This window comes from Podarcis tiliguerta, assembly GCF_965153285.1.
Source record: "Podarcis tiliguerta genome assembly, chromosome: Z".
Lineage (NCBI taxonomy): Eukaryota > Metazoa > Chordata > Lepidosauria > Squamata > Lacertidae > Podarcis > Podarcis tiliguerta.
The window spans coordinates 39881615-40009236 of NC_139553.1; the positions used below are offsets into that span (position 1 = coordinate 39881615).

Consider the following 127622-nt stretch of genomic DNA (forward strand, 5'->3'; position numbering starts at 1 on the left):
GATAGAGCTGGGTGTCATCTGCATACTGATGAACACCCAGTCCAAACACCCTGATGATCTCTCCCAGCGGCTTCATATAGATATTAAAAAGCATGGGGGAGAGGACAGAACCCTGAGGCACCCCACAAGTGAGAGCCCAGGGGTCTGAACACTCATCCCCCCCCCACTTTCTGGACACAGCCCAGGAGAAAGGAACTAGGAAACAGCTCTCACCTTTGTCCCTAGCTTGCCGGAGATCATCAACCAGCGCGACCAAGGCAGTTTCAGTCCCATGGTGAGGCCTGAATCCCGATTGGAAGGGATCCAAACGGTCTGCATCCTCCAGGCGTGCTTGGAGTTGTTCGGCAACCACCCGCTCAATCACCTTGCCCAGGAATGGTAGATTTGAGACTGGGCAATAGTTGGCGAAATTGGCTGGGTCTAAAGATGTTTTTTTAAGAAGCAGTTTAATGACCGCCTCTTTCAGCGGGTCTGGGAAGGCTCCCTCACAGAGGGAAGCATTCACCACCCCGCAGAGCCCATCGCACAGCCCTTCCTGGCTCGCTTTTATCAGCCAGGATGGGCAAGGATCAAGGAGACAGGTGGTTGGTTTCACTTGTCCAAGCAGCCTGTCCACATCCTCAGAGGTAACAAATTGGAATTGATCCCATGTAACAGGACCAGACAGGGACACGGGTGGCGCTGTGGGTTAAAGCCTCAGCGCCTAGGGCTTGCCGATCAAGAGGTCGGCGGTTCGAATCCCCGCGGCAGGGTGCGCTCCCGTCGTTCGGTCCCAGCGCCTGCCAACCTAGCAGTTCGAAAGCACCCCCGGGTGCAAGTAGATAAATAGGGACCGCTTACTAGCGGGAAGGTAAACAGCGTTTCCGTGTGCGGCTCTGGCTTGCCAGAGCAGCGATGTCACGCTGGCCACGTGACCCGGAAGTGTCTTCGGACAGCGCTGGCCCTCGGCCTCTTTGAGTGAGATGGGCGCACAACCCTAGAGTCTGTCAAGACTGGCCCGAACGGGCAGGGGCACCTTTACCTTTTAACAGGACCAGACAGAACTCTAGCACTCTCCCGCCCTGGCCCTGCTCCCAAGGTGGAGCCTACCTCTTTCTGAATCTGAGCGACTTTATGTGTAAAAAAACTTTGCAAAAGCATTGCAGGAGATCTTGGGGTCCCTACCAGGCCCCGGTGGTATAGGTGGTTCCGATAGACTGCGAACCACCTGAAAAAGTCTCCTGCTGCTGTTTTCTGCAGATGCAATGGAGGCTGTGAAGAAGGCCCTCCTTGCCGTCGCCATTGCCACTTGGTAGGCTCAACGTTGAGCTCTAGCCCGTGTCCGGTCTGATTCAGAATGAGTTTTCTGCCACCGGCGCTCTAGCCGTCTCAACGATTGTTTCATCGCCCTCAGCTCTGGGGAAAACCATGGGGCTGTCCGGGCTCCATGCAATCAGAGAGGGCGCTTCGGAGCCAGACAGTCAATAGCCCTGGTTAACTCTGCATTCCAGCGTGCCACCAGGGAATCAGCTGAAAGGCCATCAACTTGGGATAAAACATCCCCTACCACTCTCTGGAAGCCAATTGGATCCATTAAGTGGCAGGGGCGGACCATCCGAATCGGTCCCACATCCCTGCAGAGGGGAAGGGTCACGGAGAAGTCCAGTTGCACCAGGAAGTGATCTGACCATGGCACTTCTTTTGTTTTGCTTTTAGTTAGTGTCAGATCACCAACATCCGTAGAGGTAAACACCAAGTCTAAGGCATGCCACGGCTATGAGTTGGGCCAAACGTATTCAGGGGCAGCCCCATGGAGGCCATGCTTTCCACGAAGTCCCAAGCAGCCCCTTGTAAGGTCGTGTCGGCATGGATGTTAAAATCCCCCAGGACAACCAAGCTAAGTGTCTCCAGGAGCATATCCACCACAACCTGAAGCAGCTCGGGCAGGGAATCCTTGGTGCAGCAGGGAGGTCGGTACACCAATAAGAATCCTGTATTGCCCCTATTGCCCAACTTCCAGAACATGAACTCAGAAAACTGGGTCTTCCCAATAGAATGCCTGGTGCAGACTAATGACTTCCTAAAAATCACTGCAACCCCCCCTCCCCGCCCACATGACCTGGGTTGCTGTGCGTAAGAGAAACCTGGTGGGCAAGCAGCAGCAAGGACAGGCCCATCTGTTTCATCCAACCAGGTCTCTGTCACACATGCCAGGTCAAATCCTCCATCCACGATCAGGTTGTGGATGGCAGTGGTTTTATTCATCATTGACCTGGCATTGCACAACAACACTTTCAGGTCATGTGGGTTTCCCTTGTTGATTCCAGTATCCATCAGGTCAAGACCAGACCCGGAGGCAGGGATAGTCCTCAAACAACGACTAAACCTGCCTCCCCGGTAATGACATGGTCTGGTCTTAGCGTAACTCCTTCTCCTGCCCATGATTGGCTGAGGCCCACTCCCAGGCAGCCCTGACCCTTCCCCTTAAAAGGCAAAATACAAACTATATAATAACTTAACAGAATAATAAAAATAAAAAACAAAGCAAGAAACAATAGTGCTCAAATTAAACTACTCCCGGAGGCCTTGATGGAGGCCCTCAAGCTGTGGCGGCGAGTGCAGGCCCCCAAAACTATTAAGAATTAAAAAGACCAGTTAAAACAGCTATATGGGGTGGTGCTTCAGTGATACAGATCTAACAATATGGGCCTTCATTTTAGGACTGATTTGTAGCATAGACCATCCTTCGACGAGTATCTATCATGACAGCGCAGAATCTGGCGCCTGAATATATGACTTCTGGGCTTTCGTCCTGTAGTAATAGCGAAATTTTGTGTTGTTCTGAATGCCCTGGGATGGGATATATAGGATGGGGTGGATAAACCTGCCTCGAATGTCTATATAATACAGTGGTGCCTCGCGAGACGAAAAGAATTCGTTCCGCGAGTCTCTTCGTCTTGCGGTTTTTTTCGTCTTGCGAAGCAAGCCCATTAGCGGCTTAGCGGATTAGTGCTATTAGCGGCTTAGCGGGCTTAGCGGATCAGCTGATAAGCGGCTTAGCGGATCAGCTGTTAAGCGGCTTAGCGGCTTGGGAAAAAGGGGGGGGAGGGAAAAAACCCCGCAGGAACTCGGAAGACATTTTCGTCTTGCGAAGCAAGCCCATAGCAAATTTGTTTTGCGAAGCACCTCCAAAACGGAAAACCCTTTCATCTAGCGGGTTTTCCGTCTTGTGAGGCATTCGTCTTGCGGGGCACCACTGTACTGGCAATAAGGGCATGCTCCATTGTTTCCTGCTGCTCAGAGCCCATGGGCATTTCCTCCCCTCCTAAGGTGTCTTCCTATAACAGCCTTCCTGGACTGCTGAAGGGAGGGCCTGACAATGGGCCAAGGTGAAAGCCCTTCGCTGTTTTGGTATTTCAAGGTTAGCTATGTATGGCATTTGGGAAGTCAAGTATCTTCTAGTTTCACTAGTTAGAAATTTTGGGGACCTGGTTAGGTCTACCTGTCGATTGCTGAACGTCAAATCTCCATGGAAGTACGCCACAATTGAAGTTGCGTTTTATAAGAGCCTCCCAAGAGAATGCTGTGTGCTTCTGTGCTCCATACAGCTTTTGCTAATGCTCCGATTCGAACAAAGACATAGCTCTTTCATCTTAAAATGAAATGCCAATACAGTGGTACCTCAGGTTACATGCGCTTCAGGTTACATACGTTTCAGGTTACAGACTCTAACCCAGAAATAGTGCTTCAGGTTAAGAACTTTGCTTCAGGATGAGAACAGAAATCGTGCTCCGGCAGCACAGCAGCAGCAGGAGGCCCCATTAGCTAAAGTGGTGCTTCAGGTTAAAAACACTTTCAGGTTAAGAACAGACCTCCAGAACGAATTAAGTACAGTGGTGCCCCGCAAGACGAATGCCTCGCAAGACGGAAAACCCGCTAGACAAAAGGGTTTTCCGTTTTTCAATGCGCTTTGCAGGACGAATTTCCCTACGGGCTTGCTTCGCAAGACGAAAATGTCTTGAGATTTTTTTCCGCTCCCCACCCCCTTTTTCTAAGCCGCTAAGCCGCTAATAGCCTTTTAGCAGCTAAGCCGCTAATCCTTTAAGCCTTTAATAGCCGCTAATAGCCGCTAATAGCGCTAATCGGCTAATAGGGTTGCTTCGCAAGACGAAAAAACCGCTAGACGAAGAGACTCACAGAACAAATTAATTTCATCTTGCAAGGCACCACTGTACTTAATCCAAAGTACCACTATATGGCTTTTTCATGGCCCTTAACACCAAATGAAGCCATGGGGCATCTGAGATGTCACCCATGGATTGAATTTAGGAGCTGGGCTTGGGTTTGTTTCTTTTCCTTCTCATAGAAAGAAAAGATTGAATGGTTCAGGGGAGTATTCCATGTTTCGGTGAATGCAGACGCTCCTTGGTTCGGTCATTCACTTCTGTGGGGAGCACAAGTAAAATCACCCCACTGATAAAGGTAAAGGTAAAGGGATCCCTGACCATTAGGTCCAGTCATGGACAACTTGGGGGTTGCGGTGCTCATCTCGCTTTATTGGCCGAGGGAGCCAGCGTACAGCTTCCAGGTCATGTGGCCAGCATGACTAAGCCACTTCTGGCGAACCAGAGCAGCGCACGGAAACACCATTTACCTTCTTGCCGGAGCGGTACCTTGCACTTTGAGGTGCTTTCGAACTGCTAGGTGGCAAGGAGCAGGGACTGAGCAATGGGATCTCACCCTTTCGTAGGGATTCGAACCGCCGACCTTCTGATCAGCAAGTCCTAGGCTCTGTGGTTTAACCCACAGCGCCACCCGCAGCCTCACCCCACTGATAATCCCAGCCAATTTCCCTCCAGGAATGCTCTCCAAACCTCCAGAGATAAAAAGCAATTACTTCTTCATATAGCACTGCAGAAGATAACTTTAGCTAGCAGCTCCCTTATTTAATCACTCGGGAGTGTCAGTTTCTACACAAAACTGTGCTGAACTATTTCCCTGCTTTTTATGTGCTGCCAGAATTTATTTATATATATATATAGAAAAAACAATGGTTAGGTTGCCAAAAGATAAGACATGTGCAAAGTAACCTTGCAGATGTTTTCTAGGATGCTTTGTTAAATGTCTTTTTAAAGCAAGTGTGAATACGTGTTCTGATTCAAGCTTGTACTGCTTGGGGGAAATCTGTCTTACGAAAAATAAAAATATTTATGTAAATTTGTTTAAATGCTAGTTCCTGATGATTATTGGCAAGCAACAACCAACATAGTGTATTGTTTTGAAATTAAGGTGGTTCTAATGGCCAGGCAGTTGAGAAACGGCAAGAAAAGTGAGAAACCTTTACAAGGAGGGAGAAAGAATATTAAGTTTACTGTCATCTACTGCAGAGTTTTGCTCCTCCTGCTTGCACTCATATCATCTGGAGGTGCTAAACCAGCCACATAAAATTCGATTGCTACGTTCTAGCTTTGCGTTCATCCCAGGAACTGAGAACTGATTCATAGGCCAGACTTTTCAGTAGCAGAAGGGCTTATAGAAAGGAGGGAAGATGGCTGTTCCACGACAGGCAAAACTAGTGCTAGAATAATTTAATGCTTGGCCTTTGCCCCATCAAGAATGGGCCTTGGGCTCAGCTGCCTGATTTGCTCACAAAAACAGGCTGGGCCTGAGGCAATAGGAAGGTTTGGTTCTCTGTTGCAATTACCATGTTTCAAAACCGTCAGTGTTGAATTTCCAAAAAGAAGTGTCTGGGTCAAAATGTTCCTGTGACCTCTGTGCCTTTTCAGTACGTAATTGAAAGTCTTAGTTTTTATTTCTTTATTAAATTTGTATACCACCCTTCACCCACTGATCTCGGGGCAGTTCACGGCATGTTAACAGGGTTTTTTCATGCTAATCATTTGTTGATGTAAGAAGCTAGTGTAAAAGGTAAAGGGACCCCTGACCATTAGGTCCAGTCGTGGCTGACTCTGGGGTTACAGCACTCATCTTGTTTTATTGGCCGAGGGAGTCGGCGTACAGCTTCCGGGTCATGTGGCCAGCATGACTAAGCCACTTCTGGTGAACCAGAGCAGCACACAGAAACGCCGTTTACCTTCCCGCTGGAGCGGTACCTATTTATCTACTTGCACTTTGACGTGCTTTCGAACTGCTAGGTTGGCAGGAGCAGGGACCGAGCAACAGGAGCTCACCCTGTCGCACTCTGATGCATGTCTACTCAGAAGCAAGTTGTGCTGTTTTCCATGGGGCTTACTCTTACTTAAGTGCACTTAAGAATGCAGCCTAGCAGCAAATATATATATACAGAATATCTGCACAGAAGTCCCATTGAATTAAATGGGCCTTACACTTCCACATTAAGTGCACAGAGGAGATTGCAGTCTTAGTATTACTGCTGCCTTACTTAATGGATTTTGGACATAAGATCCAGGCTTTTGAATTTCAGACTTGCACCAATACAAAGACAAGGAGAGGAGATATGCCAGGGGTGAGTGTGTTCCATTCTGCACAGCAGTTTACCTGATCCTATTTGCCTAAACCATGGGTGGCAAACCCGCAGCTCTCCAAAGGTTAAAAAGGTAAAGGTAAAGGCTAAAAAGGTAAAGGTAAAGGGACCTCTGACCGTTAAGTCCAGTCGCGGACGACTCTGGGGTTGCAGCGCTCATCTCGCTTTACTGGCTGAGGGAGCCAACGTTTGTCTGCAGACAGCTTCCGGGTCATGTGGCCAGCATGACTAAGCTGCTTCTGGCGAGCCAGAGCAGTGCACGGAAAGCCACTCCCGACATCCGGGGGGGGGGGGGTGTTGCAGCTCATGCCACATTCACACCCCCGCAGGGCTGGCTGCAGCCCCTCTAGACCAAGGAAATCCCGGGATCATTATTATTCATTATTCACCGCGCCAGCCTATCGGCTGGTGGCGGGGGCGGGGCTTCTAAAGGGCATTTAAGGTTGGGGCAGCCCTTACTCGCCCCTTTTCTTTTCCTTTCAGCAGCTGCGGTTTCCCTCCCTCCCGCCCTTTAGGTTCTCATTGGACTTTGCTATGGGCTTCGGCTGGTCGCTGCAAGGGGCCTGGTAGGAGTTTTTCCATTTGGCTAATTGGCTATATTTCGGAAGCCACTTGGTTTTTTTCGCCTACTTCGTAGCAAAATGTCACAACACCTGGGTTTGGCGGTTAGGCATTGGCAGGGGTATTATTATGCAAATGAGATGGGGGGGAGGAACGCCATCACCTCCCCCAAATGCTGACAGGTAGTTTGTTAAAGGACTCCGGGGGCGTCCCCTCGTCCGAAACCTACGAGGCTAGGGCCTAAAGCGCGCTCCCGAGCGGTAACCCCTTGGAGAGCGGCCCAGGGATGTGCATCTCGGGGGCTCCCCCTGTTGGTGCTTAAGCCTTCCCAGTTATACCGGTTAGTCTGATAGGGCCAATGCCTAAAGCCAATACCGCTCTTACCTGTAATCAATAAAGTTGTGGCCATTTTACGCCCATTAACTTAAATTCGGTGTCCTGTGTCTTTATTTGTTCTATTCCGTGGGAGGGGGCGGGACTAGCCACGCAAACACCGTTTACCTTCCCACCGCAGTGATACCTATTTATCTACTTGCACTTAACGTGCTTTCAAACTGCTAGGTGGGCAGGAGCTGGGACCAAAGAACGGGAGCTCACCCCGGGACTAGCTAAACTAAACTAAACTTGGAATCTGGAAAAGGTGCCAGGAATCCCAAATCAGTTCGATGCAAGTGCCCTTTGGCCACACGAGTGACCAGGCAAAGTTTGGGAAGAGCCTGAATTGCAGTGGTGGACAGGTTTTAATTCCATCCCTCCTCTACCTTATCCACTCTGGAAGTGGCCTATGCCATAACACTGTGTCTTCTTGCTGAACCCGTGTGTAGGCTTGCTGTGGCTGTCATGTGGCAATTGGAAAGCCCACTGTACATACTCAGAAACATTCTTTGTCACCTGTTCTAGAAGCAGAGAGAAGGGGTGTAGCTAAGGGGCAGAATGCTTGCTCTGCATTCAGAAAGCGGCAGGTTCAACCCTGGGCATCTGCAAGTAGGGCTGAGAAATTCCCCACCTGAAACCTTGGAGACCTGGTGCAGTGGATGTTACTGTGCGAGGCAAACCAATGTGCTGACTTGATAGGAGGAACGTTCTGAACTAAGCCTTGGCTTTGTGATTGAAGAACCTAATTAAATTGTGAACATTGCACACAACATGGTTTGACACAACTTTGCTTGGAAAATGTATTGCAAGTGTCTTTTTTTATTATTATTATTCTCCAGCAGCAACATTCTAGCTACTAGCTGGTACCGTGGGGATTTTGAGCTCTTCAGTTTGCCACTGCTTACATAAATATGATAGAATCCCTGTCCCAGTGGCATAGAGATTGGTTATGTAAAACCTAGTTTCGGACAGTTAAAAAAAGGTGGATTGAAGTCCATAGAGATTTATAGAACTTCCTTAGTTGGAAGGTGTGAAGTTACTGGGAGATGCAAGGATAACAGAGCAGTTATTATTATTTGTATATCGCCCTATACCCACAGGTCTCAGGGTGGTTACAACATAAAACCACAATATAAATAAAAATACATAAGAATAAAAACTCAATAAAACCCCCTCCCAAGCACATTTAAAAAGGGCATTGGAAGTCAATCAGCCAAAGGCCTGATTAAAGAGGAATGTATTTGCCTGGCGCCTGAAGTTACCACCCTCCAGACTTCTCAAGGAGGAGGCACATGAAGAAGGGCCTCAGATGATGATCTCAGGGTCTGGGTAGGTTCATATGGAAAGAGGCAGTTCTTGAGGGGCATTGTGGTCCTGAGCCATTTAAGGCTTTATAGGCCAAATGCAGCACTTTTTATTGGGCCTAGAAATTAATTGGTAGCCATTGCAGCCAGACCAGGATCAGCGTAATATGCTCAAACCTGCTCCGGTGAGCAACCTGGAAGGCACTCCAAGCCACTGAGGCCACCTGAGCCTCAAGTGACAGTAAAGGATCCAGGATAACCCCCAAGTTACATAGGTAAAGGACCCCTGGATGGGCTAATCTCTGCTTTCAGGCCGAGGGAGCCGGCATTTGTCCACTGACAGCTTTTCCAGGTCATGCTGCTAGCACAGGGGTAGGCAACCTAAGGGCCGTGGGCCGGATGTGGCCCAATTGTCTTCTCAATCCTGCTTGTGGACGGTCCGGGAATCAGAGTGTTTTCACATGAGTAGAGTGTGTCCTTTTATGCATCTCTGGGTTATTTGTGGGGCATAGGAATTTGTTCATATTTCCCCGCCAAAATATAGTTCGGCTCACCACATGGTCTGAGGGACAGTGGACTGGCCCATGGCTGAAAAAGGTTGCTGACTCCTGTGCTAGCATAACTGCTTCTGGTGCACGGAACACTGTGACGAATGCCAGAGCACACAAAAACGCTGTTTACCTTCCCGCCACAGTGGAACCTATTTATCTACTTGCGCTGGTATGTCTTCAAACTGCTAGGTTGGCAGGAGCTGGGACAAAACAATGGGAGCTCATCCTATTGTGTGGCTTTGAATTGCCAACCTCATGATCAGCAAGCCCAAGAGGCTTGGTGGTTTAGACCACAGCACCACCAGCATCCCTGCCCCAAGCTACATACCTGCTCCTTAAGACGGAGTGTAAACCCTTCGAGAGCAAGCCACCTCCCACCCATCTGGCCTAGGAAACAGTGCCTTAGTCTTATCTGGATTGAGCTTCAGTTTGTTGGATCTCATCCAGTCCATTACAGAAGCAAGACACCATGCAATTCCATGCAACATTATTACAGAAACTACTTTCAACTTGCAGAAATTGAGAGCACTATATATAGCATGTGCAAATTTCTTTGTGTTGTCTGATTTCCTATCTCTGAACTTTTTAGTAGTTCAAAAGGAGTCTAAAGGTACAAAGCCAAAAAACGTGTGGTCAATTTATTACCCTAAAATAGTTATAAATCTAGTCCTAACCTTTGGAATTCTAACTGAAAGCCTACTTCCCTACTTGAATGTGCTATGTTGGAGAAAAAGTTCAAGTGCAGTTCAAACTTGATATGAATACATATTTTTTAATTGGGTGAAAACTTCTTAATTTTCAGGGGAGATTTAAAATCATTTCTGCTTTCCTAAGTGTTTTGGGGGGAAATACTGTTGGCTGAAAAATAGAGTTCTTAAAATAGAGTACAGTGGTTTCCCCAGCCATTCTCTTTTTGTTGGAATGCTATCCTTTTTCCAATAGCTAGCAATCAAAACTCTTGCCGCTGTTGTCACGTACAGTGGTACCTCAGGTTACAGACGATTCAGGTTACAAACTCCGCTAACCCAGGTTAAGAACTTTGCTTCAGAATGAGAACAGAAATGGCGCAGCAGCAGGAGGCCCCATTAGCTAAAGTGGTGCTTCAGGTTAAGAAGAGTTTCAGGGTAAGAACGGACCTCTTGAATGAATTAAGTTCTTAACCCGAGGTACCACTGTACTTAAAAGTATTAGCCATGAGTGTATGCAATTACTTTTGTTATTAACCATTTTATCACTGATCTGGTTGCTGCCCTGGGCCAGCCTAAATCTGTGTTGATAGCAGGGGTGAGGCCTCAAAAATATTTCCTTAAATGATCCTTTGCCACTCAATGGTGCCCAAAATCTTCTGCTTAGTGGCTTCAGTTGACTCTTGTCAATAGAATAAGAACACCTTAGTTGTGTGAACAAACCAGTACATTGGAGAGAGGGCTTGTGTTGTATGTGTTATAGAAAGCTATGTATCTTGCCCTTCCACAGGGCTGTTCTTACCCAATTTCTTAAATTGTGTTGAAAAGCTGTGAAGTAGCTTCAGCCTTGCTCTACTGAATGTGTGAAGACTGAAATAAACATCTGATTAGAAACCCACTGCTTATTTCATGAGGAGCATTGGAAGGCACACAAGTGAGAGATTCCATTATAAACACTTCCATTTCCTGTGACACAGGAGTGCTAATTACTGCTGGTTAGTTTTCAATTAGACAATGAGGCTCCAACTTTTAAGGAAGATTTTATTTTGCCATTTAGAAAACAAATGCATGCGTCTTGAGTTGGAAACACCCCCCCCCAAGAGACACAGCAGTACAATTAAACATCATTTAGTGTACTATCAGTTAACCTTCCAGGGGTAGGTCATGATATAGTTCACCCAACAAGTGACAAAAAAATATAACAAAATCTTGCATTAGAAACTGAGAATATCCAGCAGCAGCTGAACTTTTGTTCTTTATCATACTGGAAATTCAAAGAGACACCACTTATTGCTTTGTATAAAGAATGCAGGAAAGAAACTAAGTCATGTAAAAAATAAAACACATTGGTACAATAACCTTAATCCAATTATTCCCACTGTTGGGGTTATCTAAATGGGTCTGTGTGCTTGTTGTTTCAAGCTATTTACCCATAGTAAAGCCAACCCTAATTTCATTTTTGTCTTCTGCCCTTTGCAAGGGTTCTGTGGTACAGAGCACCCTGAAGCTGTACAGTAATGGTGAGCCACCCATCTTTGAAGTAATGGTTGTCTAATCCTTAAACACTGCAATCAGTGTATGCTGGTGAGCTTCCAAAGAACCTCTCAGCTAAGGATGCAGTTCAGGCTTCACAAAATCAAATTTTAAGCCGTACATGAACTATGGCTATCTAATCTAGGCTCCACAACACACACTAACATCAAGGAAGATATTCCTCAGACCTAAACAAGTCTTTCTGCAGGTTTTGAAGCTGTTGTTTTACCATTTGTTCGAGGCTGCATTGGTGGATTTTTTCCAGGTCCAGTGTTCATGGATCCTGCTTGCTCCCAGACCGTTCTAATGAAATCTGATGCAGGGGCTTTTGCCATTGGGTTGACCCAGCAAAGGCAGATGTTTATATATACACCCCATATTTGGAGCAATGCATCACTAAGGAACCATATAATAGCCCCTACTCCCAAATATTAACAGTAATCAAGATTCTGAGTAAACCATACAGAAGCAACTTGCAGTAGACATAAATTGAGAATATGTGCCCGAATATGGGTTATGGTGGAGCTGTAGTTAATAAACAGAGGTCAGATTTTTTTAAAAAAATAATAACAACAACATTGCTGCTGTAAAGGAATGGAAAGCTTTTTGATCCCCTTCGATTCACCGTAAATACAGGAAAGGGAGAAAAACTCTACCTTAACAAATACCTGCTATCTACCAAGCTGGAGGCCTTTTGGAAAGCACCATTAAATGTATGGAAACTGCACAGCATCAAGACTTGGGTGGCTTTATTTATTTACCAAAGAACTGGGTTCTGTTGTAACCCCATTGCCAGATTTGTATCACATTATCTTTAAGAAGTTTAGTGCTGACTTGGTAAGGTTATGTAGGAATGTAGATTTAAATGTATTTAATTAAAGATAATTCACATACTATTTCTAAAACCAAAACTGGTGTTTAGACTGAGAGAAAATCGGAATGCAAGATTTTAAAAAAAAACCTAACAATTTCAAGATCGTTCTCCACTAATCATCCTTGCGAGCCTGAGGATCCTTGGGCTTCTCTTCCTCTTGGGCTTTTCCTTCCTCTTGGGCTTTCCCTTCTTCTTGGGCTTTTCCTCCTTCTTGGGCTTTTCCTTCTTCGTCATCTGAATATACAGTGTGCTCTTCCCCATCCTTCAGCAGTTTGCCCACGTAGTGGTATTTAACTGAATGAAGACCAAAGAATAATACTTTAGTAAACATCCACAAACTTTGGGTACCAACACTTTTTGGGGAGGCAGTTGTGGTGTCGCTTTAAATGTAAGGTTAGAACATCCTTGATACCCACAGTGAAGTCAACAGAAACCCGTTCTGTTTAGATTCTGCAACAGGAAAATTTGGATTGTGTGTGCCAAGAAGATGACAAGTTTTTATGCAAATACCTGCAGAAAATTCCCATGGGTTTGCATTAAAATAGCTCCTCTGGCTTGCGGCAGCAATCCTAACTGCACTTCCCAAAGAACCAATTCCATTCAACTTCAACCTGTGGCATTCTGGATGATGTAGGACTCACAAACTCCAGTTAGCCTCAGCCAGCAGAACCAAGGGTCGGGAATGAGCGCTGTAGTCCCAACTTCATCCAGAAGGCCAAAGGTTCCTCAAACCTGTCTTTTAAGCAAAGATGCTTGGAATCGTACTATGTATGGAATCGTACTAATAGCACTGTTTTTAGTTAATGCTAATGTAAAACAAATTCATCTGGAAGACAATGGCCAACTCGTTTAGGAAAAAAGTGAGATGGGTTCAATCCTCAATCCATAATCAGTTATTGACCAATATGATCTCGTGGGAGGGTGTAAAAGATTAAAAGTTTTGGGGCAACAGCATTTGAAATACTTACATTCGAACTGTTGTTCCCAGTCGCTCAGGGTCTCTCTCTGGGTGGCATCAAGATCAGAAAGGTCATCATGTCCCTCCTTCAGAATCTCTCTATCCAGGCAGAAGGTGGCAAGGCCTCTGGATGCATCCCTTCCACCAAAAATCCCATAAGGACCATCTTCAGAGAAAAAGAGTGAGATATTAGAATGCTGATACCTGCCTGACCATAAGGACTTGATAACAAGGTCAAGTACACATGACATGCCAAATGCCTGCACACACATCCCCTCCCATTTGGCCTCTAAACTTCTGACATGAGTACTTAAAACAGGTGTTCGAAGTTACCCAGATACCTGGCTTTTGACCACTTGTGACTAAGTGAAGCTGCCTGGGTGCCCGGATGGCACCAGACATCTCCACCTGGGGATCATTGGATCTGGACTGTTTCTACACATTAGCAACACACCCTGTAGAATTCTATCAGCTGTATTTTATCTGCACAGTCAGAATGCATTTCTGGAACCAAAATGCTTTTTCTGAGCAGGTGCACTCACCATTAAGAAAAAGAGGTCAGGATAGTCCAATACAGTGGTGCCCCGCAAGACGAAATTAATTCGTTCTGCGAGTTTTTTCGTCTTGCGAAGCACCAATGTGTATTGACGGTTTCCCATAGGAATGCATTGGCGGCTTAAAAAAAAAGGCGCAAGACGTTTCGTCTTGCGAAGCAAGCCCATAGGGAAATCCATCTTGCGAAGCACCTCAGAAAACGGAAAACTCTTTCGTCTTGCGAGTTTTTCGTCTTCCAAGGCATTTGTCTTGCGGGGCACCACTGTGTATATATACGTGTGTGTTGCTAATATGTAGAAACAGTACTCCTTCCAGCCAGAATGGCTGCTGGTCAGGGACCTGTGGGAGGCCAGTGGTTCCATATTCCTGGTCTGCACCAAAACTTAGAATTAAATGCAGCTCCCCATCTCTCTTCCTAGGGGAAGTCTTGAGTTAGCAGCACAGGCATTATGGCAAGGTCACCCCCACCCACTGTATATGCAATTCTGGCAGGCTTCTCTATGGACTTTAGACAATAAAAGTGTAAATCAGTAACTTTCCTAGTTCATCACTCCCTGATTTCTCTGAACTGTTGCTGGAACACCATAATTTTATTTTAAAATTTCTGTACAATCAAAATCTGTGGGTTTAAAAAAAATAATTGGGAGGAGGGGGGAATCCCCCTCAATTTCCCCAACATAGATTCACTTTCATCATGAGGTCTAGAAACATACATTAAGATTGGATTATAAATTCCAGCTGACTGGTAGGAATTACTGAGACACTTTCAAGAAGAGTATGATCTATGCTTGGGGAGGGAATGGGGGTGAGGGGGGTGAGAAAGAGAAGTAAACAACAACAACAGACAACAGGCAGCACATTGTGAATAAGGAACAAGGAGTAGCAGAAAGAAACTATGCAAAAAGTAGGCCATATGAAACTGTTGCCAAACAATATTTGCCAAACAACATTTAGGGACATAGAAAGTTTTGGCAGGCGAAAGATTAAAGTGCTTGCTGACCAGGAGCAAAAAGGTATGAGTGAGATTACTTTGAAGCCATTCCAAGTTTCAGTGGCATGTTGCATCTGAGTTCACTGGAGACTTCAGATCTCCTATCAGTTATGGTTGACATTCTGGCAATTGCTCTCGGTCTAACCTACCTTGCAGGCTTGTTGAGAGGATTAAATAGGAGGAACTCCAAAGTATGCAGCTCTGAGAAAACACCCATGGCTACCTTGCTGTAAATCAGCAATAGAAGGGGGACAATTTGTGGTGAAGTGATGGGGGGAGAGGTATGGATGAGGTTAAGAGGGTGCTTCAGCTCCCCACCGCCACCTCTGCTGCTTGTATTGGAACTTTTATTTTGGAAATAAAATCCTTTCTTACTTCCATGCAACAACAACAAAACAAGTTTGTTGCCATTTTGTTAACATTCATTTGCCTGCAAAAGTCTAGTGAGGCCCCAGGCTCTTGCAGAAAGAGTGGGCCACAATTAATCATAATCATCCATCTATCTTCCACAGTTGAATAAAAAGCAAAAGTTGTGGAAGAGGCATGGTATATGTTTAGCTAGCTATACAAAGGGCTCTGTATAGATCCTGCGACTGCACACTCTGGCCTTTCGGCTTGCCCAACATCTGGGCTGGGAGAGAATGGAGAAAGTTTGGGGAGGTGCCTATGGGTCTTGTGCAACCACAGGGATTGCATGCCAAGCAAAGCTCACCTTGAGAGGGGCTAGAAAGAGACAATAGGCCAGAGTGGTCACCTCCCTCCCTCTTTCAGTGCCAGTCCCTCCACAAAACAAGACTGGCTGGTTAGGCAGGGAAACAAGGGGGAAGGGAACTGGGCAGAGTCTCTCCTTACATCCGAAAGGCTGCTTCAGTGTACCTCCTCCCAGTGTTCCCAGTACCTGAGCATTTTAATCTAAAGATGAGGAAGACTTTAGTCTTGTTGGATTTACCACTGAAGAGCCAGGCACACAACACACATAGCATTAATGAAAAAAGCAAGGTGGTGCCTTGAACCGGGTGCCTCCCTAGTGCATTCCAAGCCTAGGAATTTGTTTCCAGCACCGGAACTGAATTGAGCGCACAATACTTTCACAATAAACGCCTGCTCCTTATCAATAAGGGTCCCCCCCCCATTTCTGCAGCTTAGTTGCAGTCTCAACAACAGGTGGGCAGAAGGTAGATCAAGCTATATTAACATCTCTGGATGGAATTGCAGATATTCCATACCAATCTGCAAATCACCCAGAGATATTAATACAGCCTGATTTATCTTCTGCCCACCTCTTGTACCCGAGACCAATCCAGATGCTAACCTTTCATATGTGTACTCAACATGATTTCCGTCAAATTTCTACCTGCCTCTCATGTTCTGTGCTTCTCTTTCCACTGCCCTGGAAACCCGTTTTGCAGAGTCACACAAAACTTTTGTGAAACAGTGCACCAGTTCTAAGCTTCAGGCACAACTTTAATGTGGGGACCATGGCAAACAAATCTCTGGAGTCCTAAAGGGCTTTGGCTGCTAATTTAAAATGAAACAAAGAAGCAACTGAACACCACCCACTTCACAATCATCTCTCAGCTTCTATTTCCCATCACAACTGGCGCAGAGCTTCACAACTGCTCCCTACCGCAAGTCTGGTGTGCACACCTTCCCTCTCCCAGGCTGCCCCCCCCCATGCTTTTTGCACAGAAAGCCCGCTGCAGGTCAAGAATGGACTGTACTGGCCTAGGTGGACAGACAGCATCACAGTTGAATAATGCTCTTCAACCAACAAAAGCACTCAAATGAGGGGATGGAACAAAGAATAGTTTACAGAAAGGCATTTGGCCTCCACGTTCCTTGCCCCTATTGTAAAGCAATGTTTCCCAAACTGGGGTCTCCAACTGTTTAGGGTCTATAGCTCTCACCATCCCTGGCTACCAAGACCAGTGGTCAGGAATGATGGGAACTGTAGTCCAAAAACAGCTGGAGACCCAGGTTTGGGGAACTGCTCTAAAGTGCCATGTAAATTGATGACAATGTAATAACAGTACATAAATATTTCCTCCATTCCTGTCACAACAGTTTAAGTCCCTCTCTCACACAGTTTCAATCAGGATGACAGATCAATTGGAAAATGCTCAACTATTTAATTCATATTTACACACAGTGAGAAAGTAGATGGCGCAACACATTATAGAGCCCCAACGAAACAGCCGTCCCACAAATCATTAGAGGTGCCATCAAAGCATGAGATTACCCAACTTTAATCACTATTTGCAGGTGCAGCAGTTTTTTAGTTAGCAAATGGGTCAGGATTTTAGGCACTGACCACAACACCAAACTCAGAATTAAGATGGTGAAAAGAGAAAATAAATTCTTCAAATGCAAACTTGTAGCAGAAGCCTGGATTTAAATTATACATTCTTGGGAGGAAATGAACAAATGCTGCCATTGTACTGGTTATTCCAGATTGATATAAAGTGCTGATCAGCACGGAGGCAAATACCCCGATCCAACGAAAGCTTACTCGAGAGCAAATATTAACTGCTCAGTAAGTCTAGACATGGCCTATGGCAGCTTGGCTATTACCCAATTCCCTCTTCAGTAAGCGACACCGAAATATGTGGAACTTTCTTCCGAGCAAACACAAGCAGGCTCAAGCCTCGCAAACCCCAACCTAGACCCAACAGCATTCTGCTTCGAAAATAACATCTCAGCTACATATATATTTTTTTAAAAACCGAATTCGACCGCAAAGCGAGACACCCTCCCCCCGAGCAAAAGCCCCGCCAGGCAACTCCACGGGGCTAACCTCTAGAGTAGACCTCTCAGCAGCATACAGGCAACATTTGCCAGTTTAAGGGGCTTTTCCGGCAAGGGACTAATTGCTCTCTTATAATATAAGAAATACTGGCTTGTTTGGAAAGACTCTACTGAATCAATTTCCAACGCTAGCCCAAAGTGGCCTTGCCTGGAGGTAAAGCAAACTGACTCAACAGGCAGACTGACCCGGAGCGTGCCATGCAAGATTGCACAATTCGCAACCACCACGCCACCACCCTCCTCCCCCGCAACGAACTTCTGCCTGCCTGCCCCGCTCCCCCACCCCCCTACCCCCGCTGTAACTAGGGACGGAAAAGGCGCAAAAAAAAAAAAATCTCATACCCGGCCCGTAAAACTTCCTGGCGCGGGACACGTCGAAGACCTTCCCGTTAATGGCCATGAGGATACGCTCGTTCTGGACGCCGTCGAAGGGGCGAAGCTCTTCCAGAGTGAAGTCGCGGCGCTTGAGCTTGGGCAGCGGCGGCCCGTCTTCGTCGTCTCTCTTCTGGATGGGCTGGGACCGATCCCCCCGGATTATCTTGTAGAGCAGGTAGCAGCAAAGGCCCAGCAGCATCAGGTTGAGCGGGGAGCTCAGGATCGCCATAAGCAGACCCGGGTCATCGGCCTCTACGTTCTCGCTGCCCGCCGCTGCCGCCGCCGCCGCCTCGTCTTGAGACATCCTGGCTGGTACTTCTGCGCTCGCCGTGTGTGTCCGGGATCTGTAGACGGTGGTCTGTCGGTGGTCTCTCGGTTTGCTCCTAGGGTAGCTCCTGGCTTAGAAAGATCCAAGGCAAGAATCCAAAGGAACAGGACTCGGAACAGGCCGGACGAGCTAATATAAAGAGGAAGAGGAGGTGGAGCCGGGGCGGGCGCAGGATGAGCTGGGATCCAATGTACGGAGAGGTGGGAGGCGCGCAGCCGGAGACGGGGTGGAGACTGAAGCGCCGCCGCGCTTCGGAAAAGTGTTCGCAGGTGGGCGGGAGAGGAGGGACGGACCCGATCCCTATGCAACTCAAGGTTGTAGAACAAATTGCTTCGATCAAACAATGACAAAAAAAAACTTCTCTGGCTTATCCAACAATTACATCAGGCCAGGAGTGCCGACTTGAATTGAATATTTGCACACACATACAACCCCCCCCCCCTCGCGCAATTGATCACATGACGCAGTGCACTCACTCCATTGAATGGCAGGGCCCTTTAACTTTGTGGGAACCTGGGGTCCTCAGATATTTTATTGGGAGGCCAAATACACCTGTGCTCCTAGAAGCTGGCTCCTATGCATAAGGCATAGGATTACAATTACAATATGCCCTTTCACAGGCAATTCCTATTAAAAGCAGATTAAAGCAAGGATATATATTGGCACCATTCTTACTTAATTTTTATATCAACAATTGCATTCCTGATATGGCATCCCATGTTTTGCAAAGTGTGAAGTGCTCATTCCATTATACACTATACTGATAACCAGTGCTTTTTTCTGGCGGGACATTGCGGGTGTATGCATACGCCTAAACATTTTGTAAATCGAAGTTTGGCCTCATTGAGGGGCAGTATTTCAACATGAGTAGGAAAATGTTGTTGTTGTTTAGTCGTTTGGTGGTGCCCGACTCTTCGTGACCCCATGGACCAGAGCACGCCAGGCACTCCTGTCTTCCACTGCCTCCCGCAGTTTGGTCAAACTCATGCTGGTAGCTTCAAGAACACTGTCCAACCATCTCATCCTCTGTCGTCCCCTTCTCCTTGTGCCCTCCATCTTTCCCAACATCAGGGTCTTTTCCAGGGAGTTTTGTCTTCTCATGAGGTGGCCAAAGTATTGGAGCCTCAGCTTCACGATCTGTCCTTTCAGTGAGCACAGGGGCGAACGAAGGCATCGTGACACTACGTAGGCCGCATGTGCAGCCTTGCTACGTACGACGCATGCACTGCATGTAGCGATGCTGCACATGCACTGTACATAGCGGTTTGCCCCCAGCGCCACTCCAGCGCCATACGGACAGTGCCGGGATCCTCTGCTCATGGCTGCAGCCGCGAACGGAGGATCCTCTACATGTGGCTGTAGTGGCGATGGAGGGATCCCACTGCCGTCCATACGGACCCAAGCAGCGCCGGCAGCAAAGCGCTATGCCCTCTGCACGCAGCTGCAGCTGCAAATGGGATATCTTCCACATGCACCTGCAGCGGCGCAATGGTTGCTCGTGATGCCACGGCGGGGCGAGCCCCCATGGGGTGCCCTCTTGTCACCCCCCCCCCCGACATGGCACCCAGGGCACAACCGCCCCCACCCCCCACCCCATTGCGATGCCACTGGGTGAGCACTCAGGGCTGATTTCCTTCAGAATGGAGAGGTTTGATCTTCTTGCAGTCCAAGGGACTCTCAAAAGTCTCCTCCAGCACCATAATTCAAAAGCATCAATTTTTCGGTGATCAGCCTTCTTTATGGTTCAGATCTCACGTCCATACATCACTTTTTAAATACTTTTTTAAAAAAAATACTTTTTTAATACTTTGGTTTGTTACTGTGTAGATATCCCTTTTAAATAGGAAGAAAGCTTTTAAGTCCTTAAGTGGTGAGGGGAGAGACTTCATCAGGCAAGGCCTTCTTCCACCTGCCTTGCCCCACCCTCCAGTCTCTGCTTCTCAGTTTGTATTGTATTATTTTATGCACTGTGGCTTGCTGTTGTTTTATTGACTGTAGTTTAGAAATTATTTATTGTAATTGTTAATAGTATATTTCTGTTTAATTTTTATGTGCTGATATTTAATATTATTCTATACTAGTCTAATGGTTGTTGAATGTTACTTTATTTGCTGTAGGTTGCTTGTTTTAAAGTTATGTCTTATTATCACATTTTTGTATTGCATTAGATTGTTATAAGGTGTACATCCTTTGTCTCTTCAGCTTGTAAACCACCTTGGGTATTGTAAGATAGAAAGACAGCATACAAATTAAAAGTGATGATGATGATGACTACTGGGGAAACCATAGCTTTAACTATACGGACCTTTGCTGGCAAGGTGATGTCTCTGCTTCTTAAGATGCTGTCTAGGTTTGTCATTGCTTTTCTCCCAAGAAGCAGGCATCTTTTAATATCGTGACTGCTGTCGCCTAAACATTTTTTTTAAGGAAAAAAGCACTGCTGATAACCTAGTTTTGCTTTCTTTGAATAAAATTGGACTTAGAAGGATGCTAGTTAAATCCAGGCACATGGGTGTAGCTAGGATTTATCTTGGGGGGGGGGGGAGAGGCAGAGCCTCAAACCACAGAGCCTAGGGTTTGCTGATCAGAAGGTCAGTGGTTTGAATCCCTGCAATGGGGTGAGCTCCTGTTGTTTGGTCCCAGCTCCTGTCCCCCTAGCAGTTTGAAAGCATGTCAAAGTGCAAGTAGGTAAATAGGTATCGCTCCAGTGGGAAGGTAAAAGGCATTTCTGTGCGCTGCTCTGGTTCTCCAGGAGCAGCTTAGTCATGCTGGCCACATGACCCAGAAGCTGTCTGCAGACAAATGCTGGCTCCCTCAGCCAATAAAGAGAGATGAGTGCCGCAACCCCAGAGTCACCTGCGACTGGACCTAACACTCAGGGGTACCTTTACCTTACACCCATGTTTGGGCAACTGTGTAAAAAGGAACGGCTAAAAGTAAATTATTATAAAACCAAGCTTGTCATATTTGGTAAGAGGGTTCCTAAGTCCAGGTGGCCAGTAGATGGTCATATACACGAACAAGTAAAAGGTAAAGGTAAAGGGGACCATGACCATTAGATCCAGTCGTGGCCGACTCTGGGGTTGCGGTGCTCATCTTGCTTTACTGGCTGAGGGAGCCGGCGTACAGCTTCCAAGTCATGTGGTCAGCATGACTAGGCCGCTTCTGGCAAACCAGACCAGCGCACGGAAACTCTGTTTACCTTCTCGCCGGAGCGGTACCTATTTATCTACTTGCAGACTGAGGTGCTTCGAACTGCTAGATTGGCAGGAGCTGGGACCGAACAACGGGAGCTCACCCCATCACGGGGATTCGAACCACCGACCTTCTGATTGGCAAGTCCTAGGCTCTGTGGGTTAACCCACAGCGCCACCCACGTCCCTCACGGACAAGTACATATGTTTAAAACTTAGGATTACTTATCATTGAAATCCCATCTGTTTGATGGTTTGGTTGGCATCCCTCTGTCTTGGGAGATAATGGAGGAGTGGGCCTTTGGGGGTGAAGTCAAACTACTGGAGAGCTACAGCGACTGCTGCAGTGCATAGCTATGGGGCTGGGGGCAGGGCAGGGGGTTGGCTCTCTAGGTTTCTTGCCCTGGGTGAAGCCTCCATTGAGGCTCCCAGCCTGTGTGTGTGTAGGCAAATGTGCATGGGGTATGTGCCAAACTGGGTCTTTGACCCGGATGAAAGAAAGCCTAGTTTTGCCCCTACCTGCTGTGGCTGTACAGACCAATACAGGAGAGCAGGGGTGAAACTAGGTTTTATGTCCCTTGGGTCAAAGGCCCATGAACATGCATTTGCACACACACACACACACACACACACACAGGCTGGGAACCTCAGTGGTGCCACTCTGGAGGTTTCACCCAGGGCAAAGACCCCTGGCTAGGAGCCCCCATCCCCACCCATAGCAATGGCACTGCATGAGAGACATGTTTTGTTGCAGTTGGAGCAGATGAAGGCATCCAGTTGTGCTACTGCAGATGCACCATTGCATTTCTTCTCTCTGCGTTCCTCCCAGCAGTCATTTCTCCTCTGGTCACTGCTGTGGATGCAAGACCCGACTGTCTGTCTCCAGGCACTGCGGTTGTCTTGCAAGGAATCATGTCACGTTTGCAGACATCTTTGTAGCACAGCATTGAACTGCCAACAGGTCTAGTGCTTGAAGCCAGCTTCCCTGGGGTTCCTGCCATCTTCCCTTCTGCGGATACCCAAGGACATAACACAATTCCTGGCAGGCAACCATGGCGCCAGCCAAGACAGAGCACCCCTTATCACTGCTCATTGCTCTGCTCGAATCAAGGACAACCACTCATGGCCCCATTATCTGGAGATGCTTCCTTTTCCACAGTTATGCAGGGCTTTTGTTGAACTTAGGTTTCAGCCTTCAGCATGCTTGGAGGGGGAGGGGGAGAAACTTTGGAAATAGGACCAGAAATGCACCTATGGATGTAACTAGGTTGAGGACATCATGCACTATTTGTTGATTTGCCCATTATACACGATGACCAGAGTTGTTCTTTTCAGATTAATCCCCTCTCAGATTAATCCCCCAAGGAAGTGATCGTTGAACTCTTAGACGATAAATACATACAAATTACACATCTGGTAGCCAAATTTGCTCTGGCAGCTAAGAAGCTTTGCTTCAGTTGTGTTAATGCGTTGTGCTTTCAAAATTTTATGCTGTGGAATTTTACATTTGTGTTGCCTGATTCTAGATGAATGTCTTCCTTTTTGCCCTGTGGTGTTATGAAGACCTATGGCGGTATACAATGAGTTTGACTGACTGATTTTTCCAAAGCACTGGATGCAGGCTCACCCACCAACACCAATATAACTCCCATTTATTTTAATGTAAAATATTGTGTGTGTGTGTGTGTGATACTTTGAATATGTATGTAAAGGCCCTTCACAGCCTAGGACCCTTGTACCTACGGGACCGCCTCTCCCGGTATGCCCCACAGAGAGCCTCAAGGTCCATAAATGGCAACACCCTAGTGGTCCCGGGGCCCTAAGGAAGTTAGATTAGCCTCAACCAGAGCCAGGGCCTTTTCAACACTGGCTCCGGCCTGGTGGAACGCTCTGCCTCATGAGACCAGGGCCCTGCAGGATCTGATTTCTTTCCGCAGGGCCTGTAAGACAGAGTTGTTCCGCCTGGCCTTTGGCTTGGAGCCAATTTGATTCCCGCCCCCCTCTGTCTTTTTTCTTTTTCCTTTCTCCTCCTGTGATGAGGCGGCGTTTTAATATTTAATGTTTCAATATTTTAATGTTGTATTTTAATCTTGTTTTTAAGTTGTATTCATTCAACTTGTTTTTATTATTGCTTGTTAGCCGCCCTGAGCCTAGCCTTGGCTGGGGAGGGCAGGGTATAAATAAAAATTATTATTATTATTATTATTAAGAAGTGATTTTGTTAAAGACATTGAATTTATTGTAGATTGTTAGTTCGACTGAGTGTAGAGCAGGCTTCCTCAACCTCAGCCCTCCAGAAGATAGGGTAGATAGGGTCTCGGCCTGTGTACCAGATGGAGCTGGTAGACAGCTGCCCTGGACACAGAACTGACCTGCGCCTCCATGGACAGCTGTGAGTCCAAAATGACTCCCAGACTGTGTGTATGGTCCTTCAGGGGCACAGTTACCCCATTCAGGACTAGGGAGTCCTCCACACCCGCCCGCCTCCTGTCCCCCCAGTACTTCTGTCTTGTCAGGATTCAACCTCAATCTGTTAGCCGCCATCTAAGAGACAATGGAGTGTGCTGCTCGGGTGAAGTCAAACCACTGTGCTTGTAACACGGATGTGACCTTCCTGGGGCTCAAGCCTAGGCAGTGTGCATGGAAGTCCCAGGTTGCCAAGGTGACAGGACCCCACTTTGGGCCTTGCTGATGTTGTCCAAAGGAAAGCAGAGCACCAGATTGGCTGTGGGGGTTTCCGGAAAGAGGCATACAAGATGTCATTTAAATATCTTAGGGCAGAAGTTTTCAACCTTTTTGTGTCTACAGCTCCCTTGACCAAGTACATTCTTTCTGCGGCCCCCCTGTAGTGCTCAGGAGCCCAGTTATGTCACCCCTTGCCTGCAGAACTGGCAGCCTCTCACCCTCCCTTGTGGAGGGTTCCCTCAGCCTCCTCTCTCCCTCCTCTCCCCTCTCCTTGGGAGTCCTCTGGGCAGCAGCTGCTGCTGCCCCTGGTCTCTGAGCTGCCCCCCCTGCCCTAAAGAGAGGTGCCTCCTTGCACTGACCCACAGGAGTCTGGGACTTTTCTGTCCATTCCCAACAGCAAGGGCTGGCATGCTGGCGGGCTGGGCTCCCTTGCCCGCTAGCTTGCTTCCATACTCCGAGGCTACCTCAGCTCCTGGCAACCAGCACCCCCTGAACAGCCCCAAAGGCACCATTCATATGTGAGCTTGTAGCCAGGGCTTCAACAGCTGTGCTAGAGGCAGAGACCTGAGAGGGCATCAGAGGAAGGGAGGGAAGGAAAGAGGGACAGAGGCCAGTGTTGTCTGCAACACCCATGACCATCATTCAAGGCACCCCAGGCTGCCATGGCACACTGGCTGAAAACCACTGTCTTGGGGACACCACTCCAGATTTGTGTAGGGTTTACTCTTTTTCCTTTTCTTCTCTCAAAGATATCCCACAAGGCAGCAAGGTTTAGGATCAGAGTTTTCCTTCTCCTAGATGGACTACCTTCCCAAGGCTGACAAGCCCCATCTGCCCCTCACTTCCCTCTACAGCACAAGCAGAAACCACCTTCTTGGCTATTGGATCTACTATTGGTCCTAGCCCCTCAGCATGCAGGGAAGTCCCTAACTCGCTGAGGGCTTGAGACCCATTGACTACCCTCAACTGGTTTAGCTGGCCAGTCGAAGCTGTTTGTGATGGCCTGGGATTCAGACTCAGAGGCTGAACCTGAGGAATCCCAGCCTGCACAGGATTCTCCGCCTCCAGAACCAGCTGAGCCGGGGCTGGGGCCTGAGCCTGAAGGGTCCTCACCTGTGCTGGATCCTCAGGCGCAGGCACCAGCTGAGTCTGCTCTGGCCCCAGCCCCGGCTCAGCTGGTTCTGGAGGTGGGGACTCCATTACCTGAGGTGATGGAGGACCCATTGCCTGCAGGTGCTCCACTCTCAGCCCCGTCAGGAGAAGAGGAGGTTGCCTCTGGGTCCGGCAACCCTCCAGCCTCTCCTGAGCTGCAGAGGCTCAGGGCAGAGAGGCGGAGGGAACTAAGTTCCCACAGGAGGAGTGCTCGCCTCCAGGCCAGGAGAGGCGAGTCACCAGAGGATCGGGGCCACTGTTGTGGCTGCTGTCACATGCTGATAGCTTCTAAGAGCCACAGGTGAGAACTAAGCGCAGGGTGGGGAGTGAGATATTTTCTCTCCAGTAATGAAATGCTTCTTCTCTTCAGCAGCCCACAACCAGTCAGTGGTGGCTGAGGGGGGGGGGGGGAGAGAAGTGCTGTGGGGTAGATAGGTTTGTTTTCAGCCTTTAAACCCTACACCATTTTGCCAATAGGGGCTTATAAAAACCAATTCCATTATTATTTTATTACTTAATACACTTGAATCCCCTTCCAGGCTTTCTTCCTGGTTGGGATCCAGCTAAGGCAGCCCTTGACCTCTGCCTACAAAGAGATGACGCAAGGAGAACAGGAGGTTGCAGGAACAGAGATGCAAGCTGAAGCCAGTTGTTATTGTTATGACTACTTTAAGTCATCAGTATCAACTGTGGTTCTAGCGGCTTTGCCCAAGGTAAAGAATGGCTACAGCCCTGAAAGCCTCTTTGCGCACATATTCAAAACCCCCAAAGCAGACCCAAAAGCAAAGCTGGTGACCATGATAAGGCTTGGCTTCGAGGAAAAACACAGATCTCTCTCTCTCCCCCCCCCCCCAATATATTTTATTAGTTTTACAAATAAAAAATACAAGTAAGCACACATCAATAAAGTCATACTACATGTGGAGATGCTCTGAATCTCGCAACTTCCCCCCATCCCGTCCATGGAATCTTGTTTTAAACATCTGCAATTGCATATTAGTCCATACTCCAGTTTTTATATCAAACCATTTTATCCATAATTTTTTTTTACACTACAAGTGAGTCAAAATCCTGCTCTTGTTTCCATCTGCTTGCAGTGGTCTCCTAGATAACTTATACATTTTCCCCATTCTTTTATAAAGTTTTTATCCTCTTGGTTTCTGAGTTTTCCAGTCAGCTTTGTCATCTCAGCATAGTCCATCAACTTTGGCATTATTCTCTGGTAGGGACTATCATCTTTCCAACTCTGGGCCAATAACATCCACACAGCTGTTGTTCCATACACGGGGGCGGAGGAAGGGGTATGTGGTAGGAGTGGGCCGCCCTGGGTGTCACAACTGAGAGGAGGTGACAAAATGCCGGGCGGCACTCACCACAGGGCCTGCAGCACACCTGAGCCATGCATATCTCCTGGGAGAGATGTGGTGGCTTGGGCGCACACAGGCTCCCCGCTGCCCAAGCGGTCTGCCTGCTGCCTCCCTCCCAGCTGTAGGGCGGCTGAGTGGGAGGAGGCAGGTAGACTCCTCGGAGGCCCCGTGGAGTGTCCTGCCCCAGCTCGCCCCACCCCTGGGCACGGGTGCCACCCAAGGCGCCCAATTGGCTTGCTCTGTCACTGTCCATACATGAAAAGTCTTTTCTGCTCCTTCAGAATGTCAGTACAGTCATACCTCGGGTCAAATATGCTTCAGGTTGAGCACTTTCAGGTTGCACTTCGCGGCGACCCAGAAGTAATGGAACGCATTACTTCCAGGTTTCGCCACTCGCGCAGGCACAGGCGCTCAAAATGACATCACGCACATGCACGGAAGCGGTAAATCGCTGCACGCGCAGATGCGGGTTGTGTTCGCTTCAGGATGCGAACGGGGATCCGGAACGTACCAGAGGTACCACTGTACTTGTTGTTGTTGTTTAGTCATTTAGTCATGTCCGACTCTTCGTGACCCCATGGACCAGAGCATGCCAGGCACTTCTGTCTTCCGCTGCCCCCCACAGTTTGGTAAGACTCATGCTGGTGGCTTCAAGAACACTGTCCAACCATCTCTCCCTCTGCCGTCCCCTTCTCCTTGTGCCCTCCATCTTTCCCAACATCAGGGTCTTTTCCAGGGAGTCTTTTCTTCTCATGAAGTGGCCAAAGTATTGCAGCCTCAGCTTCAGGATCCGTCCTTCGAGTGAGCACTCAGGGCTGATTTCCTTAAGAACGGAGAGGTTTGATCTTCTTGCAGTCCATGGGACTCTCAAGAGTCTCCTCCAGCACCATAATTCAAAAGCATCAATTCTTCGGCGATCACCTGTAATTCCTAATAAAAATGCTTCTGGTTTGAAAAGCACAGATCTTAGCCCCAGCTGAGATGGTGTGCCTGTGGCTTAACCCCACCTGGTTCCAGAGACACTGGACAGCGTGCCTTTTGGTAGCCTGTCTTGTTGATGCCCCCTCCCAGGCTTAACTATAAGTATCAATAGCTTTCCAAGGGTGGCCATGCTGCTCTGGAGCAGAAGCATACCTAGGTTCCTTTGCACCCTTGGCAAGGAGCTGTACTAGTGCCTTCAACCCAGGAGAGCCACAAAACAGAAACTCTGCTTTTTGTTGCCTTTCGTGCTCCTCCAGTGACTTCTTTCTCGGCCACTAGGTTCGGGTCTGCTCTGCTTTGCCTCCCATCCTCCTCCTCCTCTGCCTCCATTGGTCTGTCTGTCTGCCTGCCTGCCTGCCTGCCTGCCTGCCTTCATCCCTCCCAGCCAACCACAGCTGGAGTGGAGAGGCCCAGTTTTTGCACCCCCTAAGCCAGCAAGGGCCAACCTGGACAGCTCCTAGGTTGCTCTGGAGCACCCATGCCTCTGGAAGAAACTAGACTTTAGGGATATTAAACTGGAGGCTCACAGACCCAGCTGCCTAGGGTGGAGGGTCTCAGGCAGGGGTCAGTGCTGGTGGGAACTGGTGGGATATTGCACCCGTGGCAGTGGGCCTGGGAGCAGTGGCATAGCGTGGGGGGTGCAGGGGGCCCCGGCTGCACCGGGCGCAACATCAGGGGGGAGGGGGCGCTCGCACTCGCAGCTCTCTGCCCCTACCTGGCTCACTCACTCTCTCTCACTGCAGTGCTGGCTGTGCGAATCCAATCCAAGCCGCCGGGTCGCCGCCCACTGTGGAGGGGAGGGTGCCAGGCGTGCGGTGCGGTGCGGAGAGAGAGCGAGGGACTATCTGGGGGAGGGACAGTGCAGCGGGGGGGGCGCAAATTACTTGCCTTGCCCCGGGTGCTGACAACCCACGCTACGCCACAGCCTGGGAGGCCAGGTGCTTATGCCAGGCAAGAGAGCGCGCTGGTGACAGCCACTCGGTGGATTGATCTAGTGCATGCGGCAGCCATATTTTGCACCAATGCCAGCAGTTGAGAATGCAAGATCAAAGCCTTGTGTTTCCCAATGCATTAGAAATACCAATGTTGTAATCACATTGCTGCTGCTTTTTCGTTTGCCTAACCAAGAACAGGTATGACAAGGTGCCTCTTAAAATTAGGATGAAGCAAGTAAACAAGGTGATTTACAAGCACCTTCTTCTTATCAATAAATTTGGATATGGATCTCTTTCCTCTTTTTCCACAACACCGGTTGTTCTAGTTTAGTTAAATGGGTTTCTCTAGTACCAAGAAACTCACCTTTCTTTTTCTCAAATTTTTTTTATTGATGTTCCAAATTTATAACAAATATAACACACACAAAAAACATTACAATATTAAAAAGAAAAACAAACAAACGTATAAACACCTATCCTTTGTAAAAAGCCAATTTAATTTTCATTGTTAAGTGACTTCCTCAAATCCCCCCAACTGAATTTCAATGGATCTCCTCGTAACAGTTTTCCAATATCCACTTTCTCATAAAATTAACTCATTCAAATTGCTCTCTTCGTTCCTTTCCATAATATTCTGAATCCAAAATGTTATACAATTAAACATACTTTAATCCTAGGCCAATTTGGTACTTACAAGTAGTTCTACTTATCTTATATTAGAATATCTAGCTAAATAATCTTTAAATTTCTTCCAATCTTCTTGGTATACCTCCTCTTTCTGATTGTGAATTCTTCCAGTCAGGTTGGCTAGCTCCAAAAAGTCCAACATCTTCATCTGTCATTCTTCCACTGTTGGTATTTCTTGCGATTTCCAATTTTTGGCTAAGAAATTCTTGCTGCAGTTGTGGCATACAAAAACAAAGAAACTCACCTTATCTCTTTCGTTTATTTCTTTACTTGCAGATTTATATATTCACCTAAAAGGCTCTCAGGGCAGCTTGCAAAAGCCACTACAAATGCTGCCTCTGCCCTCAGGCTTGCAATCTGAAGAAAAAGCCATGACATACAAGGAAAAAGGAATGGGAAGGAGGCAGGAAAAGCAAGCACAAGTTCACAGAGGTCACAATACAGGTGTGAACTGACATTCAAGCAGTATCTTTTAAAATACTTTATACTGTAAACCACCCTGTGATCTTCCGATGAAGGGCAGTATATAAATTCCCTCACACCATGGGTGCCAACATTTATTGGGGGGAGCAGGTAAGCTGTGCCCTGCATAATTGATCACATGATGCTGTGCACACCATTTGAATGGCAATACCCTTCAACTGGGACACGGGTGGCGCTGTGGATGAAACCACAGAGCCTAGGACTTGCCGATCAGAAGGTCGGCGGTTCGAATCCCCACGACGGGGTGAGCTCCCGTTGCTCGGTCCCTGCTCCGGACCACCTAGCAGTTCGAAAGCACGTCAAAGTACAAGTAGATAAATAGGTACCACTCCAGCGGGAAGGTAAACGCCGTTTCTGTGCGCTGCTTTGGTTCGCCAGAAGTGGCTTAGTCATGCTGGCCACATGACCTGGAAGCTGTACACCAGCTCCCTCGGCCAATAAAGTGAGATGAGCGCCGCAACTCCAGAGTCGGTCACGACTGGACCTAATGGTCAGGGGTCCTTTTACCTTTCAACTTGGGGGGGGGGGGCCAGCAGCACTTGGGGGGGGGGGCCAGCAGTGAGTGCCCAGCAGCACTCACAAAAGCAGTTTTGGGCTGGCACATGCCTGCTGCATTGTTCTCAGCTGCCCTCCTCCAACAGCTCATGACGCCCTGTGAGCCCAGCACCATTTTTGCGAGTCTTGCAAAGCAACACAGGGCTTGCAGATTGCCATGAGTGCACCCTTCAAAGCTGGCCAGCCGATGGGCTGATGGTGGTCATAGCGGCGGTGCACCCAGCCCCACAACTGTGCGCACCCAGGCACACACATGCCAGCCCCAGGCACGGGCAGTGGTTCTCAAGCTTCGTCCACCCTCTGGGCCACACTTTCAGAATAAAAAATTGCTCTCACCAAATTTTTAATTGATAAAGAAATACATTAGAAAACAAAAAGAAACAACTTGTAGCTGTGCTTGATCTATGACACAGAACAAAACTACTTTATCATATGATCCTGGGACACCCAGAAAGCAGATGGATAGATAATTTATTACGGCCGGAGATCAGCTTAACACCCAGAAAGCATAAAACAGTGCAGTTACATAAGAACACTCCCAAAGTATAATTAATAAACAAGCCTCTTACATATGTACCTTAGATATGTATACAAACTCAATGGGAGGTGTGAGCTTGCTTTTGCCAGGTAACCTCATTTATATATCAGGTCCAATTTGAGACTAACAAACTCTCATCTCATCAACACAGTGAAAAGCCTTTATCTTTTCTGATCTTTCGTATTTGTCAGAGTTGAAAATCCCTCTTCACAACAATATGTCATGGAGAACTGTACAAGAATAGCCAGTGATCTTGAAGAGACATGTGGATACTGTTTCTGTTTGTATATCCAGTAAAATTAGATTGATACTGTACTGTGATACACTTTACTGAACTGCTTAAATGTTTCTTTGATTGTCCTTGAATCTTCCCAGCACGCTTGCCATCGTCTGCTGCCACACATGCAAAAGCCATAATCATGCATTAATGAAACTTAAGCATGCAGGTTATATGAGACTCATCTATTGCAATTATTTGCATGTTTTAAACAGATTTTACATATGTATATCGTTTTTATTCTATTAATATTTAATTGCTTTTTAATGATAGCTTTTTCTATGCTTGAGTTCCGTCAGGGGAAAAGGTGGAGTTTAATAAATAAATATAAAAGATAATGAAAATATATAATAATGCCCCTGTAATGTCATCTTCATGGGGTACTTTCTCCTGTGATCTCCAATCTGAACAGCTTTGACTTCCTAAAAAAGTTCAACAACTTTGGCTGCCTCTCCCCCATCCTGGCTATACCCATGCTTCACATAGTGAAAGACAGAGCTATAGCCATATGTTTATTTTGTCACACCAAGAATAAAGGTAACTATGTTAACACATCAGAAGAACTCTAAAATCCGTATTAGGGCAGTGCCTTTATTAGGCCTGTGTAAATGTCATGAAACCTGGGACGCGGGTGGCGCTGTGGGTAAAAGCCTCAGTGCCTAGGGCTTGCCGATCGAAAGGTCGGCAGTTCGAATCGCCGCGGTGGGGTGTGCTCCCGTTGTTTCAGTCCCAGCACCTGCCAACCTAGCAGTTCGAAAGCACTCTCGGGTGCAAGTAGATAAATAGGGACCGCTTACTAGCGGGAAGGTAAACAGTGTTTCCGTGTGTGGCTCTGGCTCGCCAGAGCAGCGATGTCACGCTGGCCACGTGACCCGGAAGTTTCTCCGGACAGCGCTGGCCCCCGGCCTCTTGAGTGAGATGGGCGCACAACCCTAGAGTCTGTCAAGACTGGCCCGTATGGGCAGGGGTACCTTTACCTTTAAATGCCATGAAATAGTGTGAAAAATAGTCTGAGTCTTAAAATTATTGTTGCAATTCTAAGTCCCATCTTTTACCATAAGGGGAAGAAGTACTTGCACAAATGTTCACCATGGAAGAATTAATACAAGACTATAAAACAAAGGTAGACAAAATAAAAGATTCACACTGAAGGCTACACACCTAACTGCAGCTATTTATTATCACTTTCATTATCATGTATTAGCCAACTTTCATCCAAGGGTCACAGAGCAAATTGCAGAATAAAAGCACAACAATGGATAACATAGTGGCTTGATGAGTCAGTGTGTCTGGCTATTAACCAAAACATTGGTGGTTTGAGCCCACACAGGCATGGCTGTGGGTAGGATTTGTGCATTGTAGGGCCTAAAACTAGATGACCCTTGGGGTCTCTTTGAACTCTATGATTCTCTGAAACAAAAGGATGACACACACACACACACACACACACACTCTCCAACACATTAAACAACAACAACCCCATGGATTGTTTAATTAGCCAAAAGTCTGGGAGAAGAGGAATATTTTCACCAGGTGCCCAAATGCATGTGATGAAGGTGTCAGACAAGACTCCTTGGGGTGAACATTCCACAAACACGGAACTGATGCCGAAAAGGCCTGCTCTCTTGCTGCCACCTCCCCAGGTGTCTCACAGAGGGGGCACCCGAAAAAGAGCCTTAGATGTTAGTCACAGTGTCCAGGTTGGTTCATATGGAGAGAGGCAGCCCTTGAGGTATTGCAGTCCTGAGCCATTTAAGTCTTCATAGGTCAAAACCAGCACTTTGAAGCAAGTACTCTGCCTTGCCCCTGTAAGAGCAGGTGCCCAGTGCTCTGGTAACCTCAAAGTTAGATCACTGCAATGTGTTAGAGGTGAAGTTGCCTCTGAAGACGGTTTGGAAACTTCAACTGGTACAGAATTTGGTGGCCAGGTTGTTCCAGGACCAAAATACAAGACAGATTTTACATATGTATATAGTTTTAATTCTATTTATATATCATTGCTTTTTGATGATAGCTTTTTCTATGCTTGAGTTCCGTCAGGGGAAAAAAGCGGAGCTTAATAAATATAAAATATAATAAATATATATAATAATGCCCCCTGTAATGTCCTCTTCACGGGGTATTTTTCCCTGTGATCTCCAAGCTCAACAACTTTGACTTCCTATAAAAATTTAAACAACTTTGGCTGACCCTCCCCCCGCCAACAAAAATCCTGGCTATACCCATGTTTCACATAGTGAAAGACAAGAGCTATAGTCACATGTTTATTTTGTCACACCAAGAGTAAAGGTAACTATGTTAACACTTTAAAAGAACTCTAAAATCTGTATTAGACATTGTTGTTGTTTAGTCGTTTAGTCGTGCCCGACTCTTCGTGACCCCATGGACCAGAGCACGCCAGGCACTCCTGTCTTCCACTGCCTCCTGCAGTTTGGTCAGACACATACTGGTAGCTTTGAGAACCCCGTCCAACCATCTCATCCTGTCGTCCCCTTCTCCCTGTGACCTCCATCTTTCCCAACATCAGGGTCTTTCCCAGGGAGTCTTCTCTTCTCATGAGGTGGCCAAAGTACTGGAGCCTCAGCTTCAGGATCTGTCCTTCCAGTGAGCACTCAGGGCTGATTTCCTTCAGAATGGAGAGGTTTGGTGTTCCTGCAGTCCATGGGAGTCTCAAGAGTCTCCTCCTATTAAGTAGTGGGTGGACATAGCAGACGACACAGAGATTTCTCCAAGCAGTTCTTTATAAGTAAGCTGGAACTGTACTGAACAGCGAACAGCTCAGCTGGCCTGCTTTTATAGGCAGCTGGCGTTCAATATCGTAACAACAACAACCCAGGGTTTCCTGCCTAAATTAACTTACGTGGACCTGAGTGAAAACTATATACACAATCCCCCCTGTTGACCAAGCTGAGAACTTCAATACATTACATTATTTACAATCATAGTGATTCCATTACATACAGCACTACCCTTATTGATTCAATAAGGCACATAAGCATATTGATTCCAATTTTACAAATTCTCAGGCATAACTGTTTCACTATCAACTACCGTATTTTTCGCCCTATAGGATGCACTTTTTGCCCTCCAAAAATGAAGGGGAAATCTGTGTGCGTCCTATGGGGCGAATACAGGCTTTCGCTGAAGCCTGGAGAGCAAGAGGGGTTGGTGTGCACCGACCCCTCTTGCTCTCCAGGCTTCAGGAAGCAGCCTGCCACCCGGCATGCGGGGCGCACTGAAGCAGAGCACCCCGCACTTTGGGCAGACATCGGCCAGCCCCACAAGCTCAGGGGACAGCGGTATATTGTCTATAACTTACCATCACATATTAATTGACCCTATTCACCATACAGCAATTACATGTGCAGTTTTAAATAAACTGGGCGCTTGGAAACCCTGCCGGACCACCAAGGGCCAATACCAGAGTCCATGTGGTGTAACCAAATGTGGTGTCGAGCCTGAGTTCCCTGGCTCCGCTGCTGTTGAAGGAACAGCCGCGAGCGGACTCGGCAGACAGTCAGGGACAGCAGTGGTCCGAGTCTCTGGAGAGCCAGGCAGACCCACCAAAATGGCTTGGCTCGGCTCCATGTCCGCAGTTTGTGAGGAAGATGTAGGCAGAGCCTTGCCTTCCATTAGCGTCCACTCTGGAGCTGGCACCACAGTTGGGGGCATAGCAGTGGTGTCCAAATCCCCAACCCTGCGCCTTAGCTGGTCTATGTGCTGGTGCCACCTGGTACGAACAGGGCTTCGTGACTCCCACTTCGTGACAACCCAGAACCAGCCGACGCCTACCATGGGGATGTCATTTCCCTGGTAGTCTCTCAAATGTATGTGGTGTGGGTCAAGTTGCCTCTTGGACAGCTTCGGCACGAGTCTTTTGATGGTGCTCCAGGATACAACGGACAAGGCAGACCCAGTGTCAATCTCCATGTCACACGGAGCTCCTCTGATGAGCAAGGTGACATGTAGCTTGTGACACATAGGTGAGTTGGTTTGGCTAATCGTGAATCCGGACGAGCAGTGGCAGTTGGTGAGGGCGAAACAGCTTCTGCTGGTGGACTGGGGTGAAGACTTGGACTTGTGAGATGGTGAAGAGGGCGTGTTGGACTGAGCCAATCAGTAGACCTTAGCAATGTGGCCTCTTCTGGAGCATCGCCAACAGATGGCGTCTCTGAATCAACACTTGATATGGGAATGATTGCCTCCACACCCAGCACATTCTGATCTGTCCTTGGACCTCTGTTTGAACTTCCCACATTCCCACTTCGTCTGGTGCACGTCTTCGCCTTCGCTGGGGGACGCCTCGTTACTGCTGGCCTCCTTGTGGTGCACTGGTATTGGCTTCTTAGCAGGATGTGGGCTACTGTCCTTGCAAATCTCCTGGATGGAGAGTTCAGCAGTTTCTGAGGCCGCAGCCTCCTCGATGGTCTTCTACAGTGTGAGGTCTGGCTTGATGAGGAGACACCATTGCAGATGGTTGTTCTGAACCCCATAGACCAGTTGATCCATTAGGGCATCGTCTAAGTCAGGGGTCAGCAACCTTTAAGACAAAAAGAGCCACTTGGACCTGTTTCCGAAGGAAAAAAAACTGGGAGCCGCAAAACTCGTCATTATAAAAATAACTTTTTTGTCACTTTTTAATTATTTCTTTGTTTGGCCCTTCAGAATTACTCCTCCTCATAGAAATAAACGTTAAATTAACAAGTTACCTTTTTTGTGTGTTTCTTCACTCCCCTTCAAAACAGTGACCAGCGTACATGCCCCCTTTCAATGCAGTGACCAGCATACATGCCCCTTACAATGTAGCGGGCAGGCGGGCAGGAAGGTGACGTCGGGACAGTGCATGACTAACACACGCATCGCCCCCATGCGATGTCACAGCCAGTACAGCGCCCGCCACAGTGGGGAGTGTTGGGGCGCACAATGCGCCTCCTCCCCTCGCTAGTATCCGCCCCGGAGCCACGGCAAAGGTGTAAAAGAGCCACATGCGGCTCCGGAGCCGCGGGTTGCAGACCCCTGGTCTAAGTCTTGGAACTCACAGTGCAGTGCGGTCTTTTGGGGGGCGGCGATGTAGCTGTTGATCGACTCCCGCTCTGCCTGGTCCCAGTGGTAGAACGCATGGCGGACAGCAATTTTGGATGGCTTTGGAGCATAGTGGTTTTTTAGCTTCACTTTTAGCACGTCCCACGGCACTGCCTGTACTGCTAGTGGCGTGACCAAAACTCAGGCCGTCTCGAACACCTTGGGCCCGCAGAGGCTGAGGAATAGGTCCCGCTTATGCTCCTCTGACCCTTCCATCAGCTCGTTTGCTTGGAGGTAGCAGGCAAACCAAGCGAGGTATGAGTCCCATGATTCAGAGGCTGGTGGGCAATGGATGGAACACACTGCTCTAGCCAGTACTGTCAGCTCTGAATTGGGTTCTGTTCAGTGATATCGCTCAGTATTTTAGCTCAGTGATTCCACTCAGTGAGTGTCCGAATCTGGCTGTGCTCTGATGTCCATCCAATCCCACCTTCGTCGCCAGTATTAAGTAGTGGGTGGACATAGCAGAGGACACAGAGATTTCTCCAAGTAGTTATTTATAAGTAAGCTGGAACTGAACTGAACAGCAAACAGCTCAGCCGGCCTGCTTTTATAGGTAGTCAACATTGTAATAACAACAGCCCAGGGTTTCCCGCCTAAATTAACTTACGTGGACCTGAGTGAAAACTATACACACAACCCCCCCTGGTGGCCAGTGTGAGAACTTCAATACATAACACCTGCAGCACTATAATTCAAAAGCATCAATTTTTCGGCGATCAGCCTTCTTTCTGGTCCAGCTCTCACTTCCATACATCACTACTGGGAAAACCATAGCTTTAACTATACGGACCTTTGTTGGAAAGGTGTTGTCTCTGCTTTTTAAGATGCTGTCTAGGTTTGCCATTGCTTTTCTCCCAAGAAGCAGGTGTCTTTTAATTTCGTGACTGCTGTCACCATCTGCAGTGATCATGGAACCCAAGAAAGTAAAATATCTCACTGCCTCCATTTCTTCCCCTTCTATTTGACATGAGGTGATGGGCCCAGTGGCCATGATCTTAGTTTTTATTTTATTTTATGTTGAGCTTCAGACCAATATTTTGCGCTCTCCTTTTTTACCCTCATTAAGAGGTTCTTTAATTCCTCCCCGGGACACGGGTGGCGCTGTGGGTTAAAGCCTCAGCACCTAGGGCTTGCCGATCGAAAGGTCGGCGGTTCGAATCCCCGCGGCGGGGTCCGCTCCCGCTGTTCGGTCCCAGCGCCTGCCAACCTAGCAGTTCGAAAGCACCCCTGGGTGCAAGTAGATAAATAGGGACCGCTTACTAGCGGGAAGGTAAACGGCGTTTCCGTGTGCGGCTCTGGCTCGCCAGAGCAGCGATGTCACACTGGCCACGTGACCCGGAAGTGTCTTCTGACAGCGCTGGCCCTCGGCCTCTTTGAGTGAGATGGGCGCACAACCCTAGAGTCTGTCAAGACTGGCCCGTACGGGCAGGGGTACCTTTACCTTTACCTTTAATTCCTCCTCACTTTCTGCCATCAAAGTTGTGTCATCTGCATATCTGAGGTTGTTGATATTTCTTCCAGCAATCTTAATTCCGGTTTTGGATTAATCCAGTCCAGCCTTTCGCATGATGAATGCTGCTTATAAGTTAAATAAGCAGGGAGACAATATACAGCCTTGTCATACTCCTTTCCCAATTTTGAACCGATCAGTTGTTCCATATCCAGTTCTAACATATCCAGTTCTAACAGTTGTTCCATATCCAGCTTCTTGCCCACATAGAGATTTCTCAGGAGACAGATGAGGTGATCAGGCACTCCCATTTCTTTAAGAACTTGCCATAGTTTGCTGTGGTTGACACAGTCAAAGGCTTTTGCATAGTCAATGAAGCAGAAGTAGATGTTTTTCTGGAACTCTCTAGCTTTCTCCATAATCCAGCACATGTTTGCAATTTGGTCTCTGGTTCCTCTGCCCCTTTGAAATCCAGCTTGCACTTCTGAGAGTTCACGGTTCACATACTGCTTAAGCCTGCTTTGTAGAATTTTAAACATAACTTTGCTAGCGTGTGAAATGAGTGCAATTGTGTGGTAGTTGGAGCATTCTTTGGCACTGCCCTTCTTTGGGATTGGGATGTACACTGACATTCTCCAATCCTCTGGCCACTGCTGAGTATTCCAAACTTGCTGGCATATTGAGTGTAGCACCTTAACAGCATTTAGGCCTGTGTAAATGCCATGAAATAGTGTGAAAAATAGTCTGAGTCTTAAAATTATTGTTGCAATTCTAGTTCCATCTTTTACCATAAGGGGGAGTGCTTGCACAAATATTTACCATGGAACAGTTCCTTCCATCAGCTTGGGCTGGTGGCCCAGCTACGCCCCTATCTGGACAGGGATAGCCTAACTACTGCTGTCTATGCTCTGGTAACCTCTCGGTTAGATTACTGCAATGTGTTAGAGGTGAAGCTGCCTCTGAAGACAGTTCAAAAACTTCAGCTGGTGCAGAATTTGGTGGCCAGGTTGTTCCAGGACCATAATACCTCAAGGACTGCCCCTCTCCCTGTGAACCTACCAGGACCCTGTCATTATCATCTGGGGCCCTGCTCTGTGTGTCTCCTTCACAAGAGGTCTGGAATGCGGCAACATGGGAACATGTGGCTTCCTTTGTGGCTCTCCATGTCGCTCAAGGCTCAGGTGGCCTCAGTAGCCCAGCGTGCTTTCCATCAGCTTGCCCTGGTTGCCCACCTACTCCCCTATCTGGACAGGGAAAGCCTAACTACTGTTGTCTATGTTCTGGTAACATCATGGTTAGATTACTGCAATGCGTTGTACGTAGGGCTGCCTCTGAAGGCGGTTCAGAAACTTCAGCTAGTGCTGAATTTAGCAACCAGGTTGCTCACTAGAGCAAGAGGGTTTGAACATATTACACCACTCCTGGTCCGACTGCATGGGCTACCAATGAATTTCTGGGCCCAATTCAAAGTGCTGGTTTTGACCTATAAAGCCTTAAATGGCTCAGGACCACAATACCTCAAGGGCTGCCTTTTTCCTTCTGAAGCAACCCAGATCCTGAGATCATAATCTGAGGCCCTTCTTCGTGTGCCTCCTCAAGAGGTCCGGAGGGTGGCAACAAGAGAACAGGGCCTTCTCTGCAGTGGCTCCCTGTCTGTGGAATGCTCTCCCCAGGGAAGTTCGCCTGCTGCCTTTATTATACACCTTTAGGTGTATAATAACCAGGCATTTGGCTTATTTGACTGACATCCAATGCCCTTTTAAAATGTTGGGAGTTTTTTTTTGGGGGGGGGAGTATTAGGTTGCTGTTTTTACTTGTATTATATATTTTGTGGTTCTATATTTTGATTTTGTTCTGTGAACCGCTCTGAGACCTTGATGCATTTCAGTAATATTGAGGTTATCAGAGCATAGACAATAGTAATTAGGTTATCCCTGTTTTTCCTTCCAACATCTCCTGTAGTGTGTAATTCCTTCCTTGTCACACATTTTTCTGGGTGACTAGTCACTTTTTTTGAAGGGGGGATTAGGGCATGTACCAGAAATCTAGGTTTGCACAATTAAAGCGGATTCAAGAGCTACGTTGCCTTAGTGCAACAAATCCATTAAAAAGAAAAGACACAGGACTTTTGTTAGGACTTGTGGTGAGGAAATGAATTGAAAGGTGTGAGATGAACGAATGGTTCACAAAGATTGTGCAGGCAAATCAAGATGAACAAACTGTGTCATATAACTTCCCACCCCAAACAAATGTTAAATAAAGATCAAATACAGTCTAACTACTGCACACGTTTTGTGCAAGACAAAGGTGTACCTAGGCTTGATTGCACCCTTGGCAAGGAGATGTATCAAGTGCCTCTGGGATCTGGAGAGATCATGGATCAGAAACTTAAAAAGTTTGCTTTCTGTCGCCTTTTGCACACCCCCAGCGACTTCCTCTACAGTCACCAGAGTCAGGTCTGTTCTGCCTCCCCTCCTCTTCCTGTTGGTCCATCTGCCTGCCTGCCTTTCTGCCTTCCTCTTTTCCTCTGCTCACCTGCTTCCCTTCTGCCTCCTTCATCCCTTCCCTCTTTCTTCCTTTTTCCTTCCTCCTGCAACTGTCACCTGCTCTTGCTGTCTTCCTTCCCTCTGAGCCATGCTCCACTCACACTTCTAATAGTGCTGCTGTCCGACTTGGGAGGGGCCTCTGCAACTGTCCATGCCAGCGACCTGGAGGTGCCCAGAGGAGCCTTTGTGCCTCACCTGGCCGCCCAGAGCAGTGTAGAAGTAGCTTGGGGAGCATGTGGGTGGGTGGGCTCCTAGCACTCTGAGCCAGAGCTCAGAAGTGTGATTTTAGTGTGCCCCGCCCCCTTGGTGGGGTCCAACCTAGCCAACCCCTAGGTACAACCTTGGTTCAAACAAACCAGGATGAATGCTAAAAAAACTGGCCACTAGAGGACCCTTCTGTTTATTATGCACTGCAAATTAAATCTCCCCTGCTGTGATGGATAAGATGTCTGTAAGGGCTTTGCTTGTGGAGACACAATTCATTGACTTTTCTGGAATCTATGGTGTTGTTGTTTACTTGTTTAGTTGTGTCCAACTCTTCATGACCCCATAGACCAGAGCACACCAGGCACTCCTGTCTTCCACTGCCTCCTGCAGTTTGGTCAAACTCATGCTGGTAGCTTCAAGAACACTGTCCAACCATCTTGTTCTCTGTCGTTCCCTTTTCCTTGTGCCCTCAATCTTTCCCAACATCAGGGTCTTTTCCAGGGAGTCTTATCTTCTCATGAGGTGGCCAAAGTACTGGAGTCTCAGCTTCAGGATCTGTCCTTCCAGTGAGCACTCAGGGCTGATTTACTTAAGAATGGATGCGTTTGATCTTCTTGCAGTCCATGGGACTCTCAAGAGTCTCCTCCGGCACCATAATTCAAAAGCATCAATTCTTCGGCGATCAGCCTTCTTTATGGTCCAGCTCTCACTTCCATACATCACTACTGGGAAAACAACAACTTTAACTATATGGACCTTTGTTGGCAAGGTGATGTCTCTGCTTTTTAAGATGCTGTCTAGGTTTGTCATTGCTTTTCTCCCAAGAAGCAGGCGTCTTTTAATTTTGTGGCTACTGTCACCATCTGCAGTGATCACGGAGCCGAAGAAAATAAAATCTCTCACTGCCCCCATTTTTCCCCCTTCTATTTGCCAGGAGGTGATGGGACCAGTGGCCATGATCTTAGTTTTTTTGATGTTGAGCTTCAGACTATATTTTGTGCTCTCCTCTTTCACCCTCTTTAAGAAGAAGAAGAGAAGAAGAGTTTGGATTCGATATCCCGCTTTATCACTACCCGAAGGAGTCTCAAAGCGGCTAACAATCTCCTTTCCCTTCCTCCCCCTCAACAACGGGTGTCCCAATACCCCCCCCCCCGTGGAACCTGCCCCAGCCATTCTATTGGCTGAGGCCCATTCCCAGGCAGCCCTGACCCTTCCCCTTAAAAAGCAAAATACAAACTATATAATAACTTAAAAGAATAATAAAAAAACAAATCAAGAAATGATAGTGCTCAAATTAAAATACTCCCCACCCTGACTAAATGCTTATCCCACCCCAAGCAAAAATAAAATAATAAAATAATAAAATATTATAAAAAACAACAACCACCATTTAAGGTGCTGCAAATTAAAAGCGCTTAAAACATTTAAAAACATTTTTGTCCCTTGCTGCAGGTGGCTGCTCAGGCCTCTAAACTGTAGTGGTGAGTGCAGGCCCCGCCCCCTAGGCCAGATGGAGTTCTTTAATTAAGAGGTTCTTTAATTCCTCCTCACTGTCTGCCGTCAAAGTTGTGTCATTGGCATATCAGAGGTTGTTGAATCTAAGGATGATGGGTAGTTTTTGCCTTCACAGCAGCATGCTCTCCAAGGACTTTCTCAGGCCTGGGAAGGTAGAAATAAGTTTGTTCACCCCTTTATTGGGTACGTGGCTTTTTGGGCAGGGCCCGGGCCTCCCTAGTAAACAAGCCTATTGCAGGCCAGATTGTCTTCCTGTCACCAAATGGGCCAATGGCGGCAGGAGTTAGGGAGCGTTCCCTTGACGTAGGTTATAGGGTGTGTCCCCTGCACGCCAGCATCACCCTTAGAAACACTCCCATTGTCTAAAGTTTACCGACTCCTCCTTGACTGGAAAGTCAAGGAGGAGGAGGTAACAGCGGCCATGGTGAGGTGGTCACAAGATTTTGGCCATTCTATAACTATGTTCCAATGGGAAAATTTGTGGAAGAACAATTGGAAATTCACAAAGTGTTATACCAGTAGAGATAATTTTCTAAAAATGCAACACCGATGGTGCTTAACACCCTGGAAACTTTTGAAAATGTATAAAAGTGTCCCAAGTAATTGTTGGAGATGTGGAGATAATTCAGGAACTTTCTACCACATGTGGTGGTTATGTAAGAAAATACAGGTACAGTCATACCTCGGGTTGAATGTGCTTCAGGTTGAGCGTTTTCAAGTTATGCTCCGTGGCAACCCGGAAGTAACAGAGAGCATTACTTTTGGGTTTCACCACTCACACATGCGCAGATGCTGAAAATGACTTCACGCAGATGCGCAGTCGTGTCTTACATTTTATTCAGGATGCAAATGGGGCTCCGGAACGGACCCCGTTCGCATCCAGAGGTACCACTGTATTCTGGGAGAGTACTCACTCAGAACTGCAAAAAAATGCTAAAGATCTCTTTTAATAAAAACCAGAGGCCTATCTCCTGGGAATTACCGATTCGGATATTCCGCAAAAAATGAAGAGTATCTTTTTATATGCTATGGCTGCAGCAAGAGTTCTCATCACGGCAAAATGGAAGAATATTGAAATTCCCTCTATACATGAATAGATCCAAAAGCTGACAGAATATGCCAAATTAGATGATCCATCAGAAAAAATAAAGAATAAACCAAAACAGGAATTTGTTTCAAAATGGGAGGTTCTCAAAGACTATTTGAAATATAATTACAGTAGTTTAAATTCTGTTGCAGCATTTGAGGAATTTCAGTAAAGCTGCAAGTTAGACATGAGAGTTAAGATATATTGAGAAAAAGTTAAATTATGATAAAAGTGTGTATTAGCAATAAGTAATATAAAATTAAAATAAGGAACAGAAGGGAGGTTGGGTCTATAGTGTTAAGACCAATTTATGTTTTATTGTTTGTTAAGAAAACTTTGTGTTTATTGTTATTCTTGTGTGTAATTTTGTATTAATTTTGTATTAATTTTTTAATTTTGTATTACAAAAAAGAAAAAAACGTGTTTTCCATTTTTTGTTGTATTGATTAAAAAAAAGAAAAAGAAAGAAACACTCCCAGTGGACAGGCGGGAGTTACATACGCTGTTACTTACCACAATTCCCATGGCCAAACTTCACATCTGTAACCAATAAAGTTGTGGCCTTATTTGATCCCAAAAACCAATATGCCATGTGTTGTCTAGTTATTCACACCTTAGGGAACAGGGTGGTCATGGGGCCTCAATATGCAAATGCTGCCCTCCCTAGTCCAAAACCACACTCAGCAAAAGATATAGAAAAGGCAATGGTATCCTATTTTAGAGTCCTCCTTCTGCCTTGACCAGAGATGCAGATTACTGGCTAGTGTAGGATTCTGTCAGCTATTCCTCAGCACCTAGAAGAGTGCCAAAATTTTGCTACACTTGAACTGGAGAAGGCGACGAAATATGGGAAATAAGAATTTGAGAAGTGAGGCTTTTTGAAAACCACTTATTATATTTTGCTGTGAACAGGAAATGCTCCAGGCTCTGATATGAAAAAAAAAATGTGTGCCTACAAGTAAACTGCAGTGTTTGTGCTCTCTACATTGGATTGAGATGATGAAAAAATTGTAGGTCATGAGAAGTGGGCATTTTGGGTTGGGGGAGGGAAGGCAGGTGTCATATTTTTATACTTATGGGATGCAAAGGCATATGGTGTCCCAGGTATAAGGTCTCAGCAGATTGCAGTTTTTGGTTAATCCACAGAACTGGCGCAAATGCATGCACACACACACGCACACACAAAGTTCTGTTTAACAGTGCGACAGACTCCCATGAGAGGTGGTGGACTCTCTCCTTCCTTGGAGCTTTTTAAGCAGAGGTTGGATGCCCAGCTGTCATGTGTGATTTAGCTGAGATTCCTGCATGACAGGTGGTTGGACTAGATGACACTTGGGTTCCTTTCCTACTCTACAGTTCTATGATTCTGAATTTATATTATTTTGTTACTCTAGAAGTGCCACAATAAGATGCAGAAAAGGGCAAGCCCAGGAGACGCTGGATTTTGGCATCAATGTCATCCAATGAAGAAAGATAACTCCCCAGGTAGGAGAAGTGATCAGCACCATTCAAGTTACACCATTGAGTTGGATTTGTGGCAGTCCAGAGGGGTTATTTTGTACTTGTTAGTGCAGCACTTTGGTTTTTTGAATATTGAATGACAGGCCAAGCTTTTTGTAAGCTTCTGCAAAGATATTTAGGATGGTTTGGAGGTTATCATCTGAGTGTGCACACACTATGTTGTCATCAGCATACTGAAGCTCTATGACGGAAGTTATGGTAACCTTACTCTTTGCTTTCAGCCTACTCAGATTAAAGAGCTTTCCATCAATTTTATATATGATTTCTACTTGAGTTTCTCTTTGACAAAGTGTAGGATCATGGCAATGGAAATAATGAATAGAGTTGGGGCAATAACACAACCCTGTTTAACACCTGATCCCACTGTGAATGGTTCACTTTGAGAGCTGTTGTTATCTGCAATTGTTGCTGCCATATTATCATGGAGGAGCTGAAGGATGTTCACAAATTTATCTGGGCAGCCAATTTTCAGAAGGACAGGCCACAGGGCAATACGATTTATAGTGTTGAAGGTCTTAGTCAGGTCAGTAAACACCATATACAGGGGTTGGTTTTGCTCTCTGCATTTTTCTTGAAGCTGTCGAGTGGTGGAAATCATGTCTGCTGTCCCCCTAGAAGGTTGAAAGGTCAAAGGGGAGGAGCTAGATAAAGAATGATCCAAGAAGTCCTCAAAAGCAGAACAGGTGGAAGATACCATGGCTGTGAAGGCAGATGAAGGCTGCAGCAGCTCACACCATCGGACTAGACCCTTACTGCAAAGACTGTGTGTTGGTCAGCATGCACTGATCTCACACATAAAACAAATTCAAACACAGGCATCTTCCAAAAACCCATCCCAAAGCCCAAAAAGTCCCATGGCAATCGGCAAATGGCAATGGGGGCAGGACCATGAAATCTGGAAGCCCCTAGTCATGAACCGGTACATGGGCGATGGACCGGTCACTCTGACTCAAGGAATGAAGCAGTTGAGCAGCTCGGCAGCTGTATCCATGACTGAGCAGCCCTATTTAGGATCCACTCTGTTTGCTCACCCCAAAAAGAGGGAGGAGCTAGAAAAGGTACCCTAAACATAGTCTGCATCCCTATTTCCCTGACTGGATTACCATGCCCAGTGGGGTCACCCAGTGGTTGTAAAAGACAATTGAACATCAACAAAATATATCATGAGCTATCAATAGACATCGACAGATGGGAATCATTGACCGCGACCCTGTGGGGGAAAGTCACTGCTCTTAACATAATACCTAGACAGTTTATATCTTAAGAGGAATTCCAGTTCACATACCGAGCAAATACTTTCACAAAATTAAATCTTGTTTAGAAGATGCTTTTGGGGCTCTTCAGTTCCAAGAATATCTATTCAAAAATGCAAATATTGATAAAGGAAGGCCGCAAAAAGATCCCATTGAGTACATGGATTGACAATATGGACAGACTAGTTACCTATGAATGAATTGCATATCAACGCAAATTAAGAATGGATAAATATGAAGAAATCGGGAAGGAATACTTAAGCGATAAGGCGGACAGTGGTGGGAAGTAGGGGGAGGAGAGGTGGGGAAGTATTGTTAAAAAGGTGTAGTTATAGGTATATCAGTACTCAAATCTGAATTGTTAAATTGTGTTATTAGTGTTATTGTGGTTTTTGTTGTATATATTTTTTTGGTTCTTGTTTGTATTGAAAAAATGATTAAATAATTTAAAAATATATATATTGATAAAGGAAGGAGGATTTGGGATACCAGACTTAGAATTATATCACCAAGCATATCTACTGTCAGGTACACAATTCTGGAGACCTATAACTCAAAATAACAGTCCAAATTGGGCTACTTGGGAATATTCCTTTGTAGCACCTGTAGAAAGATGGGTGGCACTTGGGTCTAAATACATGAATACTCAAGAAGCTATTGAAACAATAACATCAGTTTGAACGATATGGCACCACTTGAAACAAAAAATATAAAACTGACCTTTTCTCCCATGACAAAATGACTTTGTGGGGAAACCAGTCTTTAAAAACTGCGAAAGAAATGGTTGTATGGAAGAGGTAGATGAATTTGGGTATATTAACATTACACCAACTGATAAATGAAGAGGACAAATTTAATACATATTCCGTTTTAAGAGACAAATACAGATTACCTACAAATGCTCAATGGCAATATCTCCAGATAAAACACTTGCTAACCACCATCTACGGCAGTTGATTAATTCTTACACAACAAAAAAACCGGCCATTAACCTATATACCATAAATCTTTGTTACTAGCAAACCAATTTGATATGCAGGTATTGAGGGAGGAATGGAATAAAGAACTATAGATCTCAATTTCGACCACACAGTGGGAAACTGTTTTAAATGCTATAACAAGGGCATCCCTGGACCTTAAATTGAGGCTCATACAACAAAAAATAATATTTAGAATATACTGGACACCATTATGTTTGATTAAAAAAGGGCTATCTAAGGTATCTAACTGCTGGAGATGCAATAGGGATAATGCTTCTTGTAAAACATGTTTTTTTCATTGTCCTATATTAAATGTTTTTGGCAGAAGGTAACTGAAACTATCAACAGAACCGTATGGAACAACCTTACATTTACACAGCAAAATATCCTTTTGAATTATATGCCCAGCACATGGAACCTTACAAAAGGACTGTATGAGTGAACTCTCCATGCCCTTATCATGGGGAAAAGACTGATACTGATGAATTGGAAAAATAAAAATGCGGCTCCCTTCTTCAATTGGATTGAAGACATGCAAACTCACAACATATGAACAATGTGCATATAAATGCAGACTTGCCACGGTCAAATTCAATGATATTTGGAATTCATTCTTACAAATACTGTAATAGGTTAAGATCTGGTGAAGTAGGGCCCAGAAATGGAAAGAAGACAAAGTTGCAACACAAGAAGAGTGGCAGATGAAGATGATGGACTATGCCGAAATGGCAAAATTAACCAGGAGACTCAGAGACCAGGAGGAGAAGAAGTTCAAGAAAGAATGGGAGAAATTTATAGTGTATTTAAAAGAGCACTGCAAACAATTAAAAACTTTGGCAGGATTAGAGTGATAGTTGTACAGTGGTACCTCAGGTTACATATGCTTCAGGTTACATACGCTTCAGGTTACAGACTCTGCTAACCCAGAAATATTACCTCGGGTTGAGAACTTTGCTTCAGGATGAGAACAGAAATCGCGCGGTGGTGGCGCGGCGGCAGCAGGAGGCCCCATTAGCTAAAGTGGTGCTACAGGTTAAGAACAGTTTCAGGTTAAGAATTACGAATTAAGTTCTTAACCTGAGGTACCACTGTAATATAAAATAATACAAAGGAAAATAAAATAATATTAATAATTTAGAAAAATTGGATAAGCTGAATGAAAATAGGGAATGTAATGGAAACCAGAGAAGGGTGGCGGGAAGTAAAAGGATCCAGAGAATCTTACATGTAATGGTGAATGATATGTTTTGATGGAAATTATATTTGTAAAAATTAATAAAAATATCTGCACAAAGAAAAAGATCTGGTGAAGTACAATAACAACTTTGCAAAATACCTTGGTTCTCAAACTTAATCCATTCCAGGAGTCCGTTCGACTCCCGAAACCATTCAAAAACCAAGGCGTGGCTTCCAATTGGCTGCAGGAGCTTCCTGCACTCAAGTCGAAGCCACGTCGGACGTTCAGCTTCTGAAAAACATTCGTAAACCAGAACACTTACTTCCGGGTTCACGGCATTCAGGAGCCGATTTGTTCGACAGCTAAGCCATTTGAGAACCAAGGTACCACTGTATACAGTCCCCCCCCCCCCTTATTTTCAATTCTACATTGGTTCTGTTTCTCTTTTTCTTTTTCTCTCTTTTCTTTTTGTCTCACCATGTTTAGTGCACATATAATTATATACTTTTTTTTTTACTTTCAATAAAGATGTCTGGGGGAAAAATGAATGAAAACATTAATATTAATAAAACCAATAATAAAGAAGTTAGGGAGAAGGGCTGTAGCTCAGTGGTAGAGCATCTGCTTTGCATACAGAAGGAGCCAGGTTCAATCCTCCTGCATCTCCAAAAAGGGCTGGAAAAGGCTGTGGTCCGAAACCCTGGAGAGCTGCTGCCATTCAGTGTAGACAGCACTAAACTAGATGGACCAATGGCCTGACTCTGCATATGGCAGCTTCCTTTGTTCCCAACTTTTCATTAGGCAAATTGTGAATGGTCCAGGACTACCACTTCCAGTAGGGTAGCCTAAATCTCTTTGCATGCCTACCTGGCAGTAAGACCCATTGTCTTTAATGAGGCTTGTTCCCAAGTAAGATTGTAGCCTTGGTCTGTCGCAGCAAGGAGAACAAAGAGTCTTTAAGATGCCACGTAATATTGCACCTTAGCTGTTTTTCCAGAACAACCAGTAGATAAAAGCATAGGATTATAAAAGACTTTGTGGGCCATTCTTTGCCAACCCTCCAGATGTTCTGCACCACAACTCCCATCAGCCCTGGGATCTGTAGCCCAGAATATCAGGAGGCCAAATAAATGGGCAAAGGCTATGCAGGTCTCCTAGTCTAGAGCTAAAGCATCTCCAGCAGATAAGCTGACCAGCCCCTGCTTGAAAATCCCCATCTTGGTTCACAGGGGACCTCTGTCTCTGAGAACATGCACTGGTGGACTCTAGTTCCCAACAGCCCCAGTGTAATCTGTATTACACAATATATGGAGGACACCAGGATGGTGAAGGTGGCCTTTACTTCAGAACTGGGGAACCTTTGACCCTCCAGATACTGATGGACTGGAACTGCTATCAGCACCAACCAGCACTGTCACAGGTCAGGAAGGATGGGAGTTGCAGTCCAGCAATACTATGAAACCAAGTTTAAACTTCAGGCCCCTACCCAGATGGGCCCTAGAAACCTTAGTCCACACTGCTTAGAAATTTGAGGTCAATTTGAGCTGCATAGCTCAAATTGATTACTTTTTTGTTGTATATATTTCAACAATCCCAAAGCTTGAGAGTCAGTAGCACAGACGTTGTAAAAAGTGTGGTGATCTGTTGTGGAACAACCCCATTGAGAAAGAGAACAATGGTTTCCCAGACCTCGTTGCTGGTTGCAAAGGGGTCTCCATGACAGTTCAAGCCTCAAAGCCCCCAAAATGTACGTCCACTACTGACCAAAGCTAAGACTTCATGCATCTGATGTGGAGGCTTCTAGTCCATGGAAGCTGATGCTACAACACAGCAGTGCTCAACTTATTTGCAGGGAGTGGGGAAGATAGGAGTGCTCTTAACACTTTGTTGGGGGAACCTGTGGCCCTTTAGATTTTGCTGGATTACAGCTTCTGTCATCCCTGACCATTGGCTTTGCTGGCTGGGGTTATGGGGGCTGGAGACTGGAGTCCAGCAAGGGCCTTAGCTCAGTGGCAGAGCATTGAATGTGTAGGTCTCAGGTTCAATCCCTGCTGTCTCCAGGTGTCCCTCATCCGAAACCTTGGAAAGCTAATTCCAGTCTACATAATACTGAGTGAGATGGACCAATGGTCTGACTCTGTATAAGGCACCTTCCTATCTTCTTAACATGCCCTCTGCCTTCTTAACAGCCCTCTGCCTTCATGATATCCAGAAGCCTTGCACTACCTAGACTTGTGCCCTGTTGACCGTGGCGGACCAAAGTTTTGAGGTCCTGAAGCTTGAACTGTCACAGGGGCCCCTTTGCAACAAGCAATGAGGTCTGGGTGACCACTGTTCTTTGCTTCAATGGGGTTGTTCCATGACAGATTGTTGGCATCTGTCTGTCTCGGGAGACAATAGAGGAGTGCACCTTTGGGAATGAGGTTAAACTGCTGGAAGATTGCGGCACCTGCTGTGGCCGATGTAGGAAAGATATGTTTTGTGAAGACCAACATCCTGGGTCAGGACATTGCCAGCACATCATCACTGGTGACCGCATGCTTGAGATGGTAGACAAATTTGTCTACCTAGGCTCCACCATAACCAGCAACCTTTCCATTGATGCTGAGCTGGACAAGCGTTTTTGCAAGGCAGCTTTGGCAATGGCTCACCTCTCCAAAAGGGCATGGGAGAATGTGATGCTAACATCCAATAGTGTGGCACCAACATGAATAAAATATTGGCAGGGATGTTGCCCTGCCTCTCACTAGAAGGTCACTGGAAGGAAGGAGGGAGAGGGAGCCCAGCCCAGGATGAGGACCTCCAGTCAGGCAGAGGTTGTGCCACCTTCTTCCTTCACCTGGTATTTCCAAGACCGAGGAAGCCAGACTCCAGGTACGGGAGGCGGTGCTGCCCTGGCTGGTGCTGGTGCTGAGAGACTGAGCCAGGAGGCTTGCTGGGGGACAATGGCAGGTCCAACTCATGCACCGCTGCTTCCTCTTCCTGCCTGGTTGCCAGCAGGTGGTCGCGGCGGCCAATTTCCCTCTGTGACAGGTTTGTCTGTCATGGGGGGGGGGGGCAGGACCAGGCCACACCTCTGGAGGGTAAGAGAGGAGGAAGAGCACCCCGGGAGAGAGGCAGACAGGTAGGTGATTGGATGTCCTACTTGCACTTTCATGCCACGGTGGTAAAGGAAAAAGTACACCAAGAACTCAGGCCAATGTAAGTTTCAATAGTGGGAGTGATCCCTACTCACAAATCAATAGTCAATAGTAACAAAAGCTAATCCATTCAAAAGTATGTATTCTGATAAGGATTACAAACTCAAATAGAGATTACAAACTCAAACTCATAAAGATAATTTGTTTCAAATATTTTCTCTTTTTCACTCGACAATAATGTTAATCCTTACAATTTATCAGCTTGCAGATGGAGACTCTGTTTCAATCATAGAGCAAAAGTCAGAAGTCAATTATGGATTAGAAACCAGGACAGGGCCCTGTTTCGATGTATTTGCCTTCATCAGCTGGAAGTATCAAATATTACATGAAAATGCATTTAAATTCTAAATTACCATAAATTATAAAACAGCCCTATCCTGGTTTCTAATCCATAATTGAGTAGGGAGCACTCCCACTATTGAAACTTACATTGGCCTGAGTTCTTGGCGTACATTTTTCTTGGTATATTTAATAACAAGAACTCCAACTTATTTAACGGCGGCAAAGGAGGCTGGGCGGCTCACCAATTTGAGGGTAGTGAAGGGGTGTGGGCCCCTTAAAGTTGGAACCTATGGAAGGTCCACTAAGCTTGCTTGTTGAGCCCACTGCCTTGCAAAAGTGAGTCGTGGGCAACTTACAACCGTCAGGAGCAATGCCACAATGGCTTCCACTTCAGGAGGATTTGGGGTACACTGGCAGAGGAAGAGGAATGTGGGGGGAGAGCACCGCCCCTGGCAGTGTGATCCCGGTGGGGTGCCATCGCTGTTGCCCCCCACCTGTGTTGGGTTCCATGCCGCCGCAGGCAGCGTGCCCCACCCCCAGGAAGTGCACCCCACCCCTGCAGGTGGCGCGCCCTGCCTCTAGGATGCGCACCAGCCCCGCCTCCGCCTGCTCTCTGCCCCCCACACCCCCGCCGGAGCATGAAGCTCCGCCGCTGTTTGCTAATCACATGGCAGAACAGAGTTTCTTTTTTAAAAATATATGTTTTATTTTCAATTTTTCTAATAATAACAATTTTCTTATACATATATATCAAACCCAAATTTACACTGACCTCCCCGTTTCCATTCCCCCCCTTATTATTTTCATTGTATTTCCCCCCCACTTGATTTCCAATTATTTCCATTATTTTTCCAATTGATTTCCAATTATTTTTCACAACTGATTCTGCATTCATTTCATAAATGGTACAACAGTCTTGCTAATGTTTCCACATTCTTGCAGTGTTCTTGAAAATAATCTATAAAGTTTTTCCAATCTTGACTAAATTTTCCTTCGTCTTGGTGCCTGATCTTCACGGTTAGTTTTGCCATTTCGGCATAGTCTATCATCTTATTCCTCCATTCTTCTTTCGTTGGTATACTTTCTTCCTTCCACTTCTGGGCAAGTAACATTCTAGCAGCTGTGGTCACGTACATAAACAATTACTTTTGCTTATTTTGTACTCCATCTCCTAATATTCCTAGTAAAAACAGCTTTCCCCATAATTCAAGTGGTATATTATACCCTGTATCTTGTGCCCGGTGTATCATTACCACGTTAACCTCTTCATCTTCTGTCTCCCATTCTGACAGTAGTTTGTACAGGTGAAACTCGAAAAATCCCCAAATCTCTTTTCTAATGAGAGCAGCTTTTACATCTCATATGGAAACCAAGGACCCAGAGTCGGGAGGAAGACTGGGGAGGCACACAATGCCAGATGCTTGAAGTCCAGTGTGAAGTTTCCACAGTCTGTCTTGATCTGGGGAGCCATGTCATCAGCTGGTGTTGGTCCACTGTGCTTCATTAAGTCCAGGGTCAACACAGCCGTCTAACAGAAGATTTTGGAGCACTTCATGCTTCCTTCCACAGACGAGCTTTATGGGGCTGCTGACTTCATTTTCCAGCAAGACTTTGGCACCTGCCCACACTGCCAAAAGTACCAAAACCTGGTTCAATGCCCATGGGATTACTGTGCTTGATTGGCCAGCAAACTCGCCTGACCTGAGCCCCATAGAGAATCTATGGGGCATTGCCAAGAGAAAGATGAGAGATGCTCTCCGATGAAAGATTAGCGCTTCACTCCACAGAAGTAGTGATCGATCCTCAGCACCGCGCCACACCCCCCCTCTCCGACAGAGAAATCCAGGGATTTCCCTTTGTTATGTACTGAGTTGAATAGGATCCAAACTGCAGCAGTCTGATTGGTCCTAGAACAATAGGATCCAAATTGCAGCAGTCTGATTGGTCCTAGAACAATAGGATTCAGAATGCATCAGTCTGATTGGTCCTAGAACAATGCAGCAGTCTGATTGGTTGGCAGAAACCACCCAATCATGCTCCAGATATAAGTGAATCCACAACCTGATTGGCTTACAGTAGAATTCCAGAATTAGCCAATCATGTGCAGCCCATTGTGTAAATAATGTATATAAAGCAGATACTTTGAGGGGACATTCATTCATTCCTCCTCACCACCACTATGAGCTGAATAAAGAGCATGAAATCACTTTGCGACTCTGAGTATATTTCACTGGCGACGAAGGTGGGATCCCGCTGAGCTGACTGCCACACACAGCACCGCAGCACCGCCACCTGCCGCACCGCTGCCTCGTACCGTGTATCCAGGCTTCAGCTCCGGGACACAAGGAACCCAGAATGGCAACCGACAGCAGCTTCTCGCCGTTCAACCCAGCATCTGGAGACTGGGAAGCGTACGCCTCCCGTTTCACCTTCCTCCTAGAAGCCAAAGGGGTCACCGATGAAGAAGACGCCAAGAAGAGGGCGATATTCTTCAGAGTCTGCGGAGAGGAGACGTTTGAAATCGCCCGGGCTCTCCTTGCGCCTGAAGACGTCGCTACTGTTCCATACAAAACAATAATGGAACAGCTGAAGGGGCACTTTTCGCCGCAGCCCTCAGTGGTGGTTCGTCGAAATGCCTTCTACGCAAAGCGGCAAGCCCCTGGGGAAACCATAACTGGGTTTGTGACCTCTCTCCGCCAAGCCGCCCGGTTCTGCAACTTCGCAGAGCTGGAGAACATGCTTCGGGATCGCCTCGTCGGTGGCCTGGAGGATGAGAAGCTGCAACGACGCCTCTACACTAAGAAGGACCTAACGTTCCAGGTCGCTCTGGAGGAGGCCCTGGCAACAGAAGCTGCGAAGAGGTCGACGCAAGAGGCACGGCCGCGCCTGCCACCCCAACTGAGGGTCCACCATGAAGACCTCACCGACGACTCAGGATCTGACAGGGAGGAGGTGCACCGAGTACAGCAGCGCACTCAAGCAGCCCACATACCGCAGCTGCCTCGACGAGAAGGAGGGAACTGCGCAAGCTGCGGGGAAAGTCACGAGAGGAGGACCTGCCGTTTCCGCAACGCAGAGTGCAGGCAGTGCAGAAAATCGGGACACATCGCCCGGGTGTGTCGAGCTCGGCCCACCCGACGCCAGGCATCAGATGACCAATCTAAGAGCCCCAGGTTCTGGGTCCCAACGCACCAAGGCAACTCGACGGAGCTCACGGACTTCCAGGTATACCAGTTGCCCCACCCCAACGTAGAGAAAATTTATGTAGAGTTACAGATAGAGGGGCCCCCATGCCGCATGGAGCTGGACACGGGTTCAACTCTATCCATAATCTCGGCAAGGACCTTAAGGAAACTGTGTCCTACTGGGGGTCCCAAACTCAGGCCGGCCCCATTCACCCTCCGGGACTTCCAGAAATGTAAGGTCCCCACAATGGGAGTGGGGACCTTCAGGGTGCAATACCGAGGGCGGATGCGGCAACTGGACTTGCTTGTAGTCAAGGGCCCCTACATTAGCTTACTGGGATTGGCATGGTTTGGACCACTGGGGCTAGCCATCACCGGGGTGAACCACACTACCTTACAAGTGGACGTGGACGCCATATGCAAGGAATTTCCAGGGGTTTTCGATGGGAAATTGGGACAGTATACGGGCCCCCCCATTGCTCTACAGCTTGACCCCGCAGTACGACCGGTCAGGCTCAAGGCCCGCCGGGTCCCGTTCGCCCTGAAACCCCGTATTGACGAGGAATTGGACCGGCTCGTAGAGCAAGGAGTGCTGGAGCCGGTGCCTAATGCCCCCTGGGAAACCCCAATCGTCACACGCGTCAAGCCTAATGGTTCGGTCCGCATCTGCGCAGACTACAAATGTACCATAAACAAGGCCCTCACGGCCCATGCATACCCAGTGCCAGTGGTCAGCCATGTCCTTGCCACCCTGGCTGGGTCGAAAATTTTTGGCAAGCTGGACTTGGCCCAAGCATATCAACAGCTGCCAGTAGATGAGGCCACAGCAGAGGCACAGACGATTGTGACGCACAGAGGAGCGTTCCGGGTAAAGCGGCTGCAATTCGGTGTCAGTGTGGCACCAGGCATCTTCCAGAATCTAATGGACTCGCTCCTTAAAGGGATTCCTGGTGTCACCCCCTTCTTCGATGATGTGTTGATTGCCGGGCCCACACCAGAGGAGTTTGAGGACCGCCTCCGCACCGTTCTGCACCGTTTCCAGACGGCGGGTCTCAAGGTGAAGCGGGAAAAATGTCTACTAGGAGTGCCTCAGGTGGACTTTCTGGGATTTATGGTGGACGCAGAAGGGGTCCACCCGACTGGGGACAAGGTACGGGCCATTTGTGATGCCCCAGCGCCCAAGAGCAAGACTGAACTTCAGGCCTTTTTGGGACTACTGAACTTTTACCATTCCTTCCTTCCCCACAAAGCGGCGGTAGCGGAGCCCCTACACAGACTTCTGGACAAGCGGGCCCCTTGGGTGTGGGGCCAGCGCCAGGAGGCTGCATTCCAGGCAGTCAAGGACTTGCTTGTCTCAAACTCGGTCTTGGCACACTTCGACGAGAGGCTACCGGTGGTGCTAGCATGCGACGCCTCACCCTATGGCATTGGCGCTGTCCTGGGACACCAACTCCCGGATGGAAGAGAGGTACCAGTAGCATACTTTCCCCAGACACTCAGCGCAACCGAACGGAACTACTCACAAATAGACAAGGAGGGGCTGGCAATTGTGAAGGGAGTAAAAAAATTCCATGATTTCTTGTACGGGCGGCCCTTCACCGTGGTGACTGACCACAAGCCGTTGCTTGGTTTGTTTGCCCCCGAAAAGCAGACCCCCCCAAGTGCTGTCTCCTCGCGTCCTCAGGTGGTCAATTTTCCTTGCCAGCTACCAGTATGCACTGATTCACCGACCTGGGAAGGCGATGGGCCATGCGGACGCCCTCAGCAGGCTACCACTACCGGAAACAGGCCCCGACCCAGCACCTGCACAAGAGGTTATGAGCCTGGAGCTGCTTCCCGATCGCCCCATTCAGGCACAAGAAGTTGCACACCATTCCAAGAAAGACAGGGTCATCTCCCGGGTCCTGGACTGGGTGTGGAGGGGATGGCCCAGCAACAGCCCTGGGCCAGAATTCGCTGGCTACACAACCCGCAAACATGAACTGTCGGCCCACAAGGGGTGCCTGTTATGGGGAAGCAGGGTCGTTGTTCCCCAGCCCCTCCGCAAAAGGGTCCTCACAGCCCTACACGAGACACACCCAGGGGTAGTAAGAATGAAGGCCCTGGCCAGGAGTTATGTGTGGTGGCCGGGGATCGACGGAGAGATAGAGGCCTGGGTCAAACACTGCCAGGCCTACCAAGAATCCCGCCCAGATCCCCCAATGGCCCCAGTCCAGTCCTGGGAGTCCGCCCGAGCACCATGGTCACGCCTGCATGTGGACTTCGCTGGCCCCTTTCAGGGAAAAACATTCTTCATAGTGGTGGACTCCTACACCAAATGGCTGGAAGTCGCACTGGTACCGTCCACTTCTACATCCGCAGCCATCCGGGTACTACGCAGGCTGTTTGCAACCCACGGGCTCCCTGACACTCTCGTCTCAGACAACGGGACGGCATTTACGTCAGGAGAATTCCAAACCTTCACAGCGCAGAACGCCATCCGCCACATCCGTTCGGTGCCATTCCACCCTGCCACCAATGGCCAAGCAGAACGCATGGTGCGGACCACCAAGGACACCCTTCGCCGCATGACGCAAGGGGATTGGGAGTACCGCCTTGCCACATTCCTCCTAGCACAGCACAGCACCCCCAGCTCAACGACTGGCCGGAGCCCCGCTGAACTACTAATGGGTCGGCGCCTTGCAATCAGATTGGATCGCCTTCACCCCGATAGAGCTCAGGATGAGGTAGTGGTGGGGGAAGGCAGGAACCCCCGGACCTTCGAGGCCCAGGACCCAGTGTACGCAAAGAATTTTGGGGCAGGCCCAGCATGGGTACCCGCCACAGTCACCAGGGTTACTGGCCCCGTGTCATACGAGGTGCTAACGGATGGGGGGGCAATGCTGGCGCTGCCACTGCGACCAGATACGGCGACGATTCCCGGGAGAAAACCAGGAGGAGGAAAGGTCAGAGGAGTCCCAAGGGAACAGAGCGGCAGTGAGGCCCATAGAGCAGGAGGGGCCAGCAGGAGAGGCAGAATCAGTCAATACAGAGAGGACCCGCGAGGCCGAAAGGACACCGGAACCAGAACCACGACTGAGTGAGCCGGTTGCGCCAGACCAAACAGGCCCATCACAGCCAGCATCCTTGGAACACGAGCCAGAACCTGAACCCCGGACCAGGGAACACCCCAGGCCGCGACACACACGTAGGCCGCCGGCGTACCTTGAGGACTATGAATGCGACCTCTAGGGCAAGACTGGAACTTAGAGGGGAGGGGTGTTATGTACTGAGTTGAATAGGATCCAAACTGCAGCAGTCTGATTGGTCCTAGAACAATAGGATCCAAATTGCAGCAGTCTGATTGGTCCTAGAACAATAGGATTCAGAATGCATCAGTCTGATTGGTCCTAGAACAATGCAGCAGTCTGATTGGTTGGCAGGAACCACCCAATCATGCTCCAGATATAAGTGAATCCACAACCTGATTGGCTTACAGTAGAATTCCAGAATTAGCCAATCATGTGCAGCCCATTGTGTAAATAATGTATATAAAGCAGATACTTTGAGGGGACATTCATTCATTCCTCCTCACCACTATGAGCTGAATAAAGAGCATGAAATCACTTTGCGACTCTCTGAGTATATTTCACCCTTGCTTCTGGCGGGAGCGCAATGGTGCCCACCGGATCCCAAGCTCACAGGCTTCTCCCGCCTGTGATTTTTGAAGGGTCTCTGCCTTCGGCGTGGCAGCCAGACCCGATTTCTGAGGAGCTCACTTCTCCGTGTGGAGAAGTTCCTCCTTTCGTCGATGGCGCCAACCTGGAAGTCCCTCAGCAGTGCCACAGGCTGATAGCATCCATGCCATGCCGCACTGAGGCAGTAATTGATGCAAAAGCGGCCCAAACCAAGTACTGAGTACATATGCATGCTTCTACTTCTCAGAGGTCCAATATTGCTCTATTTGCAGTCCTTGTTTTGCTGTTTTCAGTTAATATTCTGGAGATTGTTATTTTGGGGTTTTCATCAGCTGTACGCCATGATCATCACAATTATAACAAATAAAGGCTTGACATATCTCGCTTTGCATGTCATGAGTCTATCTCATATATTAGTTTCACCTTTTAAGTTGAATTGCTGAAATAAATGAACTTTCCCACGATATTCTAATTTTTTGAGTTTCACCTGTACATTTTTGATAACAATTTTCCAATAATTCCTTTTCGAACTCCTTCCCAAAGCCCATCCCTTTATCACATCTGAATATGTCAATTAATTGATCATATTGTAACCAATCTGTTAACAGAAATTCCATTTCATTATATTCTTTCACCCTTAATTGATTTTCTGATTCTATTAACAGATCTTTATATGTTGCCTAGTATCCTTTCATATTTACTTTTTTCAGAGATATCGCTTCCAATGGGGAAAGCCACCAAGGTGTCTTACATTCTAACAAATTTTTATATTTATCCCATACGTGAGAAATTGATTTCCTTATAATGTGTTTCTGGAATCCCTTGTGCACCTTTGCTTTCCCATACCGTAAATAGGCATGCCAACCAAATCTATTATCGTGTCGGTAGGACAGAGATGTGCTTTCCCAAGCTCACGTTCCCAGCATGATCACACTCCTGCTTCAGCGATGTCTACGCTGGGTTGGTCATGCCCACAGAATAGAAGATGGAAGGATCCTTGATGACATGCTCTATAGGGAGCTGTCTTTAGGCACCAGGCCTTGGGCAGACCAACAGCATTACAGAGATGCCTGCAAACATGACATGAAGGCATGACATATCACCACATTTTTTGTTTTAAGCTAGGAATACATCTCAGATTTTGCTTTAAAATTGTGTACCATGACACTCCACCTTTACAACATCTATGCTACTGACTTTGTGAGTGTTGAAATATATAGAGAAAAGGAGAAAAATAACTACCAAACAGACATCTGAAGGCAGCCCTGTTTAGGGAAGCTTTTAATGTTTAATAGGTTATTGTATTTTAGTGTTTTGTTGGAAACTGCTCAGAGTGGCTGGGGAAACCCAGCCAGAGGGGCGGGGTACAAATAATATTTCTAAAATAATTATTAAATAATAATAATAATAATAATTATTATTATTATTATTATAGAACAAAAAGCCAATCAATTTGAGTTGTGCGAATCAAATTGTGTCTACTCACTGGACCCAAATCTTTCATGCAGTGTGGATTGAAGTTGCTTTTGGGGCCCATCTAGGATTAGGAGCCCTGAAGCTTAAGCTTTCTTAGTCTCATAGTAGCTTCACCCCTGCCCAGAGAAGACACTTGGTGCTGCTAACGCATCAAAAACAAGATGGGAAGCAGCAGCTCTGAATGACCAGCCTCTGCAGCCACAGCAAGTGCTGTCATTCTCCAGCAGTTTGACTTCCCCCCTAGAGGTGTACTCCAGCAACACAACCCCTGACTCCCTCCAGCTTTTGTCAAATCTCCCACTCCCAGGTTTCTAACAACAGCAGCTAAGGCGGGCTGTCATGAAAGATAAGTCACTCCCTGTCCCCTTGGCTTTGGGTACTTTGAGCACCCACTGCCTTGCTAGTTTTCCGGATGCCTCCAGTTCTCCACCACTGCCACCCTTGTCTATTCATTTCTTCCCTTTCTGTGACCTGGAAGCCCCTCCTTCCACTTCCTGATCGGCAAACCCTGTAACGCTTTAGAGAGAGAGAAAAGCACTCTGCACATGGTCAAGTATGCTCTTGCCTATTTTTTTAATCTGAGCGTGGGGGAAGGGAGGGGAAGAGAGGGGGAACCCAAGTCTGCTGCAGAATACGCAGGAGCCTGGGTGGTATGAAACGAAGGCAGCTTAAGTTTCAGGGTTCCTAATTCTGGAGGGTCCCCAGAAGAGACCTTAGTCCACATTGCTTTAAAAAAATGAGTCCCGTGTACGCAATTTGAGTCGCATGGCTCAAATTGATTTTTTTGTCGTATTTATTTCAACAATCCCAAAGTTTGAGAGCATGTAAGCACAGATGTTGTAATGGTTACAACCCCATTGAAGAAGATAACAGTGGTTACCCAGACCTCGTTGCTGGTTATGAAGGGGCCCCCATGAGAGTTCAAGCTTCAGGGTCTCCAAAATGTAGGTCCGCCAGAGGAAGGGGCGGCAGGCAGGCAGGCAGGGTGGGTGCGTGGGTGGGTCTCGGCGCCTGGTTGCCGCTCCGCCCGCTGAGCGGCTGGGGAGGCCAATGGGCGGCGACTGGCTTGCTTGGAGAGGCAGGGCTGGGCAGCAGAGAGGGCGGAGCTCGGAGAACCACAGAAGGTGCCGCGGGAGGGCAGGACGCACCTGGGGAGACCCGCTGGATGTGAGTAGCGCCGGCACCGGGGCAGGGAGGGGAGGAGCGCGCTGGAGAGGAATTTGGATCAGTGGCTTCGGCCGGGGAGAGGGCTTGGCTGGAATAAGCCTGGATTCAGGGGAGGCAAAAGCTTCATGCAGCAAAAGGGACCGGGTCCTCCATTGCGAGGCCGGGGGTGCGGGAGACGATCTGCTTATTCTTTGCCCCCAGGAAAGAAATGGGGGTGGGGTTCTTGATGGCGCGCCGGGCACAGCGCTGCCCCCGCACCTTTCTTCTTTCTCTCTCTCTCTCTCTCTCTCTCTCTTACGCCGCGGAAAGCTCAGGGCAGGAGGGTGTTGCAACCGCGGGAAGAATGGGTGTGGGAATAAGGCAATGTTCTCAACAAGGGTTTTATTGGGGGCGGAATCCTACTTGGAAGTACCCCCTCTGATCGCGATGCCCCGCCCCTCCAACCCCTGAAAAGTTTGAGGTCGCGTGCTCTGCTTCTTCTGAGGGAGGTGTACACGATCCCGGACACGAGAGGTCCCTTTTCTTCACTATCCCAGAGCTCGCTGGACCCTAGTGGATCCTGGCACACATTTTGAATTTCGCGTGTGACTGGATCGCAGCTGTGATTAGTGTGCTTGCGTACGTGCGCGACTGTATTTTAGTTCGTATCCTTCCAGAGTTTAAAATACAACTCATCACAGGCCCTCAGGAAAGTGTGCAACTCTTAAATCAGAGATAGGGAATGAATGGCCTGCCAGATGTTACTGGACTACAACGCCCATCGTCCCTGGCCACTGGCCTTGCTGGCGGGGGCTGATGGGAGTTGGAGTCCAACAACATCTCGGGAGGGCAGAGCTTTCGCTGCCTTTGCCTTAACAGCTTAACTGAATGCACGCACGTTAATAATTGTGAATGGGATGAGAAGTGTATAGCAGATCAGGGAGAGATTGGGAGCAGTCTGATCGAACTCCTGACATTCTAAATGTTCTTGAAATTATGTGGGCTTGACTCCCTGGTTCTCAGTCTCAAAGTGGTCCTTTGGGAGATTTGGGTGCTGACCCGCCCTTTAGAATGAAGGAATGAGCGCTTTCTCCTGAGCTCCCGGCTTATCTGACAATGTTGTGATTGTACGAACACGAAGTGCTTCTCTTAAGAGCCTGAAATCTCTTGCGTGGTGGCAGTGGGGGCATGCACCCCCTCCCAGCCTTTAGAATTTAATCTTTGAGGGAGGCAGCGCTAATGCAGCCCGGGGATGTCAGTACTCAAGATGTCAAAAGGCTCCATCTGTCTATTTTAAGAATACGGGGAGGCGGAGGGATTAGCTAGGCTGGCTAGTTAGACAGCCAAGCGTTCCACCATATGCTTTCTAATTTTCCTTCTTTCTCCCTCCACCCCATTTCTCTCTCTCATGTGCGTGAGTTTGGTTGCCCTTGGGGGATGGTTGCTCTTAATTTATAAGCACAATTTGAGCCACTAATTGAAGATCCTTAGTTATTCTAGTTGCACTCAGTTCAGTGTCACTTCCCCATACTGTATTTCCCTTCCTAAACCTTCACCTGAGAGGTTCAAAAGTATTCTGTTGTTGTTTCTATTGCTGGACATATTTTAGCAGGAGGGGTGGGAGCGGAGATCTGTTTTATTATTAGCATTTGTGATAGCAGGTTCCCGCACTCCCCATCTAAAGTTCTTATAGGAATATCATTATCACAGCTATTTCTGCACGGCTACCATATATTTCAATAATTCCACACAAGCTTATTTATGCTGGTATTTATGTGCTTTCCTACAGGTAAGATCAAAACACTTGCTTGCATTAGGGCATGGGTGTGGAACTCCCGAGCAATTGGTGGACTACAACTCCCACCATCCTTGACTGCTGGCCCTGCTGACTGGGACTGCTGGGAGTTGGAGTCTAAAAGCAGCTTGAGGATCACAGTGTTACAAACACAGTTTGGGGTGGAAATGCACAAGTTGGTCTAGTGCTTCTGCTTACAGTGGTACCTTGTGTTACAGACGCTTTAGGTTACAGACTCCGCTAACCCAGAAATAGTACCTCAGGTTAAGAACTTTGCTTCAGGATGAGAACAGAAATCGCGCGGTGGTGGCAGGGTGGCAGCAGGAGGCCCCATTAGCTAAAGTGGTGCTTCAGGTTAAGAACAGTTTCAGGTTAAGAACAGACTTCCAGAATGAATTAGGTTCTTAACCCGAGGTACCACTGTATTAGGGCTGCCAACTTACTAAAGCAATTTAAAAAATAAAATTAAAAGGTGCATTTTAATCATGGCAACAGGTTCCTTGCATGATGTACTGTACAATAACAGAACATGTTGTAGATAGCTTTCCCAGAAGAACTCACATTCTTGTGGAATAATTAAGGTTATTCCAGGAACAAATACATTGAAAAGTGCTTTCTTTTGATATAGCTGTTTTTGGTGGAGGGAAATGACCTGACCTGCTTGGTTATTGGGAAATAACCTGACTTTGTATTTAGGGATGCGGAACCTGCAGCATTTCCAGATATTGGTAAACGTCAGCTTCCCAGAAGGACTTGGGGGTCCAGCCCTATGAAACTGCATCAAGCGATATTTTATTTTATTTATACCCACTCTGCCTTTTCCTCTTTTTTAAAAAAACAATATTTTATTAAAGCAATATATTAAATAAACTAAGTAACATAACAAACAAACAAGATACACACTGTTATTACTAACATGAGCAATTTTAACTTGGAGCAGTTTGATTTTTACTGTCTCTCTGGATGGAACGTAACAGCTTTCGTTTGTTTTAATTTGTTATGTTTGTATGAATCATTGCCATTAATAATAATAGTAATTGCATTGAACTTCTCCTTTACTCCTCTGTTAGCTGCCCTGGAAACATAAATTCAAGCCACATTTTGTAAATGTTTAGGGCTCTGGAGTGCAGGGAAGGCAAGTGCTGCTGCTTCATTTCTTGAATTTCCTTCCCATCCATTTATTTGTTTAGGTTTTCTTAGCACTGGAAACCACAGTGTCAATGGAAAGCAATAATTTTAGACTCTAGTTGCTTTTGCCAGCACCTTAAGGTACCCCTGCCCGTCCGGGCCAGTCGTGACCGACTCTAGGGTTGTGCGCTCATCTCACTCAAGAGGCCATGAGCCGACGCCGTCTAAAGACACTTCCGGGTCACGTGGCCAGCGTGACGAAGCTGCATCTGGCGAGCCAGCACCAGCACACAGAAACGCCGTTTACCTTCCCGCTGTAAAGCGGTCCCTATTTTTCTACTTGCACTTAAGAGTGCTTTCAAACTGCTAGGTGGGCAGGAGCAGGGACCCAACAACGGGAGCTCACCCCGCCATGGGGATTCGAACTGCCGACCTTACGATCGGCAAGTCCTAGGCACTGAGGTTTTACCCACAGCGCCACCCGCGTCCCTCTTGCCAGTACCTTGGTACTGTTTAATGAGCACAAATTCCACTCCACAGAACAGGCGTGAAGACACAACCTCCAGATGCTGCCAACGTCCAGCCCTGCTGGCTGTGGCTGGTGGGAGCTGGAGACCCTCAGCTTTTGGAGGGCCACAGGTGCCCAACCCCAGCACTTAATTGTGATTGACATCCATCTGTCTTGAGAGACAATGGAGTGCACCTACAGGGGTGAAGTCAAAACTCTGTGTGGGCAGCACTGAAATGATACCCCTGGGGTGCAAACCTGGGCAGTGTCTATGGCAGTCCTGGGATGCCCAGACAACAATATCCTGCTTTTTGCTTCACTGATGTGGTCCAAAGGAAAGTAAAGCAATGCGTTTGGCACCAGCTTGGTTGCAAGAGTTGCCGGAAGGAGGCGTACGAAGCGCGATCCAACTGCCTTAGGGACTCCACTCTGGATTTGTGTAGGGTTTACTCCTTCGCCTTTTCTTCTCCTGAAGATCTCCTGCAAGGCAGCGGAGGGTTAGGATCAGAGCTTTCCTTCTCCTAAATGGGCTCCCTTCCCAGGTTGACAAGCCCCATCTATCGCTTCTTGAAATACTTTGTACACTGGAACAAACAGCATATTTTCTACTTCTTTACGCATAGCAACCTCTCCGATCAATCTTTGCCTGATGCTTAATTGCATTTTTAAATCTGGTGAACATAATCTAATACATAGTTTTAATGGGATAAAATACACAGGGCCCCGGTCAATAGGCCTGATCTTCTGCCTCTTTCCTCGCCTCCTACTGGAGGACTGCTGCTAATCTTTGTCTTTCTAGCATAGCCGCTTGGTTAGGCTCTGTGGTTAGCCTCCATATCATTAGTTACATAATGTGGGCATCAAATGATGCAAAAGAAGAGCAAGCACAGGATAGAAGCTGCATCTCTTGGTTTCTCTTAGGGTTGCAAGAAAATGTTACCCTGCAAAAAAAATTCAAGGAAAAGATGTGCTTTCAGGAAGCAAACAAACCTACTTTTGTAACAACTTGCATTTTTCTCTCTGCTCATTTGCAGCTCTGGTGAGGTACTTTTAATATTTCTCTCTCTCCAAAATTCTGCACAGCAAAGAGACCTGCATAACCTACTCAGCATCCATACCACTTGACTTCATCTCCATCTTCAAAATAACTGCAATTAGGGATGGAAGGATCTGTCAATTCCGGTTCTCTCAGTTTCTCGTTTTTCGAATCTTAAATTCAGTTCTCCACATTTCTGCAGCAATTTACGAACATGTGGTGGTTTGTTTGTTTTTTAAATCCTCATGGAAATTCTTCAACATTCTTGTGCAAATGTCTTTTAATCAGCACATTTTTGTATGCAGTTTTGACAGATTCACACATTTTTGCAAGCAAGTTCTCCTCTAATATAATGGATTTCTGTGTTATTTTCACTAGCATAATTATTTTTATGCACACTTTTACCTAATATATGCCTGATGAGGGGGGGGGGTAAACATTGTTTGGAGGAGTGCAGCACAAAATTGAAATAAATATAAATTTCAGTAGATGAGTGTGCTTTGGTTCTTGGATGATTCCAAAAAGTGCAAATTTGATAGAGTCACCTTTAAATGCAAACTAAATCAAATTTCTCCCTTATCCCATGAAAAAGCTACAAGTAAATTGTGTAGGTATTCTGTAGGTACTCTTCATTCTTCATTGCATTTCACCTCTTTCAAGTACACCTCCCCACTAACATACACATTTTGCACGCCCTTTTTAAATGCAATATACCTACTTTTGTGTGCATATTTTGGGACTGAAAATCTGGAGAAATGTGTGATCCAACTACTAGTACTGCTGTGATCCACAAGCAGCTTTGGAAAAGTCAAATCAGGTTGATCTGCTGAAAAAAAAGTGGACAAATTCTTCCTACTCTCCCTGGTATTTTGCACCTGAGTTCCTGAACCCGCCTTCAAAGATGCCACTGCCCCTTAGCATCTGTTTACTCCACTTCAAAATGCAAAGTACGAAACTGTCTGGATTGTTCCTATGATCCTACACTGCAGGACTATGTACACCTTAAGGGCTTGAGATGAATGCATCAAGATCGTTCCCCGTGCTGTGGTTCAAGAGATGTTCTCACGGTGTTATACACATCAGAGCAGGGTTGTCTTCAGCCAATGCTCAGGACCTGCTTGGTTTCTTTGCCACTGCAGCCCCATCTCCAGAACTCCTATTCATGAAGCTGCCATCTGCACATGCGTGCACATTTCTAAATGCACAATGGGTATCTCAAATGTACACACCTGATTTCAGTACAAAGTGAATGTGGCTTTAAGCTTTATAGTCTGATTGAAGCTGGTTTGAGAGAGAGAGAGAGAAAATGCACCAAACAGCATTATTTCTCAGGAAACTACAGGACTGTTTTGGTTTGTGGCTATTGTAAATGCAGCTTCAAGAACTAGCAGTGGGAATGCACTGGCTGTGGAGTAAAGTGTGTAATTTGTACACAGCCTAGGCTACTTATTAGAAGAATGCAGCAAGCCAGGCAGAGATCTTTTGCATGTTGGTAACACGTACAGATTTGAGCTCAGCTTTCACACCAGATGTTCCTCTTATTAACAGTATTCGTCCTCAACTTCACTTGATAAACCTAGGTTTTGTCTGAGCTTGCCTGTCTTCTTCCCTGAGGAATTGTAGAGCAGGAAAGCAACTCCTTGTAAGGCGTTTTTATTTTTTATTTTAATCTTTTTTTTTTTTTGGCGTGCTTGCCTGCAGAGCTTCTTCTTTGATGGTGCTCCTCTGTGTTGGTTCCACCCCTCTTCCCCCAGTGAGTTGCAGCTGGGCAGGTTGCCAAACATAGAATTGTCACTCTACTTCCAGACGGAATGAGACAATGCTCCTGACCATTCTGTGCCTCCAGTGGCTGCCTTGGTTTGGGTATCTGCACGAAGTGATACTTGTTAGGACTGATGTCGAAGATGGAGCAACCCCCAGTGAGGAACAGCTAAACCTTTTGTTTGGCTGAGACAAATAGTCCTGTAATGAAAAATTCTGTAGCGTCGCATCAAGTGAAGAGTCCTCCCCCCGTCTTGATTTTTCACTATCGGGTAGCTATTTACTTAATGAAATTTGCATGCCGCTCAACTGTACATAAGCCTCCGGGAAGTGGTTTGTAAAGAATATGAAGTATGCATGAAAATTGACATTAAAAACAGCTTATAACAAAAAGCAAAATGAATAAAATCAACAGTTGGAAGTATGCATTTCTAAATCAAAATTACAGGCTATTTGTCTTTACTGGTCTGAGAAGGTTCACCTAAATTGAAACGGTATTAGCAGGTGCTGAAAAGAATACAGTGCTACCTCGGGTTACAGATGCTTCAGGTTACAGACGCTTCAGGTTACAGACTCTGCTAACCCGGAAATAATACCTCGGGTTAAGAACTTTGCTTCAGGATGAGAACAGAAATCGCCCGGCGGCAGAGGGAGGCCCCATTAGTTAAAGTGGTACCTCAGGTTGAGAACAGTTTCAGGTTAAGAACGGACCTCCAGAACGAATTAAGTTCTTAATCCGAGGTACCACTGTACAGTGGAAGCAACAGGATAATGTCAATGGGCAGGGAGTTCCGAAGTGTAGGAGACGTCACACTAAAATATCAGTTACTTACAAGTGTGGAATGAATATTCTTAAAAATGCCAGTTCTGCAGCTCTAAGTTGGGCATATGTGGTGTCAGCTGATGTTTCTGTAGTTACCTGAAGCTGCTTGCTCAAATGGCTGCTGTTTCACTCGCGCTGATGGCTCAGGTGGCTACTGAGGAATGCTGTGCCCCGCAAAATGAGGTCTGGGAAAGCAGTTGAGAATGGCAATATTGCTAGCACAGGAGGCAGAGAGTTCAGTTGTGCTTGTAGTCGGAAGGAGGAATCCAGAATGTAGCAGCTAGCCTGGTAACTGGGATTGGTTGACCAGTCCTGAGATACCTACATTGGCTCCCAGTATGTTTCCGAGCACAATTCAAAGTGTTGGTCCTGACCTTTAAAGCCCTAAATGGTCCTTGGCAAAGTATACCTGAAGGAGTAACTCCACCCCCATCGTTGAGCCTAGACACTGAGATCCAGTTCTGAAGGCCTTCTGGTGGTTCTCTCACTGTGAGAAGTGAAGCTACAGGCAACCAGGCAGAGGGCCTGCAGTGGCACCGATCAGATGTCAAGGAGATTAGTAACTATACAGTCAAACCTTGGTTGTCGAATGTAATCTGTTCCGGAAGCCCGTTCTGCTTCCAAAACATTTGACAACCGAGGCCCGGCTTCCGATTGGTTGCAAGAGCTTCCTGAACTCAAGTGGACATTTAGCTTCCAAAAAATGTTTGAAAACCAGAGCATTACATTGCAGATTTTCAGCGTTTGGCAGCCGAAATGTTTGAAAACGGGGCCATTCAGGAACTGAGGTTTGACTGTATAACCTTTAGAAGACATCTGAAGGCAGCCCTGTATAGGGAAGCTTTTTCAGGTTTAATGTTTTCTTCTGTTCGTATATATGTTGGAAGCTAGAGTGGCTGGGGCAACCTAGTCAGTAGGGTGTGGTACAATTATGATGAAGATGATGATGATGTTAAAGAGGAGGACTATGTAGATGCTGTTTGCTTTGGGGAAAAGTGATACTAAGTCACAGAGTAGTGCTATCTGAGTGCCTATGTTCTCCCTCCATGCTCAAGCCATATATATTTGTAAATATATAGATATGGGTGGGTTGGGGACTACTCTTAAGCATCCAGTGCTTTTTCCTTCTAAGGAAATGGAGCAAACCCATTATCATTGCAATTTTTACCGCAAAGAAGAGGAGGCGGGGAGGTTGTGAATGAAACTGGATCGTGCCAAACCAACAGGCGCAATGGCAATTCAAAAACCCTTTGCTTGAAATTGTAGGAGGGGAGAGTGCTCTTACATTTAGGTACTCTCTGCTCGTCAGGTTCCCATGGGCATGTGAAAGCCACTGTAAGAACATGATGCTCAACTAGATGGGCCATTGGCCTGATCCAGTTGACACTTCTTATGGTCTCAACTGGGTGAATATTCAGCCTATGCCAGCTGAGTTATATGTGGCATGAAAACGTTTGCTGTGCCTGTGTAATAGCCCTAGTTGTAGGAGAGGGCCTAGCTATGGAGTCTGTAAAAGCAGAATACGGAAAAATGAGAGGAGATGTACTATTTGGGGCATGCTGTTATATTTGACAAGGAGCAATATGGATCTCATTAGAAAGATCTTTCATCTCCCACCCCACCTCGCTGCCCCATCGTCATTATGCAAAGCCTTTTAAAGCTTAGGAAAAAGCATAACAGCATTTCCCTCTGGCTTCAATTTCCCCAGCACTAGGCAATCCAATCAATAATTTTTTTGGTCATTGGTTTAGCAGGGAGAATGAATTGGTCCTGCTGCTAAATTTTGAACTCAGTTTTGTTTTGAGTTTCTCTCTGGGTTTCCCTCTCTTTTTGATGAGGTTTCCCATCTTAACCATTTTCTGCATTTATTGCAGTTGACAGCTTTTCCCATTCAAATGCCTGAAACATTATAGTTTGGAGCTCAAGTTCCAAGCTGGCATACAGAATGTAATCCTTGGGAATTCAGTTCTGAGCGATATTAAATTGTACAATTTCAGTTTTGTTCTCAGCCTCTCTTTTTCTGGGCTTACTCTGTTGGATCAAACTGGGGAAGGAATTTCTATCTCACTCCCTGAATTTACCGGTATTTATTGTATCTATATACCGCCCTATACCCAGAGATCTTAGGGCAGTTCACAGAAAGATCATAATATATAAAATCAAAATAAAATCAATAACCCAAATAACCCCCCCAAGAGCCACATTTTAAAAGGGCATAGTACCGTATGTAAATCAGATCAACCAAAGGCCTTAAAAAGGAACGTTTTCCCCTGGCACAGAAAAGTGTATAATGAAGGCGCCAGGCAAACTTCCCTGGGGAGAGCATTCCATGGACAGGGAGCCACTGCAGAGAAGGCCCGTTCTCAGTTGCCACCCTCCGGACCTCTCAAGGAGGAGGCACATGAAGCAGGACCTCAGAAGATGATCTCAGGGTCCGGGTAGGTTCAGATGGAAAGAGGCGGTCCTTGAGCTATTGTGGTCCTGAGCCATTTAAAGCTTTATAGGTCAAAACCAGCACTTTGAATTGGGCCCGGAAACTAAATGGTAGCCAGTGTAGTCGGACCAGGATTGGTGTAATATGCTCAAACTGTCCTGCTCCGATGAGCAACCTGACAGCTGAATTTTGCACCAGCTGAAATTTCCAAACCGTCCTCAGAGGCAGCCCCACGTATAACGCATTGCAGTAATCTAACCTTGAGGTTATCAGAGCATAGAGAACAGTAGTTAGGCTATCCCTGTCCAGACAGGGGCATAGCTGGGCCACCAGCCAAAGCTGATGGAAGGCGCTCTGGGCCACTGAGGCCACCTGAGCCTTAAGCGACAGCAAAGGATCCAGGAGGACTCCCAAGCTGTGAACCTGCTGCTTCAGGGGAAGTATAACCCCATCAAGAACAGGTGATCTCCCAGCCATCTGGTCTAGGGAACCACCCCAGTCCAATCTGGATTGAGCTTCAGTTTGTTGGCTCTCATTCAGTCCATTACTGAGGCAAGAATCTGGTCCAGCACTTCACTGTCCACTTCCACCTGCAGATGTAAAGGAGAAATAGAGCTGAGTGTCATCAGCATACTGCTGACAACGTACTCCAAACCTCTGGATAACCCCACCCAGTGATTTCATGTAGAGGTTAAGCAACATGGGGGATAGGATTGAGGGCTGTGGAACTCCACATTGAAGGTTCCATGGAGCTGAATGCACTCCCCAAGTAACACCCTCTGGGGACGACCATCCAAATAGGACTGGAACCACCGCAAAGCAGTGCCACCCACCCCTAGTTTAGAGAGTCGCTTCAGAAGGATACCATGGTTGATGGTATTGAAAGCCGCTGAGAGGTCGAGAGCAATTAACAGGGGCATGTTTCTCTTGTCTCTCTCTCAACAGACGTAATCCTTCAGGGCGACCAAAGCAGTTTCTGTGCCAAAACCAGGCCTAAACCCCATTCCAGGAAATCAGTTTCTTCCAAAAGTGCCTGGATCTGGTCTGCTACCACTCACTCCAGAACCTTGCTCAGGAAAGGGGGATAAGCAACTGGCTGGTAGTTAGTTAGGTTTTCTGAATCCAGGGAAGGTTTCTTAAGGCACGGTTTTACCACTGCCTCCTTCAGACAGGCAGGGACCAGCCTCTCTCATAAAGAGGCATTGATCACCTCCCTGGCCCAGCCAACTGTTCCCTTCCTGCTGGTTTTCACGTGGTGAGTTCCCGCCCCCCCAGTGGAAATAATGACATATGACACAATTATTAAGGTTAATGGGCTAAATAAGGCCACAACTTTTATTGGTTACAGGTGATGAGCACTATTGGCTTAGGCATTGGTCCTAACCGACTATATCCGAATTCAGCCTGTCTGCTAGAAGTCTGGGAAGGGTTAACCACCAGTAGGGGGAGTCCTGCTGATGCACATCAACTAGGAACTCCCACCACCACCACCGCTAGGGGGGCGTGCCTTAGGCCCTCACCTCCCCAGGCTTTGGACAGAGCCACACCCCCCAGAATCCTTTACCGGACTACCCTTAAATATGTGGTGCAGGTGATGGCGTAACCTCCCCTCTTCTATCTACAGAGCAATACCAATGCCTAACCGCCAATACCAAGAAAGTTGTGATGATTTGCTATGAGGTAGGCAAAAACCAAGTGGCTGGTGCCAATTTGCCCAGTGGAAAAATTCCTACCAGGCCCCTCAACGGCGACCAATCACGGTCCATAGCAAGGTCAAAGAACAAAAACCTTATAGGGCGGGAGGGTGGGAAAAGCAGGAACAGCTGGTAAGCGGCAAAGAGGGAGATCCTCGGCCGCATCCTGCTTTAAATAAGGCAGGCCACATCCCCAGAGCCAGCTGATTGTCTGGCCAAGAGGTGACGCAGCCGGGAATCTCCCCAATTGCGCGAGAGCTGTGTTCCAGCCACCACGCACGTGGTGGGGCCGTGAAGCCTGCAACCCCACCTCCTCCAAAGGGCAGAAGTGCCTTTATCAGCCAACAGGGGCAGGGGTCTAGAGCGCAAGTGGCTGCCCTGACTGATCCAAGCACCTTGTCCACATCCTCGAACCTTACCAGCTGAAATTCATCTAACAGAACAGGACTAGACTATGCTCTGGACGCGCCATGAGATTCATCTGCTATAACAGCAGAGTCTTGGCGGATGCAAGCGATTTTATCCTCAAAATGCTTTGCAAACAAGTCACAGTGAGTTACCGTACAGCCCAGAAAAGCTCTGCCGGATGACATAATGAAGAGTTGTTAGGGGTTGTTAGATGCTGTTCACAAGTTCAGTATGCTCAACAGCCATTATGCTCCTTGAAGAAAAATTTCTTAGCCCCTAGCCATCAAAAGCACCTGAGCAAGCAGCTTCAGCAAACTTCAGATCAGTTGATGACTGCTCTTCATTAGCCATCAACCAAGTGGAACAAACAAACAAGATCATAATCTCTTCATGGAGGCAGACAACATCGCAGCATTTTCATTGCACCAGGGATAGGGAATCTGTATCTTTCCAGTTGCTAATGGGCTGCACCTTCCACCATCCCAGACCATTGACCATGCTGGCCAGAGCTGATGGGAGTTGCAGTCCAACAACTTCTTGACGGCCCCAGGTTCCTCATTCCTAATTTACACAATTTCACTATTTGTCACAGTGATACAAAAAAAAGCATAGCTGAGTTCATTGGTACTTGCTTCTGGCTGAAATAGAAACCTTCAGTCTGCAAACTTGCATGGGAGTAAGGGCTGTTGAACATGGTGGGAGTTAAGGTCGTAGTGGATAGCTTGATAAAGACATCGACCTAGTATGCAGCAGCTGTGAAACAGGCAGGAAAGGAACTGAAAATAAAAGTGACCGTATCTTGACGCTGTTATACAATTCTATGGTGTAAATGTGTTTGGAATACTGTTGGAATACTGTTCTGGCCACCTCTCCTCCAAAAGGATATTGCAGAGTTGGGGGGAAACCCAGTACAGTGGTACCTCGGGTTAAGTACTCAATTCGTTCCGGAGGTCCGTACTTAACCTGAAACTGTTCTTAACCTGAAGCACCACTTTAGCTAATGGGGCCTCCTGCTACTGCCACACTTTTCTGTTCTCATCCTGAAGCAAAGTTCTTAACCTGAAGCACTATATTTCTGGGTTAGTGGAGTCTGTAACCTGAAGCGTATGTAACCTGAAGCGTATGTAACCCGAGGTACCACTGTAAAGGGCAGACAAAATGATTGAAGTGGTGGAGCAATTCTCCTATGAGGAAAGGATGCAGCATTTGAGATTTTTTTTTATGTTTACGGAAAAGGTGAGTAGGTGAGCATGACGGAAACCAATAAAATTCTAAATAGCATGAAGAAGGTAAAGATAAGCCCCCCCCCCTTATAATAACAATATAGCTTTTTGACATCCAATGAAGCTAAATGCTCAGGACAGAGAAATAGCAGGTATTTCTTCACACAGCACATAAACTGTGGAACTTGCTTCTGCAGGAGGCAGAAATAGTCGGTCCCCAATTGAGATGGCCGTAAAAGAGGATTGGACAAATCCATGGAGGGTAAGGCTAGCAATAGCCCTGAGTGCTCATTGGAAGGAGCACCTGAAGCTGAGGCTCCAATACTTTGGCCACCTCATGAGAAGAGAAGACTCCCTGGAAAACACCCTGATGTTGGGAAAGATGGAGAAGGGGATGACAGAGGATGGAATGGTGGGACAGTGTTCTCAAAGCTACTAGCATGAGTTTGACCAAACTGCGGGAGGCAGTGGAAGACAGGAGGGCCTGGCGTGCTCTGGTCCAGGGGGTCACAAAGAGTCAGACACGACTAAACGACTAAACAACAACCACAAAGGCTAGCAATAACTATTAGCCACAAGAGCTGTGCGTTGCCTTCATAGTTGGAGGCAGTAGTGCTTCTGAATACCAGTGGCAGGAAGCCACAGGAGCATAGCTGTCACCGTTTCCCTTTTTCAAAGGGAAATTCTCTTATTCCGAACAGGATTCCTAGCAAGAAAAGGGAAAAGTTGACAGCTATCCACAGGAGGGGAGAGGTCTCCTGGGCTTGAATCCTGCTTGCAATTGCCAGTTCCCCACACGCATCTGGTTGGCCACTGTGAGAACAAGACCCTGGACTAGAAGGGCCTGATCCACAGGCTCTGACTTCTGAGTAAACGTGCATTGGATTGTGCTGCCAAGCATGGAAGAGAAGCCATATCTGTGCTTTCCTCACTGGTTGTTTTTAATCAACATTTACCAACCCAGTTCCCTCAGATGTTATGTATTATTTACTCTCATCAGCTCCAGCTAGTGCAGCTGTGCTTAATGGGGCTGATGCAGGGTGGTTGTTACCCAAAACACCTGGAGGGAAAATAGTTTGCTGAAGATTAGTTTTAATGACTTCATTTTCAGTGTTTTTTATTTTATTTATTGGCATAGAGGTTTTTGTCAATTTGGTGGTACAGTTGTGCCTTGGTTTTCAAATAACTTAGTTCTTGAACGTTTTGGCTCCTGAACGCTGCAAACCCAGAAGTGACTGTTCTGGTTTGCAAACTATTTTTGGAAGCTGAACATCTGATGGGGCTTCCATGGCTTCCGATTGGCTGCAGGAGCTTCCTGCAGCCAATCAGAAGCCGCACTTTGATTTCCGAACGTTCTGGAAGTTGAACGGACTTCTGGAGCATATTTTGTTCGACTACCAAGGTCCGACTCTATATAAATCTTGTCAAGTAAAATATAACGGGGATCTCATTTTAAAAAATAAAAAAATAGCTGGAAGGAATAAGCTACACTGTTGCATTGCTGAGAGAAATTACTTAACTCAAAAACTCACTGTGCAGCATGCTAGAAAGGATGTTCCTTGCTGTATAATTTAGACTCCTAATGGCTAGAGGAAATAACTTCTCCATTGCTGCTATTAACCTGTTGACACTGTTTTCTTCTCTGCTTCTTTTGGGTGCCCCAACATTTCACAACAGCCTATTTTCTGAAATCACTCCAATAGCAGTGTTGGAGCAGCACTCCAACCATCGCCCCTCCAGATGTTGAAGCTCCCATCATCATAGGTGTCAACGCTTCCCTTTTTTAAAGGGAAATTCCCTTATTTTGAATAGGATTCCTCGCAAGAAAAGGGAAAAGTTGACAGCTATGCCCATTATCCCTGATCATTGGTTCTGCTGGCTAATGCTGATGGGACTTGCAGTCCAGAAGCATGGGGGGGGGCAGTGCCACAGGCTCCCCATTTTTGCCATATAGAAAGCTGCCTTGCACTGAGTCAGGGCTGTTGGTCCATTTACACTGTTGGTCCATTGCACTGAGTCAGGGCTGTTGGATTTGCACTGGCAGGCAGTGGTTTTCCAGGGATGCAACCAGGAGCCTTTTCTGCCCCTTCCTGGAGCTGCTTGGGATAGAATTTGGGACCCTCTGCGAACAAACGCTCCTTTTTCTTAACAGGATTGCAGCTTGCTAGTTTGCCCCATCCTTTTTCGTACGGCGTGTTTCAAGTGTGTGTTCTTCTTTAATAGTCGGCAGAGTCCCTTATTAGCCATGGGCGGGGTGGGGGGGGGAGAGAAAGAGGCGGAGAGACAAACAGATGGTATTTAGGGCTCGAGATGCTGTGGTTTTGTAGAGTTTGAGAGAGACAGAGACAGGAAAGGGGAGAGTTAACAATTCTTACCCATGTATGGAACAAGCACAACCTTCTTTGAATCCTGTTAAGCAGAGCCCGTGGGCCTCAGATCAGGAACTTTATCTGGCTAGTAATCTATAGGCACGCTAGCTTTCGAGTTGGTGTGAGGGAAAGCCGGATGCTAAGTGCTTAGTTCTGATAGAAGGAAGCATCGTTATATGCACGTGAGGAGTTATTAAATATACCCTCACACTGTGTATGAGATACCATGGCGGCGTTCTACAGCTGTCTGAACTTTAAAAGGTAAGTGACTTTAATTATCCTTCGCTTCCCACCTCCTTCTCCCATATATCTTTTGCAGCGTGGAGACTTTTGCAAACACTTCTTTTTCTTCCTTTAATCATTGCATGATATTGTATGCAAGAACAGGGACCGCTTATCAATTGTTTTAGGTTGTAAGCCTGCAGGCAGAACCTGTTGGTTTTTTTTTTTATAAAAAATTGCTCTGTGTAAATGTCCAGGTCTTAGGTGTTTAAGAAATATCATTCTTTTTTCACATGCAAAGGATGAAGCACCAAATGAATTACCTGGCTTTCCTGAAAGTGCAACTTTTGATATAGAAATGGATAATGGTAATTAAGGTTGCAAATGTACCTTGGAGTAGTGTGAGATAGTGGGAGATGCTTCTGCATAAATATGAACTGAATCACTGCAATCCTATTAAGTTACCTGGAAGTAAGCCTCATTGAATAGAAGTGAACTTACTTCTGAGTAGACGTTTTTAACAATGCAAAGTGGGATTTCCAGTATGAAAGTGTATGTGCTTTTATTGTTTCTATAGTGTTTTTTAAATGTGCATTATTAGTTAGAGAAGATGCTTTCAGGTGTGCTAAGTTGTTTGTGAAGTTGAAAGCAGGAAAATATGTCAGTGTGTCAAGTTCTTGGAAACTAGTTGGATTTAAAACACTAAATGGAATTGAAGATGAGAGTGTTCCACTTGCAGAAAAAATGAAGGTTTTTTAAAATTTAAAAATGAGTGTGATATTATAAAGCAACATCTTTGCAGTTTTAAAATAAATAGGTTCTTATTTGTTTTGATTAATTGCTCTGTGGCTGGAATCCATGCAGCAAATTGCAAAAGGGAAGAAGAATGGAACAAAGCAGGGTTATGTCTGTGTTCTTCTTCTTCTTTTTTATTAAGTTATGATCCATTAATTTTAATATGTACTTGTCAATCACTGAAATTAGTCATTTAAAAATGTGTACTACTTCCAGCGTAGTATCAGAAGAGGTGTACCAGCTTCTGGGAATTGCAAGTTTGGAGAGTGCTGTTGCATCCATGTCTGGCTTGAGGATTTCCCATGGACATCTATGAGAATAGGATACATGGAGTTTTGGTGTGACCCAGCAGGAGTCGCTTTATGTTCTACAGAAAGCAGCTTTGCCAGTCCTATACATGGTGCATTGCTGAGCAGAGGGCCTGCAAAGTGCCTTTTGCTGTGGTGCCCAAGTGTCCAACTCCAGTTGGCTGTTGGGTACATGGGAAGCACTGTGGAAGGGAGTTTGATGGACAGGTGGTTGGCCTGCACAGCTGTGAGAGGTTAGCAAACCTTCACTCCTTTCAAACCATGGGTTATGAAGCTGGCTTTTTTCAGCAAACCATAGTTAAGGTTAGTTGCGCCATTGGGGTGGCAGAGACCCCCAAAAAATTTCAAGGAGGGGCCCGGGCCCCCTCAAAATTCCCTGGCGGTCATGTGCACATGCCACAGGGTGTCACACGTGCAAGCTGTGGGGTGTGCACACAACACATCAGCAAACCCTGTGGCGCATGCAAGTGACTTGCCCCACAGTATGTGCATGTGGTGCGAGCATGCCGTGGGACACACTTATGTCATGTGCGCATGCCCCTCAGTGTGCACAATGTGCTGACATCACATGGCCCCAGCCACCTCAATCACAGGGGCAAGGCAGTGCGCATGCTTAAGGTGAACTACAGTTTGTCAAGTCTGTATGCAACACTAAATTGCAGCTGATCAGAAATGGTAATGAAAGCTTCTGATGTCTTTCTTTTCAGGTGTGCTAAAGGAGGATAATGAAAGAAGGGGACATGCAAGGCTCACCTAGACACCTCCAAACTAGTGGTGGCAAACCTATGGCATGTGTGCCAGAGAGGGCACTCAGAGCCTTCTCTGTGGGCACACGCGCTGTTGCCCCAGGGCAGTAGCTTCCCAGCCGGGGGTGGGGGAGGAGGAGAGGAGGGCTCTTGCATGCTGTCCAAAGCCTGTGGCATCAGGGCCTGGCAAGTGAGCGAGGGGCTGAGCAGGAATTGACTTTTAATGCGCCAGGGCCTCCCACCAGTCTGTTTTTCCTACTTGGGAGTAGAGATGGGAAGGCCTGGAAGAAAAAAAATAACCAGGAAAATTGGGGGGAGGAGAGAAACCAGGGTTTTGTGCCTGGTCCCCCCCCCCAATTTTCCCGGTTTCTTTCCAGGCCTTCCAGCACCCCCACTTTGGAGCTGCCTGCCGATCGACACCAGGCAGGTGCTCTCACTGTACCTTTTCTGGCAACTGCTCAAAACATTTTGGTTAGGGCCAGCCCAACTGGACACGTAGAAGCTGCATGCGATTTACGGTACTTCCTTTTAACCACTGCTGACTTTAATCATCTTTTGAATACTCTTAAATACCTGCTTTTAACTGTTTTATCAATCATTTTAATATTCTGTTGTATATTTAGGTAACTGTTTAGAAAGCTCTCTTACCATCATGCGATGTATAATATATAATAACAAATTCAATTAAACACACACACACACACACACACACAGACTCCTTTTCCATTCAAACAGAGTTTGAGCCTTAGTGCAACATACTACTGTATTCAGTAATTGGACATTGGTTACTTCTGGGCCTGGCATGCTGAAAATTTGCCTTATGCTTTGCCCCAGCTGTCCTCAAGTAGAGATGGAAAGGCCTGGGGGGGGGGGGGAATTGGTAAAATTGGGGGGGGGGGCAGGTATCCATCCCACCCCACCCACGTTTTTTCCCAAAGCAGTTTTTTAAAACTCCATGAGAAAAATAAGAAAGAGCAAGAGCAAGAAGAAATGGAAAATGATAGCATTACAGTGGTACCTCGGGTTACATATGCTTCAGGTTACAGACTCTGCAAACCCAGAAATAGTACCTCGGGTTAAGAACTTTGCTTCAGGATGAGAACAGAAATCGTGCTCCGGCAGTGCGGCAGCAGCAGGAGGCCCCATTAGCTAAAGTGGTGCTTCAGGTTAAGAACAGTTTCAGGTTAAGAACGGACCTCCGGAACGAATTTAGTATTTAACCCGAGGTACCACTGTAGTTCAGAAAATGAGATAGAATGAACCGCATGTATATGTTGTGTCTTCTGGTTTTGTTTTTTTAAAAAGCACTGCTCAAAGGGTAGACTTTCTATGGAGCTTAAATATTGAGGCGGACCTTAACTTTATGTGCTGTTGGTGCTAAGGGGCAAATCTGATTATTTTTTATGTTTATGGTTTCTTGCTTTTTTTGTTGCTTTTGAGGGAAAGGGGGTGGCTACCCGTTTTATTGCAAGCATAATACTCCTATCTACACTCTGTTTCAAGCAATTTGTAAAACTACTCCACCCTGAACGTTTTGTTTTTTTTTCAATTTTTCCAATTTTTCCATTTCCCCCCGGGGAAAAACAGGGTAAAAACCTTTTTTTCTCCTCATGGCTTCAAAATTTCCAGAAATTTTACATCTTTATTTGGGAGTAAGCCACCCTGAGTTCAGCAGGGCTTAACTCCCAAGTCAGTAAGCATATAAAGACGACAACCTAAGACGGGTCTGCTGGGTTTACAAGTTCGCTGTGCTTTCCTGCGGAAGCCAACAGAGAAATCCATTCCGTGGAGGCTGCGATTAAACGGCAGCCAAAGAAATGGCAAAATATAATAATAATATATATTATTTATACCCCACACATCTGTTTGGGTTTATTTTATTTTTTTTAATATTTATTTGTATGTGCGCACGCAGACAATCATTACTATCTCATATTAAAAATTGGGAGATGGATGGTGGCTCTTAGTACAGCCCTCCAGTATACAATAGTGGCCAAAATTGTGGAACCTTCTGGAAAAAATGTATTTCCGAGGTTTGATGGTTCATAACACCACTTCGTTTTGGAGTAATACCAGTGCTTTTTTTTCTGTGGGGATGCAGGGGGATGCATACCCCCAAACATTTTGTGAATTTAATGCGCGAAGAAATTCACTGTATTTATTTCCCCCAATTTGAACTATATTTATTTTCCCCTGGTGGCAATTTTCTTGAGTCAAAATGACCCTAAACATTTTGTTTTTTTAGAAAAAAAGCACTGAATTATACTATAAAATTATATATCAATGAAAAGATAATTTAATGAAGAATGTAATGCAATAACTTTTAGGAAGCATTATTTATTACAGCAGCAGTCATAAAGAAGAAACGTGAAACGCACAGAAAAAATGAGAGACACAGGTTAAATTGCCGTGTTGGCACTTTGCGATAAGTGGGTTTTGGGTTGCAGTTTGGGCACTTGGTCTCTAAAAGGTTCGCCATCACTGCTCTAAACCATGGCAATAAATATGGTTTATTATGGCATCTGAATGCAGCCCATCTCTTGGTTGTGACCTGGGAAACCTAGTTGTAATTAGGAATGGGTGAATCTGCCAGTTTCAGTTTCCCATACTTTATCATTTTCCCCATACAGTTTGTCGCATTTCTACTTCAGTAGTCCTCATGAAAATTTGTCAGCGTTTTCACGAGCATTGCTTTTAATATATACGTTTTTGTATGCAGTTTTCCCTAATGTAACACATCTTTGCAAAGCAATTTCCCCTAACATAAATGCATTTGTGTGTGCGTTATCATTAATATAAGCTTTTGTATGCACACTTTCCCTAATATACACATTATTGCACAAATTGGGTGTTTGTTTGTTGGAAAACTACATCACAAAATTCAGAGAAATGAAAATTTTAAAGGATAGTTGTGTTGTAAATAACTATACAACTTTTGGAAGACCCCTGAAGACAGCCCTGTACAGGGAGGTTTTTTTATGTTTGATGTTTTATTGGGCTTTTATATTTGTTGGAAGCTGCCCAGAGTGGCCGGGGCAAGCCAGTCAGATGTGTGGGGTAAAAAAAAGAAAATTATTTTAATAATAATAAAATTTTTTGGTTTGTGTATTGTTTTGGTAAGTGTGAATCTGATTCACATTAAATTGCAATCCAAACTGAATATCTGCGCCCCTCCCGCATCCTCAGGTGTGGTCGCTGGTCTGTGAGATCTCAATCAGAATGCCGAAATAGGTAAGATGAAACTTTTAATTTGACCACTCTGGTGTTGTAGTGTGTGTGTGCATGGACACACACTCTCTCAAACTCTTTAGGGTTGTATTCTACTCATTTCACAGAACATCTTCCTTCTGCATGGCAAGAGGTGCTGTATCACTCTGAACTTTCCCTATGCCAACAAAAAACTCTGCTGTACTTATTTCTTTTTTTCTCTCTTTTCTTTCCCCATATCGCCTGCCTTTCTGGAGCTCAGAGTGCAAATTAAATCTGTGTTGTTTGCAAAAGTGGTGTAATTTTGATTCTCAAGGTTTGCTGTTTCTTAGAGAAGTAGGTTATCAATGACTGCTAACCCCGAGGACTATGTTTTGCCTCCAGTGGCAGAGACTAGAGTACAGTACCAAGTTCTGAAAACCATGGTGAGGGGAGAGTTCTATTGCACTCAGGTCCTGCTTGTGTGCTTTCCATAGACTTCTTGCTGACCACTGTTAAAATAGGATATTTGGCAAGTTGGTTCTAGAACCACAGATTCTTCTTTTTTTGGGGGGGGGGGGTTCTTCCACCCAAAAACGATCTTTATTGAAACTTAACTTATATACATAATAACCAAAATTCCCAATGATTCCCTCACATAAAATATAATATCTAATTTACAACAGCTGCATAATTATGCACTTAATTATAAAATGTAGCACTCACCCTCTACTTCCCTCCACAGCAATTCAATTTCTTTATATTTCTTTCTACCTTTTCCCCCTTGCATTCTGTAATAAATTATTTTTGTTAAATTCTGATTTTTCCTTTTCTTTATTGGTTTTGTTATTGCTTACATTTTTTATTCTAAGCCTATTAGCATGTCATTTTTAGAACAATATTTTGACAATATTTTGAACAATCGCTATTTAGCACCATTACATTACAAAACAATAGGAAATTATTATTGAAAATTTACACTCTGTTATTGGACTATGATTTGATGGATGAAGATGTAAAAGAAACAATGGTCAAATGGGCACAAGATATCGACCACGCTTTATATTTAGAACAGTGGGAGAAACTCTGGCGTGAGGATATTCGCTTTACCGCCTGCTATATGATAAGGAAAATTTTGTTAAAATGTTTTACAGGTGGTATTTAACACCAGTTAAACTCGCCAAAATTTATAAATTAAAATCCAACCTTTGTTGGAAATGTAACAAAGAACCTGGAATAATAATTCATATGTGTTGGGGTTGCAAGGAAATAAAGAAGTTTTGGGGAATAATCCAGGAGGAACTTAAGAAAATGCTAAAAAAAACCTTGATAAAAAATCACAAAGCTTATCTGTTAGGGTTGGTTGGCAAAGACATAGTACATATGAAAAAAAAAATTTTTTTATATGCAAGAACAGCTGCCAGGGTAGTGATTGCCACTAAATGGAAATCCCAGGACATGCCAACAAAGGAAGAGTGGATTTGTAAATTAAGTGAGTATATAGAATGGGCAAAATTAACTTCAATTATAAGATATCAATCAAATCAAAAGTTAAGAATGGAGTGGAAGTATTTCGAAGATTTTATGTCAAAATATAGAACCACAGCTTCTTATTATATTCTAGCATGTCAGAAGCTACACAAAATATTTGGCATGCAAACCTTTGGGCAGACTTGAGATTGGACACCCCTAAAAATGTGTCGTAAATTATATTTAGTTCTCCTCTCCTGTGCCTCAATCCTTTTCCCCTTATCTCAAACCAGCAGCGCCGTCCTATTGCTAGTGCAAAGTGAGAACATAAGAAGACCTTCATAGACTGCAGTATGGTCAGGGAAATCCAGTCACATAATTTTTGTTGCATCGGTTATTAAAAATGGAGGTGATCATTATTATATTGGAGTTTATGGACTGGGAACCTCAAGGCTAGATTGCTGCAATGCACTGTATATGTAGGGCTGCCCTTGGGCCTCATTCGGGAGGTCCAGCTTGTGCACAATGTGGTGATCAGACTATTGACACTTACTTTATTTATTTCTTTACACCATTTCTAGAACACACACACTCTCTCTCTGTGCAATGTGCAGAAAACTTTAGGCAAGAACAGACCACTTAAGCGACAAATATTACACAAATACAGAAGGAAGGAAAGAGGGAGAGAAGGCAGCTGGCTGGAAGAGGCAGCGTGGGGAGAGGCAATGGAACTCAAATATATGCTTTATTAACAATAGTGCAGAAACTCCCCCTTACAACAGCCAGTACAGAGAAACTATCTTAGTGCTCTAGATAGTATACCCTGTGGGTGTGAGCTGTTTTCTGTCTGTTTTGATGCCATGTGGACGACTGCATGCAAGGCTTAACATCTGCACATGTACTCGTTCTAGAAGACAACACTTTATGCTTGGTAATTGTTTTAAAACATTTCAGTAAAGTTTGTAATAATAATAATAATAATAAGAAGAAGAAGAAGAAGAAGAAGAAGAAGAAGAAGAAGAAGAAGAAGAAGAACAACAACAACAACAACAACAACAACAACAACAACAACAACAACAACAACTAGTTAACATCAGGCCACCTATCTACCTTGTAAAAAGCAGCTGCCCGTGAGAGGCTTTTGTCGGTGGGAGTTTATTTTCTTTTTCTTTTTCATGTTCAAAGATCTTTATTGAAACTTAACATATATACATAATAACCAAAATTCCCAATGATTCCCTCATATAAAATATAATACCTAAATTACAACAGCTACATAATTATACAGTTAATTATAAAAGCCACCACCCACCCTCTATTTCCCTCCACAGCAATTCGACTTCTTTATATTTCTTTCTACCTTTTTTCTTTGCATTCTATAATAAATTATTTTTGTTAAATTCTGATTTTTCCTTCTTTCTTTATTGGTTTTGTAATTGCTTATATTTTTTATTCTAAGCCTATTAGCATGTCGTTTTTAGAACAATATTTTGACATATAATCTTCGAAATACTTCTACTCCATTCTTAACTTTTGATTTGATTGGTATCTTATAACCGAAGTTAATTTTTGCCAATTCTATATACTCACTTAATTTGAAAATCTACTCTTCTTTTGTCAGTGTGTCCTGAGATTTCCATTTAGTGGCAATCACTACCATGGCAGCTGTTGTTGCATATAAATTTTTTTTTTTTCATATGTGGTATGTCTTTGCCCACCAACCTTAACAGATAAGCTTCAGGATTTTTTAGCAAGGTTTTTTTTAGCATTTTCTTAAGTTCCTCATGTAAAGGTAAAGGTAAAGGTACCCCTGCCCATACGGGCCAGTCTTGACAGACTCTAGGGTTGTGTGCCCATCTCACTCAAAGAGGCCGGGGGCCAGCACTGTCCGGAGACACTTCCGGGTCACGTGGCCAGCGTGACATCGCTGCTCTGGCGAGCCAGAGCCGCACACGGAAACGCCGTTTACCTTCCCGCCAGTAAGCGGTCCCTATTTATCTACTTGCACCCGGGGTGCTTTCGAACTGCTAGGTTGGCAGGCGCTGGGACCGAACAGTGGGAGCGCACCCCGCCGCGGGGATTCAAACTGCTGACCTTTCGATCGGCAAGCCCTAGGCACTGAGGCTTTAACCCACAGCGCCACCCGCGTCCCTAAGTTCCTCATGTATTGTTCCCCAAAACTTCTTTATTTCCTTGCAACCGCAACACATATGAATTATCGTTCCAGGTTCTTTGTTACATTTCCAACAAAGGTTGGAGTTTATTTTCAATAGGGTCGGGATGGCATGGGGATGAGGGACCAACTCCCTTCTCTTGCGGGGGCCCAGTTAGTGCCATTGCCTTCTGATAGGAGTTTGGGTGTAATCCTTGACGCCTTCCTTTCCATGGAGGCGCAGGTTACAGCAACAGCCAAGGCGACATTTTTCCACCTTCGCCGCATCAAGCAGTTGGCCCCTTACCTTTCCCGCTCCGACCTGTCCACAGTGATCCATGCGACGGTCACCTCCAGGCTTGACTACTGTAATTCGCTCTACGCAGGGCTGCCCTTGAAGCTGTCCCAGAAACTCCAGCGGGTACAGAATGCTGCAGCGAGGCTCCTCACGGGGTCTCTGCCATGGGAGCATATTCACCCAGTGCTTTTCAAGCTGCACTGGCTCCCGGTGGAGTACAGGGTCAGATTTAAGGTGCTGCTTTTGACCTTTAAAGCCCTTCACGGCCTAGGACCCTCGTACCTACGGGACCGCCTCTCCTGGTATGCCCCACGGAGGACCTTAAGGTCCATAAATAACAACACCCTAGTGGTCCCGGGCCCTAAGGAAGTTAGATTGGCTTCAACCAGGGCCAGGGCCTTTTCAGCTCTGGCTCCGGCCTGGTGGAACGCTCTGCCTCATGAGACCAGGGCCCTGCAGGATCTGATTTCTTTCCGCAGGGCCTGTAAGACAGAGTTGTTCCACCTGGCCTTTGGCTTGGAGCCAATTTGATTCCCCCCCTCTCTTTCTTTTCTCTTTCCCTTTCTCCTCCTGCGATGAGGCTACATTTTAATATTTTAATGTTAATTGTTGTATTTTGTTTTTAAGTTGTATTCATTCAACTTGTTTTTATTATTGCTTGTTAGCCGCCCTGAGCCTGGCCTTGGCCGGAGAGGGCGGGGTATAAATAAAAATTATTATTATTATTATTATTATTATTATTCATAGGGCTAGATCCTACTGAACCCACAGACCGTTAGTCTGATTAGCTGCAGCTGTTCAGGACTCTCCTCAAATCATCCCACCTGAAAAGGAGTTGCCTCTTTGGGCCACCCACTTTATTGTTTCATTGGGCATGGTTTCGTGTGTGGTATCCCTTTCTCTGGAAGGTTTATGTTTTCCTCTAGACCAGGGTTTCCCAAACTTGGGTCTCTTGCTGTTTTTGTACTACAGTTCTCATCATCCATGGCTACTGGATCTGCTAGCTAGGACTGATGGGATTTGTAGTCCCCAAACAGCTGGAGACCCAAGTTTGGGAAACACAGCTGTAGGTCATTTCTTGGGTGAGAGGCTGGATGTGGTCTGGAGTAGTGGAAGTGGTTTCATATTCCTGGAGTACACAGAACTGTGGCCCTTTCCAGGTGAGAGGCAGAAGGGAATGTGGAGTTTTTTTGTCCCAGGTGAGAGCTGGAGTGTGAGTCACGTCCATTTCTTATTTTTGTAAATTTCTCTTTGTGGATGTTCCCCTGACACAGTCCTCTGCTGCTTGTCTGTGTTCCTAAGGTAGGTCATGGATGTTGCGTGTCTGGGTCATGGGGGTGGATGGGACCTGGACTGCCAACCTTGTGGCGGGCATTCTCTGTGGTGGCCCCTAAGTTGTGGAACTTCCTCCACATCTGACACCTTCATTATACAGCTTCTGCAGGATGCTGAAGACAAATCTCTGTATCCTAGCTTTTGATACTTGAGGTGTATATTCTTAGGACCCACCTTATTTTTATGATTGTATGTTGTTTTAAGCTTCTTTTTTGAATGATGTGTTTTAATTTTGTAACCTGCCCTGGGACTTTGGGCGCGGAAGGTGGATAATAAATAAATAAGTATAATCCCAGTTCAATCACTGAGATCAATGGCAAGAGTGTTGTTGGTCATTCCCCACGCTGGTGAGGCTCATTTGACAAGAACAAGAAACTGATCCTTTAGTGTCATGGGCCCATTATTGTCAAATCTCTCTGCCAATAGAGATTCATTGGGCACCTTCTGTGCCAGATTTCAAACGCCGCTGAAAACTTTTCTATTCAGTCAGGCTTATGCTGGCAATTAAGAATAGGTCTCTCTGTAACAGCTGATTCCTGGTTCTAACTTTTTAATACGGTTTTAATTCTATGGCACTGTATTTTATTTTATTTTTAAAATATCAGTAGTGATATCAAAACATTTTAAGTAAGTAAGTAAGTAAGTAAGTAAGTAAATACAGTATTACTGTCCTGTGTTATCCTGCAGAACACAGCAATTTTTTTCCAGACTAGAAAGGCAGGCAACACAGTCGTACCTTGGTTCCCAAACACTGAAAACCCGGAAATGTTAGGTATTCAAATGTTTTTTGGAAGCCAAACATCTGGTACGGTTGTCTGCTCTGTGGGGTAGTGTGTGTGGGGGGGGGGGCGCCTGCACCAATCAGAAGCTGTGCCTTGGTTTTCAAACATTTCAGAAGTCAAACAGACTTCCGGAATGGAATAAGTTTGGTGCTTTTGTTTTTGCTATTTATTTTGCGTTTTTGTTTTTGAGACTTTTTCTGTTAATTTTTATCATCTACAATACTGCCTTATTTATTTTATAGTACAGTATATTGATTATTGCTTTTATTTTATGGATCAGTGGTCTCGTTAGATAGTAAAATTCATGTTAAATTGCTGTTTTAGGGGTTGTTTTTAAAAGTCTGGAATGGATTAATCTGTTTTGCATTACTTTCCATGGGAAAGTGCACCTTGGTTTTGGAACGCTTTGTTTTTGGAATGGACTACCAGAATGGATGGGAAGCAGGTGGCACTGTGGGTTAAAGCACAGAGCCTAGGACTTGCCGATCAGAAGGTCGGCGGTTCGAATCCCCGTGATGGGGTGAGCTCCTGTTGCTCGGTCCCTGCTCCTGCCAACCTAGCAGTTCAAAAGCATGTCAAAGTGCAAGCAGATAAATAGGTACTGCTCCAGCGGGAAGATAAACAGCGTTTCCATGCACTGCTCTGGTTTGCCAGAAGTGGCTTAGTCATGCTGGCCACATGACCCAGAAGCTGTACGCCGGCTCCCTCGGCCAATAAAGCGAGATGAGCACCGCAACCCCAGAGTCATCCGTAATGGTCAGGGGTCCCTTTACCTTTACCTTACCAGAACGGATTAAGTTTGAGAACCAAGGTACCACTGTACTGTCTTTGCATGGTCTAAGCAAACACGGGGGAAAGGAGGTGTGGCCCATTGGCTTGATGTAGAAGCTCTCCTGTTCAATTCCTGACATCCCCAGTTACCTGGTTTGGGTAGCAGATCTCACCAAAGCCTTCACTTGCCGAGCCACTACCAGTCAGAGTAGATCACACTGGACTACTGTTGTGGACCAGTGGTTATAGCTCAGTATGGCCTTCCTCAACCTGGGGCTTTCCAGATGTCGCTGAATGACAACTCTCATTGTTCCTGACCATTGGCTGTGCTAGCTGGGGCAGATGGGTATTGAGGTCAAAAAACATGTGGTGATTACCAGGTTGAGGAAAGTTGGCTTGAGGCATCTTCCTATGCATCCTCTCATGGGTAAGGAGTGGCTATTAAAAGCAGCACATAGGTAAAGGTCAAGGTAAAGGTACTCCGGGTCACCTGGCCAGCGTGACATCGCTGCTCTGGCGAGCCAGAGCCACACACAGAAACGCCGTTTACCTTCCCGCTAGTAAGTGGTCCCTATTTATCTACTTGCACCCGGGAGTGCTTTCGAACTGCTAGGTTGGCAGGCGCTGGGACCGAACAACGGGAGCGCACCCCGCCACGGGGATTCGAACCTCCGACCTTCTGATCGGCAAGTCCTAGGCTCTGTGGCACATAAGCAGCACATAAGCAGGCACTAAATGCCTCCCTCTCCCATGAATATGTGTGCAGCTTCCTTTGCAACTGGATTCCCCCCCCCCAACCCCTGGTAAGTTGACTGAAGAGAGCTTTTTGGCAATGCAAGAACTGAAACCACAATGCCTGCCTTTCATTTACAATCTAGAGGCTCAAGGATGGGGAGCTGGGGGTTTTTTCTCCCCCAGGGGTGGGGGAAATTAGTTTTTGTTTTGGCTTGGAGATTAAATGTTTATGGCAAGTGTCCCTCCAGGAATGCATGCCAAAGGTGTACCCTTCCATGTTGGAATTCCCTGACCATTAAACATCTGCATTGAATACACTTGGAATCAAGTCTGCCAGCAAAGGGATGGAAGGGGAATTCAATTTTGTCTAAACTGCCTCCTGTTCCCCATTGGAGCTGGTTGTTGCTGTTGTTTTTTAACCTACCAATTGAAGCATAATTGACTCTTTTTCTTAGAACCTCAGAGTCTTTCCTGGTATTTTGAAAAGAAAAGAAAAAAACACCAAGCATTTTTAGACTTAAGCTCTGACCTAACACCAGAAATACAATACCATAACTTCCTTGTAATGGGTAGAGGTGGGAGAGAAAATCTGTTGCGAGAGGGGGCAGAACTATGCTGATTTTTAGTTTCCTTTCTTTTTTTTAAAGAAAGAAACTCCAATGTGGTTTTTGTACAGGGGAGCAATGGGTGGGTGGAGTGTCTCAGGTAAGTTCCTGAACTAATAGGGCAATAAAGCCCCAGGAACATAGATAATTACCTCATACAGAGTCAGAGCACTGGTCCCTCTACCTGAGTATTGTCTGTACTGACTAGCTCTAGGATTTTGGGTAGGGGCCCAACCTGGAGAGACTGGAGACTGAACCAGGAATCTCCTGCATGTGAAAGCAAAAACACTACCATAGACTTAGGATCCTTCCCCAGCTGTGGTGCATTAAAGAAAAATCTTGGGTGGTGGAACTGGATGTTTGGTGCATGGGACCGGCTTCTCAACGAAGAAGCAAGAAGAACCTCAAAATACTGTTTTTAAAAAGGTGTATTTTATGAAGTAGCAAAATCTCCTCTTACAATAGTGTAGCACTTCTTCAGGGAGAAGAACAGGAACAGCGAAATCAAAAATAAATAGAGGCTGTTATAGACATATCCACTGGTTATAATTTAAGGACCCATACTTTAAAAAATAAGCACATCTTAATACAACAAACCTCAACTAAATCCAAACACGGCTGCAGCCAGAGGAAAATCACACATGGTATCCTACCAAATCTAAAGGCCTGTGCATTTTTTTTATTTAAAAAGCCATTGTTGTTGTTGACCATCTTGCTGTATGAAAAAAGGGGAAGGAATTTAAACATCTATATGAAACCGCTGGAGAGATCATCCGGGGGTTTGGGCTGGGTATTCACCATTATACTCAGCTCTACCTCTCCTTTAAATCAGAACCGGTGAAGGTCCTGTGTGAGTGGCTGGAGGCGGTTGGAGGATGGATGGCAGTTAACGGATTGAGGTTGAATCCTGACAAGACAGAAGTACTGTTTCTGGGGGACAGGGGATGGGGAGTCCTGAATGGGTAGCTGTGCCCCTGAAGGACCAGGTGCGTAGCCTGAGGGTCATTTTGGACTCATAGCTGTCCATGGAGGCACAGGTCAATTCTGCCTACCTGTTCCACCTGGTACAATGGCTGAGACCTTACCTGCCTGTGCACTGTCTTGCCAGAGTGGTGCATGCTCTGGTTATCTCCTGCTTGGCATAATCAGACTTACAGGACACATTCCAGTCAGGGAAAGACACATTTGAGGGCAGGCCAGTGAGGGGTGTAGCTTGGGGAGGGCATTTGCCTCCCTCTGCCTGAGTTTCCCTAACTCCTGAGACAAGGGAACTAAAGGTGTCCTCAGCCCACACATCAGAGTTGGTCATAGGTATGTGTGGCTGATAGCATACATCAGTGTGCTGACACGTAGTGTGTGGAGTGTGGTTTTCATCTAGCTTCTCACCTGTGCTTGACCTAGAGCAGCAATGGTGATCTGTAGCATTCCAGGTGTGCGTGGACTCCCAGCACCCCTCTACCACAGTCAGCATGGTGATTGGTCAGGGATGTTGGAAGTTGTAGTTCAGCAACATTTGGACAACTACAGGCTCACCAACCCTAGTTCGGAGGGCGGATGTGCCACAGCAGGGAAGGTATAAGGCAATGGGCCTTCTTTCTCCTCCCTGCCCAGACACTGGATTCCTTCTGGAGACAGAACAGGTTTCTTCTGACTGGAAGATGCCCCCTTGCATGTGGAATAGCTAGTGGAGATGCTGCGAGTGACTCCTTCATACCCAGCCACATTGAGCATTCTGGGTTACCCACGGTGCACAGATTGTGTGAACTCACCAGAAGTTCAGAGTGACCAAGTGACAGGAGCCCAACTGCATCTCTTTAGGATATGTATTCGTTTATGACATTTGGCTTGCCTTGAATGCCTGTGTCAGGTGATTTCTATTACGGTGCCGTATAGGTGGGGAGAAATCGAGGCAGCATGAAATTCAAGATCTGTGGCTCAAAGAGGCGTTTGTTCCCTTGGCTTGACTGCTACGTAGCAAACCATTTATTTTCGTTTCTTTCACCAAAGAGACTTGCCTTGTCTTTCATTCCCTTTGGCTTCCCCAGCTAAGCCTGTGTAATTGTATGAAAAGCATTTCCTCCTGTTACATTTTTTTCAAGGGGGAAACCCACGAAACCAGCTGTTTTCTATTAGATTTTGTTTTTACTTGTGCATGAACACACACACAAAACTCTCTCCAGCAATAAAAGGCACTGCAGTAAAGCCTGTTCAATGTGAATGGCGGGAAAATCACACACACACTTCTCCATACAGGTGTACTTACTACTATTACTCCTCCTCCTCCTCCTCCTCCTCCTCCTCCTCCTCCTAATACATTAATGTGTAATTGTATTTAATCAATTTCCTTTTTATAGGAATTATATGGGCCTTTGTGGTGCACCCAGAGAGCTCATTTGAGTGTAATGTCCCTTGATATTTGCAAAAAAGCCAACATGACCTTTTAATGATCCTAACAGAATGCTTTCATTAATATTGAATGTCACTTGGCTGCTAAACTCGACTTTCTTAATGCTATTACTATCTTATTTTATTTCTGATACTTGAGAGAGAGCTTGGCATCTTACACCTACCTCAGCCCAGAATGTGACCTATAGCTTGGAATGTGTGTATTCTTTAGTTACATGAGAACGTGGGATGGAGGGAGCACTGGGGGAGCTGTGTGCCACCAGATGTTTTGGACTACAACTCCCATCTGCCCCAGCTAAAATGGCCAATGGCCACGGTTGATGGGGTTTGGAGTCCAGCAATATCTGGGGGCGACAGAATCTGTGACTCCTGTCTAGGATGTCAGAATAAGTGCAGAATTGAACTTCAGCTGTCCTCTTTACATACATAAAAGTTTTTAAGCAACTTTCTGGCCCTTTGATTGTAAATATACGCTTGAAAGTGTATACAGTGGTGCCTCGCAAGACGAAATTAATTCATTCTGCGAGTTTTTTCGTCTCGTGAATTTTTTCGTCTTGCAAAGCAAGCCCATAGGGAAATCCGTCTTGCGAAGCAACTCAGAAAACGAAAAACTCTTTCGTCTTGCGAGTTTTTCGTCTTCCGAGGCATTCGTCTTGCGAGGTACCACTGTACATGGTTTGCAACCTGCAATTGATTGATTGGTTATATTAATTGATTCTAAAACCTTCTTTTAACTGATTAAAAGATTAACTGGATTATCAGTCAGCACATTTCAAAAAAGTTCATTATTTTTAATACAATACTTATATAAAGGGTTGTATCAAGTGTTTGTCCTCCTTACTGTAGACCTATTGACGGGCACGGCTTAGGCCCATTAATTTCAAGTAAAACTTAGTTGGCTGCAACTCAAAAACTGTAACTGCTAGGTACCATCTTAAAAGAAGGCACACCCTCCCCCCCTTTACTTCCTTACATGAGCATGCCCAAAACATTTAAAGATTCTCCATTCCTGGAATAAAATCAGGGTCCACAAACACACTTGCTAGCTCGCCAGCGATACCAGGCAGAATTCAGGAGAATGAGGAAAAGGCAGGGGCTGCCCAGGATGCAGCACTGAACCTTGTTATCAGGGCTGAAGCCTGTCTGGACCTCTGCCGTCAACTGCATAGAAATGCAAGAAAGGAAGCAGATGGTGGGTTGCGGAGGAGAGTGTTTTGCAAGCTAAGCAAGTCTGCAACCCTTCTGACTTCTCTGGTATGTGGGCATGATGGAAGGGCAGTCCGGTGGTTGCACTGCAGAACTGGGATTTTTGCAGCCCCGAACTGAGGGACTCTATAATAAAGCACACCAGTTTAGAAAGATAGTTACATGAGGGAGCTCTGTGGCTATATCTATCTTTTCATTCCCCCGCGCCATTGGATCAGATCTGCCCCCAGTTTCCACTGCTATCATCTGTTGGGACTTGAGCCTAGTCCTTTAATGAACCCAGTAGTTAGGTTAGCCAGAAAACTATCCACTTTGAAGAAGAAGAATTGTTTATTATACAGTCACAGACCAATAAATTTTTGTACAGAAACAGAATATGTGTCACAACAATGCGAAAACAAATACTTCTAGATATGCAGCCAAATCAGATGTGGACAGCAAGGATAAGTTCCTATTTTAGTTCCTGCCCCGAGGGGGGTTAGACACAGTCCTGTTTCTTTTAAATTTATTTCTAAATGACCTGGCTTCTTATCTGCATATTGTTGATTCTCATGTTCTGTCTTCACATCTGCTGTTTTCTGCTGTTGCTGCTGTATTTCCATTTATTGAGTGATAGCTCATATTCTCCGTTATGTAGATCCTTTAACCCCTTGGCACAGAGGTGGGGGTTTTTTAAGTCTAAAAAAAAGCTGCAGAGTCTGATCTGTGAGATTCTTTTGCCCACGGGAAAGAAAAAAAATTAAACATTCTAAGCATTTACTGTTTCTTCCCCCTCTTAATGCGAACGTTGATCCCAGCTTCCTGAAAAGTGGTACATGTCCTCTTGAGAAGCAAGGCTGTTTGTTGTTTTTGGCTGGAGAATGGGGTGTTATTGAAAAGTGAGGGAAAGACCGTTTAGCTCCTGTGCAAACATATCTGTGAAATAACTCCCCCCCCCCCCCCGGTTTTGTATGCACAGAGTGGTTCTGTAGGACTGCATCAGAGACAATGTTTTCCTTCTTTGCTGGGCGTGAAACTATATCCCCGTCTATCACGAGTACTTCAGAGTGTGTTCACATCTAAAGTAATCTTTCGTTTTATCCTTGGAAATTTCAGAGAGACTGTGATGGCGACTGGAGTGTATGAGTTAGAGTCATGTGAGGTTGAAGAGACAGAGGAGGAATGTTCAAGTAAGTAAATATATTGCACTTTTGATGGCTGTTTTGAAAATGTCCTGATCTATGGGTCGGCAACTGTCAGTCTGAACTAACCCCCAATAAGCTGATGGTACCTGGTCAGCAGCAGAGCCACCACTCCCAAACTCCTCACCACTTTCTCTCGTGTAAGCTGAAACTCTGGCAAGGGTCTACTTTCTTTTTTCCCCCTCCTAGAGTAGCCTTACTGAACTGTGGTCCTCTAGGTAATTTTGGGCTACCACTCCTATCACATTTGACTATTGGCCAAGATGGCTGGTGCTGATGAGATTTGTAGTCCAAAAAAAGACATGGATGCCACTCTGTTGGGGAAGGCTGTTCTAGAATGGCCCTCATGAACAGCAACAGAGGCCTGAATGGCAGCATGGAACAATGGCTGGCTGACTGCTGTCCAAAAATGTTTTTCAAAGTAGCAGCTAGGGATGGGGGAGCAATTTGATTCAGTTCCCATTGAAAGGTGTATCTTATCAAATTTGCACTTTCCAAAACTATATGAGAACTGAAAAGCAGCCATTGTTCAAAATTCATGCTTATCCAAATGTTGTGCTGCAGTGCCCCGTATCAACCAGCTTTTTTTTTTTAAAAAAAAATGTGAGTATATGGGGAAAGTGTGCATGAAAAGCAAATTCTCAAATGCATTGTATTAATTAGGAGAAGTTTCTTTCAGAAATGCGTATATTAGTCAAAACCGCATACGAAGATACGTTTCTTAGGAGGGATTCACACTAAAATGCTAGTAAACTTTCACTAGAACTTTAAAAAATTGCAGATTGCTGCATAAGTGTTGGGAACTGGATTTAAGGCGGGGGGGAAAGCTGAAACTGAGAGAACTGAAATAAAACAACAACACCTGAAATTGACAGATCCTTCCATCCCTAGTACAGTGGTGCCTCGCAAGACGAAAAGAATCCATTCCGCGAGTCTTTTCGTCTTGCGGTTTTTTCGTCTTGCGAAGCAAGCCCATTAGCGAATTAGCGCTATTAGCGCTATTGGCAGTTTAAGGGCTATTAACGGCTATTAAAGGCTTAAGGGATTAGCGGATTAGCTGCTAAAAGGCTATTAGCAGCTTAGCGCTTCAGAAAAAGGGGTTGGGGAGCGGAAAAAAGCCTCAAAACTTTTCGTCATTTTCGTCTTGCGAAGCAAGCCCATAGGGAAATTCGTCTTGCGAAGCGCCTCTGAAAACGGAAAACCCTTTCGTCTTGCGGGTTTTCCGTCTTGCGAGGCATTCGTCTTGCGTGGCACCACTGTACTAGGGTCTAAAATTTCCTGTCTAAAATCCTTTGGGGCAGGCTGCAAATGAGCCTCCCCCAGAAGTTGTCCCTATAGTCTAGGTGCCACTATCTGTGTTTTGCTTTCTCGCATGCACGGCACACACCAAACTATGGACTGTGTATGGTTGTCCTTAAGATATCCTGATGTTACACTGTTTATGGAAGCCTTTAACTGTGAATTCCTGGCAACTCCAAAACACAAACATGTTTGGTGATGAACAAAAGCGGATCCTGCAAAGTCTACTGCTTTGCCAGTTTCCCTGTCTCTTAGATCAAGATGCCTAATCACTATCTGCATCAAACTACGTGGCTTAAGTCATGTCAAGTATGTTGGCTGTGGCTGACATCTCTCTCCCACAGAGCAAGGCAGAGAGAGAGGGCAGGTAGCAGCCTGGAGTCATTGTTCACTCCACAAAGCAGTTACTGTGCAAGCCACTCTGCAGCTGATGGTGGCACTATCTTGCCCCTGCCATGCTGCTGGCACGAGGCGGAGAGAAAACATTGCTGACAAAATGATTAGCTGGCAGGGAAGGGGAGGAGATGAATTCCCATTGAAGTGATGCTTTTGTTTTCGAAGGAGCCCACCAGCTGTGAGGATTTTTAAAATGTTGGGTGCCCCTGTTTAGTCAAATAATAGAATATGTGTCGAGCCAGGTTCTGGTCATCTCATGACTTCTTTGCATCCAAGATAGTGCAATGCAGCTGGGAAAAATTTCTCATCTTAGAGGGAAAGAATGGGGGCGGCGGCATGGAATTATGTGTAATAATCTACACATTTAACAAATGTATGAGTTAATTGTTAGAGGAACAGCCCAATGTTTTCCAAGCATGTGAAGGAGCATAAGTTTCTTCCAAAATCAGACAGATCCATATTTGCTGCCGATTGAAAAAAATCGAAACTTTTGCTATCTAGCAGGCCACGAGCCTTCAAAAAACCACCACTGCTAATTAAGGAAGCAGCTGAACTAGTTTCGTGCATTGCTAATATGTGATATTTTAGCATAATCTTGTGTATTGTTCTTGAAATCTTCAGCTGGAATGGAGGCTATAAATGGCTTTTCCATCACATTATTATTATTTCCTCCAGGGCTGCTAACAGCAATCAAACAAATAAAATCAAAGTGAATAAACTACAGCTCTCATCAGCACCACCAAACATTGCTAGTGGCCAGGGAAGCGGTACTGTAGCTCAGCTACATCTGGAGTGCCAAAGTTTTAATTGCTGTGGGTATTACAGTGTTGGGTCTTTAAGCTGTATGCTGCCTTGCTATATTTCTTACAAAAGTGCCATTTATAAACAAACAATATTTTAAACCAATGCAGTATAATAAGAATGAAGTAATAAAATACAATGGACATGGGTGGCGCTGTGGTCTAAACCACAGAGCCTAGGACTTGCTGATCAGAAGGTCGGCGGTTCGAATCCCTGCGACGCAGTGAGCTCCCATTGCTTGGTCCCAGCTCCTGCCAACCTAGCAGTTCAAAAGCACGTCAAAGTGCAAGTAGATAAATAGGTACCGCTCTGGCAGGAAGGTAAACTGCGTTTCCGCGCCCTGCTCTGGTTAACCAGAAGCGGCTTAGTCATGCTGGCCACATGACCCGGAAGCTGCACACTGGCTCCCTCAGCCAATAAAACAAGATGAGCGCCGCAACCCCAGAGTCGGTCACGACTGGACCTAATGGTCAGGGGTCCCTTTACCTTTACCTTTAATAGAATACAATACAGCAGGCAGCCATTAGTTGGACATACTGTTGTCTTCCATTTTCTCACAGTCATTATAACGCCAGAGAGGTTTCCCCCCTTCATGCCAACTGCTTTGACGTGACACTTTTATAATTTTCTTTGTGCAGAGAAGAAGAGATCAAGGTTTCAGACTTTTAAGAACTTTTTCTCCAAGAAGAAGAAAAACAAGGAGCAGCCATCCTCCCTGGGAGAAATAAAATTAAAGCCAAGTCAATCCAGTGGTGATGTCAGCCTCCGAAACCTTGATTCCTGCATACTCCATTTGCCAATAGAGCCTGGGTAAGGTATTGCAATCGTCTTGTAGCAACAGGTTAAAAGCAAGAATTGTCCCACAGCAAGCTACACATTTCATTCATGCTGGTGCACAAACAATTCCCAGCGCTGCAGCTGGAATGCCAGGAATTTCCTCTTTTCCATTTGCAGCGTGCCTCAAAACAGCTAGTGCAGTAAAAAACACACCCTCTGGACTGTTTTAGCTCACAGAAGCGCTGAGAGATGGGATTTGACCGTCTGTTGTCTAAAATCCACCCAGACAGCACCAATTAGCATGGGTGCTGCAGGTGGGTTCGTCAATATTTTATTGTTATCATATGGTACCTGAAATACTATCATGGCCTGAGCAGCTATTTCATACCACGATTGTGGGAGGAACATGACCTTATCCCTCCACCTCCAATATGCAGACAGTGGCAACACTCTGCAACTAATAAAAGAGGATCTCTTTAGCCAAATCTTGAACTTGCAGCAGTCCAAAATACGGAGCGCAGATGTGCACAGTATTATTAACTAATACAAGGTATTATTTTAGGCCACATTTCCCCGAAGAACAAAGTCCCCAAGGCTGCTTTGTATTGTGTATCGTTGTATGCAGTAGTGAACACAGGAAACACAGAGTTGGATTGGGCCACAAAAGGTCCTCTAGTCTGACCACCTTGCCAATGCAGGACAGTCTGGCAGGCCAGTGTGAGAGCAGAATGCTGGACAAGAAAGCTCTGACTCAACAGAGATCTTCTTATGCTTCTCTCTAGCCTCTGCTCTTAAAAACCTCTAACAAAGGAGAGTCCACCACATTCCAAAGAGGCCTGCTCCTCTGAGCAGTGGAAACTACTCCATTAGGATGAATGGTGCACTGCTCCACCAACCTCACTCTGACCCCCACCTTCCTGCCTTCTTACTAACAAGCAAGACAGTAGATGGCACTGTGTGTCAGCTTCCACCTCCTCCTTAGTCTCAATGGTGCCCTTGCAGAATTCAACAGGGAGGAGGATGGGAACAAAACCAGGATGAGTTGGCTGTGCCTGTCGTTGGCTCTGGTTTCACCTACTGTTGGGCTTCCTGCTTTCTGCCCCAACCCTCCCAAGGACACCAGAAACCACTGGTCTTTCTAGCCCAGCAATGGCTGTTCTCCAGGGTCCCCTCCAAAGGACTTTCACAGCCTCTGATTATTTATCTGGCTCTTCTATAGGCACTAAACTAAGGGTCCTGCCCTGCTTTCTATGTTACTATGGTTTTTATGGTTAAGCCACCTTGGCTGCTACTTGTAGAAGCACAGCAACTAAGTTTTCTTAAGTATATATAAAATAAGAGTTATAATAAATAAAGTACTTTTGGTGGCAGACCCACCCAACCAGGTGCCCTCTATATGCTGTTGGACACCAAATCCCATCAGCCCCAACAAGTAGGAGCAATAGTCAGGCATGATGGGAGATGTAGTTCAGCAATATCGGGGGCTCCAGCTTAGGAAAGCTGGAGTTACTTTCTAAGACCCAGGAAGCCTCTTTTCCAGCTTAGCTTTGAACATTCTGAGTGCCTTTTTAAGCTGCTATTTCTTAGCCTTGGTGCCCTGTGCATGGTATGTAGGAAAGACAGCCCTACCTTACAGGACTGTTGTAAAAATTAGTATGTGTATGTGGAGAATGTAAGGCAGAGATGGAAGCCATCCAGACTCCAATTCCCATCAGCCCCATAAACCCTTGCCAGCAAAGACAGTGGCTAAGGATGCTGGGAGTTGGAGTTCAGCATCATCTGGAGAGTCATAGCTTCCCCGCCTGTGACTTAAAGAAACATTTTTTAAAAAGCGTTAGAATATAGTTTTTAAAAAAGTCTGAACTGCCCCTTTTCCCCATTTCAGATCCAAAGGGAACATGGGAAACAAAGCCTTATCGCACGACAGTGTTTTCACAGTGTCCTCTCCAGATACCTTTCCAGGGAAGGTGAAAGCTTTGCAGGTAAGAGGACCTTCACCTCTCCTGAGGGTTGCGGTTTCTTGGTTCAGTTGAGGACTCTCCAGGATCCCCCTTTCCTTCCAGCACAGTTCTGTCACTGAGAACCAGATGCTGCCACTGTAAGTGGGATCATATGAACTCACCAAGGAGGAGCATATGTTTCAATGCATGGTGGCCTCATAAGGCGAGAGAATCTCTGAAGTGAGCTCACTCAGTCTTGTCTTTTAAAGCTTGGTGGGAGGGGAGTGACAGCTGTTGGGACACCTCCCCACCACCCTTCAGTCTTCCATCTTTTTCCTTTATCATGTATCTTGGGAAAATGACTTCTGGGCCCATGCTTGCTGCCAAGCCTGTGCCATTATTAGTAAGAGACACGGTTGTCATGTTTTAGGATGGGAGCATGGCAAATTAAAGCCTTTCAGCATAGCAAAAGCAACTTCCTTTTCCAAGTCAGAACTCATTCTTTGAGTGGCTGTGGATATATGCAAATTCCACATGAGGATGTGCATCAAGACATTTGTCTGAATGAAGATATTGTACAGCCGCCGTTGGCTCATTTCTGCCCCTTCCTTTTTCGTGTGTGTGTTCTCTGAATGAGCACATTTTTCATTGGGTTGATACAAATGCCACAGATTTCAGAGTTCAGGCCAATTGACACTGCTTTAGAGAGACCACACAGCAGGACTCAGTTACCCACCAGGAGTTCTTTGAAGTGCTGGAGATCAACTTTTGGAACGTTTCTCCCCTGTCTCCATGTTCCATGAAATGTGCATGTTATTATTGTTATTACAAGCTGTGCCCAATACAATTGTAACCATAAGGAACTCGTTTCTTGCCCTCCATATCTGATAAAAACTGAAGTTATTGGTTTTTGCAGTCAGCATCACATTCTGAAGTTTGGTCACTTCCAGGTGACCTGTTTATTGAGATTTGTTTGCTGGGAGATTAGATGATGTTGTACTGAGCAAATGTTATCCCACACTTCCCATTGCATTTCCCCAGTAGTTTCCTTATTGTAAAAAGTCCAGCCTTGTGTGGAAGTGGATTTGACATGTACGAGCTCCAAGTCGACCTCAGTGGTGCAACCTGAATTTGCCAGGATGTACTTGATCCAATAGGAGTATTATTACGTTTGTGTTCTCCAAGGTCTGTCCCATCCTGTTGCCCACCAAGCTAGCCTGCTGTCCTCAGGTACAGTGGAGGAGGATGCTATCATTGCCAGTGTTGAAGAGTAATTAAACTCTCAGGACAGCTGGTTTTGAATGCACGTGGAAATGAAGAGTACCATCCTGTCCTTGGCTTCGGGTAGCAAACTCTCTTGGGTTGGCCCAGGTTGCAATGTAAGGGTAGAATGGAAACCGAAGCAACCTTAGCAGCATTGTACTTGCCAAGAGGGCTGCACCTCCTAGTTAAAAACAATGTTTGATGACTCCTGTGTTTGACGACTTCCTTTCCTTCCACCCAAACAGCTTCAGTTACAACCAAACCTCGTATTTCGATCGCCACCACTTGTTATCCCCAGCAAGAGAATGGAAGAGGTGGATGGCATTTCGGAAGACGATGGCTTACCCAGAAGTCCTAAGGGAATTTCCACCCTCCATGATGTTCTGATTTGTTCTCCGAACAAGAACAAGGTATGTGCTGTGCCCTTTTGAACACAAGGGATAATAGAGAATAGCACTTTGGGGGCACTTTTCCCTCACACTATTAATGATATTGAGGTGTGGGGAGAGGGAGTGGGGTATGCTGCTGGCCACTGTCCTCTCCTGCATGGTGTGTGTGTGTGTGTGTGTGTTCCAGTCACTGGGAATGATCAGCTTTCATGCATTAGAGCAGGCTGCTTCCAACAGGGTATGAGGACATACAGTGCCACACTCACAGCCCTGCTCTCTCCTTCACACATTTTAAATTGTACTATTGCATTTATATTACCACTTTCCTCCAAGTAGCTCAAGGCATAGTACATTGTTCTCCCTTCCCTTCCACCCCTGCTTTATCCTCACAACAGCCCTGTGAAGTAGCTTATGCTAACAGAGAAAAACTGGCCCAAGAGCACGCCATGAGCTTTATGGTTGGGTGGGGATTTAAACCTTGGTCTGCAGTGTTTTAACCATAGCACCACTGTTTAATCATGTGAAGGATAATGCCCGAATATCATGAGGTGTGGTGCCTCTGCCATTTGGCAGGCAACAGCAAATGTTTCACTAGACGTTTCATTTCCTTTTCCTCCATTCCAGCTTTATTTAATATTAATTTGGACAAATCCTGGTAGTTCTCCAAATCTTTATGGTCATGGTGGTTTCCCTCCCCACCCCTTTTTAATCCAGTCCTCAAATCAAGAAAAGAAAAGAAAAGTGTGTGTGTGTGTGTGTGTGTGTGTGTGTTAAAGGGTAAAAGTAAAGGACCTCTGGACAGTTAAGTCCAGTGCTCATCTTGCTTTTCAGGCTGAGAGAGCCAGCATTTGTCCACAGACAGCTTTCTGGGTCATGTGGCCAGCATGACTAAACTGCTACTGGTGCACATATACATGTATATGAATAAGGGAGGGGAGCAGGGTTTGAAACTCCCATTGTTCTTGGCGCTTTTTTGCGACAGGGAATTTCATTAACGTGAGCAGCTTCTGAGCTCTGGGCGTAGTACTGTGCCTAAGATTTCAGATTTAAACTGCAGAGTGGAAGGAAAGGAGGACCTTTTTCTGCCTCCCCACTTTCGGCTACTCTCTGAAGGCTGGAGAAGAGACCCTCTTAAGAATATTAGGCGGGTGGGCAGGGGAAGGACTAGACCATGTGAAAAATGAACATAATATTTCAGCTGCAGTTCATTCATTTTCAGCTTTGTATTCTGGTTATAAAAAAGCGTGCTTAGTGTTAAGTTGTGGGCGAACATAGCAGACGACACAGCGATTCTTCAAACAGCTCTTCTTTATTCAGATGTCAGAACAGAACTAAGCTGAGGAGCTCAGTCAGCCTGCTTATATAGAGCTCCAGAACAATTGTAACTGTAGCCATTTTCTAAAACTATCCAATCACTGAACGTCACTTTTCAATCCTTCATTTGCATACAAAACTATCCAATCACTGAACGTCACTTTTCGATCCTTCATTTGCATAACTATCTACAGTATCCCCCTGCCCGCCCAGGGTGAGGACTTCAGTACATAACACTTAGACATTCCATTGCTGTGCCCATAACTTAGGTTTAAGGTGCCATTTAGCTCCTAGCTTTCATATTTCAGTTTCTAATACTGGTGGGGAGAAAGACATTGGTCTGCTGGAGCTCTTCGTATTTTACAAAGTGGTGGCACTGAAATGCATACTGAGTGTTCTTGAAGCGTGGAAGAAACATAGGGTTGTATTCAACGAAGTCCTACTCAGAGTAGAATCTCTGAAATTAATGACCTGAAGTTAGACCTTATCTGCGCTATCCATTTAAAGCAGTATCATACCATTTTAAACAGTTCCTACAGAGAATCCTGAGGTTCATAGTTTCTAGAGGGTGCTTGAGTGTTGCCAGGAGACCTTATTTCCCTGACAGAGCCACAATGCTCAGAGTGGTTTCACGGTCAATCCCTCTTCACAGGGAACTCTTCCCATGGAAAACCACCCATAGAAATTGCAGCTTGCAGCTTGTGGTTTTAAGGCCCCTGTTCCTCTTTACTTTCATTTTTATATGAATCTGATTTGGAGACGTCTCATGAAGCCAAAAGAGAAAACTCTCAGGAGAGCCCTGCTGAACCAGACCAAATGACCGTCTAGTCTTGCATCCTCTTTTACACAGTGGCAAGCTAGATGCCTCTGGGATGGCCAGAAGCAGGGCATGGGGGCAAGGGTCCTCTCCCGCTGTTGTTGTTGCATAGCAACAGAGGTCCGCTGCCTCTGCTGCTGGAGGCCATAGCTAGCTATCATGATTAAGAACTTTAAGGAGACTTGGCTAAAGCTTTCCGGTGCACCCCAAAGCTTTGGAAGCAGCAGTTTATTGAAAACACTTGCCAACATAACATAACTTTGCACTGAAACGTAACAACTTTGTCCTTGCTCTGCGCAGGCCCTTTCCTGAAGAGCACTGGAGGGGTTCAACTCCCCACTCAGCTATGAAGTCCCCTGGGTACTGCCCACTGTCTTTCAGCTTAGCCTACCTTACAGGATAAAGTTGAGGATAAAGGGGAAAGCGGGAGAAGGGTATATGCAGTGCTTATTTCCTGGGGGGATGCAGGGGTATACATACCCCTAAACATTTTGTGAATCTAAGTTAGGCCTCATTGAGGGGCAGTATTTCAATATGAGTGGGAAAATGAGGGTATCCCTAAACATTTTTTTTAGGGGGAAAAAGCACTGGCTGTATGTCACCTTGAGCTCCTTGGAGAAAAGGTGGGATATACAGTGGTACCTCAGGTTACAGACACTTCAGGTTACAGACTCCACTAACCCAGAAATAGTACCTCGGGTTAAGAACTTTGCTTCAGGATGAGAACAGAAATCGTGCGGCGGCAGCAGCGGGAGGCCCCATTAGCTAAGGTGGTGCTTCAGGTTAAGAACAGTTTCAGGTTAAGAACAGACCTCCGAAATGAATTAAGTTCTTAACCTGAGGTACCACTGTAATAGCAACAAGTACAACCTCATCTGTCCTAGTGGCAGCTATTTTGGCAGTGCAACGATAGTTGCCGGCAATATTGTCATAAATGCATGAGAGATGGGTGCTGTGTTGACATTCCTCCCTCCACCCCCGATTCCCCCCCATCCCCTTTGTGTTTTCTCATAACTGTCCTTTCTATGTGCCATCCTGGAGAACGTTATACCAGCACCATGCTTCCCTGACTTATCCCTTTCCCTTGTTTTACCCTGCAGTCCTCAATCCCTGCCCAGCGCTATAACTCTTTGAGTTTAGGTGGCACAGACAGTGAAGATGACCAGGTAAATAGCCATTTTCCCAGCTGCTGCTGAAGTGGCAGCCTTCTGTACTTTTTCTGCGGTGGCAGAATTCAATCCCACACAGAACCAGACAGACCCCCATTCCTCCATAGCTCCACATGGGTCCGAAAGACCTGTCTTTTTTTCTTTTACTTCTGCCTTCAGGGTGTGTGTGTGGCTAATTGTAAACTGAGCTGTAGAAATAAATGGTCCTTTGGTTTAATTTTATGTATTAGGCTTGTGCTGGGTGATTGCCATGTCTGTGCTGGCTTTGCTTTTTCTTCTTCTTTTAGTAGCATTATGAAATAGGTCTTTTAAATGGAACTCTGGGAACTGTAGCTCTTTGAGGGGAATAGGGATCTGCTATAATTCTCAGCACCCTGAACAAACTTACAGTTCCTAGGATTCGGGAGGGCGGGGGGCGGGGCGGGGCGGAGCCACGGCTGTTTAAAATTGTGTGGTGTTGATTTAAATGTAGAGTATAGCACAGATGGTACCTACCTTGTGCACACCAGGCCAGTGTCCGACCTAAGTTCAGCCTATGAGTTTTGTGGGGATTGGAATCCTTAACTTTCAAAGTGTGTAGTCCAGCAATCTCTATCAACAATATTACGCTCACTTGATTGGACAACAGCCCCTACTTCAGTGCAGTAATTTTCCCAGGTCTAAAGGTGGAATCTTACTTACTTATAATGTTTGTTACGTGCTTACATCTGAGTATTTTAGCTTCTGAACCCAAATTGTTGTTGTTGTTGTTTTTAGCGCAATAATCACATGTATAGGGGAGGCCTGAAACCTATTAAACTTGTCTGTCTGCATTTTTCAGGTCACCTCAGAATCTGCCTCCAGACCCCTTAGCCCACAACCCTCTGCAGTTGTTGGGAGTCCTACCACGCCATACTGCCACTTGCTTCCTGTTGATTTCAGCCGTCCACCCACTCCGCTGGGCTGCCTCGACACATCAGCAGCCAAGCACAAGATTGCAATAAACCCGCGAAAGCAGAAAGCCTTCACTCACAAAACCCAAGCTATTTCAGTAAGTGCCTTCTGGAGGTTGGAAGAAATTCTCTCTTATGAGCCTTCCTGTTTGTTACGATATTCACACAGGACTCTGCTCCAAGAATGTTCTTGCCCAGATCTCGTCAATGCTTGCAGCATCAGAATTCTGAGCTGACAGCAAGGACTGTACTACTTTGGGTTACTGTTGGGGAGCATTGTATTTTGAATCGTTGCCTTTTGTATTAATTGCAAGAAGAAAACTAGCCTCACAAGGAATGGGATGGGCTAGTTTTCTTCTTGTAGCTTGGTAGATTTTTTTTTTTTTTAAAAAAGAAAGATATGAGGGATGATCCAATTCCTTCCTGGTTCTTTTGGAAGAGATTCTTCCTTATGGTTTTTTGTAGTCTGTAATTTTTGTAGTCTGCCAGGCTTTGGGAAGGGTAGGTGTTAGATTCATGCCACTTTATCCATTCTACTTTGTCACATTTTATTGGTCTATTGTCGTAAGCTACCTTGAGGTCAAGGGGTGTGTTAAAACAAATGAGTTTCCTTTACCTATGGTGCCATCAACACTGTTCTCTTTGGATCTTGTACAGAAGCTCTTGAAGAATAAAAGTTTGATGCAAAACAAAGGAATCATTTCCCCCTTTCACTTTCCATTCTAAGTTCCCGACAGCGCCTTTCAATATTACATTGTGAAATTGGTTGGCTGCCTTAAAAAGGCAGGCAGCTGATCAACCCCCAACCCCCTTTTTGTTGGTTGAAAGCCCTTTTTGTTTATGTTCAATTTAAAAAATGGAATCTGTGCCCTCTGCAAATTGTCTGAACTGTCTTTCTCTTTCACAATAGGTAAAAGAGGTGGCAAAACAGCAAGGCCTTCTCAAACCCAGAGAAGCAAAACCAGACCGTGAAAAATTACTTGAAGAAGATGGTAGAAAAAAGGAGGGCTTGGCAGGTAATGGCCTGTATATGTGTGTGTGTGTGTGTGTGTGTGTGTTTGCGTGTGTGTTTGTGTGCGTGTGCATGTGTGTGCGTGCGTGCATGCAAGAGTGTGATCATGCATGTGCCAGCACATGTGGGAGAGTGTGGGGAAGAGTGTTGAGGTTTGTATTGGTTCTGCAGATCAGAGACCTATGGAAGAACACATTGTTTGCAATGCAAAAGGTCCCAGGTTCAGTTACCAGCATCTCCAGATAGGGATGGGAAAGACTTCTGTGTGAAACCCTGCAGAGCCAAAAGCAGCTGGTACCTCCCACCATTCCTCTGCATCCAGCCCGCCCATGACATGGACCAATGATCTGACTCTGCTTCTTGTGTTCTTTAACCATCTTCTTCTCTCCTCCTTTCTTACTTAGGCCTATCAATCCAGAATACCAGTAACTTAAATGGGAGTCAAACTAATGATGCATTATCCATGACAAGGGCCTCTGATGCTTTGCATTATTCTTGGAATGCTGGCCCTGGTGCTGAGGAGAATTGCAGATTAGAATCTGAGAACCAGAACCGTATGGAAACAGATCTCCAGGCTTCTGTAACAGTGTCCTGTCCAAATGCACTGTCCTCTCTAACAAAACACAAAGAAGAAGAGATGGAGGAGGAAGGGGTGAAAACAACTGGGCAACCAACTGATAACGTCACGTCGAACTCACAGAGTTCCGTGAAAGAGATCATTGAGAAATTTGAACCTTTGCAGACTGAAACTGAAGATATTAGATGCTTAGATGCTGCCTTGCCTGGGAATAGCATGGATAAGGACCCTGATGCAGCAGAAGAGTGTCACAACATACCTTGCCTACAACCTGTAGATCAAAAAGCAAAAGACTCCATTGATGGCAGTGATGCAATACATATTTATAAAGCAGAAGATAGGCTTGGTGACAGGGACAGCTCGGTCACGCTTCAGGAAGACCCTGTACTGCACGGTCCACAGTTTTCTGCATCCACTATGGAGGCTCCCACAGAAGCAGAGAAGGCCGTAGACTCAGCCCTTGAAAAACACCAGATACCCAAAGAAGTTACAGGAGGACGGTCTGCAGATATGGAAATTCAACTGTGCAAAGGCCACACAAAGCCAACAGCTTTTCCACAGGGAGGACCAGCCATCTCAGATTCCCAAGTAGATGAGCTTCCACTTCACAGTGCCGTGGGTGAGAAACCTATCCACCCAAATGAACCTTATTGTTCTGATTTGAACAGCAGCCAAGGCGGGCAAGAGGATGCCAGCTTTAGAAACCTGAGCAACCCTTCTCTGGTAGGTCTGTCCTCTGCAGGATCCCCCAAGGTTGCTCCTAAAAGTAGCTGTTCTGATGACGAGGCTGGAGACTTACCAGGAAGTGTGAAAATGGAAGAAAGCAAAGGTCCAGATGAGATTGCCAAGGCCAACCCAAAGTCCTCTTCTGCTAAGCCTGCCAGGTTCACCATTGCATCAGCCTGGCAGAGGTCTCTTTCGGGGGGTTCGAGTTCCATGGATAGTTCCTGCCCTGGAAGCACCCCTTCTTCACCCATAAGACCAGAGTTGTTTGAAGGAATGCCCCAGTTGGATGCAGCCACAGAGGGATATATAGTAAGGAGCCCAGAGTGTCTTGACAAGGGTAATGGGACTGTTGGCGCCAACTTAAATTCTGCAAACGAATGGCCAAAAGAAAATATGCTTGACCGTGAGAGCCCATTTGGGGTTAAGCTGAGGAGAACACCCTCTGTATTGAAATACCGAACCCAACAGAAGCATCACGAGCCTGCAAAGCAACTGACATCTGTGGTTCCAGGAACCTCTTCTACTTTAGTCAAAGAAGATCAGATGCCATCAAGTTCTGGGAAGCCTCCCCCAAATCTGACAGGTGGCACTCAAGCTTCGGTTCCAAAACCCACCTTCCAAAAGGAGAACCACCCCGTCAAAGCCATCAAACCTGACGAAGATGAAGCCAAGCAGCAGATAGGCAAGCTCTCAGGTATTTGTGTTATTATACAGGCAAGCTGCTTTAGAGGCATCTGCTTGTTGGCTGCTTGGTAATGCATGAATGCTCAGGAGAGTGCTACATGTTATGGCAGATGTGGGAAACAGCTGTGTTTCATGCTGCAAACATCTGCATGTCGCCCAACAGATGATGCTGGAATCCAGCTTCCATTGGCCTGAGCCAGCATAGCTAGTGCTCATGTACGATGGGAGTTGTGGTTCAACAAGTTGTCTGTATTTGGTGTACATAATTACCTTTATTTCTTAATGTGTAGGTTGCATTTATGCCAAAATTCCACCCCTGTATATACATTCAGAAAACCACGTTTTTATACAGGTTCTGTGGGCATGGCTGCACTATGAACACAGTGGACTTTTAAATTGTTATTTTTGTGCATATATACTATTTTAAGTTCACGGAACGTTGGGACATAATAAACCAATAAAAACATTTGAGTTTACTTTCATTCATTCCAAAAATCCATCAATCAGATACATAAGCACTACGTCAGTTAGAAATAGATCATCTGAACCATAGCTTGAACAGTTTTTGCAGTTTTTAGGATGCATTTTGGCATTTGAGACTTTGAATAACTGTAATGCAGGGTTTGCTGTTCAGCTGTGCATTGATATGATTTGAATTCCTCTTCTTGGAATTATGCACTTTGCAGAGTCTAGATCAATAAAAGGGTGTTGAAGAACTTTTACAAACTTTGTGTGTGTGTCTGTGTGGACTTGAACAGACTTACTAAGGATTAATAATATACAGTGGTGTCCCGCAAGATGAATGCCTCGCAAGACGGAAAACCCGCTAGACGAAAGGGTTTTCCGTTTTGGAGGTGCTTCGCAGGACGAATTTGCTATGGGCTTGCTTCGCAAGACGAAAATGCCTTGCGATTCCTGGGTTTTTTCCCCCTCCCCCCCTTTTCCCAAGCCCCTAAGCCGCTTAACAGCTGTTCGCTAAGCCGCTTAACATCTGATCTAAGCCGCTTATCAGCTGATCTAAGCCGCTAATAGCCTTTTAGCAGCTAACCCGCTAATCCCTTAAGCCATTAATAGCCGCTAATAGCCTTTTAGCAGCTAATCTGCTAATCCCTTAAGCCTTTAATAGCCGCTAATAGCCGCTAAACCGCTAATAGCGCTAATAGCTAATCCGCTAATGGGCTTGCTTTGCAAGACGAAAAAAACCGCAAGACGAAGAGACTCGCGGAACGGATTCTTTTCGTCTTGCGAGGCACCACTGTACCTCTATTTCCATGGGCAGTAGCTTTGTCATATCAGCCACCCTCTGGTCTGGTCTGGAATGCTAAGTCAGTGCTGAATAAGACCTCCCTCACCACAGAATCTGATTGTGGATGAGGAGGCTGAACTAGTCTGTATCACTGAGACCTGGGTGAGCAGGGTGCAGTTGGTCTCAACCAGCTTGTACCCACCTGGGTACTCAGGGCAGCATCAGGGCATGAAACAGTTGAGTTGGGGTAATCCAGAGTTTTGGAGTTTTCTTTTACATCTGCTGGTGTGGCAGTAGATGTGCTGGACTGTTGTCTTTCCTCTATAATGGATTGGATGATAGTCAACAAACTGAAGCTCAATCCAGATAAGATGGAGGCACTGTTAGTGGGCGGTTCCCCAGACCTGCTCTTAATGGGGGTTCACTCCTACCCATAAAGGTTCAGGTACATAGCTTTAGGGTTCTTCTGGATCCATTGCTGTCACTTGAGGCTCAGGTAGCCTCAGTGGCCTGGAGTGCCTTCTGTCAGCATTAGTTGGTGGCCCAACTGCACCCCTTTCTGGATAGGGATAGCCTATACTGTTGTCTATGCTCTATTGGTTAGATTACTGCAATGTGTTAGAGGTGAAGCTGCCTCTGAAGACAGCTCAGAAACTTCAGCTGGTGGCCAGGTTGTTCCAGGACCACAATACCTCAAGGACTGCCTCTCTCCCTATGAACCGACCCGGACCCTGTGATTATCATCTGGGGCCCTGCTCTGTGTAGTTCCTTCACAAGAGGTCTGGAATGCGGCAACTTGTGGCTCCCCATTTATGGAATACTATCTCCAGAGAGGCTTACCTGGGGCCACCTTTACATATCTTTAGGTGTCAAGCAAAAACTTTCCTCTTCACCCAGGCCTTTCGCTGATTAAACAATCTACAGCCTTTTAAAGTGTTGGTGGGCGGCAGCGGGGGTATTGCTTTCTTATTATGTCATGTATTTTGTGTTTTTATGTTACGTATTTTGTGTTTTTATACTGTGACCTTTGGATGAAGGGAAATATATACAATTGATGAATAATAATAATCTTACATATTTGCGATTGTGCCTGTCCGTGTGTGGATTAAGTGTATGTGATCATGTGGTTGCAGTCCCCAAACAGATTTTTTTACCAAGGCTGCATGGCGCTCTGCATGCGTCAGGTGCACCGGGAGGGAGGCCAGTGTGAAAGTTTGATCAGCTTCTCTTCAATCCCTAGGGCAAACCCCGGCCTCACATCTGGAAAGCACATCCTCTGAACCAGCATGGATTCTGATGGCAAAACTAAAGCAGAAAGGCTTCCAGGGTCACCCTCTTGCGAAAGAACAGAAATGCGAGGATAAAACCTCTGCCAAAACTGAACAAGGAGGGGAGAAGCACAGCAGCGTTTCTCAGCAGGAAAAGGTAGGTGCATATTGACCCTTGTTCATATCATTTAGCTGGATAGTTTTGTAGGAAGCTCTCCGTTGGTATACTCGGAGATTGAGTGATTGTTTTATTTCTGATTTTAATTTTCAGTAATTGTGCACCTTGTCACATGAGTACGTGTGTGTGTGTGTGTGTGTGTGTGTGTGTGTGAGTGTGTGTATAGTTATGTAGAAAGCTGCTTCATCAGGTCAGACTGTTTGGCTCTTTGGGTTTCAAGCAGGATTCTTCCAATCCAGGGCCAGCACCAAGGGCAGGTGTTACTGGGCTCTTTTCAAGGCCCTGGCCCCTGACCACTGCCACACTCTGCATACAGACTTATCTTCCTGCTCCTCTTTGCTGTCACTGCCTGTGTTCACCTTCTGTCTCTGAACATGCAGGCAGTGATGAGCGAAGGGACACGGCTGCAGGCCTTAGTAGGTGGTTGTCTGGAGCAAGGAATGGGCAGCAGTGCCTCGGAGAGCAAGAGAGGTGTCCAAAGAAACACCTTTGCAGAACCTAGAACCAGCATTGTTCCCATCATCTGCTACTTAAGTACCCCTTCAGCTTTGGCTACCAGGGATTAAACTGCCTATGCTCTGCCACTGAGCCATGGCCACTCTCACTAATACTTTTGGATATCAGGATTTATTTTTTTTAAGAGCCTAACTCTTCAAAACTTGACTTCAAAAATGTGACAATTGCAGGGAAGGAAGCACAACCTGCTTAGTTTAGACATGGTCTCTGGGTTTGTGTGTAGCGTACTTCGTTTTGGTGTCATGTGAACAATGGGTTAAAGTACACAGTGCTTGGGCTCTTGAGTTGAGGAGCACATCCCACACGTCTTGATGTTCTGAGATAATGCTTCCAGGTGCACTGGGTTACCATAGTAACACCAGCGGAGGTCGAGTGTATGACTTCCTGAGAGCTTCACCCTCTCCTCAGTATAATGGTCTCTAGGGCAGGGTTTCCTAAACATGGGTCTCCATTTGTTTTTGGACTGCAGCTCCCATTATCCCTAGCTAGCAGGACCAGTGGTCAGGGGATGATGGGAACTATAGTCCCCGAACAGCAGGAGGAGACCCACGTTTGGGAAACCTTGTTCCAGGGCATTGCGTTCATTATGTATGTCCTGATGTCTGTGTCCTGACGCATGTCCTGATGCTACCCTGGTTCCTGTCGGGGGCTGACTCTGAATCTGTGAGAGTCAGCAGAAGAGGCTGTGGGTCTGCAACCTTAGAAAACGACTGTTAGTCAGTGGATGGAACAAAAGTCTTTCTCAGCATAAGTCACTTTCTTATGTTTCTATGAATGTTGGGGGAGTACTTTATGCACAGAAACTGTTCATGGCTCAGCCAACCCATTCATCTTTCAGATGGAACAGTCCTGCCGTGGTAAATCTTTGTTTAGGAAGCCAGAAGTCAGTGCCAAGTCTGCACTCCCCTTTGATGCTTCAACCCTGGTCTGTATAAATCAAAGTTACTTTTTATGTCTTCCGTCTCCGGGGTCTGATATATTGGACAGAAGTGGGAACTGAGCCTGTAATTAAGGCTTGATGAAGTTAGGCTGGCTCTTAAAACGTTTATGTACGTGTTTTTCAAATGCTGCTCAGTTTTAGATTTTTATAGTTTCTAATTTGCATATAAGTTTAGTGATAGGATTCTGATGGTGACTTGCAACGTGGCATACAAGCTGCAATGTAGGAAGAATCCCTCTGGATCATAGCTGTCAACCTTCCCTTTTTTTGAGGGAAATTCCCTTATTCCAGCACCGTTTCTCGCTGCTTCCCGCTGCTATCCCGGATTGTTAGATATCCTGTAGACTGTCCCCGGGACAGGTGAGGCTGCTGATCCCTTATTTTCGAGGCTGCTGATCCCTTATTTTAATTTTTTTAAAATTCTTTTTATTGAGTTTCTCTTAAGAAAGAAAGAAAAGAAAAAGGTCAAAAAGAAAAAGAAAAAACAAAACAAATCAACAGATTAATAAGCAATATCCGTACATAACACAGGAATGACATTCATTACCGTTTTTGTCCTTTTCCTTAAAACATTATATTTTTAAATATTTAAACCTTTTCCCTACACCTCCCTTGACCTCCTACCCTCCCGTTTTCGGGTTTCTTAATAAGAAGTTCTTTCTTTTTTCTGCAGCTATTAATTGTTACTGGTTTGCGCGTCGTAAGACTTATATCAGACCTGCTATAGTTTTTAAGTCTATAGTTACCTTCAATGTATACCATAAATTTGTTCCAATCATTAACAAACTTTGTGGTTTTTTGGTTTCTAATTTTTTGTGTCATTTTTGCTGACTCAACATGCTCATATAATTTTGCTTGCCAATCTCTGATTGTTGGGATATTTGGGCTTTTCCATTTTTGTACAATTAATATTCTAAGGCTGCTGATCCCTTATTTTTAAATCTGAAGGTTGACAGCTATGCTCTGGATTTGTGTTGGTTTGCTTACTAGGCACTTAAACAAGGATTTGACTGTGGCTTAGAGTCCTGATTAATACACTGACATTAAACCAGAGTTCCCTATTTCAGTAGTAATTAGGATGCAATTGCAATGGGAGGAAGGGAAAAGGAGTGCCTGGGCCTGAAGCTCACTCCCAACTTTCTGTTTGTTAAACTGGAAAAACCATTGGGTGAAATCCAACACTAGTCATATGGTACTGATTGAAGTCAATGGACTTAAGTCACTTAAGCTTCATCTGCTCTGCAGTGCATGAATTGCATTCTTCTTCTTTTGCCTTATAGCAAACAAATTTTACCAGTGAGAATATATTGAAGAAGACCAGTGCTCCTCAAGTACGTACACTTGAGAGTAAAGTCCCATTGAAGATGGCTCCATCAGCTATAAAAGGTATTAAAAACTGGAAAAAAGAACAGGAGTGGTTATTTAACCTTCCCCCATTGAGCTCAACTAATGTGGAAGGGATGTTTAAACTTTGATATAGCACCGTGCTTGGATGGAAATAGCAGCTATATTTGGATATATTGCAGGATGATGCATGCATACAATTCTTCCATGGGCAGTGAAAAACTTCAGGGGCAGTCTTCACTGAGACTTGGGTTCATTTTAAAGAAGATTCTTGCATAGTGGGAGGTTAGCCTAGACAACCCTTGATCACCCAGGACATACAACTTATTTACAAATAAACAAGCAGAGCACAGGTGGAGGTACAGCGTTGACGTTGACAGTTCTTCCAGGAAAGAAGATCCACTACCTCCCCTTCAACATGTTTTCCATCTTTCCAGGAGAATTTCACATCTCTTTGTGAATTTAGAAAACTGCCTTTTACTTAATCAGGCCATGGATCTATCTAATTTGGTGCTGTCTACCCTGATAGGCGGGACGCGGGTGGCGCTGTGGGTTAAAGCCTCAGTGCCTAGGGCTTGCCGATCGAAAGGTCGGCAGTTTGAATCCCCGCGGCGGGGTGCGCTCCCGCTGTTCGGTCCCAGCGCCTGCCAACCTAGCAGTTCGAAAGCACCCCTGGGTGCAAGTAGATAAATAGGGACCGCTTACTAGCGGGAAGGTAAACGGCGTTTCCGTGTGCGGCTCTGGCTCGCCAGAGCAGCTTCATCACGCTGGCCACGTGACCCGGAAGTGTCTTCGGACAGCGCTGGCCCTTGGCCTCTTTGAGTGAGATGGGCGCACAACCCTAGAGTCTATCAAGACTGGCCCGTATGGGCAGGGGTACCTTTACCTTTTTACCCTGATAGGCAGCAGCCATCCAGGACTTTAGGCAGAGTCTCTCCCAAGGATTGCCAGGGATTGAAGCTGGGACCTTCTGCATACAAAGTAGATGAGCTATAGCTCTTCTTCCCCTTCTTACTCTGCCTTAACCACAGTTTATTGAAGCACAGCGACACAGGCACCACAGGCTCCATCCCTTAATTGAGGAAGACAATAATTCCTGCACTCTGATGACCCCCACTTTCCAGGATCAGGAAGCCATCCCCTAACCAAGGGATGGGGAACCTGCAGCCCTCCAGGTGCTGTTGGAATCCACTTCCCACCATCCTTGACCATTGGGCATGCTGGCTGGGGCCGATGGGCCACCTCTGGAGGGCCACAGCTTCTCGCTTATTGTTTTAAGCCAGTGTTTCTCAAACTTGGGTTCCCAGCAGTTGTTGGGCTACAGTTTGCATCATCCCTGACCGCTCATCCTGCTAGCTAGGGATTGCATCCTCATTATGCAAAACTTTCCCGGGTAGCATGAGACCTTTTACAGTCTGGCCCAAAGGAGGTAGCAAAACTTATTAGAGCTCACTGTGACTTGTTGACAAAGCATTTTGAAGAATAAATCACTTGCATCTGCTGAGAACTCATCTCCAGTGTTACGCAGTTTAATCTCAAGGGGGTTACATGGCACTGCTTTGTCCTGTTGGATGAGTTTCAGTAAGGCCCAAGGACACAGACATAGCACTTGGATCGGTCAGAGCGACCGCCTGTTCTCTGAACCCCTGGCCCTCTTGGCTGATAAAAACTAGCAGGGAGGAGACAGCTGGCTCGGCCAAGGAGGTGATTAATGTTTTCTTGTGAGGAAGTGGTTCGTGCTTGCTTGAAGGATGCAGCGATAAGACCACTGCTTAAGAAACCCTCCCTGGATTCAAAAAATCTGAGCAATTTCCTGTCTGTTGTCAATCTCTCCTTCTTGGGCAAGGTTCTTAAGCGGGTGGTGAAGGACCAGATCCTTGCTTTCTCAGAGGAAACTGATTTTCTAGATCCATTTCAACTGGAGTTTAGGCCCAATTTTGACACAAAAAAATGCTTGGGTTGCTCTGTATATTGATTTTTGTCAGGAGAGAGACAGGAGAATTAATTCTCCTTGACTTCTCAGCAGCTTTTGATGGCATCAACCATAGAATCCTTCTGTAGCAACTGTCCAAGCTGAGGGGTGGGCGGCATGTTTTGTGGTGGTTCTGTCCTACTTGGTTGGTTGTTTCCAAAGGGTGATGCTTGGGGTGTGCTCTTCAGCCCCATAGAGCCTACTTAATGTCCTCCTTTTCTCCCCAGCAACATCTGTTAGAACAAAGCCTCAGGAAGCCCCTCAAATGGAAAAGGAAACAAGGCCATTGCCAAGCCTACCACTGTCATCGTGCAGCCCTGCTGAGCCACCTTGGCTTTCTCTGGCCAGGAAAAAGGCCAAAGCATGGAGTGAAATGCCTCAGATTGTTCAGTAGCCATTCGGAAGAACTGTCTACACTGCCAATAGCTGCATTAATAGCATATACTAATGTTTTCACTGTGATCATTTATTGAGGATTTGGAGGGATGATGGGAAGCACTGGTGAATTGGGGGGGGGGGAATTCTACCACACATTTAATACGAGGGTAACCATTGGAATTATTAATACACTGGGTGCTTTTCACTGTAAGACAATAATTGCTCCAGGAATCTTTGGCCACATGTTACAGTATCAGTGTTAAGGTCAAAGACTCTGCTGAGAAGGACCTTGAAGGTGGTTACACATTTCCCATTAAAAAAAAGCCACCTGAGATACAGTATTCCTGCACTGGGTGGAAAATATTGTGCTAGTATTTCTGGCTTTTCTGTTTTCTGCCAAAAAGACAGAAACCCTAAGCAGGCCCTGGATTGCCAGTGGCTGATGGTGAGGCTACAAAGATGGTGGCTGTGTTCTGTTCTTCAAATAGTGAACTTAGTTTTCTAACAGCAAGTGCAACACCAGTGCCTGCTTTGATAGTAACCAAAGACATCTCTCACACACAGACTTCCTATTGTATGGGAGATATGGTTGTGCAAGGAGACGGATTGTACCAAATTTCCAGATGTTTAGAGCCAGTCCAAAGTACTTGTCGCTCAATGGAAGAGGTACCCAATGTGGTGCTCTCAAGATGCTAGACTACAGCTCAATCCACCCTGGCAAGTGGCACCATTGGTAAAGCATGTTGGAAGTTGTAGTCCTAGCATCATCTGGAGGTCATCATATTGACTGCCCTTGTGTGGAGACCCAATGGCAATTCATGGTAACCCTTTCAACTCCATTTCCCCCAAAACATCTACTGCTGCCCAGCCTAGTTTTTACCTTTACAGGCAGCAGAATAGCAGCCATGACTTCAAGGTGTGTTTATTTGTGGGAAAGGGCACAACTGGATAGTGCTGCTCTTGGCAATGGATGATTGCCAGTAAAATAGCACTTGATTCAACCATTCAGGAATGTCCGCATGCCTGTCCAGAACTGTCTGCAAATACAACAAATCTAGTTTAATGCTTTTTTCAGGCTTTGGCATAGATGTCTGAACCAGTTATGCATTGTAAAGAGCATACGTAACACCAAGCAGAGTTGAGTTTTCAGGCTGAGCATACTCGGAATCTGCATCTGCTGCAGCCCCTCAGATTTTCCAAAGCATCTTGTCGCTGGCGATGGATGAAGTGGATAGGTTGTTTCTGTTCCCTTCCAAGGAAAACAGGAAGCCTTATAGTTGCTCAGGTCTTCCCCTGTTCCTTATGATCCTTTTGAGCCCCAGTCCAAGAAACTGGCTGTGAAATTCTAACTTGGGATCAACCTCCGATACCAGGTTTTGCTAACCTGGTGCCCTTCAGAAATTTTGAACTACAACTCCCATCAGCTCCAGTTAGCACATGCTGGCTAAGGCTGATGGGGCTTGTAGTTCAAAACACCTGGAAGGCACCAGGTTGGCAAAGGCTGCTCTACACATAATGATGTCTTCCTTTTGCACTAGGTATTTAAAGCAGCATCATACCACTTTAAACAGCGGTGGCTTCCCCCAAAGAATCCTGGTAACTTTGCCATGGGTACTGAGAGTTGACCCCTGTTCCCATCACAGTGCCACAGTTCCCAATCAATCCTTCTTCCCAAGGAATGCTAGGAATTGTAGTTCTCTGCGGGTTTCCTAACAACTCTCAGTGCCCTGAACAAACCACATCTTTCAGGAATCTTTGGGGGGAAGCCGTGACGGTTTAAAGTGGTATGATACTACTTTAATAGTATAGTGCTGGTGGGCTATTGTCTTGGAATGCTGTCCTGCCATTCCTGATCCTCTTCTTCTATGTAAAGGATACACAAATCAATACATTCCTGGTTTCTGTTCAGTTCTTTATTCTTTATTGTTTATTCTTTAAAAAAGAAAGAAAGAAATGTCTCTTTTGAAATGTATGGAATGTATATATGTTTTTGTAATCCTTGCCTTTCTGGAGCACATTTTCTTTTTCCTTTTTTGTATTTTGTTCCCACACTTTGTTTACTATTAAATTCTTTTGTCACAATTGACTTTTTGGTTTGTTGTGGTGGCAGGGAGAAACACATTTTAAAAGAAGACAACACCTTTAAATATCCAAGATATTTAATATCCAACATGTTTAAATATCCACTTTCAACTGCCTCTCTCATCCATTTGCTAAACCAAAGGCACACATGCTGTTTATAGCATTAAATAGATGGCGATGTGGGATGCGGGTGGCACTGTGGGACGCGGGTGGCGCTGTGGTCTAAATCACAGAGCCCTAGGGCTTGTCGATCAGAAGGTCAGCGGTTCAAATCCCTGTGAGGGTGAGCTCCCGTTGCTTGGTCCCTGCTCCTGCCAACCTAGCAGTTCGAAAGCACGTCAAGTGCAAGTAGATAAATAGGTACCGCTCCGGCGGGAAGGTAAACGGCGTTTCCATGCGCTGTTCTGGTTTGCCAGAAGCGGCTTAGTTATGCTGGCCACATGACCCGGAAGCTGTACGCCGGCTCCCTCGGTCAATAAAGCGAGATGAGCACCGCAACCCCAGAGTCGTCCGCGACTGAACCTAACGGTCAGGGGTCCCTTTACTTTTACCTCTAGATCTACAGTGGTACCTCGGGTTACATACGCTTGAGGTTACAGACTCTGCTAACCCAGAAATAGTGCTTCAGGTTAAGAACTTTGCTTCAGGTTGAGAACAGAAATCATGCTCTGGCGGCACGGCGGCAGTGGGAGGCCCTATTAGCTAAAGTGGTGTTTCAGGTTAAGAACAGTTTCAGGTAAAGTACAGACCTCCGGAACGAATTAATTACTTAACCCGAGGTACCACTGTATATTTATGCTTTGAAAGTTTTCACATGGGTTCCTCCACTTTGCCTGCCAGTAGAGGGCAATAGGACACCATTTCGGAAAAGTTTTTTATTATTTCGTTTTATAATGGCAATAGACACTTTTTTAATACAATTAATTTTTCATTGTGGATTTCTGTTGCAGGAAGATTAAAAAAAAATTCCCTAAATCAGCTTGTTCTATTTCATGTGTGGCCCTGGTTTGGTTTATGTAGTTGTACAGTGGTACTTCGGGTTAAGAACTTAATTTGTTCCGGAGGTCCATTCTTAACCTGAAACTGTTCTTAACCTGAAGCACCACTTTAGCTAATGGGGCCTCCTGCTGCTGCCGCGCCGCTGGAGCACAATTTGTGTTCTCATCCTGAAGCAAAGTTCTTAACCTAAGGTACTATTTCTGGGTTAGCGGAGTCTGTAACCTGAAGCATCTGTAACCTGAGGTACCACTGTAGTTAAGGCTGCAATCCCACGCATCTGTTAAGTCCCATTGGATTAACTAGAAATTACTTTAGGCTGCAATCCTTTGCACGTTTTCCTGGGAGGAAGTTCTTCTAAGAAGTGTGTGGAGTATTAGGGGAAGAGGAGTACCTCTGGTGGGGGAAAAGTTGTGCTCCTTCTGAGGTAGTTTGTCCATCTTTGGCCCCCACCCTGTGCTCAGAGCTCACCTGTGGCCCCTAGAAACTGTCAGCATGACAACATTGCAACACTGACAGCGGCCACACCACAGGAAAAGGCTTTGACTGGCTGATTAAAGCAAGTGAGGGTCCAAAACCCTCGGTGAGTAAGGCACTTCCCCTGCATATGAAGAGAGGCTCTGGTGAATTGAGCAGAGACAAGGCCAATGGTGAGTCTAATGGCCAAGAAGAAGGTTTCTGCATGTGCTGAGGAGGGAAGTGAGGGGCAGATGGGACATGTCAACCTGGGAATGGACCCTTTTCAGATTATCTGAGAAAATATAGTCAAATGAAATCACAGGCAGGACTTGAGGAATGATAAAGGAGTGTAATATAGGGTATATGTTTTGGAGACATACTACTTTTATGGCAGGAGATGTATGATTTGAATTGAAACATCATGGAATAAAGGGTGGGAAGCCAAAATTATAAGGGCATATTGTATTGAAATTGAACTGAATTTGTTAAATCTTTTAAAAACTCATAAAATTTTATTAAAGCAAAAAGGATATTGTAAAAAAAAAAAAAAATTACTTTTGAGTAGACATGCTTAGGATTATGATTGTTAGTCCCAGCGGAAGTAGTGGGACTTGTTTCCAAGTAAACATGCATCGGTTTGTGCTGTAGGGCTACTATCTGCACACCTATCACAGAACTCTCTAGTATTTATGGCCAAATATGCAATAGCTCCAGACAGTAAGCCTTATGAACATCTGCACAGGACTGTGGATTGCATGTCCAACTGAAAGCAATGGAAGAAACTAAGTTGACTAGCTGGCATCAGTGGTGGAGCTTCATGCTCTGGCAACCGGGGGGGGGGTGGGTTGGAGAGCAGGCGGGGGGGGGCTGGCATGCACCCTGGGGGCGGGATGCACTGCCTGCAGGGGCGTGTCCTGTGTCCTGGGGCGGGGCGGCCCACCCAAGTTGTGAGGCTGCTGCTCCAATCAGCCCTGACCAGTGGCGTAGCGTGGGTTGTCAGCACCCGGGGCAAGGCAAGTAATTTGCGCCCCCTAACCCGGGGCAAGGCAAGTAATTTGCGCCCCCCCCGCTGCACTGTCCCTCCCCCAGATAGTCCCGCGCTCTCCGCACCGCACCACACGCCTGGCACCCTCCCCTCCACAGTGGGCGGCGACCCGGCGGCTCGGATCGGATTCGCACAGCCAGCACTGCAGTGAGAGAGTGTGAGTGAGCCAGGTAGGGGCAGAGAGCTGCGAGTGCGAGTGCGCACCCCCCAGATGTTGCACCCGGTGCGGCCGCCCCCCCTGCACCCCGCACGCTACGCCACTGGCCCTGACCATTGACCATGCTGACTGAAGCTGATAGGAGCTGCTACCCAATGACAAGGGGCTTGGACCATATGACACTTGTGGCCTGCTGTACAATTCTATGAGTCTATGAACAAAAAAAAATCCAGAGAGCAACAGGTTCCCCATCCCTACATCTGAGACTTGTTAACCCCTCCCACATCAGCATCATCTTTTAAAATTTTAAATAGTTCAGCTGGATTATCATCACTTCCACTGGCCTTGTTATTTGCAGTGCTTTCTAAGGCCCACTTGACTTCACTCTCCAGGATGTCTGGCTCAAGGCCAGCAACCACACTACCTGGGGTGTACGAGACATCCGTATCTTCCTGGTATAATTCCTCTGTGTATTCTTGCCCTGTCTTCTTGACATCTTCTGCTTCTGTTAGGTCCCGACCACTTTTGTCCTTTGTTATGGTAATCTTTGTACAAAATGTTCCTGTCAGTTAGGAGATGATGTTCTAAGCTTGGGCCTTGTAGCTCGAAGAGAATGCCTGCCTGAGGAGCTTCAAGGCTGCTGACTAAATCCCTCATGGAAATAAAACAAGGCACAGCTCAGATCTATGGGGCCTTGACATTTCTGCATGGAACTCAGTGTACACTGGAACCTTGGGTTGCAAACATGATCCGTGTGGGAGGCACGTTCTCAACCTGCACTGTTTGCAACCTGCAGCACCGTGTTTGTGCGCGCGCAGGTTGCAATTTGGTGCTTCTGTGCATGCTCGAGTACTGAAACCCAGAAGTAACCCATTCCAGTACTTCCGGGTTTGGCACGGTGTGCAACCCAAAATCGCATAACCTGAAGCGTCTGTAGCCCAAGGTACCACTATACTGTATGGAACTCCTGCACGGAACTCTGTTCACTGCAAAAACACAGAACCCAACATCTCCAAGAAAGGCTGGGGAAGGTTCCTTATCTGAAATTCCAGACAGCTGCTGACAGTCAGTCTTGACAACACTGACCTAGACAGGCCAATGGTCTGATTCTGTATAAGGCAGCTTCCTATGTTCACATCTGCCCACTTTTCCCATATGGACCGCAACCCTACCCTCACTTATTTGAAAGAAAGTCTCATTGCAGTGAATGGTGCTACTTCTGAGTAGGGGTGGAAAGACCTGACAATTTTGTTTCTTACAGATTATCATCCCACCCACGTCCCACCACTGTTTCAGATTCAGTTTTCCACATTCTACAGCAATTTGCAATGCATTAGGAGAAATTTTAGTGCAAATTTTTGTATGCCGTTTTGACTAATGTATGCTATTTTTGCAAGCGATTTCTCCTAATACTATGCATGTTTTTGTATGTGATTTTCACTAATATAGTTATGCACACTTTCCTCTAATATATTATTTTTTGTAAGCATTGTTTGGTTGAAGAGCTGTCTTAAAAATCTGGGCAAGTGTGAATTTGATAGATTCATCTTTAAATGCAAACTGAATCAAATTTATTCCCCATCACTGCTACTAAGTAGACCTAGATGGGATTGTACTGTTGCTCATTCACCTTACTGGCTTATCCAGTTAGCAATTGTACATTTACAGTGGTGCCTCGCAAGACGAAATTAATTCGTTCTGCGAGTTTTTTCGTTCTGCGAGTTTTTTCGTCTTGTGAATTTTTCGTCTTGCGAAGCACGGTTTCCCATAGGAAATGCATTGATGGTTTCCCATAGGAATGCATTGATGGTTTTAAGAAAAAGGCGCAAGACGTTTTCGTCTTGCGAAGCAAGCCCATAGGGAAATTCGTCTTGCGAAGCAACTCAAAAAACAAAAAACTCGTTCGTCTTGCCAGTTTTTCGTCTTGCGAGGCATTCGTCTTGCGAGGTACCACTGTATTGACATGTTTTAAAATATATCAATTTTTTTAAAAAGTTTTCCTCCCAACTTTCATTGCAAATGTTGGGAGAGAATCCACTTATCTCTTGTCCCTAGCTTTCATTAAATCTTTGAACTTTTAGACTTTTGCAAATCGACAACTAGCGATTTGGGTGGCTATGGAAGGAGATGAGATCTGACCTAGAAAACAAGAAACAGCAGCTGCAAACTGACATTGGCTGCAAACTATTACAACAAACAATATAGGTGATGAAGGGAAATAAGCTGCTCTGAAAAGGTGTGAGGAACTGCAGCAAAAGTAGGCTAAATATTATACCACATAGTAATAGAGTCTATTACACAGAATGAGCAGAACAAAGCAGAACATTCATAATGCAGGGATTATGGCTAAAAAGGAATACCACTGTAACTTAACCCTTAGGAAAGAGCATTAGGCCTTTGAATTCTCCAGGGGAAAATACTGGAAAGCTGAGAAACAGAAAGCATATTGCTAATGTTTTATGTCTCTTTATGTAGAGTTAGATTATTCTGCTGGAACCTGAAACCCCTGATGTTACAAGGGGTATATTTTCATTCAGTTTCCTTTCCCTGTCCCATTAAAAGCCAAGCCTTCAGTATTTGGTTGTACAGAACCACTCTGTAAGGCAGAACAGCCAGTTTTGCTGTTGTCATCATTCAGAGTGTAAGTTGACTTGCTTGTTGCAGGTGACCTCTTGCAAAGCTTAACTTAGTTAGCAAGGGTGACCTACTGCCCTCCCAATGCTTCTGGACTTTAAACCCCATTGTATTATACCATTGAGCATGGGGAGTCCATCAAGAGGTCTTCCATCCTGTCCTAAAGACTAAAATGATCCAACTCTTTGTCCAGTTCTAAACCAGTTCCATGGTTCTGGGGAGCAGGAAAAAATGGTTCAGTTTCAAATTCTGCTGTTACAGGTCTATGGCTGAATAAGTGCAAGACAATATTGCCTTTTGAAACCTCTGTGTGTACACAGCTTTCCTGAAGCATTGCCTTTCTTTTCCTCATAGCTCTGGTGTTGTTTTTCTTGCAAATTTGGTTTCCAACTAGCTACGGAAAGTTATTTGTGGAGGCAGCCATGACTAAGATTGGATATTTATTTGTTACCTTATTTCGGGGGGGGGGGGGCACACAGACTTAAAAAAAATAATCATTTCTTTTCATCTAGGACTCTGTAACCTTTAGTTACAGAGGCTGTGGTGAGGACTGCAGGGCCTGCTCCCTTCCAAGGCCTTTTCCAACTGGAACAAACTTTTGGGGAAGTGCGGGAAGTTGTTCTGCTGTTGCTTCCCTGTTCCAAGTGGCTAATGTGTTTTAAAATGTCCTTAAGCAGTTGGCGGCATTTTAAATTTTTCTTTCTTTTTCTCCTTTTTTGCTTTGTTGGGGGTGGGATGGATATCTGGTTGAGGATTAATTTTAGTATAACTGTTCTGTTTTTGTTGTTTTATTGGTTGTTGTAAAGTTTGTGTTTTGTTTTTAAGGGGCGGGATGAGGACTGCCTGGGAGTGGGGCCCCAGCCAACACGATGGCTGGGACAAGTTCCACAGGGGGGGAAGCACTGGGACATCCGATATCGGTGATCATGGGCAGGAGGAGGAGTTACGCTAAGACCAGACCATGTCATTACTGAGGAGGCAGGTTTAGTCGTTGTTTGAAGATTATCCCTGCCTCTGGGTCTGGCCTTGACCGGATGGATACTGGAATCAACAAGGGAAACTCACATGACCTGAAGGTGTTGCTGTGTAATGCTAGGTCAATGATTCATAAGAGCACTGCCATCCATGACTTGATCGTGGATGGAGGACTTGACCTGGCATGTGTAACAACATTAATGGGGTGACAGAGACCTGGTTGGAGGAAGTGGATGGGCCTGTCTTAGCTGCTGCTTGTCCACCAGGTTTCTCTTACGCACAGCAACCCAGGTCATGTGGGCGGGGGGGGGGGGGGTTGCAGTGATTTTTAGGAAGTCACTAGCTTGCATCAGGTGTCCTACTGGGAAGACCCAGTTTTCTGAGTGCATGTTCTGGAAGTTGGGCAATAGGGGCAGTAAAGGATTCCTTTTGGTGTACCGACCTCCCCGCTGCACCAAGGATTCCCTGCCCAAGCTGCTTCAGGTCATGGCGGATGTTCTCCTGGAGACACCTAGTTTTGTTATCCTGGGGATTTTAACATCCATGCCGACAGGACCTTACAAGGGGCCACTCGGGACTTCGTGGAAAGCATGGCCTCCATGGGGCTGTCCCTGAATAAGTTTGGCCCAACTCATAGTCACGGACATGCCTTAGACCTGGTTTCACCTCTAGTGACGTGGGTGATCTGACACTAAGTAAAAGTGAAACAAAAGAACTGCCCTGGTCAGATCACTTCCTGGTGCAACTGGACTTCTCCGCGACCCTTCCCCTCTGCAGGGAGGTGGGACCGATTCGGATGGTCCACCCCCACCACTTAATGGATCCAAATGGTTTCCAGAAAGTGGTAGGGGATGCTTTATTCCATGTTGATGGCCTGTCAGCTGATTCCCTGGTGGCACGCTGGAATGCGGAGTTAACCAGGGCTATTGACTGTCTGGCTCTGAAGCGCCCTCTCCGACTGCATGGAGCCCGGACAGCCCCGTGGTTTTCTTCGGAGCTGAGAGCGATGAAACAATCGCTGAGACGGCTAGAGTGTCAGTGGCAGAAAACTCATTCTGAATCTGTCCGGACACAGGTTAGAGCTCAATGTCGAGCCTACCAGGTGGTGACAGCGACGGCAAAGAAGACTTTCTTCACTGTCTCTATTGCATCTGCAGAAAATAGTAGCAGAAGACTCTTTCAGGTGGTCGGCAATTTAACAGAACCACCTTTACCACCGGGGCCTTGTAAAGACCCCAAGATCTCCTGCAACAATTTTGCAAAGTTTTTTGCAGATAAAGTTGCTCATATTTGGAAGGAGCTAGACACCACCGTGGGAGCAGGGCCGGGGCGGGAGAGTGCTAGAGCCCTGTCTGGTCAAGTTGCATGGAATCAATTTCAATCAGTTACCCCCAAGGATGTGGAAAGGCTGCTTGGACGAGTGAAACCAACCACCTGTCTCCTTGATCCTTGCCCATCCTGGCTAATAAAAGCAAGCTGGGAAGGGCTGGGCGATGGGCTCTGCGGGGTGGTGAATGCTCCCCTCTGTGAGGGAACATTCCCAGATCTGCTGAAATAGGCGGTCATTAAACCGCTTCTTAAAAAAACATCTTTAGACCCAGCCAGTATGGCCAACTATCGCCCTGTCTTAAATCTTCCATTCTTGAACAAGGTGATTGAGCGGGTGGTTGCTGAACAACTCCAGGCAAGCCTGGAGGATGCGGACCATTTGGATCCCTTCCAATCGGGATTCAGCCTCATCATGGGACTGAAACTGCCTTGGTCACACTGGTTGATGATCTCCGGCAGGCTAGCGACAAAGGTGAGCGCTGTTTCCTAGTTCTGCTGGATCTCTCAGCGGCCTTTGATACAAACAACCATAACATCCTTCTGGACTGTCTAGAGGGGCTGGGAGCTGGGGGCACTGTTATACGGTGGTTTCGCTCCTTCCTCCTGGGCCATGTTCAGAAAGTGGGGGGGGGGATGAGTGTTCAGACCCCTGGGTTCTCACTTGTGGGGTGCCTCAGTGTTCTGTCCTCTCCCCCATGCTTTTTAACATCTATATGAAGCCGCTGGGAGAGATCATCAGGGGGTTTGGACTGGGTGCCCATCAATATGCAGATGATACCCTGCTCTGCCTCTCTTTCAAATCAGAACCAGTGAAGGTCCTGTGTGAGTGCTTGGAGGCGGTTGGAGATGGGTCCTGTCACCTTGGCAACCTAGGACCTCCATGCACACTGCCTAGGCTTGAGCCCCAGGAAGGTCACATCCATGTTACAAGCACAGTGGTTTGACTTCACCCGAGAAGCACACTCCATTGTCTCTTGGATGGCGGCTAACAGATTGAGGTTGAATCCTGACAAGACAGATGTACTGTTTTTGGGGGACAGGAGGCGGGCGGCTGTGGAGCACTCCCTGGTCCTGAATGGGGTAACTGTGCCCCTGAAGGACCATGTGCGCAGCCTGGGAGTCATTTTTTACTCACAGCTGTCCATGGAGGTGTCTACCAGCTCCACCTGGTATGCAGGCTGAGACCCTACCTGCCTGCGGACTGCCTCGCCAGAGTGGTGCATGCTCTAGTTATCTCCCGCTTGGACTACTGCAATGCGCTCTACGTGGGGCTAACTTTGAAGGTGACCTGGAAACTACAACTAATCCAGAATGCGGCAGCTAGACTGGTGACTGGGGGCGGCCGCCGAGACCACATAACACCGGTCTTGAAAGACCTACATTGGCTCCCAGTACATTTCTGAGCACCCACAAGTGTGGGTGTTGACCTTTAAAGCCCTAAATGGCCTTGGCCCAGTATACTTGAAGGAGCGTCTCCACCCCCATTGTTCTGCCCGGACGCTGAGGTCCAGCACCGAGGGCCTTCTGGCAGTTCCCTCATTGCGAGAAGCAAAGTTACAGGAAACCAGGCAGAGGGCCTTCTCAGTAGTGGCGCCCGCCCTGTGGAACG

General features: G+C 46.1%; 2 protein-coding genes and 1 long non-coding RNA gene across 6 annotated transcripts in view; 1 reads left to right on the forward strand and 2 right to left on the reverse strand.

The window, feature by feature from the left end:
* LOC310669002 overlaps window positions 1-3903 on the reverse strand; it is a 226458-nt gene extending 222555 nt beyond the window's left edge. The window contains exon 1 of the long non-coding RNA XR_014506958.1: window positions 3872-3903. This is a non-coding gene — a long non-coding RNA (uncharacterized lncRNA). The remainder of the gene's footprint in view (window positions 1-3871) is intronic.
* A 7085-nt stretch (window positions 3904-10988) lies between these two features.
* Window positions 10989-18831, reverse strand: PGRMC1 (progesterone receptor membrane component 1). The gene is made up of 3 exons (XM_083422362.1): window positions 18020-18831; window positions 13337-13492; window positions 10989-12662 (listed from the first exon to the last, which is right to left on the reverse strand). Exons 1-3 carry the CDS (start codon window positions 18354-18356, stop codon window positions 12481-12483), a joined length of 675 nt encoding a protein of 224 aa, XP_083278488.1. The 5' UTR covers window positions 18357-18831; the 3' UTR covers window positions 10989-12480.
* Window positions 18832-60861: 42030 nt separating this feature from the next.
* On the forward strand, window positions 60862-118418 carry LOC310668958 (uncharacterized protein). Of its 4 annotated transcripts, XR_014506936.1 has the most exons (14): window positions 60862-61042; window positions 81458-81502; window positions 94313-94386; window positions 97533-97704; window positions 99557-99653; window positions 101120-101284; window positions 105384-105593; window positions 106406-106511; window positions 106912-108504; window positions 110981-111165; window positions 112541-112627; window positions 113923-114028; window positions 116186-117709; window positions 117827-118418. XR_014506936.1 is itself a non-coding variant. In XM_083422289.1 (13 exons), coding segments are annotated over exons 1-13 (3009 nt in total). In that variant the 5' UTR covers window positions 60965-61040; the 3' UTR covers window positions 116353-118418. The 4 variants fall into 4 exon arrangements, 2 of the variants coding, with proteins under 2 accessions (XP_083278416.1, XP_083278415.1); XM_083422289.1 differs by having other exon boundaries at window positions 60965-61042; window positions 116186-118418; XR_014506937.1 differs by lacking the exon at window positions 81458-81502 and having other exon boundaries at window positions 60994-61042.
* The last annotated feature ends 9204 nt before the right edge of the window (window positions 118419-127622 follow it).

Coding starts and splice junctions, on each gene's coding strand:
- PGRMC1 (XM_083422362.1), bottom strand. CDS start 18,356: ATGTCTCAAGACGAGGCGGCGGCGGCGGCAGCGGCGGGCAGCGAGAAC. Junction 13,493..18,019: donor CAGGAAGTTTTACGGGCCGG/GTATGAGATTTT, acceptor TTTTCTCTGAAG/ATGGTCCTTATGGGATTTTT. Junction 12,663..13,336: donor CTGGGAACAACAGTTCGAAT/GTAAGTATTTCA, acceptor GTCTTCATTCAG/TTAAATACCACTACGTGGGC.
- LOC310668958 (XM_083422289.1), top strand. Junction 94,387..97,532: donor GACAGAGGAGGAATGTTCAA/GTAAGTAAATAT, acceptor TTCTTTGTGCAG/AGAAGAAGAGATCAAGGTTT. Junction 105,594..106,405: donor ACAAAACCCAAGCTATTTCA/GTAAGTGCCTTC, acceptor CTTTCACAATAG/GTAAAAGAGGTGGCAAAACA.